The following is a 116,437-nucleotide window of genomic DNA, read 5'->3' as shown; positions in this document are numbered from 1 at the left end:
GAATATACAGATATATATATATATATATATATATATATATGTATCTGTATATTCGACCTACGTAAAAAAAGCCGTATGATTGACTATAGGAGTGCACGGATGTTTATGAGACTACTATTAACACTCCAGCTAGTACACTGTACCATTTAAACAAATTCCTGTCGATGGGGCTAACTAATCTTTTTCTTTTGATAGATGACTAAGGCTGAAACAATCTTTACCTTTTAGGTAGGAAGAACAACGCTATAAAAACGCAATAACGCCGTAGTCTTCATGCTCATAAAGGATGCTTAGAGGCTAATCCGATGCATCCAGCTTTAGACCCATGCTATCCATAAATGAGCCCCTCACGAACGGCTTACTTCCTTGTCCGTCAAATAGGGTTTCCGTATTTCGAAGTTTACCTGTCAAGATTTGTTCCGGCGCGAAGCTCGTTTGCTTACCGGCACCGTTTGGAACCGGAACGACCTGAGTTCTTCCTCGTATCAGAATAATTAAGGAACCAGACATTTCATTCAAATCTATTTTCATCCATTATGACATGCGGGTGCGCCCAGCTTAACAGGTCCATCGCGTGTAATTTAGTCAATTCAGCCAAAACGGTATGAAGTGTTCGTAAATACCTCCGGCAACAATAAACAAGGCTGTCAGCCTGCCAAGGAGTGCTAAGAGCCACAAGCTGATAAACAAACCATAGTACTATATAATCCTAGTGATAAAAAAGTCGATTTTATAAATACCGTTGAATATTTTATGATGTTTTTTTTTGTAAAATAGAATTGTTTAATTTTTGAGTTTCATAAGAACCAAGATGGACGTCCACATGTGTACACTTGTCAATTTTTGAACTTGTCACAAAAGTCAATTGAATTAGAAACAAGTAATGAAGCTTTCCAATGGGTATTCGCTAATGGTCTGATTTGTATTCTGTGACGACGGTCACAGCCAATGTACGCAGCGAATATATACAAGGCTCTCTGACCTAGTCAATTTTCACATAACTAATCTGTCAAGGAAGTTCTGCGCATTTTTCTTTTCTGTTCCGACTTTTGCAACCCGCAGACTTAAAATTCATTTCAAGTAGTTCCTTCAGCTCCATGCGATATATGAATGACATAGGGTGTATGATAGCCTTCATCTATGTGAAGCTGCTTTTTATGGAAAAATTAAAATCATTAATAGAAAGCTCAACTTAAATATTATCATATCTTACTATTTAAATTTGAAAACGTTCTACGCTATGCAAAACCTTAATAGGAAGCAACAGGAAAACCTTTCGAACCATTTTTGCTTAGCTGATAAACAGGTTATATTCATTCACTGAGCCATATGTGGCCGATATTGTCGCCAGAGACAAATGCTAGATACATTAAAATAAGACTACTGCAAACCGAAGTTAAAAAAAAGTCAAACTGCGTTTTACATACGTCGGCAAAGTACGACACAGCCCACATCAGTCAATTTATTCATCACGTAGATGACGCGTGGATCGGCTCACCGTAGACTACTACCCCACCTAAGTGGGGTCACAAGGCAATCGCTCCCTTAAATGTGCTATTTACAGGGGCGCAGAGAGACCTGTACCGTAGACGGGGTTAGAAAACAGTACAAGAAAGATAGTGCTAAATAGGGTAGAAAGTTAGAGTGTTATTTACTACTATGTAAAACAATGAAACAAATGGAGTAAAAGCCATAGACGTGGAATTGACTTAATAAAAGTACTATATGTAGTACGCTGAAGCTGTGCCTTGAGCTGGAAGTATAAAAGATCTTTACCACACAAAGACAGGCGACATATTATGTTATACGTATGGATAATTGCTAATTATGTTCGATTTCACTCGAGTTTGAACGTACTTCTGCCGTAAAACATGGGCCAGAGCTAATACAAAGATCATTATTATTCTATTCGATAATATATCTATATTATATATATATATATATATATATACATACACATATATTAGAAAAGGCGTAAAACTAACAACTTGAACACACACACACACATGCACACACACCCCTCCCCCTCTGTCCTAATACTGTGACACTCAGAGCAGAATAAGGACTTCAGAGCTCAATTTAATACCTATTATTAGTGCGATAGATGCAAACGATTGCCGAAAATGACTACAAAATATTTTACAAGTGAATTATAAATAGCACACTCCATGATGGCTCTGCAGCATGAGGATGAGTTTCCAAACTCGAGAGATTCCACATTTTACCAAAAAAGCAATATTGCGAGTCTCAGCAAAAAGATTACTTTTTGATTTCCGGATACACGCAGACTCCGAATCCGAATGGGGTATTTCGACGACCTACTGATTGAGGTATAACTTCGCCTACGTAACACAAACTGTTATCTATCTATCGAGAAACCTAGGCGTTGATTCCGAAGGTATAAATGAGAAACTAAAATAGATTTTTCATTTGTGCAGCAGCAGCAGCAACAACACAAAGAGAAGTCAGTCAGGACAACAAGGAACAAAACAACTTTGCTTACTACTCAGCGCTACTAACATTTTTGGACGAAATTGGCGGGCTGAAGCGAAAGGACAGCGAGTGAGTGCCGAATGATGGCCTAGAAGGACCACTGAAAAGCGATGGTACCTGCTAGGAGCGGCAATAGCAGTGGCAGCGAAACTACACAAAAGAAATAGTAAATGCCCAAAAACGAAAGTAAAACGCTACTATTGCTGAGGAAAATCCCCGTGGGTTGTTGCGCAGTTCAATTCCTTTTTATCTTGATTTCTCCTAACTTTTCTCCTTTCTCGATAAACTCGTCCTAGTGATGGGAGAACTGTGAAACAAACGATCAGTTCCCTGTAAGGCACCACAAAATGGTACGTCCGCCATTACAACGACTATACAGAGGTCGACAGCCGCTTCTACTCAAACACACACCCAGTGGTCATAATGAAGCAGCATCTGTTCAGGCCATTTCGGGACCGATGGTGGTGTTCTGTTCGCTGTCGTTTCGTTTAGTTCATGTCTTTCTTATCTAGCTCTATATGTCAATTTATCCATACGCGTCGGAACTGGCTTGGCAGTTGCGGAACAAAGAAGAGAGGTTTTGTCACTCCCTTTGCCCTCGACAGGATTCAAATAACTCGTAAATAGGACAAGTGCAATCATATGACTATCCACGCAGAAATATACGTATGACAAAACGGTCGTTACTCGCTTGTTATAAGGCTGAGGCCTGAAACGTGGATGTGTGTATCAACGGCACAACATAGCAGCAGCATTTTTCTTAAGGCTAATTCAGCTACCTTCCCCTAACGTATAATATCTATACATGTTTGATTTAAAAAAGGGATTATTTTACGGGTGAGCAGCTGGAACAAGCAGAGATTTCGCCTGTTTCTCTCGATCAACGCATCGGTCCCGCATAAGAATCTGATAACGACCCGCCTATACTAGCGGCCCTCTTCAAAGCACTCGAGTTTCATTTTGAGTGTTCATGTTTGTTCCTTGTATTTTAACGGTTCAATAAAAACCTTTCCTAACTGTGCACATATACAAAGGCGTTATACCATGAATTTACAAGCCGGCCCTTTTAAAACGACAATCCGCGCTCCTAACAGTTTTCATATTAGCGATAAAGTTTTTTGCGACAGCTGACTCGCTATCACAACTCTGATTCCTTACATATAAAACAAATATTGCAGTAAATCAATTATAGCTAAGATACACATTAACAGTACCAATTGAAACCTCCACAGTGCAAGAAAATATCCAACGGTTTAACAGACGAACAAAAACGCACGGTTTCTTTGTAACAGCTTTAGGCAAGCGGACTAGCGGTTTAGATAGACAGTATAGTCCTGTTTATACATTCCCGTTGTTAAGGCCAAACAGGTATACACAACAACATTTCCGACGTATTTTTCGCACCTGGTAAAACTGGCGTCCTAAGGCCGTTTATTTGTCTATCAGTTCTGTCGTATTCCCAACTGATGGAACGACCGTCCGTTATTCTACCGTACTGGCTCCTAGTTTTAGCCGGGGTAGTCTGAGATGCCAAGTAGCGGTGAGTCGACAAATCACCGTCATATTGTCAACGACGTTAGCTATATTAGCGCTGCTGTTGAAGCTGCCACCGCTGCCTCGTGACGTGTTACCTCATCTGTGCGGCAAGGACTCACCCTCATCTACCTGCCTGCTGGTTGAATAAAGAGAAAAGACCAATTCAGAGCTCGTGAAATTTGTTATGCTTGCCTAAAATGGCATAAACCGATGTAGTTGTAGTTATTATTTGCAGAACGAATACGATAAAGCGAAACAAATAGACGCAACAGGGCATTTGCGACGTTGGAAATATAGCAGGCAGCTAGCTGCGGGGCTGGCTTTGACAACTCGCGTAACGGTTCGCGTCACGGTCATAAAAAATTATACGCACAGCAATTTTGTTGCTGAAGCGTTCCAATTATTCATGAATTGTCCTAAAATCGGACGCTTCTTTTGTAGACGAGCGCAACGTTTGGGGTCGTCTTGCTAGAAGTTAAGCTGCTTCCATGTTTACCTTTTCCGCTCTTGGGCGGTACTCTTAGACTAACCGTACTCCGTTAAGGAGCTAGTTTTTCTTTGACACAACAAACAGAGTCTGTTTCTCTTATGAGACCTCAAATAAAACCACTATTATATGAACGTTGTGGGGCTCCCTCCTATGACCAACCGGACGCAGCAGAGCGTGTATGGTTGACTACGGACGAGTCCAGTAAAGAAAACAGCGAATTAGAAGATATTTGAAAATATAGTACTGCTATATAATCCGCAGCTCTCGAACCACTGGCTATAATAATAAGAAGAAATCTGATCAAAAAAATCATAGAGGACAGTTGGTATGGTTCGCTGATGCCGGTTTTTATTATTGACGCTTAACATACTTGTATTTAAGAATACTACAATTGGTTTATTATATGCTACAATAGAAGTACCAAGTACAGCCTTTCTTATGGGTCCGCTACGAGTGAGATTAAGGGAGACCACCATTAAAATATAAAACCACGTCATTAGATCGCAGTTATGCAGTACACTTGCAAATACTCGTAAAATTAATGTTCAAATGAATTAATTAATAAAATAATCTTAAGAATTAAAAAAGAGCCTTTGTAACGCTTTTTCGATTGATTTTTCCATGTTATCTTAAGATTACCTTGAAAAGTAATCGCACGTCTTCTCAAGTGTTGCACAATCAAACGGTGTTTTTCTCATTTAATTATCACCAAACCGCCCATGACGCAGTCGCCGCAGGATTTACTGGACCAATGATGAATTGCGCTTCGTTCTTCCCATCGAAAGCAGACTCCTTTTCATTCGAGGAAATCTAGTAAAACGCGTGTGGTTTTTGTCACTATATACATCACTCGCTTATAAATTGTTTGTTACTCTCCCGTAATATAAAGCTAATAATCTCTACTTCTAGCCAGAGAGGAATGCCCTCATCATCACCATAGTCGCCGTCGTTCTTTGCCTTCGTCGTTGCTTTCGATTACGTTGCTAATCGCTGGGGACGCTTTACTACCAGCGTTCAGCAGTGGCCCAGAAGCGATGTACTGCACCACTGGCTCTGTTCGATGTAGTAGCGATTCATGCTAGCAGTGCTAATGTTGCTGTAAAGGTAGGACCAGACTCAGCCGCCAGGCACAAGTTGACTCCACAGGCACCCGTCATGTCCGTCAATGCAAGGATTCGATAATGGCGCCGACGGGTACCTTGAGCTAATTACAGCTTTGTTTTTTCTAGCAGCCACTGTTTCTCGATCTGCTTACGTCGTGCATGCGTCGCCCTGGCCTGCTTTTGGGGCAGCTACACCACCAGCTCATGAGCCTTCGCGGTCGTTGTCATTGCTAAAATTGAATACTTCGAGTTTTACGTCCAGTGCTATCGCTGCTGATACTAATGCATCTGATGATTTTGTTCGTAGCAGTTAGACGCTTACCTTAACTCTTTGTGACTTCAAGTGACTGTAGTCCATTGTCTACTTTTTCAGAGCGTCTCGTCGTCCATTTTGCAGCCACTGCATCCATTCATGTTTTTTTTTCTATCGTTATCGTCTTTCGTGGGCGCCTCTGTTGTTACGTTATCGGGATTGTGAGCGGGCTTTTCCATCGAGGAGCTCCATCTATTGAAGGTTAGCGAAAATACATCCTTAGGCGAAAGGGAAGCAGAGATTCGTGCGAAAGTGAGACGAAGACAGAAGCTAAAAAAGCAGGAATATAATGCGACAGAATGGTGGATATTTTGTAGGCTGTTAAATTTTGATCTTGATTCTGTTTTTCTTCATTTCGTTAACAGATCAAATGATTTAAACTGTTTAAAACAAAGTGAACTCTTACTCTGAATAACAGCACATACCCGAATCTTACCTTAATTGACTGACCGAGATTAATCTTTCGTGTCGGGACATTAAAGGTACGTACTGAATAAAAACCTGACATGTAATAACGTGACAATTCCGAAAACGTCTGTTCTGTTACGAGTCGGGCCAATTAAATATAATAAGATCGCTGTGTGAGACGGGAAAAGAAATGTTCAGGAGTAATTATTTCCGCTGAAATTTATCTCGAAAACGCGATTCTTCCTTGAATTGAAAGCTAGTACTAGCAATTTACTGGGAGTGCCTAGAACAGAATCTTCGGCAAACTCAACTTAATCTTTGCAAGGCATAAGCAGACGTTATGATAAGGGCTGTATTTCGTGCAAACAAAGACAAAACTCCAGAATGAGGCGTAAAAGAAAAAACAAAGATCTTTAATCCATCCAATTGGCAGTTGTCGCAAACTTGATTTTAACTTATAGTGAAGGCTCATCGAAATCGCACTAAAGGAATACACAGAGTTCCTACTTTTAGCTGAATGCCTTTTCCCGCTATACAATAATCACTTGTAAAATTCGACTCCTTTCTATAAGCCTCCACACTAACGACAAGTTCGAAAAAACCTTTACTTTCCTAATCACTTTACAAACCTTCGCTCCTTTCGAAAAATCACCGAAGTTCGAATATATTCGTTTGTTGAGGATGGTAAGCAATATATATGTATACATATATATATATATATATATATAGAGAGAGAGAGAGAGAGAGAGAGAGAGCAGTGAAAATCCACAATGAATGAAATAAGCAAGGTTTGATGAATCTTATAGTTATTTATTTTTATTTATTCATTTTTTATTTTGCTATCTACTGTGTTCATTTCAAGAACTATTGTTTCATTATTTTAGATAGCCTACCACATCCAATATGCCCTCATCGTTAAACATATATATATAAATTGATATAAACATAAATAACGTGCACCAGTTAGTACGGCATAGACTAACATATCTTCGAAAAATAAACTAACGGACTGCTAAATAAATTCTTTAATCAACTGTAACAGAATGCAGACGAGTAGTTCCTATTTCAGAAGAACTCATACTAAATTATAATAGAATCGAAATAATTATTCCTCGTATAGTGATGTTATGATTTTGTTTTGTCTAAATAAGCACACGTTATTGCGCTGGTTATTAGCTTATTATAGTCGCCCACGGCGTAATATACATAATGAGATTAAATCACAGTCAAATGTTAAATCATTGGAACCTATCGATCAAGGTGATCGATATGACTACAGTTTAAGGAGAAATCATGGGTTTACTAGGGTTTGCTATTATGTACAGCGTAAACGAAATGTCCCCGTACAGTTCGGACCGTATCGATAAGTTTTTTTGCAAAACTGTTAATTTCTAACTACCACGGCACGGCGATCTCTGGTTCACCCGATGTACGCATTGTGGATGTAATGAAAAAACGAATTTAATTGGCGAGGTATTGTCACAAGAAGATGTAGCACTGTTGCCTGCTTTTATAGTAATTTCATTCCGACTACTTGCAAGACGTTTTTTTTTTTTTGCTACATACACATTCTCCAACATACGAGCACACACAGACATACATTTAATGTATAAATGACTAGGTGTCATAAATATACACGGATACTAAGTGGACACTGAGATAGAGCACGTAACAAGCATTTGGTTTTGTACTAATTTTAATGACTTAGCTATCTAAGCGATTTTCATAGAGAAAAATAAATAGAAATGATGACAATGGTTACTTACTTCGAGACTTTTGACCGATGACCATAAGCATATGAATGCCATGCGCACTTCACCTTTGGTGTCTTGGTATCGGAGAGCATTCGGATATACTAAGTCGGCTACTGCTAGAGCAACCGTACTAGTAATATGGTCAACGATAGCGACTGCCTCAGAACCAGTTTGTTGTTAGCAGCCGTCTGTGCTCTTTATTCAATCATCCAAAATTTGTCCTACTTTCAATAGGTGGCAATGGCCGGTTTGGACAGGCCTGGCATTCGCATCGCCACCACCACCACCACCACCACCACCAAAAAATGGATTTTGCAGGCTCATATTTAAAAAATGCTCTATAATATCTATACTTGTCACTTCACGAATCTGTGGGATTTGTTGTACTCACTTGATAGCGACCAAATATGAAACGTGCTAGAAGCAAATCTCCACAATATATCAGCGGGTGGTAGTTGTTTAATTACATGCAAAACTGGGCTGTCGCCATCTTAGTTTCCAGCTCCTGAAATGTATGCGGAAATATCAGTACGCAGATTTGTTTTTACACACACTGGTCACTCAACAAAGCACTTTAAGGCATTCACACAAATCTTATAGAGCAGCCATTAAGGTCAGTGCTTATCTAGTAAATAGACTGCATATAGTCTTTAGAAAAAAGGCCACCGACCGAGTGCCTCGATAAGATACGGACATCGGTAAATTAATGGATGCACTAGTTTAAGAACTCATTCATTAGCTCGCAACGTGCTTAACTTGACATGTGTTTTTGTTTTTGTTCGGCCCTCATTCATTTCAATTTATACTAGCCTTTGTGAGTTTACTAGGTTAGATTAATTTTCAAAGAAAACAAATCTATGGTAAAGTTCTACAAGGAGCGAATTCCCTCCAAACTGAAACCTACCCCGACCCTCTTGAGCAGGTCGTTGACGATGTTGAGGGCGTTTGTCCTGCTGTGCGGGTTGATGGTCGATCTTCGCTGGTGACCTTGCAGGTTTTGAGATCCCTGGGGAGGCGGGTGCCCGCCGTATGGGGGTAGGGAGCTGACTTGGTGCTCCGCCGCGGAAAAGAGGACCGCGTGCTCCTTTGTTGTCCCGGGGCCGAGAACATCCTCCGCAGAACCACGTTGGGAGGAGGCCGCTAGTGACCTAGGGCACGTAACAAAGAAACATCAAGTTGTTTTGCAAGTACAGTTATATGACAGTTGATGTTAATGTGAGACACGAAGCGATCATTAGTCGAAATTAAAAATTACATTCTGTTTTATTGTTAGAACTTTGTTGTATTAGATACCATCAAGTGAATATATGCACTTAACTAGATAGGTGCCGGAAAGAACAGGACGTTTTTATGATCTATGAGAACAGCTTGATATACTTAACCCGACTATCAACATAGGTCGTATAGACCTCGTGTGATCACATTAAAGGTAAACCCAAAGCTTGAGACCACAAGTTTATACGTTTTGGTGTTCTCATTTAGCGTCTCTAGCAATAGCGATATTAAAACCAGATTCCTTGGATCTTGACTCACAGAGAAGCCACAAAATAATAAGTTACATTGTATATACACAGAACGACATAGGTGACACGTTTCATTTAGCACAATTACTACCGAATAAAGCAAAAGACTTTGTTTCATCCATATTGTCGGACATTCGTGCAAGAAATTAGTTACCATAGTGCAAGGGATTTTCGATTGCCATATATTATCCCAACTCATCAATCAAATATTGATCGTCATTGTCGCCTTTCAGCAGTTGATACTGGCAAACTGGCAGAATTGTCAACTCAAGAACGCAACGACGACCCGCAATGCGTTCTTGAACCCTATAGAATATAGGGTAAAGCTAAGCCAAAACTTGGCCAGCGGTAATATTCATACTGTGCTCTAGAGACAAAATGATTCAAGACCCCAAATAATTATCTAAAAACATAGGGAAAAAGGAGGGGTGAGTGCAGCTTTCCGATAGACCCTCACCGTCATGTACTCAAATGTTGCGACTCACGTTACAGCACGCCAACGACGTCCTGCTGCTAAAGGATTCAATAAAGTTGAATCATCAAATCGAACCGAACGACAATATAAAGGAAAAGAAGAAAAAAACAAACAAGAACACAAAATATTTTAAGAAAAATAAACAAACGATGTTTTTCTTTTTACCCAATTTTTCAAACAACAAATCAACACAATGGTAGTGATCGATGTCCTCGATGTGCCGCTCTGAGGGCCCAATTCTTGATGAAACAAAAGTTACGAATATCCGTTCTGAAGCAACTGCTAAACCGCTAAATTAAATAAGTATTAAGTACAGATTCAACCGATGTGAACAAAAATTAGCCTCGTGTAGATATCTGTCTTTTCCGACGTTATTATGGATGACGTGAAAGAATCTATTGATATAAAATGGGGTATAGATGATGTAAAAACCTAAGGATAATAACGCAATATATATATATATATATATATATATAGATATAAGACAACCTTGGTTGTCTTTCAATATACTGTATACTAATTTTAGTTTTCGCTGGTTAACTTGAAAAGTCGAAAATGAATAAAAGTTATCCTAAAGCATCTGTCCTGTTGATGTTGGCAGCATCTGTCCATTTTAGAAAGCAGTATGTAGGCTAAAAGCAAGTCCGTTAGATAACTTTGCGTCACGTTATATGCTAGCTGAACATGAGAAAATTGATTGTCTAAAGAAAGACTCACTTTTTTCGCTGCTGATGATTGTGAAAACTTGGGCTTCCGGCGAGGTTGGGAAGACCGGGTGTGCCACCCGCCACGTTACTCCCTATAGAGCCATTCCGCTCCTGACGATTCCGTACAACCGCATCACGCTTCAGATCACTGACCTCATCCTAATAAATCGTATCAGTCATAACGAGGTAAGAAAAAGAAACGCAAGCTAGTGTTATATGAACTGCTTCTCGTTACTAATCTTGCCCCAGTGCCTCCACAATGCTCATATTTTTCGCAACATGTGCATATTGATGCCACACTCGCATCTGTTTAATATTATCGATGGTTTTATAGGGATTTTTCTTATGGGGCTACGTACACTGCCAACATCTGGACAATATGTCAGTATGTATTTCACAAAGATACTGTTGTACGGGTCGTACAATTGACACATCTGAGTTTAGACACTTACCTTTAGGCGTTGGACGAGACACTGAAGTTCGTTCTTTTCGTCAAGTTCGCTTTCCAGGAAAGCGTTTCTTTCAATAGCGTGATTAACTCTGTAATTTTAGTCGTATATTAGGAAGTACACAATATACCAGATATAAAGCTTGTCTTTGGGTGTTGCTAGCGAATATTGTCCAATACACACTGTGTGTGTGTGTGTGTTTACAACTAGATTTGAAACATCATAGAATAGCAACTGATGTCAACGAGGTAATGATAGCCAGTTGGCCTCTAATGATGCATGAATGGTACCTGGGATAGGAAACGAGAGAAATAGCCATTAGTAACTAGGTAATGCTTACCAAAATTTTGTTTCCAGAATAATTCCTTTACAAATGTGGATTTCACGGAACGATAACAAGAATTAATCAAATGACAGAAAGCATCATAAAACACCTACTCATAAATGCAATCTTTCAGACCACGAAGTTACATGAGAATGTATTATCTACAAGATAAATCCACGGAGATGGTTACGCCTGAAGAAAATCCTATTACCACTCACCGCTTATTCAAAAAAACGACCAAGGGCCGAAGCACCGCCCGTAAGCTAGCAGTATACAGAATGAACATCCGTTCTTGCTACTGCTTAATTAGACAGTGACTAGAAAATCATTATCAACTGAAGAAAGGGCTATCAAGTCAAAGGTTATTTTGTTGTATGCGCCGTTACGAGTGCGTATGAGGTCGACTCTAACCGTGTTTCAAACTCCTCAAGAGAGGCTGCCAATACTCTTTTGGCCCGTTCCAGATCGTCGTTGTCCTGTTCCAGCTCGCGAATCTGTTGAATAAGCCGCTCATTCACGTCGCGTTCCTCCAGTAATTCCTTTTCCAAAGTTTCCAGCTGAGGGTAAGAATCATGTGAAAAAAAAAGCAGTAATTTAGCAAATGTTATTGCTTGACATCGGCAAACATGCAGCCGGCTTCCGTGTTTCGATGGCATTGATTTGGTATGATAGCTAACTGCAAGGCCGGTATGTAACTCATGTAAGAGTACATATTGCGCACTCATTCAAGTACCGCTTAGTAAGCTGAGGTGGTATCAAGTTTGTCTGGGTAAAGAAAGTTATTCTTGTGGTACTAACATACGACAACTGTGAAATAGTACCGGATGTAAAGTTCGAACTATTTGCTTTTTTGGTATTAAAAAAATGCTAGTAAGGAACAACCGTTGAGCAATAGCGTAATAATTAATAAATATTTCTTGTTAATACCTGGTCTTTAAGTTGGTTGGTACCAAAGGCTAACTTTTCGGCGTATACGTCCCTTTCAATTTCGACCTTATGAAGGTTTCGCTTTAACTCGACATTTTCTTTTTCCAGCAAGCCCAGCTGAGCTTCCATTTCTGTCTCTAACTCCTAGAGCGGAAAAAATGATAAATACCAACAGAATTAAGGAATTATACGCAACTGATTTATGAGTTAAGACAGGATGTCCTGTCTATCTATTTTTGTTAGAGTCTGGTTTGTTACCACGTTTGCTGGAATTTTGGTGCAAATAATCTATGAGTTACTAGATAATGATCCTAGGTTAGTTTTTAAGGGGCCTCCAAGCTCGTTCTTCAGCTTTAGGCAAGACATACTCGCGATCCCTGCTGAAATTCCTCGAACTCCGTTTGCGTCTCTTCAAGCCTTGCCTTGTAGTATTCCATCTCCTCACGAAGGGACGAAAACGACCGCTGTTCCGTAGCCATCGTGGTCCGTACAATGTTGCGTGTTTTCACCTATAGATTTGAATGAAATAATAATAAAAGCTAAATATTGGAGTTCTATAGGAGGCTGTAAAATCAACTGAGGGCACTGTTACATCGTGTAAGTCAGCTGAGGGCACTGTTACATCGTGTAAGTCAGCTAAGGGAAATATATTATGGGCTAGTCAGCTAAATCAAGCTGTTAATTACAGGGCGTGCTAATAAAGCCAGGCTGCATCTCCGCGTCCGTCCGATAGATGTGCCTATTCTTCGTCTGATCTTTCAGTTTATAGCGGCACCGCACGACCTTTTTTTTTACCAATTAACTAAAGATTTTTTTCACTCTACGTAGAATTGAGTGTCGCTCTGTACTGTAGTTCAGCTCCAAAACGAATTGTTAATGCTAATTTAATCTATGAAACAGAACGAATTGCTATCTGCAACTTAAAATAATGTATGAGTATTATTGCAGAAAAGCACTAGATTTAGAGATCTTACAGATAAGCGAAGAATTTAATGTTTACTATAATTATTATAACGAATTACATATCGTTAATTTACCTGAGAATCGTAGTAAGTAATAGACCGTGTCTAGGAAATTAAACCCGAAAGTATAGTATAGTTCATAATCACCAGCTTTTCCTTAAAGTTACTTCGTATTATGTTATATGAATTCGTATTATATGAATTACTGGTTAATAACCGTTCATCAAACTGTAATAAAAGTAACATAGTTCATCTCAGCGAATCGGCCTTTTGCATTATGGTTGATTATTACGGTTCCAATACGGTACTGTATTTTCGAACATTTGGCGGGGACAGGCCGAGTGCTGCTAATTCCTCTAATACAGCAACTTAGTCGATCGAGTCGCTTATGTGGCCCTCTAGCGGACCCAAAACAATCTTTCATACTGGTAGCGCAAGCAAGGAACCCACTCATGGTATTCGCCTAGTTCAATCCCTACGTATATATAGGATGATGCCCTTTTTTGCACTTGCATACTGGTGAACAAACTCGCACGTTTTACCCAAAAACGAATGTCATCTACGAATATACCCGTTTATAGATATCTCATAAGTAGAAAAAAAATGTTTTTTTTTTGTATTTTTTTGAAAAAATGCTGCATTTGTGTAACGTAAAGATGACCACTCTTGGACGGTTTTGGAAAAAAAACAAATATTGCATTAACGTATTATTGGTTCAATACTCGTCTGTAAAAATTTAATTCTCAAAAAATCGGAATAGTTTTTTTCACTCACTGTATGACCCACGTGCGAATGCATTCAAAAATAATAATTATCAACAGATAGAAGAGTGAATCCCTTGTTGATTATTGAACATTTTTTTAAAAATATTTTTTCTGGCTGTGATATCGATATTGTTTCGTCTGTAGCTACGTTCGTCCGCTATTTTTCGCTAAAAAAAACGTTACAAAAATGACCGAAATGAAATGTCGTAGTCAGTCTAATTCAACCCAGTTCGTTAATGTGCCAGTATGAAGGGAGGAAAGGAGGCGTATCGATGCGAAGAAAAATTGAGCGTTGGCCTTTGTACAATTCCTGATAGGAAAACACACCAACGCAGAAACATTTACTTCCCCAAATTTTAACAATAAATATGCGATTGTCTTCAATACAACGAACTGCCACCCCGTTATCGGGGCATACTAATTACTAGTCTGAATACAGTGTTGAATACGGAGCTGGTGTATCAAAGAGAAAAACGGGACCAGATCGTTTTTAGCTGAGGTCTTCGTGTTTTTCTGCTGACAATAGTTCAAAGGTTCAATCGCGCCGTGAAAAGGTCACAACATGAGTAAACGTAACCCTTGACGCGGCTACTTATTTGCGTTTATACGACCAAACAGACAATAAATTTGTATCTACTTGTTATTGCTCAAGTGTGAGCCGTAGTTGAAGCCAATGCAACGAAGTTTTGACTTCCTATGGACCGAAATCAAAGTTAAGCATTACCTTCCTGATTTGGCATTGCTGCAAAATGGAACGCAGCTTCTCAGATTGCCTGCCAGATTGCCAAGAGCCGACTGTGCCGTACATTTACGGACGAAGCTTGTCAACTAATCTAATAGATACAAAAATAGATATTCTTCAAATATGTAGTATTTATACTGGTGGAAAACATGCATGTGTAATGAAAACGAGAATAAAGGTAGTGTAGGAGCTATGGAAATGCTTTTTACGTCCAAGTTATGCGCTGGTTTCTGTCAATCAAGCGGCCAGCGGAAGAACACTAGAGCAAGAATTATCTTGAAGATAAGAAAAACCAAATAGAACAAGTACAACCTTTCATAACGACGTATTCTGAACGATCGACACAGATATAAAGAATTTGTGGACCCCAAGCAACAGCTATTTTGTATGCAACTTCGCTTGACCCAAGGTAACAACACTAAAACATAATGCATTTATATGTAAAACGGATCGTGAACGGACCTTGATTTATATCTGCTATGCCTCATTATTGTCCGCTTTGCCATGCCCGCTAAACTTTCCTAAGACTATTCTGAGACGTCACAGCGGTAGACAACCTAGATCCAGGTTTCACAAAAAAGTAGAAAGAAGTTTCACAAAAAAAATACGACATAGTTTAGAAAGGAGTGGCCTACTTCTGCAGTTGCTAATCTATGGCTGCTTCACTGGAAGGGGTTTAAACATGCACTACATATTTTAAAGCTTGCGGTTAATGAAAGGAACGAGCTCTCGCCATCAACAGAGTCCTTCTTCAACTTGAGCTTCGCCTAGACTGATTCCGAGTCTAGTTAGGTCAGTTTGCGATGAGGAGAAATAGGCCAATTGGCTTAGATATCCGCAGACTATTGAGCCAGTCAAAAATATTGGTTAATTATCGACTGAGATCAGCTTTCGTCAGACCGTTATTGAATAATCACATTAAAGCTTAGCCTACGCCAGACATCTACAAGGCTTGTTTGTACATGACATTTGTCAGGCAACGATTTCGTCCCCTTTCACCTTTCAGCTTTTCAATAACCTCTGGGTCTTTGAAAAATACAATAAAACAAACTGGTCATAAAATACACTTCTCTATTTGTCAAAATTGAAATATGTCACTCACTTCGTTGTCACTATCCGATGTCCGAAAACTGTTTCAGACAAAACTTTGAAGGGGTCATCTGAGTTATGAAAGAAGTTAACGTACGTATAGAGAGGTCTCATAGAAATCGAACGAAACAAACAACGTCGTCGCAAAAGGCGATGTTTGTAAAATCAGTTCATGCGATTAAATTCAATAAACTAGTAAAAAAAAAAAAATACAAAAGCAAAACCGCTTTATAAAGTGTCCTTTATCGTGTAAAAAAGTAATAAACTAGTTAAAAAAAACACAAAAGCAAAACCATTTTATAGAGTGTCCTTTATCGTGTAAAAAAGTTTGACAAACATATTTCTTTCGACTAGGATAGTTTGTCACGGAATAGCGACGTCGAGAATTCCATCGAAAGGAAGTTTCTGCCTGATATTATATTTAGAGTTTTGTAAAACGAGCCCAGCTCATATAAATCGTATATGATCTGACTATCTCTCTTCTACGAACGAGCGACAAAAAGTCGTCAGACATCCCCTGATAAGTTCCACCTTTGCAACATTTACATAGAATGGTGAAAATCTTATTGAATAGAACCAGGCTTGGAGCTTTAAGTGCTGTAGCGAGATATTCAGCATTCTTTCATGTTTCATAGCCTTCAGTCTTCATGGTACGCGAAGAGTGTCTTTCTTTCTTTTAAAAGCCCCAGCCTAACATAGTATATTAGTTGTCGTTAGACATCGAAGTTTCGTTTCCACAGTGTCAAATTAAAGCCACCGAAAAGGCTGGAAATCGATCGGTCAATCGGATTATAGCTAATTTTCACAATTGTTGCCCAAAAGGTATCTTATGGCGACCAGTGAATAGTTCCATCCAAGAATAAGCTAAGATGTACGATACAATAGCCCTTGACGTACAACCGTCTAGTAGCGGCCCTGGTGAATAGAAGCAAGACCATCGTTACTTTGAAATAGAGTAACTCACAATACAACACTGGCCACATGACCGTGTCGGTGAAGATTTTTATTAGGTTAACTCGTAATTGAATAATAGTAATTTTATATATAATAGTAATTGAATACTCGATTTGGAGGTATGCTCTAGTCAAGAGTCTTCACACTAATATATATTCTTCTTTAATAATTGGTGATTATACAGATGTTTTCTAGTGACTGCGTTATCCAATGCTGTTAGCTTCAATATTAGTTGCTGTTGTTTGGCTATCTAAATAATGCGTTTAGATGCCACGCTGCGAACATAAGATATATATAGTAGTTTTATAGACCAACAACAAAGCGTAATAAACAGGCCTCAGATCGAAAGCTCACGAAAACCAGTAACAGCAAAAGTCGCCGTGACAGCTGACGACAAGTGAACTTCTGGGGTATAATAAGCCCAACTTAAATGACTCGCCTTAAATGACATTGACGGCAATAGTTATTGTAAGCCCAGCACCAAAAAAAAAAGTCCAAGAGAGGAACAAACCGGTGGTTGTCATAAAGAGGCAGCTATGAGATATTGGCCTCTTACCGTCATAAAATTTACGCTGGCTGTCTACCGCCGACGGGGACCTTTGTCGGTGCAAAAGTTGCAAATTCGCATCCATGCAAATGAGCGTCATCAGACCAACAAAACAGCACCCAACAAGATACAACAGTCAAACATAAACAATATCATCAGCGTGACCCATTGCACAACAATGTACGTCGTCTATCTACGACCCACCCAAAGGCCGCGACGAGCATGACTAATCTCTCCGTGGCCACAGGTGATTCGGGTTATTATCGCTAATATTTTGTGATAGCTACACAGTCACTCCCATATATGAAATCTCATGTCAAGCTAGTTCTGCAAAAGAAAACTAACAAAAATAGAAAACTAGATTTCCCTGCCCTTTGAAACATTTTGTTATAATTCTGGGACCCGCTGACTGATGCCATTCCGACTATCTATCCAATGCTTTCGCCACTCGACCTTACTGACTGTATTTGATAGGATCTATATTTCTGAATGATGGTGAATCAGTAAGTATTGCGGAACTGTACAGGGAGATTCGACATGTTTGCGCAAGACAAATTGAAGCCGAATTTGACCCCGAAAACATCCTAAATCCTTTTTTGTCACGACAGCAGTCCTGTTCAGTTGAACGATATACAATACCTTACGTTATGTGAATTTGGTGCACCTGGTAAAAGCTACTATCATGCACATGAGAACCCTGTCTATTATGCATTGGATTAGGTGCGTCTTTGATACATCATGATTATATAGATGAGATGCAACGCAATCTTTGATAAATGGAACAAGCTGTGATTGACTTTTTCCTACTTTCTACCATCGAAAACGACCCGCGGCGCGGTCGCCTGGTTCACTGCAATTTGGAACTGCTGGACCCATTCTGCCGTGGACTACGGGTCGACTGAAAAAGGTTCACCATGTTGGGAGCCCACAATATATCTTCGGGCTTTGTCAGTGCCTTTTGCGACTAGAATGCTCATTTAGTTCGATAGCTAGCTTGGAGACAGTAGCAACTAGACTATGAACTTCCCTTATGTAGTTCCACGTCAAGAAACGAAACATGCAAAATGTAGTAGCCGAAATAATAAAAGTAATATAGTGCTTTCGTAATACGGCGGAGATCATTAAGTAGAAAGCGGTTGCTTTTAATATTGGTCATATCTTTTTGCGAAAGCTATTTAGTGATCACTACTTTATGTAGCAATGCGAAAAAGACGCAACCCGCTGCTAAATCAACCCAATCAGACGTTTGCAACTAACATATGGCGATTTTGTTGTGGTTAGCCATCTTTCATTTTATGCTAAACAGATGTACGCTGAATAGGATCATTTCTTAAGTAAGTGGTATCGAAAAATCTCATATTATGAATATATGGCAAGCGCGCTTACTACACGTCTTAGAAACGAGAAAGTTTGCTATTTAGCGCATGCCTGATGATTCGTGCTTTCATTACAGTCATTCGAAGTATAGTCGACTAAACCTCAAGTCGATCCAACAAACAAAGCGTGAAGACCGCAGATTCAATTGGTCGGGCACTTCATTTCAGCCTAATGTTCGTCTATCTGCCCGGCCCGCCTCGCCTGTGAAGCATCGTATTGGAATGAATCTAGATCAGTGACTTCGCGTACAAGACGACTTTCTGCCTCAGCAGAGTTTGTTTTCTCTTAGTAACGTGTAACCGAACGCCTAATCATAATCGTATTTTCGGTTTCAGCATCTTATCTCTTCACAAGCAGTCATCACTTTTACGGACACAACGTAAACTGACTTTACGTACCAAACGGCTTTGCAAAGACAATTGCGTGACAAATCCAGTATTTACTATGATATGCTACAACGAATTAGATCTAGTTACTAGGCTACTATTTCTTTACCGCAGACCTAATCATGCAGATATCGATCAAATGTTATTTTTTATGACCCAGCATAGTTCGACGCGGCTTTTCGTTAAATAATCTATTGCATTTTCGTAACTTTCATCACTTTGTAGTACCTAACAATCATCGATAATACCCTAACTCTGATCACAAACCGCGGACTGCAAATGTCGTCGAGAAACATTCAGAACAAACGAAAGTAAATTAAGATTAGACTATTTTTACCCCTTTTGTTTTTTTTTTCTGTTGCACTAGTACGCACAGTCACAAAAACCACACCATAAAAAGTGTGAATAATTTGAATATAATTAATTCCACCTGATGTTTACCTTTGATTAAGAGTTGGGCATAAATACCAACATGGTATTTATCTAAGTTCTGGTCAAATGGCTTGCGTCTCGGTCGGCTGGCGCTGTACCCACTGACCTTGGCAATAGTTTCGAATTTTGCATGTAGCAATGTTCTGCATTGCGTACGTGAGCTCAGTCGGCACAATCTCGAAAATATGTGGGCCGCAGCTATTCCGAATGATACGTACTTACCGGCGGCAAGATGCTGCAATTAGGCACAATAGGGTACGTGAAGTAACACGCTAAGGTAATGTACCCCATTCTATTCAATGAATTCAGCGAATAGCGTCGCCAATAGTGCACGGGCGGGTGTCACAGTGTGACAGATATCTCAGCTTTTGTTGCAGAGTACGGATGATTTTCGATTGGACAGTCGGTCGCGAACTTTCACTGAGCATTCGCCTTTGCCCAGTTCAAAAATACGCAGTTATACAATAAATAGGTAGAAAGTGTTGTAGAGCCATTGGATATCAGTGCGAGGATGAGGCCGTAGAAGCCTCCATATAAGATCCTTTTATCCTACTGGTTACGCGCTTTGAACATCAACAGCAACGACATTGAGACCGTAGGCTTTATGGACCCCGCCTTTCACGGCTGTGGTTGCCCTCTCGGGGTGGGACCACAATATTCGACAACAGTCGTGATCGTCAATGTGGTAACGCGTCACGACGCTCCATGGTGCATCACGCCTTATTGATATAGCAATGGTAATTTTTATAAGCAGCATTTTTATTGCCCTAGCTATTCTATCCCGCTGCAGCGTTGACGACGATGAATGCACGAACGGATGCGCAATTAACGCCTTAAATTTATCGTTGCTTAAACAGCAATTCCATCAGCAAGTGCCGTTCGTGAAACAGAAACGGGACTGTCATTAGCGTTAGTAACAGCGATAGCTGTTAGCCAAGTCCCCAACAGACGGAAGGGCAGACTCAAGGAAAAAGATGGACTGCTCACCAGTGATCTTAACGGTTTGCGACTGGTTACCCACATCAACAAATCTACACAACTGGCCGTTACGAACTCCCCACGATATCTGAGCTGTCATCGATTATCTAGAAAGGACGACTCCTGGCCGTGCTATTACGCAGTTGTCAGCCGTATTTTGCTCTCTATCTCACTCCAGTCGAAAATACACATCTATTTTGCTGGCGACATGACATCAACTCGTCGTCGTTATTCGTTTCGTAATACCGAATACGTGCTAGGGCATTGGCACAACCGCTACGCGTTGTTCTTAGAACAATAGCTGCCGTCGCGCGCCCGTTACATGCGGCAACAATCGACGGCCAGTAATACGAGCAATCATAACAATGCATACCCGTCCAAAAATAGTACCATTCCATTCGGTCGTGTATTCATTCACGACGGTGTACGTACGCCTGCGTTTATGTATGTATAAACATCGCCACTACATTGGTCCTGTTCACCTCTTGCTCTTCCTTCACTCATGTTCATGAAGAAAGAAAATCTGATAAAATAAAGAACAGAAAAGTGCGTTCCACAATGCTAACTTTGGCGGGTATGGCCAACGTGACCAATCACGTTGGTTCAACAGTCGAGATGTATGACACGCAACGACCATTTGTACCACCAATTACCAACGTTGCCAGTACAATTTCCAATGTAACCATATATATATATATATATATATATTGTCATACAAGTCATTAAGATACAACAAAAATGGCGTAGGTTGTCTTTTTAAAAGGGTGCGCTGCTGCGGCATTTCTGGCAAACAAAACGGATAGCTGTTTTTAGTGATTGCGCGCACCGCACAGCAAATCAGCGAATGGGTGAGTGTAGTCATTGAATTCCAGTTAATTCAAATCTAATCTTTATCCTTTTACAATGATCACTTTTCAATTAACTTTCTAAGCTCGCCGTTTGGTGACCACTATAGATCAAGGATTGTCATTCACCTGGGGCCAATGACAAGTACGTAACGCTAATGGCTAATCCCAACTCGACAGACACATACACACCAAACCCTGGATCATATACAAATGTCTGATAATCATACGCTTTCGTTACTAAATTAAAGGAAAAACACCAGTGGCAATCCTGATTGTTCCTCCTGTTTTTTCACAACCTTTTCCAGCGATGACATCCGCCTGTGAATCTCACTCTTAGTTCCAATTCATCAGCAGTCATTTGTGGACTGCCGAACGGCCAGTATGTCCAGTTAGCTACGTAGTAAATTCATAACACGACACCTATCGGGCCATATAAAATATACCGGCCCACACACACGCCCGCACGCGTCAATACACTTGATTTACTCAATTTAGTTTCCAAAACGTACAGAAAGAGCATATCATCAGCCACGATTTAACACGATCCACATTCACTTTGAATAACACTATGAATCTAATGGGCAAATTGTGTACCACCTACTACAATTTTTCGGTGTTGCCACCTGCGTCAACGCTGGTTACCGACAGACAACATTAGCTACGCTGCAGTATCAACCGTCGTATTCTCTGAGCAATGAGCTTTTTCTCCTCCCTGTGGTCTTCGGTCGGGCCACCGTCGACTGTATTCTACCTAAAATTAATGCAGGCAGTATCCAGCTGTTAGTCGCACGGTCCGCCTTTACGTGCGGAGTCACGTCGTCTGCACGCTATGGTCGCTCGCTAACTCTCCGTTTGTAAGTGTCCCAGTCGTTCTTTCCCTTTTTTCTGGGTCATCTGGTCCATTCACTCAATTAGGACTAAGAGGGAATAGAGCACAGGAAAGGCACCATTTTCAGTTTCATCGTTATTTTCGTCATCAAAGAACAGCAGAGAACTTCTGAGACGGACGGAAACCTTGGCTGTAGCAGTCGGAACGACGTAAATGACGATGATGATCAGCGGCTGTCGCCGCCCCTTTGACGTGTTAGAGCAGTTAGTTCAATGCGATACACGTAGAGCTCCTACAAGTGACCCACTACCGCAGTCTCTGGCCCGAACGTCCCCTCACCCACAACGCCCTCCTCGCCCTTGCCGATGGAAGGAGTTACGTACTCAGCATCTCGCTTACAGGACAATAACCAATGACTGGAGAAATCAGTGTCATCATTCTCGACACCGCCGCCACTTTGTGATGGTCACGATCACCGTTGAGAGCTTTATCGTCTACATAACATTGTTGGTGCTGACAATAAATTGAGAATTGGTCACTGGCTCGTCTTTAGTTGGTGTCGGGCGGTTCAGGGAACAGGTTGAGACGATATCGACATGGGTTGTTATCTTTGCAAGGAAGAAATGCTAGACCTTATACAGGAAATATTGTCTATTACACGAACGGAAATCAATAATATTGTAATTGATTTTATCGTTTGATTACGTAACCTTGTTACAACATCATTAGTAAGCGGGATATATACACTCTATTGAGTATGTGTTGCCTCCTATAATCGTTGGATGTATGTGACCCGACTTCGGGTCAATCCGAAAACAGATAACTTTTCGAGTAAGATAATTTTATTGCTAAATAAATCTGTCATGCATAGTGTCTTTTATCTACGTCCATTGTTCGAACTACGATATTCAAGCATTATTGGACTACTAGCTTTGAAGATTACTATAAAAGAAATCACAATTTTTACCACCCAAACGTCTTGACCGTACCACACCCTGCAAACGGTGACTACACGAAAAACCGAAACAAAGACGATTCACTTAGACGCTATAACCAAGTTATAGTTCTGTCGATCACGCTTGAACATAGACCTAACCTAAGAAAAAATCTTCAAAATATTCAAATTAGCAACATAACAGAATTCGACTACCACTATTAAGTTGAACAGCTTTCGAAGAGAGAACGTTATTAAACATTCAGCTCTTTCAGAGAACACAAATGACGACTCGTTGAAGCCGCTTATCGACGTTGAAACTAATTATCACCCTTTCGACTTCAGAAAGTCTAAATCAGAAAGAACTAAATTTGAAACTCTCACATATACAAATCTCACATATTGGAAGACATGTTCTGGCTCACATGTCGATAATTTTTTTTTGATTAACTAAATATTTATACCTATTCATTTCAATTTTACTGTGTGATCGTTTAAATCGTTCAATTTTACTGTGCAAACTTTATACCATAATTTTAATAATGGCTCTCCTCTACGAATTCATATGCCCCCAGGACAACAGCAATAAAACAAGTTGAGTCCCACCAGGCCACACTCAATTCTGCGCCGTATATGTACAAGTTTCTACATGAGGCTACAACGAACCCCCTGTGTGAGTACGAACCCAGGTTTGTAGATGGTTAGTTAGGTAGCCTATACTGTTAACACCGCGGCTGCTGCTGTGACCGACTGTTATACTGAGATCTGTTCTGCTTGTCTTCCGTTGACGCAAGTTGAATTTTGGCGCCAATTTTTGTATCGGTCCGGCGTTGTCCGCCATCTTGAGGCCATGTTTTGCTTTTTCTAGGCCTCGCCTTGGCGAAATTTCTCGCTCGTTTTTCACATGAGCTTTGCGTTGCGCACTTCGTCCAACGTGTGGTGAGTTTTCCGGAGTCTCGTCAGAGCCTATGGCATGTCTGTGACGTAAATCGGTTTCATTAACAAGCGTCAGTGGACTATTAAAAACTAGCGGGGTTCGGTCCAACATCGTCGGTGTAGTTCATATATCTGCGGGCTGCTGCGGGTTTCTGCCGCTGCAGCGAATCCATCTACCGGGTTCTACTGCACAAGTTCGACTTAACCTAGAAGATCCACTAGAGAGTAAGCAAGCAAGCAAACATATCTCCCCACTGTATTATTATTATTATTATTATTATCATAGTCGTGCACGTATGTGAGTGGCGTCGAAGTTGCGGCGCGTGCGGCGACCCGTGGCGTTAACTTACTATTTAGTGTGTGACTGCGAATAACTGACGAATCAACGTAACAGCGGCTGTTTCTGTGTATTGCCTCAACGCTGCCGTTTTTGCCGGTGTAGGTTAGCGTGCTAGTGAGCCTGCCACACCGTGTTCAACGAGTATGTGCTGATGTAAACGGAACCTTTCTGATGGTGCCTGGAAGGTATTGTTAAGCTTCTCAGTTGTCATTAAATCGAGTCGTCGTTTTCGTCGCGCCCATCTCGAGAGCAAAAGGAAATCAAAGCTACATCAAATGGATAGCCTACCGTGCGTGCTTCGTGCTGCATGGAGCGCATGCCAATAATGCGAAAACAGGCACAGATTCTAATAGCACCGGCTCTGTGCACGTGAGAGCCAGAAAAGTTCATGACGAGAGTTCGAGTGAAAGGGAAAGCAAACAACACCGTATTTGTATATCATCATATGTAAAACAAGAATATATAATTCTCACCGTACAGTTGTGCAACATAGAGTGCACGTCTCGACCTCGACTGGCGTGTATAGCTGTTCTGCTACGTTGGTAGTAATTAGTTGTAGGGTGCTGCTATTGCGCCTGGATCAGTTTTTACATGTGTTTAGTTTACTTCGTTTATAATATCTAATAGATGTCCCGTAACTAAGTTGCTATTGTGTACGTTGTCGACGAAGTCTGACTTTAGTAGGTTTGAAAATTCAGGTGCCTCGGGCACATGTCTGGCTCTTGTAGTCGCGTCTTTCATGATATCATAAGCAGTACCAACGTTTTGAACCAGTTGGCTCTTGTCATCACATCTTTCATGATATCATAAGCAGTACCAACGTTTTGAACCAGTTGGCAGTAAAAAAAAAACGGGTGCCAAACATTTACCGTTCATCTGTGCTGTGCTAAGAAATAAGAAAATGCGCTAGTAAAATTAGTGTCGCATTATTTAACTTCCATCAAACGAAAATCAGCTGGATGAATGTAAAATTACGTTGATATTGACGATTAGTGCAGCTGTGCGTGTATTTCCTTGCAATACTCGTAAATATACCGGCGTTCCGTTGTTTTAAATTTTCTGTTCTGTATTCGTACATGGGCATGCGATGTGACATGTGTGTGTCTTTGTGTAACACTAATGAGAAAGCCCGTGTTTTGCCCTGTGCGGCTGATGGTCGTGGACTTGCCGAAACACTATTTTCGAAAAAAGGCGTCATCTAGCTTTGCGTCGACGTGTCTATCATAGCATCATTCGTCTTGTTCGATTACTACGACAAAAAGAGCTTTATCAACGAGCTTGAGAAATAAATTTGTAGAAAATCTCAGATTAGTTGCACGGCGTGCGCCATTACTAATGTTTGTGGTAACTATCTGATTGTACTAACGGGACTGTTTCAGTCTGCTGTTGACGATCGCATAATCGCAGTTTGTTGTTCTAGATCGGACCTGTTTTTTTTTTCAATATGTTCTTTTGCCAAAGTCTGCCCCATAACGCTCCCGTTACTTCTCTGCCTAGTCACCAGTCTTTAGTTTGTTTGATGTACTGCTTATCTAACGGCTTGCGAAATTGCGGATTCTGTTCTGGCTATTTCACACTCGTTGTTATTTGATTGAAATTCCATCGTTTTTACCTGATTTCTATAGTGTGTGATTCGTAGTCGTGTTAACGGGATTGTCGTTCACGTTGTTCCGGTTACTCATGTTTGCCTGTGCTTGTTTATCAACGGGGCAAGTAGGTGCGTCTTACACCAAGAACAAACGGTGTCTTTGATTGATGATCCTTCTTAAACGATTGGCCGGTCGAATTGCATTGAGATACCTTTTCATTAAATAGTTCAATCGTTACAGAACAGTGCCATAACCAACATTTCCAAGTTGTGCAATATTCTTCTAAAAAAGGAAACACTTACTCCATAAGTCGGCTCAATCGCCGCTTTAATAAAAAGGCTGACGTAAGCTACGACATCGGCTCAAAATCCTGATATGTTTATCAGCGATCAGAGCGCGGATATTGTGCCGTGGTGCCTATTAATACGGTTCATGCTACCCTCGCTACTGGCCATAATCGATCATCTTTTTCCGATTTGTCAACCCTCCAGAGGGAGCGATCCGACTGAAAGTCTATCCGCTGAAGTAATGATATTATCCTTTACTTGTTGTTGTTGTCATTGTAATAGTATGTTCCTGTTCCTATAGGTAGATATTAGACATATGAATAAATATGCGAAGTGCAGGGAAAAAACCATGTGAAGGCGTGATTTACCAACTTACCCCTAGTAATTAAGAAACAAGATGGCTTTTCTAACTACTTAGTTCCCATTGTGAGCAGTGTTACGCTATTACGTAAATCTAGCTGGTTAGCGGCCATAAAGATCAGTATGGTCATAAGCAATGACAAAGCAGCAGTCATTAGATGAACCACTGCCATTAGACATCTACGACTGTTGCGTAGGACATGCATTGCGTGGGCGGAACTTCTGTCGCTGTCTTTCAAAATTGTCATCGACAAAATCGCATGATTCTTACGTTGCTTTAATCTTTGTTCGCCCCGCTACTTTAGTGCCTATTGTTGATATTCCTGGAAGGCATTAACGAAAAATACGGTGGGTTATTTTCGAGAAGCTTCGCCAAGCCAAGGATTATCTTTAATCACGTATAAATTAATCGCCGTGTATAACACATACACGTAACGGAACGCATTTGTTGAAGCTTTCTTTTATACATTGTTTGTCTACCATAACGACTAATGAAGAAATTAATATATAAAGTATCATTCATTACGTCTTCGCCTCAGATGGGGTTTGAATGACGCCTTTTAGGTACGAGTAAAAGAAGGGTGATGAGAAGACAACAAACTAGAAATATTATTACCCGGGAGGATTAAGGATAATACCCGTCATATTTCGTATATCAAGTACTATCCTTACCATATATTGTGCCCAGTTCACTTTGGCCATCATTACTACCACAACCAATAAATGCCCCTTCGTTGCTACTACAGGTACCTGTGTAGCATCGTGCTCGACTCAAGAGTCCGCGGGGCTACTGCCGCTTCCGTTGCCAGCGGGTACAAATAACGCGACCTGACTGGTACTTCTGCCCTATCTAGACAGCTACCCCCATAACACCGAGGTACGATGAGGGGTTGTGATGATAGTTCGGTTTAAGTGATTCATGTTGAGTATTTGATATATGATTATTTGCTGTATATATAGGTATAACTGCATATACCTCGTTGTGCGTGATAGAGGTTTTATAATAGAAACAGGACCGAGGGGTGAAAAGGTGAGATCAGAGTGCATGGACAGTCGCTTGTGAGTAATAAAAACTTTTTACTTTTATATAACGTCGGCGTCTGTCGATATGTACGCATTTTGTTGGGTAAATCTATTGCTTGTTAGTGTATGTTTTTTACTGTGTGTTTGAAAATTTCGTTTAGTGGTGCTCACTATAGAAGTGCTGGTTAGTTTCTCATATGACTAGAAACTGTTTAATATGCGAACTTCGATGATGACGGCTGTTACTATTGTAGATGACCTATAGAAGGGACGTGGTAATTTATGGGACAAGAAACGCTCGTATATGCTTCCACTTCCAAGGCTGTTCGAGCTGGGTGTAAGCATTTACTGTATAGGTTTATTAAACAATTAGTGTGCCTTAGAAAGCGGAACAAAGTTTCACTTAAGGCAATTAAGTCAAAATAGAAAGACTCATAAAACTCTCGTATTGACATGATTTCATAATGAAGGCAGCTTTTGCAGTGTTCGAGACAGTTACTACTATAGATAAAAGTATAGCTAGGTATAAATTTTTGACCTCCAAATTATCTGTATCTTTCCAAAGGTGCGTTTTGAACGTCCACACACGTATCTCTTTACCTGCGTATATTTACTTATGATGTATCGCCCACTTACCAGGGTGTGATAGGTCGACGAAACATCGTTAATGCTTCTAGCGATTCGGCGGCAAACGAGCGACTGATGTTTTCGTAACAACTTAACACAATATGTCCAAGTTTTAGCACGATAATCAGCAGCCTTCGACAAAATAGCAACCCCAGCTAGTAGCAAACCAATTTTCTGTGAATTAGCAATGGGGCATGAACCCGGGCGATGGGAACACATAAGAAAGGCTCATATGCCGGTTGTTAGCTTTTGGTTGAACATAATCAAGCTGCACCTGAGAGAAAGATAACAGAATTTGTTTCGGCATCATGGTACCATTTCGATGTTATCAGCTATAATATAACATGGCATATGCTTATGATTGAGTGCATATACTAATTGCCTATAATACATGAAGCCAAAAAATATATAAGTGTAAAACCGTTTAGCACAGACTTCGTACCAAACTTTCCATTTTGTTTGTACGTATTGTATTATATAGTATGTGATTTGATACGAAATAAGAAATCGCAACAAATAGTAGCTATTTACAATAATGATGATGACTTGCCAAGCCGTTTTTCGAGAAACTATGTAATCGCCTTTACTTTTTTTCTCATTCGTTTATTCACAGAGGAGGTGGAGTTCGCTTGGTTTCAGCCGCAGCCACTCCAAAACTACCCCTAAACTGCGAAGCGCAGTCGGAGGCGTGCCGTATACCTACAGACAAAAGTGTGGTTTCAGTAGTAGTAGTAGTCGTAATAGTAATTAGTAGTAGTAATAGTAGCAACGGTAGTAGTAGTAGTAGTAGTGGCATAGTTCAGTGGTAACACAAAACGTTCACGAAGTTTCCTCACCGTTTCTGCATTGCACCTGAAACTTCAGCATAGTGTTTTTATCAACAGCCTCCATACTCGTCGCCATCGAAAATAGGCAGCGGCCAATTATAGTTCCATCTGTTACAGACCCCTTTACCAGTGTTACCATTCAATCCACCGCTGACGTCGACGACACCTGCAGCGACTATCCCTGCCACTCCTTCAGTCGGAGCCTCAAACAGCGCCGGCTGAACTGTTGACAGACAAGAGTTTAGTCTTATTGGCGGAATTAGTGGTAACGATCATCGGGGGGGTCCGACGGCGGCAAACGCCGGCGTGACAATGGCGGGGCTAGGGGGACAAAATATCGCGCCTAGCAGCAAATCGCGCGTATATGCTGACGTCAACTCGCACCGACCACGTGAATACTGGGACTATGAAACGCACACGATCTCGTGGGGTAACCAGGACGACTACCAGCTAGTGCGAAAACTCGGCCGCGGAAAATATTCTGAAGTATTCGAGGCTATCAACGTCACAAACAATGAGCGGTGTGTTGTTAAAATACTTAAACCGGTTAAAAAGAAAAAGATCAAACGTGAAATTAAGATTCTTGAAAATCTCCGCGGGGGACCAAATATCATTACCCTGCAGGGCGTCGTAAAGGATCCGATATCACGAACGCCAGCGTTCATCTTTGAACATGTCAATAATACAGATTTTAAACAACTTTATCAGACGCTGACAGATTTTGACATTCGCTATTATCTATATGAACTGCTCAAGGCCCTCGATTTCTCCCATTCGATGGGTAAGTAACCGTAGATTATGTTAATAACCATGACGCCCATACTATGATGTATCTCCAAATTAATTATTTCGGAACCTCACAACTTTTATATATTTAGTAAGTAACAGATTAACTGATAGTTTTAGCATTATCGTTAGTAGTACGACGCCATTAGATGTGATGAATGTACCGAGGTGTTTTCCAAGTACGTTCAACTTTTTCTATAGGAATAATGCATCGAGACGTGAAGCCACACAATGTGATGATTGATCACGAGGAGCGCAAGCTGCGATTGATTGATTGGGGTCTCGCTGAATTCTACCATCCAGGCCAGGAATATAACGTCCGAGTTGCGTCACGCTACTTTAAAGGTCCCGAGCTTCTCGTTGATTATCAGATGTATGATTATTCGCTTGACATGTGGTCACTGGGATGCATGCTTGCGTCGATGATCTTTCGGAAGGAGCCATTCTTTCATGGACATGACAATTACGACCAGCTAGTACGAATTGCTAAGGTACTAGGCACCGAGGAACTGTTTGAATACACTGAGAAATACTGCATCATCCTTGACGCACGGTTCAACGACATCCTCGGCAGGTGAGTCAAATCATAAACTAATAACAGCCTGCGTTGGCACATGAGCCATCATCGCAAAGCTATCGAAGTGATCTGGTGTGCCTGGTCCTGCTGTATAATTTGGCCCATAGATAAATTCGATTTAACACACAAAAATTATTCAATTAATGGGATTTTGTTAAAACATAAAAACAACAAGGTGCATTTTGTTGATATAGATAAATTGCAAGAAGGTGGACGTTTTTTGAGTAACTTTAAAACAATTTATTACATTCGTTGTAGAAATGTTTGGCGCACACGTTTTTCTTTTTCACAATGCGGAAACTGTAGTGTTTTACAGAGCAAAAGTCGACTTATCATAGCGTTCTATAGTATATGTATGTATATATATACGAACCGTATATTATTCCCTGTTCCTATAATTTACTTTGAATATTAGGCATTCGCGAAAGCGGTGGGAGAGATTTGTGCATTCGGATAACCAACATCTTGTCAGCCCAGAAGCTCTAGACTTCCTTGACAAATTGCTCCGATATGATCATGCAGAAAGGTAGGTTTATGCAAAATATATTAAGTTCTCCTCCGGGTGACTTTTAAGCAACAACTTTTTAAAAATATGTTATGCATTGTCGTGCACAGTAACTAGTTATTCTAAACGACCTTTAAAATTATTCCAACTTCAGTTTGCCAACGTTGGCTACACTGTCAACCTAAATGTGTGTTGCTACACATCATTATTCATTGCAGATTAACAGCAAAAGAAGCCATGGAGCATCCATATTTCTATCCTGTAGTAAACCGCGCCAAAGAAATTGGCGGTGCCAGTACAACAATGCCTGGTGCCACACCGTCTTCGCCAGGTACCGCGTCACCAAATTCGCAGCAAAGTGGACAACCGCCGACATCCGCATCCGCCAGTGGACAAAATAGCCAAGGTAACAACAGCCAAGCCAGTTAGACACAGCCAGCCCCAGACGGCCACGACAACCAAAAGGATAACCACTATAACCCACCATTAAATCAAGTTCACCACCCATCGGCCACTTCTTCAACGCTCGCTCGCCCTCTGTGTCAATCATTTGCGGCAACAGACACCTTGGCAACAACTAGCGCACTCCCTGTGATGACGGTGACACGATGACAGCACCAACCCGACCCATCCTGCTGCTGCTGCTGCCTCCGAAGCCAATGCCACTGCCTGCTGTTCAATACTTCGGTAACAGGTGAACATGGCACGCAGAGTGGCAAGGCAACGGGAAAATCACGAATCGTGTGCATGTGCGTGTGTGTGTGCGCGTGTGAGAGAAAAAGATAGAAACACATTGAAGGGGAGCTCGACAGGACTGGGGTATTTGTGGGGTATTTGTCTTAATTCCGCTGGCTCGGCTCCATTCATCAGTCCCCTGAACTGAAGTGAAAAAGCTCAGAAACGTTACCAGTCACCCGTTGTACCTGCAGTCTTCCACTGTTCTTACAAAACTTGTAGTAGCGACGATAGAATTAGTAACAGTAGCGTAGCGTTAAAGCTGTAGTAATCGTAGTTGCAGTTGCCGTTGTTGTCTCTGTCGATGGTCAAATTTGACAGTACGTTAGCCTCTTTTCCGAGTGCTTTGTTGTGATGTAGCCAAAACCAACAAACAAGAGGGAATTTTTAGCGGCAGCAGCGCGTAGTCAACTCACACCGAGAGTAATAAACATAAACAATTGGGCAATAGCAGGTTGCCGCCGTTGTATATGCCGAATCATAAAAACCGTTTTACAATACAAACATATTTACTCACATAAAGAAGACAATGCAATTTACATGTTAAGTAAGGCTGCCCTGATGGAGACATTGAGGAATCCAGGAAGCAAAAAAACTATTTTTCTGTTTTTACGAGGCCATAAGGCTATAATGGCACAAATCGATTATATCAATCAAATTAAAAGGAGAGGGAGAAAGAAAGAGAGAGAGAGAGAAAGAGAGAGAGAAAGAGAGAGAAAGAGAGAGAGAGAGAGACTATATACCGCCTGCTGTCTTTTCGCAGGAAAAAGTTCATTCCGGACACAAACGATTTGCGGAAATTCTGGAACAGTGAATATTCCCGGGAAAAAAGACAACTTTATTATTACTGATTAAGGCTGCTGCTGCTGCAGCTATTAAGTATGGTGCAGTGTGCGAAATAAGCCTCGGGTATAATTTTGCCAAGTGCTTTGCCTGTCTAGGTTGCGCTGTTTCTACTAAATACCTATCGTAGATTCGTCAATCTCCAAGGAGAAATAGGGCTCTGTATACCCCGTCTTGCAGTCACAGGTCTGAGAGTCTTAAATGCTATAGGGGAATTTTCATAGTGGGTAAATCACCTTCACACACATCGCGTTCGCGTACCCAACGAAAGCTCTACTGTTTTAGCTGCGACAAATCGAACACTAGTACAGAATAGTAGTAATCACAGCGCCTAAGATTCTAAGAGTCTTTGTTTTCCCTCGAAAAATTTAATATCGCAAATGTAATTGAAGGAAATACAGCTTGTACATGTATTTTTATGCTGCTAGGAGCAATTTAGTCAGACAGTAACAGCCCATCGGCAGTGACTGTGTATTCAGGTGCATTGATAAGATACTGATTTTGGCAGAGCTCGTAGTATAAGACCTCGAACCATATGGAGTGACGGTGAGAAAAAGAGCCATTTAGTGTGAATATATACTGTAGACTCAAACAGGCAGAACTAAACTGAATGAGTGAGCGAGAAATATAAATAACGTACAATATATTTATAGAATTAAGTATATAAATACAAAAAAAAATAGAACGACATTCTCAATTCGAGGTTTGAAAAGCATTATTTGAGCATAGCGTCAATGAAACAAATAAAAAGTTAAGTGAGCAAAATGGAGTTTTGGAACTTAAAATGTATAGTGGAAGTCCTGAAGATCTTTTTGACTGGAAGCAACTGTGAGGATGTCGGGGAAGGCTTAAGTACGCTTATAACAAGAACATATGGAGTCGACCAAGCAGGAAAAAGAAGAGGCTATAAGAAAAAAACAAAGGTTTTCAATAACCAAAGCCAAGGCATTCGAATATCAACTAAGGAATGAAACGTTTGAATGAGCGGTCCGATCTCGCCCTTATATGACTTCTGTGTCAAGAAATCGTTAAGCCGAGGCCTAAATCACAAAAAGAAAATCTATGTAATGACTGATACACGACGCCGGCGGCAGTAGATGATAGAAACAGAATTAATAGACATTTTTGTCTGAGGATATGAAAAACCACAGAAATACATAGAGACTGGGGAGGCGCAAAGTGCACTGTTCGAGTGCAAGGAAAAACACGGGGAGTTATGGAGAGGGGGAAGGTCTGTCATGCAATGAGTTTTAAGCGAACACTGACAAGAAAGACCGTACGAAAAACAGTAGTTGAAAAAAATAATGTTGACGATATTGACGATGATGCTCCGTAATCGTTACCAACAGTTGCTCTACATCCTTTGTGGTGTGATTTGATGGTTTTACGATGGTGATAATGTTGATATTGATTTCTATGGTTTTCCGCATCAAAAACAACAAACAAAAAATGTAATAATAACAAGTTGAAAGTGGTTGATTAAAATATATATTCTACAAGTATATTGATGACTTTCGACGGTTGCTTACTCGAGCTAAAACAGACAACCGCATAACGATTCTAGCAAACATTCTCACAAAAACACAGTCCTGTACTAACAAATCTTCGTAGAAATGGCAGCAACACAGCCAAATTAAATGTTGATATAACGACAACGACAGAAGCAGTGTAAGTACTTCAACATCTAAGGATACGAATATAAACTGAATTGACAACAAACACGCAGTTCCACTAAGGACCTACATCTATTAAAGATTAACACAGCGTAACGTCTTAAACGATTGAAAAAACGATCACAGATGCACCATTTAACGTACCAAATACGTTATTAGGAATATACTAAATAAACGCAAATGCAGAAGCGGCAAAAACAAAAAAAATGATGCTGAAAATACGATGGAAACGAAACAAAACAATGATGAGGTAATCGAATATAAATCACTAACATGACTTCCCTCCATCATAATCATCATTCTAACAAAAATAAGATAAGGATAAGAAACTAATAACGAAAAAAGCTAGGAGATTTATCGTTGACCGGATAGACGAGATGATTTGGAGTGCGTCGAGATAGGTCGAACGCATGAGGAGAATGGCAACAAATACGATGCAGAAATATAGGCGCGTCTTGGGTGTTAACGTAATGAGGCGTCAGATGAGTTTTCGCTGGGACAGGGCAAGACTAGGTCGTGAAAGGAGGTAGGATTTAAAACTAGTAATGAAAGCAAAAAACGATAACTAAAGGTGAAGAATGACTATAATTAAGGGGTATTGTGTTTTAGGATGAAATCAGGTGTACAACACTATAATGATAATAATGACACGAATAAATAATTGGCGAATAAAAATGGGCTGTTGTAAAATGTGCCACGCGTCCATAGATGAGTAAATGTGATGGACACGTACGCACAGATGTGCATGGCGGGTTGCCGTCAACCAATGATCGATGATGACAATTGTGAGTTCTCGGCAAACCACGGAGTGTGGAGTAACAATAGGGAATTCGGAACGGAAAAATGGCACATGAAGCTTGTGCTTGCTTCTATTTCGCATTTCACATTCTGATCCGATCCATGCTGCTATATCGATCTGTAATATAGAGAAATATAATGAGGAATTAGGTATTTGAATGAGGAAGAAACGGCTTATTAATAAAAGCATGTCAAGATAATTGCTCGGTTGCGCTATATACACCGGTCCCAGGCTCACCGTAAGAATTCTAGCCATGATTCAGCCTAGTTCTTAATATTCACGTGTCGGTCGCTGTATGATGGGAAAATACTTGAGGAATCTTAAGGCTTGAAATGGACGTCAGACCAGAATCATACCTGAACATTAGCGAGGTTCATTTCGGACTGTTTCTTAGCGCGTGTCTGTGGGATAACTGGCCGCATGGCACAAAAATCAAAAGACAATTTGGAGAACCACAAACGAAAACAAATAACCTACTTGCCTTGAACGATGAAACTCTTAGTGAGGAACGACATTGAGTCATAAATTTATACAGTTCATGTATACACATATAAACGTTCATTATTCATTCTATTATTATGTATCCTATACCATTGGATTATGATGAGGCGTTGACCACGGCAGGCTAAAGCAGTCATCGGCGTCGCCGTCACTTCTGCTATCACCGCCACGTGAAAGCCATAAGACTTGGATTTGAAACAAAAATATCAGTAAATAGACGGGTGACAATTAAAAGAACCAGCCAATAAGGCGAGATGAGCGGTATAGTCTATAGGGACCCGAAAAGGGGTGTGCGGGGTTAGTTATGAAGTTGAGGATAGGAAGACAATTTTTGGAGCTACAGATGTCGATACAAAAAATGTCTTAAAAGTTAGGCAAATAGGTCGAGATGAACGTAAAATGTAGTGAACCGGATTGAAAACTGGGTTTAGCATGTATTTGTGGCTTCTTTTTCCATCGGTAGGCAATCTTTTTCCATCTTGGCCTGAATTTTGTATTATACATTATATATAAATAAAATGGCATCGGTTTGAGACAACATTACGTACGAAAATGAGGAGATAGTTGTATTCTGAACCTTGTAGTGTAGTTAATGTACGCACGTTAGTACTAACGAAGACAGCAAAAGCAAAATAACACTAAAAGCGAATGCTATGACGATTATGATCGTTGTGATATGATAATAAGAATAATAGTAGTAACAATATGAGAGCACTTCATAAATAGGCGAGCCAAATGGCGGCTGGAAAGCATTAGGCAGTTGCGGGAGAAATTCGAGGTGAGTAAACGGTAGTAATAATATGATGAAGATAATAATGGAGATGATAACGGATATAATAGAGGAAAGAATTTGAGGAGAGTTCGGAGCAGGTAGCATTTTTACGGAAGGCGTCAAATGTCTCGTCGGCCGATGGCGGCCGTGGTCTGACGTGTCCAAAGCGTTATTTATACAAGTAATAATGCAATGAAAAATAAGTCAAGGGTCGATACGATGATGCTGGGACAAAAACAATAAGTATAGTAAATAATAATGATTATAAAGTGGAAAATACATTCAGACAGAAGTAACAAAGGACGACGACGATTATAATGACGCCACAAGGTTAAAATAAAGGAAAATAAAACAAGAAAAAGAAAAACCAATAAATGTTTTTGAGACGAACGTACTTGGATGTGTTAAGTTCTACTTGTAAACTGATTTTTAAAGCGGTGATTGGCTTTGCTAACGATGTGTGATTATCATGTTTGATTTTTTTACTTCGTTACTAGAATTACAGTAGAGTAGTAGTTATTTGAAATTTGAATTAATTTTCGGGTTCATGAATTCGACTTGAGCGATGATTTTAGGTTTTGAATAGGTGCTTCCTTTGCAAAAATGACGACGTCTGCATGGAAATGTGACATTTGTTCTCTGTCTATTGAACCCGTAGTTACATGAGTGTGGTTCTCATTAACACACGGACGAAACGGTACCTCGGTGTTGACATTCGGATCGGTATGATTTCACTGATATCATACACAGGAAGCAGTCGTATCAAAAGACTATGTATAACCAAGAATCTTGCCACATGGCCTTTAAGTTGCATTTCGGTTTTAGTACCACACTATGCCCGGATCAAGCAATAGTGTAAATTATGACAACGGTTTATTATGTGGCACGCCTGGATTTATTCTTTATTAATTGATATATGCTACAAAATTCTTTTTTTTATATGCTACACTTGCTTATTTGTGTGAATAAAGGCGCCATTTAATTTAATCATACCTTGATTTAACTAACTTGCTTATATTCTTATTTTTAATTCAAGAATCACGTGCGGCTTACGTCTTAAAAGGTTATGATTCCTCGGATAGCTTGGACGGCTGAACCTTTGGCTTAAAAAATGAGCAGTCTCAGACCTAAAACGACACGCACTTAATGATACTGTCTAATATTGTTTTCGCACAGATTGAAACGTTGAAGAAAGCTTAAATACTATGTAAGTACTGAACGTTAATGTTAATGCCCATAAAGCTCAGAATGCGATCTGCATCTTAGGTTACAAAACTATCAGACTCTTCGGCCAGCGCGTAACTAATAATGTGACAATTTTATTTTTAAGATTACTCATTTTATTGATTCTTTCACGTGTGTTCTATATGTATATAAGTGCGAGTAGGAATATTCACATAAAACCACTAGTTCTCCGGTGAAAGCGTGCGGAAGGCTTTGCAAATATATTTGTATATTTTTACTATACGATGCTATAACAAAAAAACAATTCAGGTCAGCCTCATATACTACTTGATATTCTTGTAGGAGCTGAATATTTTTGTTTGTGTTGATTTAATACGTTGTCCACAGTGCGTACGTTAGATAACGGGCGACGTGTCGTAATGATTTGGTAAAGGTTCTTACTCTTTTTCTTTGACATGCCACGATCATGGGCGGGAAAAACGGTTCATCGTTGATGGTATCAAAAATATTGGCCTTTGCTTAGTATTACATCATGTGCCCTCAGTCGAACTACGAATGTTATATCTATCTTGGTGAGATCTTTATCTCCGTATTGTTTTCTCAGGTCGGTGAAAAAAGCAACGTCAAGTAACTAAAACTAAAAAAAAAGAATGACCCTAAATTGGTATTACTAGTACAGAAGATAAACCAATGTAAAAAAAATAATACAGTTTAGTAAAATGGTTTATTCTAAGCGAAATCTTTCTCAATCATCTTTAATCAGTTCAACGAGGCAGTAGCATTATGGTGCCTGAGATTTCGCTGCATACTGCGATCATTATATCACTGCAGGGTCTTGTGCATGCTCATATGGTGAGCCCCTACATGAATTTTGGCTAAACGAAGACCTTTCATGCCATTACATTCATTTACTTCTATGGGAATTTAAATCTTTAAAATCATATTTATAACATAGTTGACATAGATTCCCATATCAATGTTATCGTTTTTCTTGTTACCCCCTGTATTGAAAAGACAAAGTATATTCAACTGCGGAACATGCATCATTTTCAATAAGTATTAAAAAAACTGAGTCGACTTCCGTTGGTTATTATGTGTCACTAATCTGGATGCGAAGACATCGATTAAACTGAGAAATTTATGCAGTGCACTTCCTTTTGTTAGGTCTGATCGTCCTCCACCATCTCCATCGAAATTGACTACTAAATTTTTTTGTCAGTATTTTAACGTGTCCGTAAAGACCATACATTGCCGATTCATTTTAACGGGTCTATGAGAGCCAGTCGTTATGATATATTGCTGTATACATAAAAAAACTTGGCTAATTCAAAAAGATTACTAGTCGACACAAATGGCGCCAGAAGAGCGAACTCCAATGCAGGTCATGTCTACGGGAGACTTTTCCTACGAGAAATGAGAACTCCAATAAGGAACGACATACCGCATATTGCGACTACACGAATCACAGAATTGCGTGGAATGGCCCAGGATGTTTCAAAAAACTGGGAACGGCTCAAATTCCGAAGTGTTTGAGAGCATAATCAAAGCCAGCGGTAAACGCTGCGTTACCAGAGTTCCCAAAATTGTGAGCGGTGATCGAATCCAGTGGAAAGTTAAGATCCTTGAAAATCTTGAAGTGGACCTAATATTATCAGGCTATACCACATCGAACAGCCTGACTCTAAAGATAGAGCATTAGTGTTTGAGTGAGGGTGTTTGAACACGAACTTAAAAACGGACACTGATATCCGTTATTACCTTTTTTATACTTGTTTACTACCTTTGACGAGACCAAGTGCTCTTTTATTGCATTTTACTTCCATAATTTTCGCTTACAATAAAAGTGTTGCTTTGATTATCCTACATTTGCTACATTATAATCTACTCCTCCGTTTTTCCTTCCTACAAAAATGCTCACCGTACACATAATGGTTCTTACTAATCGATGGCAGTCGTTGTTCGGCGTTCATATTTTCTTAAGTTCCTTTTTTAAAATATGCCTGTAAGCATTTAATTTGTTAAATTTTTGTGTGCTGTTTAATACGAAGCTGTCTAATGAGACAACAACATCTGGGAAATATTAACAACTGAGAATCGATGTGCCATAATAAACCAGCACGCTTCCATACTGCAAGCTACAGCGTATTTATATTGCGGATTTGTCGAATCTATCCGTGTTCGGTAAGCTATTATCATCGCTCTTACCATATTTTATTCTGTGGCATTTCTTGTGCGAATAGGGTTGAATGTACGTAGATATTTGGCTGGAGCCATGTTTTCGAAAAGGCAGTGATAACCAGTTTTGAAACGTGAGTTATATTTTCAAGAGTCGTTAATTACATGTTGCTTGTCTCTAGATGTACAAATATAGCCAATAAAAAAGCTAACAGTGTCTCCCTAAATTTTGCCCAAATTAAAAAAAAAATTATTTATTCTTTATCAGTTATTCTTTAACCATAAACTTTTTCTAGTGGTAACGCATTAATTTCACTATGTATGTATAACTATGTACGTAGGTATGGCTGTTAAAATAGCATGACTTTAAATATTTGACCTAGATAATAAGCTTTGAAAAACTTAACAACGCGAATCAGAACCTTAATGTAGACCACCCGCTATAGTCAGCAAAAAGCTTAATCATTACTAAACCAAATAATTATTTCTCTAAAGAACAAAATATCATTATCATTTATTTTGATAACTGGTCAGGTATCTAAGAAACGAAACGAACATGGAGAGGCCATTTAGTTTATGCCGGCTTTATACTAACAAGCTGTTTGAACAATAAACGTCAACACAAAGCTAACGTTGAAAATTTTCCGCATATTTGAGATCGATGTCAGAAGCTTCGCGCGTATATTGAATCAGTTTTCAGTTTCAGGCTGTAAGACTTATATCTTTTTATTTAATTGTCTGAAGTACCCGTCAAATAGATTCCTATTCGAATAAGATTTTGCATCCGGAAATGTTTTCCGTCGTTCGAATGTCACTGTTGAGTTTATGAACTTATCATGTTTGCTTTATGGTTTATATTAAATATATCTTTAACCTAGTTACTATGGGATCACTTTGGCAAACTGAAAAATGGAAATATCGCAAAACACTGGAATAGATCATCACTAAACACAGAGTAGAAAATAGTTTATCTCCCTTGTCCTGGTGCTACAACAGGCCCTAGAAGGGATTTTATAGTAAAACATATTCACGTATTGTCTACAATACTGCCAGAAGGCATAGTACTCCATAATCAGTGAAATTTCACGCCGCATTACGTGTCCCCACGGCCCGACCGCGTCAGTTGAACCATCCGAGGCCTGTCACGCGGGTGTAGACTTTAGTAAGTATACAGAGCGACGCTAGCTATTTCCTTTCCTGATCGGCGAATGCTGACGGAGCTCTCCATTTATCATTCTCGAATAATGCGGTGATGCTCTTCTTGAGCCCACTTGATTTTGTGTATCGCCTTATACAATTCACGCACTCGACCGATATTCTCGTAGGATTTGAGAGGAGTCTTCCTGATAATTTAGTAAGCAACATATTTGCCTATTACTTTTAGGAACACGTTGTGATCTAGGTTCTAGGACATCTAGGGTTCTAGACTTTGTTTCGTATTAGGAGTGTGGGAAATGCCTAACGGCGACACCTGACGTAAAAATAAAAAAAAAATTAGAGGCGTTACAACAAAAGTGTCTGTTGTGAAACTACACAAGATGGTGTTAAACGTGTAGCTGGAGAACGCTCTTACAGTATAGCATAGTGCACTGCAACGCTCAACTCCACTGATTTGGCTAGCAATTATTTAATATTCTTTAGCTGTAAACTAGTATTTTTATCAGATATCACTTATTTTTTTGCAGTGGCGTCACTTGCAGCTAGCGTAATCTGCCTTTCAAATGAATTATGGTCATATTACGCAAAAGTGAATGAAGTAAGGTTGATAGGGACAGAATGTTGGTACATCAACAAACCATTTTAACCGAGAAAATAAGATAAAGGCATAGGTGTTAAATGCCGTAGCACCAATGTTCTTTTTGATTTCTCAAAATATCTGCTTGGAAAACGTTTCTCATCTCAAATCGATTCTTCGCTAGGCGGATTTGAAAGATTTGAGATTTATATAACGCGTTACGTCGTTTCCGAATGAAGATTCAGATGACCTAAAACAACTGATAAACGAATGCATTATAGTTGTTTATTATCTTATTTGTACTCTCAGTTGTCAATCTTTTTTCAATCAGTTTTTTCAAATGAGCAATCGTTCAAAGTTCACTGCGTATTTATTATATCATATATTAGTAATAACGATGGGCCAGCGTTGTTAAATCCTCATCTCTAACAGTTATCGTATCCCAAAGTTTTATCGATAGCATCGAAGGAATCTGCTGATAAGCAGTTATTATTGCCGAAAGTATTCCACCAGAGTGTTTTGTGATAATCAACGTTACCCCCCACGAGGTGGAGTTGCGCTCAGCTTTACAACGCGAATCGGACTACTGTAACGTGTATTAAGGCTATTTTTTATTAACACTTAGCACTTCCAGCTAGCTTTCGCTGCAATTTCTATCTCCCTACTATTCCAACAACTTGTTTTCTGAAAATTTTTCGACCTTCATATTAAACATTAAGATACCTAAAACGCGATTTGTGATCGAAGATGCTCGTCGCGTTTATTTCAGTTATGATTTGATATACATAGGTTTGCAAGTATTTTACATCAAGCACCTTGGTGGTGCTTACTAACTGGTTAATGGAATCACACTATTGTAGTATAATTTCTTTCTTGACATGACAGAAAATAGTCATAACACATAAAATCGAGAAGAATCATAGAGCTCTTAAAACAAACCGAATATTGTACCTGAGATTGAAATTATAGAAGTCAGCAAGGTCTTAATCGATGAGGCACAATCAACGTTCCTTACGGTTGATAAGAAGGTTGTACGGCTTGACATCTTGACGCAGGTTTCTTGACGCAGGAATACAAATGAACGTTAGTAAACGTATAATAACAAAATGTATACAATTCATAGAATAAAGAGGGACCTCAGACCACGTATGCAAAGTTCACGGTAAGAAGACGAAAAAGTAATATAAAATCTGTCAGTTATGTGAGTTTAAACGTGAGAGTTTAACTTTAAAAGTATTTAGGGAAGTCTTGAATTGATATCGGGAACAATAATCAACAACAACCGGAACAACAACGTGGAATCACAGGATCCTACAAAATACCCGAGCAACCCGTTATGTATTTTATACTGAAATGACAAGAATTTGCCAATTTGCCTGTAAAATTAACACCGAAGACGTGCATTTTGAATGTACGAAGTTTTGAGTTACTCGTAGAAATAATGGCCTATATTTTTACCATTCAGCGCTTGCTTAAGATCTCGAAGCGTTGCACTGCATTGTATTCAAAGACTAGCGTGGAAATTTTTAAAGCTGAAGCTCTGAAGATGTCTAGAAATAAAGTAATATTTAGTCCACAATGAAAATCCGCAGGAACCTTTAATTAGTATTGGGTCTTCCTTCCTTTGAAAGGCTTGAGAACTTTGGCGAACCGAGCTTTGTTGCTAAAGTTCGAATCGCTCGTAATGGATATAACTTGAAGCATCTCAGGAGATTTTTCTCGGCCGTGTTATTCACGAGTTGATAGTTGTTTTCGGTGGCCCAGTCAATAGAGAACTCCTTATAGTCTTAATACTCCCTGACTTTTAAAAGGTTGGCTTAGGTGTAGACGTGTGATCCTGTGCGTCGGCATGCTAGTGTCTTATTGCAATTTTTTCCGCCTGATCGTTGCCATAGGTTTTTTTGAGAAAGGAACCTCTGTCTCTCTTCTGTCTTGAAAGCAAAGATTCGCTATGGTTGAGCCATGAATCAAACAGATACTCGTAGAAGAAGTGATGGCCAGTGACCGATGTGGATTAAAGAGATGTGGATAGAGTTCAGGTCTATCGGAGGGCTGTAAATAGATGCCATTCGAGTACCTAATGAAGCCACGAAACACTAAGTGATTGACAAGCACTCAGTAAAAGGTGCTAGACGGATGAAAACATAACCTTAAAGAGTTAACCGTGGAGACATAGGGTGGCACACTAAATGAAACAAGAGGAAACAGACACACAAAGTTGAGATTCTGACAGGAATTATCAAATTTCCAATTAGGATATTTTGACCTATTTCCATCTGAATAAATATTATAATACTTCACGTGTCATGCATGTTGACAGTGGTAGCGCGCCTATCGAACTCTGGTCTTTTCATTTGCTACCATGCGCAATCAGAACTGTTTTACTGTTTTACAGGTGTTCTACCGGCATAGTTTACTCTTCGAGCTTCCGTAATATTACTGACAATACGGGTGGCAAATGATATCAACCAATGGACGATACAACTATACTAAAAACTTACGTGCTGCATATTACTAAAAGCATGCGTGTTCCATGTGTGAATGTTATTACAGGGTGTGATGTTCATCGGATACGCACGGTCGTCTAATAGCATTTGCATGAACTGGACTTGAAACGGGAAGCGTTGTCATAAGGAATTGTACAAACGAGTAAATTACTACAACCTTGTTCAATGCGCTGATAAACTTTTTTTCAGTTGCGACAGCCAAGCTCATTCTTAAGAAAAAAAAACATTCTTAAGATGTTTTTTTCCGTTTCATCTCTATGATTTGAGACACAAGCCATGGTCTAGATAAGTTCAAATAAAAGAGGGCAGTAAACGACAGATTCGATGACGTTAACATTTAACCTAGCCTTCCACGATATTCTTCTTTATATCAGATCGAAATCTGTATAAAGTACTTAATTTGTGTAGAGCGTATAATGCAGCTATCTATTATAGCCTGAATCTAAGTTTTTGAAATCAGTTATGTTCAGCGACCTAATCTGAGCAGAACTGTAACTGAGAGTTCTTTCGGACTGATAGATAACATCAGGTAGTAACTAGTAGATATCAAATTATACTCAAGAGATGGAAATATGCTAGCCGATATAGAGTATTTGGTAATAACTAATATGCTTCAGCGAAATCTCGATCGACAAAGAGGCAGTACAGTCTAATACTCATTAATAAATCCACACGTGGTATGTCGTTGCCGATGCCATGTGTGATCGTTGCAGTTTTTATATACATGCTTTTGTTCCTAAGAACACGTTTTTAACTGGAAATTAGAAGGACCTATAAACTGAAATGCGGAAACAAAATACACGCAATAAAGTATCAAAATTACAACGTCTCAATGATAGAGGGCACAATTAAGGAAGGGAAGGGGATCTGGGTTAAATAAGAATATAGAATGCTGCCGTGTGCACGGATAGAAGTTAGTTTTACTGGAATTAAACAGTGGCAATATAAAAGGGTCGAGTTCTGTTATCTGTTCAGATAGCAGGTGACATGCAGTCATTAACAAATTACTATCGACGCAGTAATGAGCTTATTTCAGCAGAGTAACCAAGCACTGAAGCACGGTAGTAGAATGAGCGTACTCGGACAACGGGGTCATTTATATAAAGAAGATAATTATCAAGGAAATATAATTGCCGTAGCCAGATAATTGCCAGCGACAAAGGGGAATAATTGATATAACAAAAGTGTAGTAGAACCACAATCAAAATCTCGCAGAAGTGTCGATTCACTCTAAAGCAAGAGTTTATGTTAGAAGTCATACCTGATCATGAATTCAAACCGTTCGTCAAATTGAAGAGACTAAGACTAAAATCATCCTGTTTAAAATAGCGGGACTAATTTAAATATCTTAATAAAGGTGACATGATTTATTTAAAATATGGTGTTAAATTTGGACGACCTTCGTATTGATGGCGCAGGTACACAGACTCGTTTTGTAAAAAAAACTTATTAATATTGAGTCAGTTTAAAGACATGTAGTTAGATGACTAGCGTCTTATTCTATAGAATTTAACTTGTTTTTGTAATCGAGAGTTAAATCGTTAAAATAAATTGACAAATGTAAGCTAATATAACCCCAGCGATCTCACAAGATTTACCTAAATCATACTTTTTTTCGTATTAGTGTGCATTTTTCGTCACAACAACGACGAACAAATGACGAAGACAAATCACGAAGACAACTGTCGTGTTGCCATCATTGACCTTTCGATGAAGTATCTGTGACTAGACCTACATTGCTTTTCATTTATTTTACAAAATTCGCTCTAGTAAAGACGCTTTTTAGCCATATCTGGTTGTCAAAGGGTATTATTATTATTCACAAATGGGTTCGAAACCATTAGATGGAAGTCGCAATAAATAGTGAATGTATGAAAGTATAATACTGTGGACAACGTGATATAGGAAGGACCTCAAAAACGAAAAATAAGACCAGCACTTATCTTGAAGCATTTAGATCACTTTAGTTTTGAATCACGATCAAAAGTCTCCCAGAGTAGGCCAAGATATTTGTGTTGGCTGCTGTAGGGACTCTATGACTTAAGTTTCTGAAGATAGTTTACGTAGCTCAACGACGGCATCTTGGACCCGAACGATATGTCGGTCACCAAATTGAGCGCTAATTGGCGTCAAATGCCCTGCAAACACTTGACTATCGACACAAATCTTAAATTCGTGACATTTGGTCAGAAATTAGGAATTTTGATAAACCAAATAGGGAAAACAAAGAGAGAAGATCTCTCATTGTTTATCTAAATCTCACCAACACTTGGTTGCAACAACAGGCTTTCTACTTGTTATGGGCGGTAGAAAGTCTACCGAAAAAGTATTCGTAGTTATGAGTATGATTGATTATAACTTGACAGAGTGACACCACATAACTATACGCGTCACTTCGATCCGCGTCCTGAAGATTGCAGTCTCGTCCCTCTATAAAAATTATATTGGTCGAAGAGTGCACCAACTAAACGCGCACTCCATTCTTAGACAATCTACCACAACTCTTAACCAATTGTTAGAATGCTCATTTTCAGTATTTATGAATGATAAAAAAATGTTATGTGAAATATCGAATGTTGTATTATACACAAGTTTATTGTATAGGGGGTGAGAAAAAGATGGCATAAGCAACGATCGTCTGTGACATTTTACCTGCTAATATAGCGATAGTAAAAATAATTATTTTGAAAACATTTTTAGAGAAAACGTTTCTTGGGGAAATTGTAGACGCTTTTAGCATTATCACAAGCCAGTAACACTGTACAACGCGACTTCTAGTTGTTGGCTGTCCCTGACGGCGTTGTAGATGGTGGTCCTGGAGGGAATCTTGGCAGGACAGGCAGAATAAGATTTCCGAATGACGATTCCTGAGTTACGAAATATCCTGGCGAGGTTTGTTGAGCGTGAGCAAGAGCTGTCCGCTGGCTTTGTGACATTGGCGTCTCAACTAATTTAGCAAAAACACAGACGAACAAAGGACAAGAACTCATATTTTCATATCACTCTTTGTTCACTTGTATCACCAAGCTTGGCTTGGTCAACAGCGTTTGACCACGAATCAAATAAATTCAAGAGATTATTCGAAGCTTATTTTTACTAACAAATTTAACGAACAACTTCGAACGTTTTCGTCACAAAGCCTTTGGACAAATTACACTAACCTGGGGTAAGTTGTTGTTGAGGTGGATTTTTAATCAGAAGGAATTGCTTTTTCTGTTGCAGGTCTTCCAAGATTTTTCGTCCTTTAATATCCTGAGGCGGTTGGAACGCCATCGTCGTTTTTCTTGAGTCTATTTTTATTGTTGTGACCGTTGCTGTTACTGCTACTGACTCCGTCGCTGAAATCCAGGCCGCAGGTGGAATTGCTGGATGTTCGTGTTCGCTTATCACGAGCGTTACAGCTGCTGTATCAAGGCCCCACCGAGTCTTTTTGCATATCGTCGTTTGTTTATTGTTATTGTTATTGTTGTCATCGTCATTGAGATCAACTTTTCCATTAGTACTACGATTAATGTTATCACTCTGTGTGTTGCTGATGCTAAGCCCGCAATTTGCACTCGTTATCTGACAACTAGCTCTCGTAAGGATTTGTTTCGGACTACTGACTAAAGAACCATTAATGATACTAACACCATCTCTGGTAATTCTACCGCGCGTGTCCCGATTTCCACTGCCTCTTTTTCTCTTACCGCTAGCCAGTGTTGTTCACGACGATTACCGGCCTCAACGTTATAGTTACTATTCTTCAAAGGAAACAGCCAACGTAATTTAATCAGTTGGGTCCGTTGACCAGACATCGCATTCCCACTGGCTGTCATCTGCTTCAAGCGCCTGGCGGTTCGCCTGCTGTCGGAAATGTTTTGACTAATGCTTTGCTTGTTGCCGATATTGTTTTGGTGAGGGCGCTGTCACGTGCGTTCTTGAATGGGAAGGGTTTATGGCGCGTTTCGGGTTCAGTAGCGGCCCCCTGCTGCTGAATACCATTCTTGGAGAAAAGACTTTATAGGTAACAAATAGGCAGAGGACAAACAAAATTAACGACCGTTAGCATTATCCGTATGCATATTGGATGTTTTTGTTACATAAATCATTTTGAAGCCAATTCGACGTGTCGATACAAATTCGTTAATTAGAAGTGAATCAAGCGAAACTGCGAAGGGACTTTGTGCAGGAATACTGTTTTGTAGCTTAAATTGAATATATTAAAAAATAACTTCGTCATACATCTCTGCAGCTCATGGATTCGAAGATTGGTTTGCAAAGAAAGTGTTGAATCCCGTTATTGAACTTGGATCTCTAACACATTGCAGGTTAATAAGTCCTAATCATATATTCGGATCTTCACCGACATTTACGGCTCTTTTGTATGCGTACGACGTGTTCGATTCTGCTAGATATGTTCTGTTTCAGAAATCGTTATAAAGTATTCTTTGAGATATGCATATTCGAAAAGAACATTCTCCAATTAATCGCAAAGGACATTTGCAAAATCAATTAAATTTAATCCGGTTTCATAGGACTAAATTTACCATTTCGAATTAAATTCCTTCGGACCAAGCTACATTAGACCTATTTAGTATAACATGGAACTATATCTTTGAATATCTAACCAATCTATGAATCGTGGCTTCTTAGCCGTATGGCCGTTCCGTGGTAATATTTGTTAATTGTTCAGATAGTGGCTATCATTAAGGCAAAATATTTTCACTTTTGTCATTCACATTATAATGTTTATACAGCATAATAATCCTTGAATCATGTCACGTTTATAGTATTCGTAATAATAATATTAATAATAAGACTGCCACACTCCGAGATCATCTGACACACATATTTGAATTAGAAGGGTAATCATGAGTAACCCCTTAAGAAAGCCCGATTTGGCCATGAACAGCATGAATTAGTGGTTAATTCAGGGAGTCGAATAATGATGCAGACATAATAAATTTCGTTGTTTGGATACATTATTTTAGCTAAACAACTAATACCCACATTTTTAAGTAAGATCCATACATACATTTTGAATCACGCTATTGCAAATAGAAATTTTGAGCCGAGACTTGTACTCATATTACTAGTCAATAGTGCTCTTAATGTCGCTGCACAAAGTTCAGGTTGTGAAAACCAGGTTCAGGTTGTGTGTTGTGTGTTTTTTAAGATGAGCTAGTTTGAAAGCTTTACGACTATTATTATTGTAAGAAATCTACAAATGATAGATAAGTTAAACGGGCAATCAATAGCTTAATCGCGAAAAGGTTTTGACTTCGTGCTAATTGAACAAACATTTTTCGTTTTTAAAAAACTAAGTTGTTTGAAGTTTGAAATTGTCATGTGTATAGGTTTGCCATAGGAAAAATCCAGATATTAGGTCTTTGTTCGATTTATCCACATCGCAACAAATACAAATCAAGCATCCAAATCCGGGAACGCTCTGTATATATCACTGTCATCCATTTCCTTAAATAAGTTGTCGGGTAAAGAATTTCTGCCTGGAACTATGCCTAACGAACGTGAAATTCGAAACATATAGGTATGGAAGAATTGTACATAGAATATTATCATGAGGCTTTCAGAGTTTGATTAAATGTGTACGTACATCCTCATCAAAAAATGTTTTTAAACTTATACAAATCTGATACCCTTCATTAGGTCGAGTGATACCTGAACAAATTACGTCAATGAAAGGTAGCTCTTGTGTGAATCGCGCAACATTCGCAAATTGATCTGCGAACTACCTGTATGTTTATTAGCATAGCACTACCTTGTTTTGTATATATAGCAGTAATTCAAACTCTTACTTATTAAACGTTCCTTGAGGGACACTGAAACTATTTTAGACGCAACACCGAGGTACCATCAACAGTCGATAATGCTAAATATATGCAACGATAAATATGGACTCACACTCACAAACATAATCTTGGTATCCATCATCAAAGACTCGTACCTTTTTTTTGCGAATGCGGTCAGAGTTGGGATGAGAATCATTGTTGCTCATTGCTCATTCCTCTTACCAGTTTTTTAAGCTTGTCCGTATCCACTGTCAGATTTGTCTAATGTAAGCCGACATCGACAAGTAAAATATTGGAAAATACGTTGTTGATTATGATGGTAGTGTTCGGTGGACTTGATAATCGACTTTCGGACGGAGATGCGATATATGAATGACGTAGATTTTCTGTAGTAAACTCGAGCAACTCAACCTTGTTTGCCAATGTCTGCAAATTGTGCTGCGATTTAACAACCAAGAAAGTTCGTTGAAATACCATGGCAAACTGGGATACACATGTTAGATCATCCTATGCTTCGGGTTACTTATTGTAACCATCTATAAAAGGGAGTTTAATGCAGAATGGTGTCAGCAAGTTGCTGACAGAACCAACGAACTCAACGAGCTTCTCCATGGCTCTATACTCGGAAGCGGTAGAAGATCTATGGAAAGAGCTGTGAACTGTCTTTCGTTAGGAAAAAGTAAGCTAATCAATATTGCCGCTGATGTCGAGTGTACGGTAAAAGACGGGGTGAGCACAAGGTTAGTCATCATGGCAATATTGTCACCACAATGAGCGTCAAAGAATGGCTGGCCATTCTGCCGGTAACTCTGCCTTGTTGACTAGTTCACCCGTACTGATATTCTTGGTGCTTTTCGAATTAGCGAAACGTCAAAGGCGTACGGCATATACTGGTATATAGATGGCTGACATACAAGCCACATTGTATGGGGTTCGCAACATGGGCCGTAAGTTACGCAAAGAAATATGTACATGCGTGAGATATAAGAGGCTCTAGAAGGTTAGATAGGAAGCGATGACTGATAGTGAGCGGTTTTTGCATAGCATTTTCTGAAAAGAAATCTCGCGCTGTTAATCCACATAATAGAATTAATTTGACAACTTTCACGGCTATTTAAGACCTAATTAAGTCATTTTTTCATTGAAATTATATAATTTCAATGAAAAAAATGACTTAATTGGATGAATGGGTATTAGTAGATCGCATTATGTTCGTGGTATTGTATTATACTTAAGACTATTATAGTTGTATACACTATAGGAATTATAGTTGTTGAGCTCGTTAAAGACGTGTTCTTGTCTAAAGCGACAAAATAGGAAAACTAATTGCCTTATGCTAATTTGTTTTAAACCGATTTTCCTAGGGAAACTTTTTTCTAAAACGTGTCTCAACTGACTCACAATCGTAAATGACGAGAAAAAGCACTTAATCTTCAGTTAAGAACCAATGTGCCTCAAAACAAAAGGATAAAAATGAGTATTTCGGTCTGAGTGGGCCTTTGGTTGACATTAGACCAGGAATTCCTTTTAGGACTCTGCTGCGTAAGCAAAGGTGCGCGCACCTAACTTTGTAGATACGCATTCGCTCCATAGGTTTGGGTAGCAATTTTTTCTTTTGTTAGGTGGTACTTCGACCTTTTTCGCTAGGCCTCTATCGACTTGATATCTCAAATCGCGGTCATCATTTTTCATAACTAAGTCCATTTTAGAGTTATTATTATTATTAAGAGTTATTTAAATCTGTATATATACTGGGGGTCAAAGAGGTTTCTCATTTTCGCGTTTTTCGCTCTTCTGTTAAGTAGGACCGCATGTCAACAGATTTGTGATTTACGCACGAACCTAGCGGTTCCTTACTTGAGAGAAATATCTTCGTTAAAATGCTTTGAGCCGAGCCTAGATTCGAACACGTGGCTTATAAAATCGCCTTGTGGTAGCAGCCTGGTTACCGTCTTAGCTATTTGCGGAACATTTCGACTTAGCTATTGGTGGTCTCAGAAAACGCTAATTACTAATAACAAGGTACTGTAGCTTTAACGTAGTTCGAAGAAGACTTAAGGTATGTGTCTTGCGATTCGATATTGCCATACTGATTACTATTTATCATATCTATCTAGTGGATATGTTGAATGTGCCGGATAGAAGCGCAATGCAGTTTCTTCTGAAAAATAGAGAAAAAAGGTTGGAAGTAGTTGGGCAGGCCTCAGAATCACAGATTCTGTTATTAAATGCTATGGTTAGATTTTCTTAAATGTTATGATTAGGTGCAAAGTTAAAGTATTGAATAATGTTTATTTTAAATGTTGTTACAGGGTTAGAGAGCGGACACCAAACAAAGCAGTCTTTTACATACGAAAAGCTTGTGCAAATGAGAAGATTTGGCTTCCTGGTGCGCGAAGACCGTTAAACCCGGATCATATATCTAGAATAAGCTCCCAAGGTAAAAGGGCACAAACCTCTCAGAGGATCACAAGGCCAAACGAGTTAAATTTTCGTGCCATTTTAGCGTTCTTTTCTATCTTAATACTTTCTTGCTAAGTTGTCCAGGAGCCATGAGACTTCAATAAGCAAAAAATACTAATAAAATTAATTTAACCTACGTCCGTTTGCCAGTGAAAGTTGCAACATGAACAGTAATTGATTTTTATGTGTAAATGGTCGGCTATGATTAATTGATAATTGAAAGAGTTGCATAGGCATTTTTAGTATCGTATTATTTTCAGCAGACGATAGCCTCTCTTTAGTTGACAGTAGTAGAGTATGTCGAATCTATCATATATATTACGTTGCATGTTGACGCATGGTTTTATATAGCAAATCATAGATTAAATGCTTGGAGAAAAATAAACTCTTTTAGTTTATGCTTTATTGTATCGGGAATTATAAAATTCTGACAAAGAACTATAGTTTAATTTTGAAAAAATAACATTATTGCTAAGTTAGCAGATATTAAGAATATATTTAGCTAGAATCTAAGTTTATTACCCTGTTGTAAGATACTAAAAACTCTCTGGAATGACCTTTTAATACTCTAATAACTTAACGCATTTTCAAATGAATAATAAAAATGCAGCTAATGTATGTATCTTATGCATTCCATTATTGTTGTAATATAAATAGAAAACAGGATTTTTCGCACCTAAATCGAACACAGTACATTCGCCATCTAATAATCCTCTCTCTAATAAAACACTCAATTTTTAGTAAATAATTTTCGTTTATGTCTTAATTGATCTCTAAGTTGAAAAAGTTGAAATGAACAAAACTGTACAATGGTTAACTAGCAATCCATTTCTTTGAATGCGTTATATACACGAATGACTGTCAGATATTCACTTACATCGCACTAAATATTAAAAACACTTAACTTTTAGCGTTTATAAGACTGTTATGTTGTTATAATTGTCTATAACGTTTCGTGAAAATGCATCTCTCGTGCAAAAAATACAATCATTAACAACGTAAAAAATCAACTATATCACTTTGACAGTTCTACTGTTGTAGCCACTGGTGACAACGTCCCACATTGTAATCTTTTGTGCCAGCATTCGCGCTTAACATTGGTAGAGTAACGGCAGATGAACGGAGCCATTTTTAGATTTTTTTTTTTACCACGAACTAAAACATTTAATAGGAGAATTCCTGGCCCGAAGGGCACCCTATTCACTGCAGCAGTTGGCTATTAGAGTCGTAAGCTGTTGACAATTATGGTATAAATACGTTTGACCACAAACGCGCACGTGTCCCATAAATAATACACAAGAAGCAAACCCCCCAAGCTAAACTCCATTTTCGGACATGGCATCACATTTCCGTGAAAAGGCAGATTAAGCAACGAGATAAGACGAAGAGACGAAAAACTAAGGCATTGCGATCGACAATTAGGCCCAGGTGCAAAGTATATTTCGCTTATAGTAAACTTTACCTTATGTGGCTGTCTGAAAAGAAGTCAAAAGCGTCGATATGTAACAGTCCGTTAGAGGCAACCTGCTTCGTACGGATTTACTAATAAATTTTGGAACTGTATACCTACGCGTAAAAAATAAATCATGTCTAAGAGGTTAGCCCTGGCGTTGGGTGACTTTAGCAGGACATCCATATATATGTAACGATCGCTTGACTACCGTAACCCTCCAAAATCTACAGCCAAAGTAATTCTTTATTTCTATACTAATCTGAGCAAGTTGGTCTAGAGCAAGTCTAGAGTGATGGATTTGACGAGCTGGTAACCTTTGCATTCAGAGGTCACGAATACTAAGTAATCTCTCATTTATACGTCAACGAATCATTACATCGGAGATTAGATTACAAAGTTTCATATCATTTTCTCTTAATAAATAAACTTACTCCCACTGAGCGTATTGACATCAACGATTGATAAGCCTCCAGTTTCTCTGCTCTGAAGATTAAGCCCTATTAGCTGTTAGGATTTTCGTCGTTATCAGTATCTGAGGTCGACGCTAACCCGGCATCGAAAACAGCTACACGGCCGGACTCAGTTGCTATCGCCAACCTCTTCGAACCTTCATCGCAATGAAGTGCCACTAGAACCTCTGCCGCATTGGAGTCAGCACTCGCTGCTGACGTTGACGGCTTACTGGCGGCGACTGTTGCAAAAGCTGCTGTCCAGGATAATTGAGATTTACGTTGAACCTGTCCACCTATCAGTTCCTTCCACTTAAGGCCATTTAAGGACCCAGCCACAGACGCAACAAACAAACACGACTCAAACATAACAGCCCCGAAAATCTCCTCATCCAGTTCGACTTCACGACACAACCGCCCGCCCTAAATGTAAAGGATTGAAATGAACCAAACGCAAATAATGGTAATTGTATAATTGATCCACCGTAAGAGAACTAAATACTGTTTCATTAGTCTGATGATGGAAAGCGAAGATTTAGGACAAGGCCCCTAACAATTGAACACACGCGTCTTTTCAATGTTTGCTATAACAAAACACATACGGTTTATGTATTAGTCTGCCGTCCTGATCAGATATATATATATACGTAGGTGATGGCTACAAATGTATGATAATATTTAGCACTCAAATTATAGTATTGATCTACTTGTATATCTACCTTATCGAAAACGTAGACTTTACTCTCCCCTGCCAAAAGTATATTTTCATCCCTGACAATGAGGCCGGTAATTTTCTGATCACGCTTATCAACAGCATACAGCAAAAATAACGTTCCCGCGTCACGTAACATCATTGCGTTATCTTGGGTTACTACAACAATGTGCTTCGAACTCGTAACTTGAGTAGCGGCTACGAACTTTGGTACCTGTCGCACCTCTGACTCAACTATAAATCGTTGATCTAAAAGATTATATACTTGAATATATCCTGAAATAAAAAAACGAAACCATATAATTTAGCAGAATATATTGACCGAATATCACCTTTTCTTCCCTCTTATTGCCTTACTCTACAAAAAAAGCCATAATGAATGTCAAAGTTTCAAAAAATTTCAAAATCTCGCATAACAACACAGCGACAGTGAAAATGCAACAACGTTCAATACTAACATATATACTTAATTAATGGTACCAAATCATGGCTGACACGGTTTTCCTCGACGCTGCTGTCGAAAAGCAAACTCATGTCTGAAGTGTGCTGCAGGGGTCTAATTGTCGTTCCCAATTAAAGTGCTGAACCTTTAAATTAAGTCGTCACCTGCACTAATCGAGCTTTACGGAACTGCACATAACTCAAAGGTCAATTTTGAGTATAATTTACCAGTATACAAAAAGATCGAACATTAACAATTCTCTGTCATGTCACTAACTAAAAACTGAAGCCTATTCTAATAAAACGAAGAAGAAACAAATGCTACATATCTTTTTGACTTTTCTTTTTGTTTTGTGTAAATCCACTTTATGTCGAAACGTACCACTTTTGAGTCCGATATAGATTTTTTGCCAGGCTATAAATCCACAGAGCACCCGAGCCTGAACAGGAATCACTTTCATCAGATGACCCGAGTCACCGTCAAAGACTCGCAGTGCACAGTCATCCGAACCAGTTAGAAGCTTTACAATTTGCATCTTCTTGTGGACAGATATTTCTAGCATATAGGCGCAAACCCTCTTCAAGTTGGAATTCGAATCCTGGCCGCTGAATTAAATAGATAAAACATAAAAAGTAACTACTAGATTTAGACTTGCCATCGTCAGCATCGCTAAACAAACTCTTTAATTTAAAGCGTATAATCAGGACATCGCTCTGTTAAAGGTCACCATTAATAATAGTTAAATAGAGTCTACTTACATAATACTTTGTCCGTTGTAATCGAATTTATACTGTAAAAAGGGCGTCTCGACGTTTAGGCAGCACATTTAATTTAGCAAAAACCTAAACCAAACAACAGCGCATAATTCTTCGGCAAAGACCGATTTTAAGTATAAAACACACAATGCTTACCAGTGTCTGTAAATGACAACAGACCCTCCACCATCACTGAGAGGTGTTCGCTTGACTACTCCGTCGCGGCTGCTTGAATACACGAAATCTCCGCTGAGCTTCACTGCGAGCACTTGTTCACTGTGAAGTTGTTCATCCAGTTGCACTTCCGCACTCTTTGAGCGTTTTGCCCAGACGCCGGGTGATACATTGGAACGCTTGCGAGTATCTAACGAGGTTGCAGATTGCGGCGTTGTATGATCGAAAGAGCCGTTGATAGAATCATTTATAACGCCGTTAAACAACGGAGCTGGCGCTAAAGATGTAACTGGACTTGAAGCAGCCCCTAGACTTCCTAGAACATTCTGAAGGTTATAGTTTATTGATGTCCTTTGTGGTCTCGTATTGTTAAACAACCACGCTAGGTTATCAGGATTACGCGGTGCAGGATGAAGTATAGCGTTGAGAATTTGACTTGGACCAAAAATTTCAGCACCCTGTGGAGGCTGCGGACCTACAAGTATGTAAAGTAACATAATTTAGCAACAAAACTGTATTATTTAGCAGTTGATAATGTACAGTGTCCTTGCTTACGAATGCGGAAACTACCAAAATTTATTAACTCATCAAATGCTCCTGTGAAATTCTGAAATACCAACAAGTTACCTTGACCCACTGCTGTCGCTATTCGATTCTTTGCTGCACGAATCAGCTCGAGCTGGGCTATTGTTGCTTGCTCTTCTTGTCTTAGGAAACCAAGTAATGCCTCGACACGCGGCAACGTATGTGAAAGATAACGCAGGCGCTCCTGGCCCGCTGTTTCCTCCGATGTCAATGCGGCTAACCGCACGATGTCGTCATTCGGTAGTACTTGAGGCCCGGCGGGAGGCTGAACGTGGCTGTATTGTGACGTTGACGACGCTAACCGAGGTGACATGTCTTGCGGAGGCTGTTCCTGCTCGCCTTCCTCCGAATCCGAGATCATCTGAGGGGGCCTACAAAACTCAATGCAACATCAATAATCTAGGATTGTTAAAATGTTTTCACATTGTAGTGCGAGTAATTTTCCAAATAAAAAAGCTCGTAATGCTGAATGTGTATATAGGCAATGCGATAGATGGATAGTTACTATTCCGATAGATTTGCTATTCAACGCACAAGCGATATAGCACCATATATGCCCAATAATAATTTTATAGATTATTCCTTACAATGATTTGTCGACTAGACCTTTAGAGAAAATTCGTTTTTTTTACCAATAATTTTCTGTTTTTAAGACCAGCACATAAGTCAGTAGTCATGCTTAATTTTGAATAAATATTTCCAGTTAGTTCCGCTATTAGTTTCGAATTTGTAAACAACACTGGGAAGTACTTACGGTGCTGGCGGAGCAGCAACGATTGCACAGTCTTCGTTGTTTTCGTTCTTCACACGTAACTTCGTCGGGGAGCTTGCTTGAGTACCAGTCCCAAAAACACCGGATATATCCTTAGGAGACTCACGTTTCAAACAAACGGATTCTGGTTCCTCTATCGTAATAGCCGTTTCTGGAATTACCTAAAGAAAGTAGTTGTATTATACTATCACTTAATTGGGACCTATTTTAAGCAGTCTTACGTTGATGAGATGAAAATTATTCATGCGTTCAGGGCTTGAACTGACCGAAACCACATGAAGATACTTTAGCTAAACAATTTCCTTGCTCACTTGTAAGAAACTTGTAAGAATAAAACGAACTTAAATATCATCAGCGAATCGGGAAATCATCTTGTTGTATAGGTTAAAGTTCGATTATTAGTTCGCAGTTTTCGCATTGTCAATTGTTTCTCTATACTGGAATCTTTACTTTTACTTAGATTATAGCAATTGACAATAAAATCCAAGTAATCTGTAACTGATTCCACAAGCTTTAAGCTATTCTAAACAGCATTTGCTGTCGATATTGTTTTGACAACAAACTGACTTTGGATAAGATACGTTGTCTTGTATTGCAAGATAGTCTTTGTTGATGAGCCCTCTTAGTCCATTAACAATCCATCCTACCGAAATGAACGATGTGTAGTCGCAAACCTGTTTTGCGCGAGCTTCACCGAACGTTTCCTGCTTTTCAATGTCTCGATTTGTATAAGCTACACCAGGCAACCTTTTTCGGGCTGTTTTTTGCTTTTCATCGGCACCGCGACCAATTTGCCGTAGTTGTTTGGCTAAGTCTCGCCTGCGCAGAGATAGAAATTGTAGCGTTATAGAAGTATCTAGGGCTAAAATTCATAACTTTATGGATTAATCAGTAATTTATGGTCTTATCCGTTCACGCCTGTGTGCTAGGCTTTACTTTTGTATTGAAACAACGATAATACTTCTCACAAAAGCATGCAAAGCGTATACGTTAAAAAAAATAAAGTTGTAGGAATGCCCCTTTGTAAAGATCTACTATGCTGAACTATGCTAATTTTAATCTGCACTTTGGAGATCCTACTTACACATCAGTACAGTTACTGAGTTTAGACAAAATGTCTTTCCGTTTGTCAACTAAACTCTTCCCAGTGGAGCCGACCAAAGGTCGAGGAACTTTAGGTCTAGCTTCTGGAGTTCGCGGGTCTTCTGCGAGTGACGTTGCGATTCTTTGACCGTTCTCTTGATTGGTATTGCGAAACGCGGATTCGTCATCAGAGCGCTCTAAAGCACCGTGAATACATAAACAAAGAAGTGATGAACATGCGGTACCCCTTAAATTTATGCGATCTTTACCCGAATAATAAAACTCTTAAATTTCTTATTTTTCAGTAACTACCAACAAGAAAAAAGGGCTCTTATGAAGCTAACGTCATACTGCTTAAATGAAAAAATCGTCATCATTTGACACTGTTGGTAAAATATCTCAATAAGATTAAAGTAACTAAGATAAGAGCTTCGCCACAGATATTATAACCAGCATGAGATGACAAAAAAACACAAGCAAGGGAACCTATAAAACAAAATCTGTGAAACATTTTGTTGCTTTCGAAATCTAGTGGTCATCAGTTAGCTATACTTGTGTATTCTTCTTTGAAGTAGTCAAAATAATTGAATGGTTTTATACAAAGTCGACAGTGTTTCACCTTCTTCTGAACTAAGGAAGTACTGATGTTTTCGAAAATCCTTCCCACTACCGCTCTCAGCGCATTTTCGCCCCTCGTCATCTGTTTCCTTTAGCAGCACATCCAGTTCATCTTTTAAAGAATTTGGACTTCGGATCGACATCAAGGCCGGTTGCTTCCATCGATCTGAAAACAGGTGAGCGTTAATAAAAATATTAATTGACCAACGGTAAATACAAGCTGAACCAGTGATACTGAACTGTGCTAAGAAGCAGATGCCAAGCTACGAAGTGGCACGACTTTATATCGGGAACAGTACGCCGTATATGTCACCTCAGGTGTCAAAATGAGCGCGTAACTTGTTTTAAATATTACTATGCTATACTAAAAACTAAAGCATAGACCTAATCTAATTACACAATTTAATATAGATATATTTTAACTTTCTTCCAAGAATATTAAAAGGTCGTTAATGCTATTAACAAATCCACAAATTCAAAGAATTTTACGAATCGTATACGTCTTCATGGAATGTGAACAGCAATGAAGACAATTAAGTATTTTCAATAGAACATTTCCTTGTAAAACAGCTTACCCTTATTGTTAGTGTCACTGTTTGTGCATGTCGATTGCGGTGGCTGCTGCAGTAACTTGGTTGACATAAGCTCGTTCGAAGTTTTGGATTCCCGCCGTTTCCGGTCACCTTCATCCGTAGCTTCAGGTTTTGGAGACCGATTTTGATCCTCGTCATCTTGGGTATTCTCTTCGATTGAATCTCCTCGACTAGAAGAGCGCCCTGAAACTCCGTCAGATCTGCGATAGCATAATACGAGTTGAAATACCAATACGTATCGATATTTAGATGTGTGCGGATATATATCTTATTGCTCAGCCTCTTTAGGCTAGGCAGAATTTGGGAACACCCTTCAACTGACCCGTTGTATACTGAAACGAGTGAGCGACTTCGTAAGCGCCTAAGGTATATCAGGCTAACAAACGTTTTTGTCTGGTTTCGCCGATTCCTAAAGATGGTATGTACAAGTAAATAGTTCCTAATACGATGAATCTACGTTAATTTGGAATGTTAAGTAAACCTTGTTTTATTATCCACTCAATTAAAATCCAAATCATTCAAATTACACCGTAATGGGAGAGCTATTACTTCCACAAAGAACGAACCTTAGCTCTTTGTGTCTGCCAAATAGCGACTTTATTTTTTTCTGTCGATGCTTTATTTTGCGTTACAAGGGTTTGATAATCTACTTTGCGACAAATTGTGTTCTTATGCAGAAATGGTCTTATGATGGTATGTCCCAGTAGCTCCATGATTCTAAGTAAGAAGTGACATGCTGGTGCGTCACGTCAAAGCCATTCTATGCAGTCTTATATATTCTTACCTATTATCTGATGCACTATCGTTAGGAACGTCTGTACAGCCTGAGTTACGAAGATCTAGTTTTATGGACTGAAGATTATTACGATGTTTGCTTCCAGCAAAATGATGCCAAGTGGTCTGTATGTTAGGTAACGACACGCGACAAAGCTCGCACATTAACCGCTGAAACGCACACAAAGTAAGCAAACAAAAATCAGATTCTATTCTCTGCAACGGAGCTACGGTGAAGAGGTAACGCGGTTATTTCCTGTGGAATTGGTCCTATATAGCAGGTACTTCTAAAGGTGATATAGAAAAATTAAGAGGGTTCACAGCCAAATAATTACTTTGCTCGAAATGGGTTTAGCGGATGCCAATCCATGCCTTCGTCTCCTGCGTCGCTAAAATTTTCGAATGAAAAAGAAATGTATATCTCAAAATAAAAACTCACAATAAATTCCGAATTAGATTACCTAAAAACATTTTTATATTCTCCTTAGACACGTCATAACCAGCTGCAATAACATTTTCAAATTGTATAACTCAAAGATATAGTAGGTACAACAGCAATGGGTTAACATAAACTAAAAGTGTTAGGGTGATGAATTTTTAACCATTCATTTTTGGGCCACGGTAAATATTCAAACTAAGCTAGCGTTTTGCTTCGTTCTCTGAGCGCACAGCCACAGTGAAGCATAAAGGGTTGTTTCGGCCATTCTAAGCAAGTACCTGCAGAAGCATACTTTGAGAACAGTACTAATACACCCGAATTAAGTTTTTTCTACTATGATTTCGCTTTCCTTAATAACAGCTCACTAAACGAAGTGTCTATACGGTCTCTTTTAAGTATGAGATAAATGTAATGGCTACATACCGGTCCTCCACGCCCGTGTCTTTCAAGCTCGGCTTGTCGGTGCGCTAACACATTTTCGCAGTGTTCAATTTGACAAAAATGTTCCACCATGCCCCACACAGTCGAAGGAGTCACTTTGCAGGTAGTACACTCTCGCGGCAAGAGTGAAGGCGGAGCATGATCCAGGCTCGAAAACGGGGCCCACCATACACGAGTTGAAGGTTGTCTCCTAAAGGAAAACAGATATTCTGGTCAAATCAAACTTAAAGAAGTGACTCATCCTGTCTGTGATTTAACAATAAGCAGGGCTTCAAAACCTGTAAAAATATAAACTTATAAATGCAATACAAGCTGTATGAACCTATTAAGCTGGCTATAAGTTGCGTAAATCTATGAAGGCTGTAATTATTAAAATTTGCTTATTCACCCATTGCCGTTATGGTACTGCTGATGACTATTATTATTACTACGATGGTTGCTGTATGTGCGTGAGTTTTCTGCGTGGAATGGCGGTGGTTCATTAGTTTCATATGGAGTAGCTCCTTCTCCCCACGAGGCTCGAGGCAATGATCGAGATAACCGTGAGCGGCCGTTGTCTCCACTGAAAGGTGGCACACCTCTGCAAGACAAAGTGATAACAGTTACTTGGAAATAGGATGCTTGCATCCGAAAATTTATTATCTATAAAATGTTATAAAATGGCGTACATTTAACGAACTCGTATGATGAAATGGACCTAAAGAGTGACCGTATTGTAGTTGCACATTATGCATAGTTTGATCGAACAGAAATTGCGATTGTCTACTATGTTATATTGACAAAAATGAAAGCTAAAATTTTGCGCGGGCAGGAGATATGTCAACATGTCAGTTATTTAACTTGCAATAATCAGTGTTTCAAGCCATAGTTCCGCCTCTGAAATAAAGATGTAAATATTTTGAAATAGATGGTTCTTCATGGTAACAAACAAAGCAGACATTTGATGTTTTTTCACCTAAGGAGTTCCAAAACTGCCCTATTGGTCATTCTATTAGTGTTTTTCGACAAGTTATGTCTATGTAATTAGCGTTATATAAAACCTAAATAACGTTCAGTGAAAAAAGTATCTATGAAGTTGATATATAGCGAGTCACGTGGATTTCAGCTGCGCGAAAGCAAACGATATATGTTTTTGGTCGAAAAAAATCTATTCCGCGTGTGAACTCTTTGTGCCAATTTCGCCTTTATTAACTGGCCCACAAAGAAGGCAATATGAAGCTACACACTTAACACTTTCGAAGATAAATTTAATCAGCATTACGTAGGCCGTAAATCTATTATCGGCCATTGTACGCTAATCATTGTTACTACCATAAAATAACATAGCTAGAATCACTCCCGAGGGTAGCTCCACTAACTGATGAATTTGAGTACTGATATTAACCGAGTATAGTGCTGTCTCCTTGGGGTCTGATTTCTACTATGTCGAGGCGGTCTTCGCGGCAGGTTTACAGAAACGTGTGAAGCGGAATTCACGCTTGTGCCGGCCATAGCTTTTTCACTTTAGTAAAGCAGATTTTCTGTGTAGCACCTAACGCCCCATAAACAACACTCAGTTTTGTAGTTATAATAATGCGCTTTCAGACCGCCTCTAACAGTACATCGACGCGCGCCTTGTGAACTCAACTATCAGTGGTCAGCTTGCACGTGAAAAAGAATCGAACACTATAAGAGCACCTGCTGCTGATGCTGCTGCTGTTGCTGCTGCTGCCGCCGTGTGTACATTGGAAGGAGAAGTGAGCTTACTTCAAAACAATTGTGACAATAAGTCAATATAAACAGATTGTACATTTTTTATCGTCTGCTCTTTTAAAGGAGAGGAACTCTGAACGATTGCCCGGGAAACCCAAGTAACGATAATGTTTATTCGCTAAAAATAAGCGAAAAAACGAAATCTTGTTTTTTGTAATCTAGAATAAAATACGGGTTGTCGAAGAAAAAGGCCAATAATTTAAAGCTACGTAGATCAAGTAACGTTTTGTCAGCATGGTCATATTTAAGTAACATGATTCGTCCGAGCGCAAGCGTGTCATAGAATTCTGACATAGGCTGTGATTGCATGAACTTAACAAAGTTCATGCAGTCACAGCCTATGTCGATATGAGCTAGAAATTCTGAAGGGCGACAAGGATTTCCAAAAAAATAAGGCAAAACGTAGGTTCAACCAGACTGTAAAAAAAAATAACTAAGAGACTCACAAAATAGATAAGCAAACTTTGCACACTTTAGCAAGTGGTTTCATATATAATACATTTATCTAGCTACAAGATACACGAATGAAACAAAAATGACTAAAAGAGGCAAGAAGACGTTTACAAGTCACATATCGTTTTGGTCAACTGTTAAATATTTTTGCTCCTAACATTATAAAAATATGCTTCTTTATTTGATCTAAGATGTCGTATCTAAATAAATATCATATGTCATAGATTGAATACGACACCTTAATGGTATATTAAGTATTTATAAATCTTGAATAGAAAAACTAAATTAAAATACTTACTTTTTTGTCTGTGTTTCGTGCAAGACAAGAACTGCGTTCGGTTGCATTGATCTTTTTAAGAACTGATACTTATATGAACGGCTCAAGTCTACGTAAGTAGTAAGAACCCTCTTCGTTGAACTCAATGTTAGTGTACTTAAAGCTCTTTACATATATGTATATGTATTATTGAATTTTCTATCAACAATAAATCATGTTTATCGATGAGAACTTTTTCATCCTCCCTGAACTATATTTATATTCATTGTTTCTAACATTATACTATTTTATAATGTACATATATATAATTTAGGCTGTGTCTAGTGGAAAGAAGGAAACCGATATGAATATGTTATAATTGGATATAACAAGTTCTTCGTTATAGCTAGTGAACTAAGAAACAATGGTGAACTAGAACCATTTCATAAATTACAATTCAGTGAATTATTATATTAGTATAAAATTTTGACGCTCTGTCTGCACAAATCTGTATATAATAATTTTTAATAAAAGAGTATGCCGGGATTATCTGGAAAGAACGTTTATTCTTTATTCAATGCCGCTCTCAATGATAGGTTGCGTATTAATATTTAAAGCGAACGGAACGAAACTTCTATAAACTTTGCAATGGATGTACTCATCAACGAAATTACATTTTTTTAAAGTCGAAGTAAAAGAAGCTTTTTCTGTTCAATTCTTTTTTAATTCTGTCCTGCGAAACGTTGCCCTGCTGAAAAATCCTATGGTGCTGATTTAATTATAAAAAAACCTGCAAGTACTACGTATTTGGTGAATATTTTGTGAAGTATACATTTGCAGATATTTAATATGGATTAAGAAGTAAACCTGTGGTGTACGAAAAGTACATAAAACTCAAATTGTCAAACGTTTGCAACTTTTCAAAAACTTGACGAGCGTTCTGGATAACGTTTCAACAGTTAAAGGCCATTAGGTAAGAGCCAGGTTCGCAATGGTGACGCAAACCTGTATACCTCGAGGTTTAAAATACATTTAATAGCAAGAACTGTGATCGTCAAGATGCGTTAGTGACGTATTGGATCCTGGATGTTTAAGCTATCCTTTGATAATTTGCCCGCCTTTTTCAATCCAATCCAAGAAGCTTCCTTTATAGAATCGTGCCCTAAAATTGCAGAGATTAACAAGCGAAAATAAAATGGGTAATGAAATAACGTGACAATTTATGCCCCTTATCTTCTAGAAGCAACGATAGAATTTGAGACTGTCACCATTAGGGACATTTTAAACCTTCAGCTTAATTTTGTAACCTCATTATCCGACTATTCGTTCAAAAATCCAAAATTTATATACCCTGTATAACGTTACGTTGCGAGAAAATAATTTACTGTAGATAGTTCTTATATTTTCCTTGAAGCACTCTTACATACTTCTATATATACTAAGTGGTTATAAAGTTATGGTGGAATAAGAAAGGCATACATTTAGTTAATAGTAACTTTTCCATAAATAAGAGTCAAGTATGAATCTATATTTCATAGCGCAGCAGATTCATCATACATATATTTCAGCCAATAACGTACTTGGTATAACCGTGCTTCTGTGCCGTAGTTAATGCCTTTTCTGCACGAACGCCAGCTTTGCAGAAAAATACTATATTGCGACCTTCTTCGTCTAGAGCAAGGCGATGGTATTGCGATTTGAGTTGCCTTGGAGATTTAGCGAATTCAGTGTCGACCTGGCCTAGTGGAATGTTTATAGCGCCTGTAAAATCAAATGTGTTAAGCTAATTGTTGACACCTCTGTAATTCTGTCCGTTATTGTTTTTTAGTTCCTATGCTGTCATACCTTTACAACAACTCATTATTTCTAGTAAGACAAATAGACTTGGAAAAAGACGCGCGGCTCTTACCAATAAGCCTGCCATCTTCAGCGAGCTCCTTGGCTTCACGAACGTCGACAATGAAGTAATCTTGAGTACTCAAAAGTTCCTTGAATTCATGAAAATCTACAACTGCTAGGCCGTTGAGAAAGAAGAGTTCCAAAATATGGACTATGTCAATTTGTACTCAGCGTAACTATATACATAAATAAGAATTAAATAAATGACCGCAGACCAACAGAAATTTGACAGTTGATCTAGCGACATGTTGAGCATCGACTACTGCATTAGCAACAAAAGAAGTCTACGATATGGGAAAGCTTTAAAAGATCACGACATTCTAGCATGCTAGTACGATAAGATGTTAGAACTGCAAGAATAGATCCGGAATTATTTAAATGGTATAAATACCCCTAAAAATATCACATTATTGTTGCATCGGCTGTCCAAACTTACAAGTTATAAAAACTGTTTAACTAATAAAGTTTGTTTATTTTATCCAAACGCAATTATATGCCACAAATGACCCAGTTCAAATCAGGAAAACTAAAATCGTTTAGCCAGACACTTAGTCTTGAAAAAATAATTTTTCTTCCCTATAAGCCGTAATTTATGAATATGTTTCACATGTGCTAGCATCGAATATTTTTTTTAAGCAAACATGCAAGATTACTGATAGATAAGATCAATACAGTAACATTCTCGGCAGACGTTAAAATTATGTGCGGTCGGGCACCACTTGGAGGCCGTTAACATCGGACATTGGACAGAAAGTTTAAACTTGTTTAACTGTTAGCTTACCTCTAGGATCAGCTTTATCTGCAAATGATCTCGCTGATACAACACCTGCAAAGCCAAAACTCTTCTAAACAATGTTTTAAAGTATAACGAAAGACGCCTAGAAAGTATTTTGTGCTACGTATTAGATTTATTTACACTAATAAGAATCTCTCATATCTTGTTATTTAGCTATTATCAAAATAAAATCCTATGTTTTAATATTTGGTGAGTCGCACAATTTCCTAAAATAATTTATCATTTATTCAGAGTTGTTCTCACAAAACATTTCCTAAACCTAGATGGGTCTTTTCCCGTGAAATGTCATATAGTACTCTCAGAAATTTGCTGCTTAGCGTTCTTTTACTAATCGAGCACTCACAAATCTTATTGATAATTTGCATATGCCTTAAACTATACTGCCATGAAATAAAAAATTACATTGTAACAAGCTACTTTAAACATAAGGTTAAGTTATATTTATTTCAGTTGCAGCACGGAGGAACGGTTTGGTTTTTAGCGACTCGCATAACGCAAAAATTTCTGTACCTATTTTTTAAATATTTCATATAAGCCTTTAAATGCATCCAATATCAATTTTCAAGGCTTATTTTTGAAAGCATACTTACATGGTGTAGCCAGACTTTGCTGACGCTGGTTTTTTATTTGGAGATCAAGTTCTGAAAATAATTTTTTCAGACATCTATTATGATTCATTCCTGTGTACTTGAATTTAAAAGAGAAGGACAGTTTGGCAGCAATACCTAAGCCAAAAATTATGCTTCACCTCGTAAGATGAGTTCATATAATGCGTACTTCTCAATTAATCAAACTCATTCGCTCATCTTTGTCAAATAGCATTCAAACACTTAAAGAAAATATATACATTTATAACAACTGTGCATTTCTAGAAATCAGTCATTCCCTGTTTTGCCGACGGAAAGATATAATGCATCAGCTTACGCTTGCAATTTTATAAATGACACTACAAGTGTCTATTTAACTTCTAGTTCATATTATTACGGAACTGTAATCTAATATAAACTTAAAATTCATTTTTATAACTTGGAAAGTAAAATGTGTTCGAGTATCGCATAGTTTCTTGGTCAGACAAAGAAATGTAATAATCGCTATTGCTAAGTTGACAAATATATATTACCTCGTACATATCTGTTTTTGGATAGTTCTATCAATGTTCTGCTGTTTAGACAACTGAGAAACCGATGAAACTGACGAAATCCGGTTGCGCGAAACCCTGCTACGAGGCCCATCTTGGGTAGGTGAGTCTCACTAATCAGGATCCCTTATTGACAACTTCTGTATCCTGCCTAATAAGCACCATAACAACAAGCTTCTCCCAAAAACTTTTTATTTACGCTTCGCATACATTTCTCCGCTTGGGCGATTTATCCGAACGTTCTGTTGGGTTTTCTGGGTATCCTTCCCTTATGAAAAGCACTGTTCCAAAACATGAGACAGATCTATTTGGATGTTATTGAGAGTTAGCGCTTGTAGCAGACGATACTCTGAAGTGCCATAGCATCCTCACGAGTACACTGCGACATTAAAATAAATAACAGTCTTAGCACAGTAAAAACGCACTGTGTTATTCGACAGTACCTATGTTCTTTAACATAGAATTAAACGTTAGCCTATTATATGCTTGCAGCTGTTATCATCGTTCGCTATATGTCTAGTCTATATTATTTACGTCGAAAGTAATCAAAGCATGTCTCAAAATGTGACCGCCTAATTTCTGCTTAATTTGTTTTTTTTTTTTCTAGTAATCAATATATCGTAGCTTTCACGTATCTACTAAAGGCAATTTTATATGCAGTCCCCGGTTCACACAATGGCGGAGTGATACAAAGGGCAGATCGGTGGGGGCATATGCTATTCATTTTGTTTGCACTGCCAACTCTCTCTATCTTTTCAACCATTGAAAGATCATACGCCTCATTTAATGAGCTGGCATGTTTATAATAACCGGACGACAGAAGCTTTATTTTATAGGACAGATCATAATGCAGACATGCTAGATATGTGATATTTAGAAGGAAGGCTGTAATGTCTTCTAAGTAATCGCACTTTTGATTTACGAATCTTTTAGCTATATTACATTACATCATATTTACTTGGTGTAATACCACGAAACTTTGATTAATTATTACCAAAATTTAAATGGTATTATCTTAATAACAAATGGTTGAAAATGGAGATAGTTTCTCTATCCCGTTCTCGATGTAACCGACTCATTAGTGTAGATAAGCTGTTACTCATTTCAGGCAATGCGTCCCGTTGAAAAGCTTTCGAGGCTTACTGGATTATTTTTAATTAAGCTCACCTTTGCAGTTAGACTCATTTTTCCTTAAGTCATATTTTCCTGACAAAAATTGCGCATAGGCACGTTTTCAAGTTGTCGAAAACAACTTCAATAGAACAAACTGACGTGCTTCGGTTACTAGTGGCCATGTAGTCTTCGTGATAGCTTAATGGGTGGCGTGTCTGCGTGCTAATATTAGGGGAACGGTATGGTGTAGGGTCGAATCTGGGCACAGACAGATTTTGTTTTGTACTGGAAGCTCAATGTAATGCCTAGCGGTGATATCGGATATAAAATTCAAAACATCATAGAGGGATAATTCAAGTAAAGTTTCAAATGCTTTCTTGTAAGACATGGTTTTAAAAGACAAAGTCCTGGCCTGTGCAAAATTAGATAACGATTTTGGACTACAATTTAACTTTCCTTTTTTAAATAAAATTTAATATTTCTCTCCGATTAAATGTGTACTTCGAGAGGCCATTCTTATTGGAGTGGTCAATATTTTGTTCATCGCGGACCTCGTCTTCAGTTTTGTACTAAGGGTACTGGCTGCAGCTCTAGTAGGAGCACGTGGAGCGCGGCGGAGTCGGACGGAGACAGTGAATAAACCACCTTATTCCGGTCAAACCAATCCTTATACCTTATTATTATGGGGAACACCAGGAGTGAAATACGCAGCGTATGACTTAAGTTCCTTCAAGTATCGGTCACTTCTAGGTTCGGCAAAGTGAGTAAATAGAAAGATCGCGATTTGGAAGTCAGTCACTTAATCGTCTTACTCGAATTCGAATCCTCAAATGCGCCAGGCGCTTTTATTTGTAAACTTGCGTTAAAATAAGATAACACATCTTTTATTACTTCGATCGTGGTGTCCATTTCACTCAAAGTATTGTACATGTATATAGACTAATAGACCATGCACATAGACCGTAAAATAATAAATATGGTGTTACTGAAACATCACAATTTGATTTTTATTTACAGCTTAGCTTTAGAATACAATGCTCGTACAGGCTTTTGTTATTCATTAAAAAATTATTCCCTGTTATGGGGAAATGTTCATAGGTTTTTCAGCTCGGTATCAGTGTCGGGTATAGCTGACTACAAGCCAGCTGTGTAAGGCTTCAATGACTATACACAGTACCCCTAACAGCATAAGCTGCTGCCCTCCCCCACCCGCAGCGCTAGCATATATATATATAATTCAGAGTTATAAACTAAATGCTTTCAGTACGATAAATTTACCGTGACTCTAAATTGTACTGGGATCAACCATAGGGCTAGATAAGCATAGGTAATAGACTTTGTACAACTTTTGCTCGACTTCAAATGGTTGTTCTTCGATAAAAACGTCTAACAAAAAGCCCTTTTTAAGAGGTGCATACGTGAGCCCGCCGTGAGTTCGTAATTAACGGCTTGACACATCTGTCATTACTGTTTAAAGCAGATATGTTTAAAGATAATAACTTAAAAATATTACATGGTTTTTAGTGAAAAACATATTATTGTGGCAACTTTAGTTCGATGATATTCAATAATGGCTGATTACGTCACTTTTTCGGACAAATTATGGACAGTTCAAAAATCGACGACCACTTCGCAACTATGTAATCTACCTATAATCTCACTCAATGTTACATCCCTGAAGGTGTTAGCTCGGCCGTTTGGCATGGCATACTCGTCGACAGCTAACTTAGGATAAAGTGACGTCTTCGTTTGTGTATACTCTCCGAGATGCTGTTTTAGGCCACAAGAGTGGCTTCTGCACGCTGATCCCGAAGAATCTATTGTGCGTATTAAGAAGAAGCTGCACTATCTTCAGCCGATGCTAGGATCGATTCTGTTTCTTCGTCAGACACCTGTTAAACAATGGGGACGACTTGTTGTTTCGTTACAATCGTATGAATAAATACAACCAAAGAAGAGCAAACAAGGCACCTTGTCTCACTTGAAACTACTGTACATACTTTAACACGGTGAATGCTCATTTAACACGATATAGTCGTTCATAGGAAACGCTAGTTAACACATTTGTGTGGGATTAGGTGTGCATATTCTTCCGTGCGAACATGCTAAGTGGTTCCGGTATACTAAAATGGTTCCTCTGGCTGAATTCCGGCTTTATGTAGTTCTTCTCAAGTATTGGCTAAGTATGCTAAAATCGAATTAGTAAAAAGTATTTAGCATAAGCATTCGTAACCGAAAAACTGGTACAGACTGAATAAAGACGTTCACTTTATACCTTACTAAAGGACGTATACGCGTAGCTCACAGCAAGGGAGACGGACAGGATCGTAAGGAGCATTAAAATCACCCGCAAAGTGGTCTCAGGCAGTAGAATGATATACCAAATCATTGTTGAAAGGTATGAGATGGCAGACTCTGAAAGCACCTGTACAGTCGTTGATGAAAAGCTATGTTAGAAGTGGGCAAATCTTAAATTAATATAATTAACTTGGAAGACTATCTTTTAATCCATCACATTATATCCGGTATTTTTTTAAGAGAACCTATATTGCGTTTGGTTGCAAAATTCTTCACTGGATTATTATTATAAACTAGCATGGCTTCGAAGCTGATACGCTGATATCTAGATAACTTTAACATTCTCAATTTTAAACCCTTAAAAACTTTAGGACGCCGTAAGGCTCTGTACAACGTCAAGTTTGAAAATGTCGACTGGACGTCGGCTTGAGCTGCACAAAATGCCACACAAAATTAGAAGTGTCTCCTACTGAAAAGTATTCTCTGCCAACAGTGTATAAACGTGCATTCTCTTATACGGCCGAAATAAAATGATTGAAATGAGGAATAAAAGCTGCATAATAGTAATGCGGCTATAGCAATTGCACGAAAGCGGTTGACTCAGGCAAGTATTTACGTTTGGAACACTTCAACTTGTGGGAAACTTACAATCGACAAAAAGAGATCCAAGATAGATTCTTAAGCATTGTTTCTATATGTCATTAATAATTCGATTTTAATACGAGATAACACAAAACGTTCATTCAACTATTGTTGCACCTTCTAGTAAATTCGAGCGTAAACCCAATGCGTATGCCAGTACAGCGTCGATGATTTTTTAAGACCCCAGCTGCACAAATGGCTACGCAAAGATGGGTAAACTGCATATTCTAGACAAACCAGATTATCAGAGGGATCCATTTTGCAGCTGGCGCAGCATATAATTACGACTTTTTCTAAATTTGAAATGGATAAAAATGTGTCACATTTTGCACGCTGTTTGTAAATATATAAAAAAAAATATAAAATTATTTTCCTCTCGTTAAGCATGATTCTGAGCTGTCTTAAAAGTGGTCCCAAAGTCGCCCCAGTTTGTGGTTCATTAAATGTTTCATCGAAAAGAAATTGTACGAAGCTATCGAACCTTCGAAAGGGCGAACTTCCCTAACTGACCACATGTCAGCATCAAATAATCTAATACGTTCTATTGTATCTACTAATCACATAACTGTCTGGCTATTGCCCACGTTTCTTCGTACTTAATGATGGAAAGAAACGTACGATTTCTTGCCAGAGGACGGGGTAAACGATTGGTGGGTTATTCGATTGAGACGTGTCGAGATGGCGCCAAATTCGCACGTTTATCTGGGCGCGGATTGCAGGGCGAACGGGAATTCCCAATAACTGAAATTGGATCGCAAAAACCAGGATAATGCATCGGGCAAAAAAATATGTAACTATAATAATATCAAAAAACATATAATCATATTTCCTTTCGAACACTTTTATTTTACCTAATACCATTGCATTTAATTGCGTGATTTTCTTTTGGCTTTTTTTCAGCCAGAAGTTCCAGCTGCTGGTAGTATCGTGTTTGTGGTTTACGCCTTGCTAACCTAAGGCGTGCCATAGACATAAATATATCATATAGTTGAATTGGTAGGTTATTTGGTAAACATGCACCGGAAAGATGTCGAGATGAAAATCGTGTTCTGTGACATTCGGCGTTAGTCCGTCCACGGCGTCTAAAATCTTCTCATCGCTATGCAAGAAATGCGGTAAGCTAATCAGTGCAGGGAAACTATGCTGACATGCCCGGACGTCGAAGACACCGCGTGGCCAGCCTGCCGGCTGGGCGCACCTGCAATAGCAAATGAAAGTCAACAATAGCAGTACAGGTAATTGCGTTCATATTATGTTCCAAATCCAAAACAAAGTAATCCAATGTAAATTATACTATTAAGCTCCGATTAGACGATGTTCGTTTTCATTTACGAGAGATTGCTTAATACCTTGAAACCGATATTTTCTAAACATGCTCTAAGTTGCTTAATCTTTACAGGTTTATTCACATTCTGATGGCTTTGAAAAGGGTTTTCTCTTTAGAAATTATATCTTGGCGGGGAATGAATTGTCAAAGCTCACTGCTCAATCTGGCTACTGTTGCTTGAAGAAAATATATCCAGTCCAGTGGCAAATCTCGCTAGCTCAATGCCATTTTCTTGTCGTGTTTCATTGAAGTGTAGGGACCACGGCCTGCACAGCAGGGGCAAGAATACGCCGATCTGCGCAGGCGCTGACGATGACAAAAACGACGGGAAGAGCTCGGCATCTAGTTCAATGAAAACATTATACAATACATATGAGCTGAGAAGTTTAGAATCAGTCAGTGTGGCTAAGGAGATACGCTTTCATTAGACGAGCTTGTTATTTAGCTTAGATTTAGAGTTATTTTACCTTTTCGAAATTGTATACTATTGTTCAAGATGTAAGATTTATCTATTTATGATTTATACCTTTATCTGAAGCATGATCAATGAACGATTATATACTCCGCATGGGCACTCACTTGCTCCCCAGATGCCATTACACCCGTCGCCGTAATAAGGAATTGTTCTAGAAAAAAAAAAAAAAAAAAAAAAGGGAACAACCGAGTGTGAGATACCTTCACTAACGCAATAATTGTATCACCATCTAAAAACTGTGATGTTTGTATGCACTGGCCATCATATCGTGAATGTTTTCGGTACAGGCGGTCTGAGCTATTAAGTATAGTTCAGACCGCTTAAAGTTTGACGTCGGACGGACGCCGAAAGAACCTTTTAAGTAAAGGTTTTTTCGGCGTCTCGTTTTTTTTTCTTTTTTAAACTCGAGTACAGTATACGACTAATTTGCGTTAAGGCAACAGTGCAAGTTTTCATAGCTACTCTATCAGGATCTCTAAGAGATTTTTTCTACCATAATGAACGTACTCACTTCTTGTGATTCCATTGGGTGATTAAATTTCGTTTATCTTTCGTGAAGGGATTAGTGCCAGCAAATACTGTAATATCGCCATCATCGGTGTCATTGATCGCCCGTAAGTAACCAATCTTTCCACCGATCACAGGAAGATTAGGCTTTATCAAATGCGCCAGCTCTGCTAGGGAATCACTGTACCTGCGTCGAGTATAGAGAGACACATAAGATTAAAATTGCTTTAAAAGGATCAGTCGTCAAAGTTCAGTATAATTATACAAGGCTGATTACATTGTTGCTGTTAAACACTTTTCTGAACAGAAGCAGGAGTAAAGAGACGAATAGATATTACAGGCAAAAATATTTGTATGGAAGTATGAAAATAAGTTATTGCATCTATCGTAAAATAATAAAAATAATTTCATAAAACACTACACATATGAAAGGAGATCTGCAATTTATCATAATTGCTAGCTTTTGTAAAGACCTGATATCAGATACGTCTAATTTAGATAAATATAGTTGGGCTTGTCAGCTTTACACGTTACGAATCTGGCCTATTCGTAGTTCAGTGCCATGCAGAACATCCAATCCTATTGGATCCTGGCTGTGGCAACGATTCTTAACATACAAGTTCGAACATCTAGATATTCCGATTAGTTCCCGTGCGCCTACATTACAGATATATGCCCGGTCTGTTTTACATTTGCGTTAGGAAACTATTAGACACGTATAGTTGTATTTGTAACGACACTCATGTGCCGACAACGTCTGTCGCATGTATACCCGTTATAAAGAAGCTCGTCGACACTGTGTTTGAAAAGAACCTTCCGCGACTTCAACAGCGGCCGAAACAATCGTTCCAGGAATTCTGGCAGCTCATCGATTACCTAGCATAGCCAAATAAAATAGGTTAGTTTGTTAAACAATTAGATCATGCTGTTACTAGAACATGAACGAATTATATCTGATTTTGACTCATTTCTATTCTAGGCCAATCAGCTCCAGAGCAATCTACACAGAAGAAGCCAACTGTACCCTACACGTTGACTAGCTGACATAAGTATATACCTCCTGCGCCATTGCGTAGATCGGATCGACCGTATACACGGTATCGTTCAGATGTCCATGAGAAAGATCAGCGTCAAACCAGAACTTCCTGTTTTCTCTGAACGTAAGTAAATCGCCTTCCGACCACGTCATCTGCTTTCGTAGGCCAATCCTAAATCCATACGCCCAATTAGCAGAAAAGCCTAATTAAAGTATTACTATTATGTCTAACAGTGAGATATCATCGTTGTAGTTGTTTGGTTAACACAGCGGTATCGAAGCGCGAGATACAGTTTCGACAATTATCGACTGCTTATAATTGACGTTACTGTATCTGTAGGCAGTTGCTGGCATGAGCTATTATATCTATGAAGAGGGACGTGTTTCCAGATTATCTAATAAATAAGGATTCTACAACAACTATTTACGAAAAGGTAGCTAGGATCATTAAATTTATTTGCCTAACTAACACAAATACGGCGATCAGTATCGAATGTTCTTTACCTGAATATATAGGGTCCCAGCTGTTTGAAACGCGGCTTCGCGCCATTAAAGAAGTCCTCCGAATTAGTGATATTGAACATGTAAACATTCTGGCGGATATCAAACGGAATAGCGGAAAATAGGTCTGCTGCAAAACTTCCCGGGCTCAGTCCAGACCGTGAGACTGCCAGCTGTAAAAATGATGGTATCTTGAGATATGCCAATAGTGATAGGCAGGCAACTAGAAAGAACGCGCAGCTAATACCTGAAACAGCAAATAAGAACGCTAAAATAAATCCAAGTATGTGTTTTGTTTTCTTGGAATACACACGATAAAAACACACGTCATTTTAGAATGTGGTTTACATTTTGATCTGGTCACACGCTGAATATAAACAGATTTTTTTCCTGTCTTTAGTAAATGGTTTTTTACCATATATATATATATATATATATATCGATCAAAAATAAACCGAGGGGATCTTCTCAGCGGAAAGACGAAGATCGTTTCCTACAAATGGATCAGATTTAAAACACTGCTTTTTGAAAAAAATTATCGTTGACTTTTAAAAGGCTTGACAATTATGAAAGATCAGGTCATTGGTCAATGCTAGGAGCTAGGGCTTTTATATCTAGTTAGTATATTTTAAGTGCGAAGAACTGTGATAGTTCAATTGTGTTCAAATATTTAGTGACTAATATCAGAATGTCCTGTAATATCCTTATAAAGTAGTACATCTGTTACAAACGAATTGGGCGGTTAAATCTGCTATTTGTTGCAGTAATTTGCACATCTGCAATGAACTCTCTCTCTCTTTGCCAAGAAACTTTTACGTTACTCTATAGATATATATATATATATATAGATATATATTTATCACTTCTCTGTATTGATTCTGTATATTATTTGTTCATTGTAATTTATAGGATATCATGCGAACAGATTTCTGATCCTTACGCAATGATTTTTCTTTGCATGGAATCGTCAGACCCCCTGTACAGGTAGAAATTTACTAGTGGCAACCTTTTAGTTGCAGGCAATACATCACGGCTGCAGGTACATTTCTTACCGCTACCTTAACCGATAATCAACTACAATATTTTTGTCTTAACGATACCCAGCGCCACGTGCTACAATTGATACACACAAAAAATATAGAACACTAATGATTTTTATAAATATTTATGACTTTAGTCCTAAAACGTCTCGGATATAACCTAGCACTTACTGACGCTAAGCTTCATCTATGTGAATGCAGAGGAACTTCGACGCCGAGTTTCCAACTTTACGGAAAACAGCTCTGCTTAACGCAGACATGGTAACAAACAAAGAACATTATATTACAGCAGATTTACATTATAACTTCCTGAAGCATGTAAGTAGAATTGTGAGAACCGATCAAGTCGGATTGGAACGTTGTTTCTTTGTAGTAACATTAGCTCATATGGTTATGGTGAGTATAGGCGCAATGGGCGTGAAGGCGAATCTACGAATAGATGTCGCACCGGAAAAAAGGATCAAGAGTATGAGACGGCTCGGCGATATCTCAAAATGATTGGTTGAGAGGCCTGAATATCACTTGCTCGGTCCTATCAGCAACACGATTGTAGTGCAAACCAGATTATTCAGGCATATATATATATATATTTTTTTTTTTTGTATGTGTATATTTATTTTGCCGTTGAAAGGAATTCAATAAAGGAACCCAGTTTATATGCAAAAATAAGAAATAGCAGAGGTTGTTTAGGACCTACTTAATAGCCCCATTGATGATAAATGTCTGGAAACTTGTTAGCTTGCGATTACATTGCTTTGCGTTGTTCAGCGTTGTGTAAAGTAGTTTTAGTTAACATCGAGTCTGTAGTAAATCACTGTGTTACTTTGTTTCCTGTCTGGCCTAGTCCCCAGCCTCCCGGTCTTATGGAAACACAGCAAAGTCCTTTTAGGTCGCGAAACTACCGGACGTGTTTACTATGAAACATGTTTTTATAGGTGCCGCCATTTCAGTTTGAATCTTCCTGTTAATTGAACTGTTTTTCGTTGGTGACACTTTTCTAGATTAATGTCTTTTTAATATCCATTTATTATACCTCTTTGTTTTATCCAAGATTCATCAGTCGGCGAAGATCGTTTTAAAAATTATTCTCTATCTACCTAACCCACGAAATAATTTAACCCAGTTGAAAAAGATATGTTATTATAATTGAATAAAAAAGCGGTCACTGTAGCATTTTTGAAGCTCGAGTATATTTAGAACACTTGACAACGGTCGACGTTGTCAGATATTCAAGGAAAGATCCTACTCCACTTGCCGAGTGTAGGCGTATCGATAGTACTCAAACATGTTTAGTTCAGTTAGAGGCCGATGTCGATGATGTAATTACGATCGATAAAACGGACAGTTATCCAAGTGTTTAACGCCTGAGAATTGAACCAAGAATAGTCTGTACCTATTTTTTCTTAAGCTGAAAGTCTCGCCGGTGACAGTTCTAGATAGGTTTATTCGAATACTTACATATTTGCGTATATGAAAGACTTTCGCGTATTTTCTGTTTCATGCTTTTCAAGTATTTGTTTGATATATGTTCTGGACTATCCCTGCCGCACAATGCGGAATAACATATTTTCCTAAAATAACCGTTGGTCCATGGGTAGCTATATATCATTTTTGAAATTATGCTAAGTGATTCACAACTATGATGAAAAATATGCCTACTACAGATCACGACCTGTTGTACGTCTGGAATAATGCAAAGCTACAGACATGTTGTACCTAGATCTATTATATTAACACCAATCGGGAGACTGATTATTGTGGTGTCTTCATCATATAAACTATTTCCATGTTGGATCAATGATATCATATTGTAAACAACTAACCTGTTTGTGCCTAACTGTCGCTTTATTTTTTGAGCATCTTTATACCTATTCTTTATGCTGTGAAACGTTTGCCTCTTATTGAATAGCCACCAGTTTTTAGTCACATAAATATGTAAACGCAAAGAAAATATATTTTTGATAACAATTTCGTAGTCGTCGACTGCAAAAAAACAAAGCATTATCTATAATAGTCAGTCTTCAACTTACCTAGACCGGCAATTCCCCGAGATTTCATGATGTCGCTACAGATGTAGGCCTAAAGAACAGAAAGATAACGATGCCTTACAACAAAAACAGCGCACTAGCGCCGTTCCGTTGGTGACTCCAACAGAAACACCTGCTGACTAAAGCTGTTACAATCTTGACGTTGCCCTAAACATTAACAGAGAACAGTAACTAAGGACGTTTACCGTATATGACCGTACAAACGTTACAGCCTGTTGCTGCTACTTGGGAGAAACAACTGCGATGCTTACGCTGGTCGAGCGGCCGTGAACGCCGCCTCTGCCTTAAAACAGAGAGCGCGTTGCAAGTCGGCGAAAAGCGAACGGTGAGGGAATAGTCTTAGTCAAGTGGTCCATGAGGACGTGCACTTGTGGTAAAAAAACAAGCGAATCAAGTGAAGTAAAAGGTATAAAAACGACAACGGTCATAGCAAAAGCGCCATTAACTGGGCTCCGACAGAAAACAGATCTGCTATGCAACTCTAACACTCCATCGATCGCGGCAAACGCACGACGATTTCTATCAATAGAAGAATAGTAACAGAAGTGCTATAAAGCGAATCTTCTTCACCACAAACGCAGAAATAAGAGAACTGGTCAAGGACTGGTAGAAGGCTTGGGTAAACCCAGACCAGATCAAACTACTACCCAGACTAGAATACTAGAAAAATAAGAACATACATATATATGTATGTATATAGTGATAGAGGTTAAGATACGTGTGTATATTTTATATGAGTACACAAGGTCTAGAAAAAAGTAGATAGAACTCTTCCAGTAAGTCATTGGACTTCACAATGCACGTTAATACCCTGCGCAACAAAGAAATGGTAATCTTCAGTATACATGCTCTATCTAAGAATAGAATTTCTTTTCATTAAATCGACACGCGTTATTATCGTTTAGCTATTGCCGTTGCTATAGTTTACTATTACAACCGATTAGGCATGTGTATATGGCAATGACTACGGACGATTTTTACCGAAAACAAGTACAAACCTAAACAGTGGGATAAAATAGTACACACAAACCCACACATAAAGACAAAAAGTATTATTCCATTTGACTCCTATTTAGAGAAAACACTGCTTGGCAAGGCTTAGACACACGGTTAACATATTTCAACTACTAACACAATTAGTCATGATCTAATTTTGTCGCCAGTTGCAGAAGTGATCCCCTATCCCTATACTCATGGTGTCGTGACTCGCAGTAGCGCTTGCGCTGATTCGCTGCTTCGAATGAATATCAATATGGCGCGATGGTTTTTCCTTGTTTACCGGTTTTTTTTTCAGTGAGCGGCAACAATGCCAGCCACTAAGGGCCGATAGCAATAGTTGTATTAACGGCACCCACCGATACCAAAACGTCAGATGTTCACGTTAAAGCAGCAGAGGCAGAAACACCCTTCGTAACAATAGATCAGCAGCTCACGTAACGGCCAGCAGTTGCGGGGTTTGTCTAATAGGTATGGGTACTGCTGGTACTGGAACCCTGCCAAGATCCGGCGCCCTCAAAGTTGGCACATATTAGTTATACACACACCAAACAACGGTTCTGCTTGGTTCACAAGCTGTTCGTCGCTTTTCTTGCTCTTTCCACTGTCGGATCAGTGTGGTCAGATACGGGCCAGTAGCGCAGCACAGCGGCACCGCATGCCGGATGTCTGTCAAGACATACCATCACTGAATGCAGTAAACAGTCAGCAATGGTGTTGATGGTGCCAGCGACTACGCGCGAAACAAGACGTCGAAAGTGCAGACGCCCTTACGCCATTATCACCACAGCCCGCTCGCTAAGCACTCATTCACCTATGATGCCCAATGAAGACCCGTTATTTACAGCACGTTACAATAATGCCCCTCAGTTCACTGAGCACCAGATGGTCTCTTGAATCTGCTAGTGGTGCCGCTGCTGCTGTTTACATTAACATATAGAATAGAACGACCGCGATTACAATACGAGTGCATACTATAGCTAGTCAATCCAACGACCTTGCACATTGAAGTGGTAGCGTTGAGAAGCCACATAGCAGCACCAGTGATGGTAATCGTTGACTTCCACGAATGGCGATCTTTGGCTACTTTCTCAATTTTTGCATGCAAACCTGCAGACACATATACATGCACACAGACAATGACAAAATTTCTCTACAAGCGAATGTTCTTTATGTGTAGTATATAGGCGGTGGCAAAAATTGCTCAGTTCAGAGGGTGTTTCACGCCGCGCTGTGCGCACTGATATTCTTGCTTCTGAGTGTCAAACTATTAGCTCCAACACGGGAAGGCCTGCGCGAAGTAAATCTTGTTAGCTCCACAATATTGGTCGGGCATCGCTGACGCAGGTTCGCGTCGCTAGCGGCTTTGCCGCTGTTTTGGATGACGACTAGAACGCAGTTGTTGATGACGATCACGACGAGCAACAACGATGATGGCTATGACGATATTGGCTATTGTCGGAACTAATGTGGTAGTAATGTCTGGCTTGTGCCATACACGGATTTTCTGTCAGTTCAGAGTATCGGACAGTTTTCCTATAGAAAGTAGAACGTAACAGGGGCGGGTAGGCGAGGCAATTATGAAAATCAATATTCAGAATTGAGATGACAGAGATGGAGGAAAAAGGCAAACAAATAACGAAGCGAATAACAGCATACAGAAACTATCTGTTTGTATAGATCTATTTCGCATAAAACTGTCGGCTAGTATTCATTCTCAAAGCAAAACTTACTAGGATTTAGTGGTAAAAGGGCCAGAATCGAATGCAAAGGTTCAGTGGTCACGGATTAGTTAATTAAGCGTGTTCGTGCATTAACCCTTTGACCACGTAGCTGACTTTAGTGAACATAGAGCGTAAGCGATATATGAGAAAACCTCAATCTACGATTAAGTCAATTACTTGATGATGACGAATCGTTATATCATCGTTCACACGCGCTGATGCTTGATACTGCTCAAAGATCAGACTGTATAAGTAATCATGACTCATACATTTCGAACAAATACGTCCATATACATGCTAGTTAGGCTATTAAAAAGACAACTTGCGTCCGCAGCTTCCGAGCTCAATATGCGAATACGTCTACGTAACACCGGATTCGAGACGGAAACTGGTTTCGCCAAAAAAACTGTCTAACTATTGGTACACTGAAAGCCTTTATTATTATACTATGTTATGTTATATATAGAAAAGAAAAGCAATAATAAGCGAAGGCGATCATTTCATAGCAGCTTAAATAAATACAGGCACCGCAGGCAGAATTTCACTTCATACTTCATAATGGATGAGCACGGGGCCTATATAGTGATGTTATTCAGTAAAACACAATGACCCAAGAATGGTCTGTCAGGCCGTTTCATTTTATCACTTCATTGTTGCTATATGTGATATGAATTATTTTCCACTTACATACCATGGGTTATTGGTACTAGGTCAGCGTACCAGACCTAAGGTAGGAAACTGGTTTCTTCAAATACACACATCCTGTCATGGCTATCTAAATAATACAATAAATAATATAAAACCAAAAAAAAAATTAAAAACAAATAAAATATATCAAGAAACAGTTGAGTCGTCATGATATTGAAACTAAATATCTAAAGGAATTACTAACTAAAGGAATATCGCATGAGGATATTTTATCGTTTATAAACTAGCTGACGAGCAAACTCTTTTCACGTATTCCCCGGTAGCTGAGGTCTAAGGAATCGGTGATTTGGTAGCAGAATGCATTAATCTGCAGACGCCGATCCTACGATGGCTCAGATAGTTTAGCGATCTCCAAGAAACAACTACAGTTAAGCCATCCAAACTGGATTTTACGTAATGGTATTTCTGGGTAACGTCTGTAATGTACTCAATTGCGTCTCGTAGTACATTAAAATGTGTAGAATGTTTAAGCAGAGTTTGCTAACTACAAGCGGGTATCGAATCGATTGATTCTGCTCTATGTATAGTAGGTTTTAGACATAGTAAGTGTAAGAATAAAGCTGGACCAGAAAGATACTCAAAGCGTAATTACAGCGTATTATTGACATCTGCTTTGAAACGGAAAATATCAAACGTTTCACTTTTATTAAGGGTCGAAAGTTGTTTCTTCAATTATTTTCACTTTGCATGTACATGAATGAGAAGACAGGCGTACGACAACTTTAAATAACTGTACACAAGAGCCTAAATAAGCAGCGTAGAGGAGTCAAACGAGCAGATACATAATGAGACCCTATGTGAGTCCAGTACAAAAGAATAACCGTATCAATAACATCGGAACGATTGCCCCTTTTGCAAAAATTTACTGAGGATATAGTCACGGTGCGGCGTCCACCATGCTCAACTAAACTCCCAGCGTACTTTATTGGCCTAACAGAATAGTTCGTCGCTCTCCGTAGTAATAGTTTATCCTGTATAGCTTCTCGTTTCAGCGGTTCACCATTTTTAGAACTGTTAATTATTTGGTCTCTTGTCGCATAAGCAGTGCGGCACCTCTGCTAAATTTACATATACACATATGTATATATAGCTTTTTTGAGTTTTGAGACTGGGGTTATGGAAGGGGATATGCATTAACCAATCTGTCTGTGGATAGGCTTTTGCAACACACGATAAAATAGAACCCATGTTGATAGATACTTACGCCTTCTACCTACTTAAAGAAAGTTCTAATTAACAGAATTACTATTCTAGCACATATTGATAAGTAAACATTTAGACAACTCACTACTCACTAGTTGATCGCAGGTCAACTATCTGTGTATTATTGTGAGCCATTTTGCTTGAGCCATTGAGGGAATTTCGCTTACATTACGTCCCACAAATTTTCCCAGACAAAAAAAATTAACACAATATTCTAAGTACCATTTTATAGAATTAAAATACGTTCACCCAAATAATCCGAGATGCACTTCATTAGCTTTTAAAGGCTGATTTGGGATATCGATTCATTATTAAACCTAACAGATAATAATTTTCGACAAAATATGTTTGATAAAATTTCGACAAAACGAATAGCAATTAATATACTGGCTTAAGTTTTGTTCAGCATTTACACAGCAACACGAAAACTTAGCGATTAACAAACTACTACAGAAGAACGATCTTCGTGTCAGCTTTTTTCGCATTATTCCTCGTCATTGAAGATTAACATGTAATAGTTAGCTGGAAAAGGACGAATATCCATAAACGAAAACTACATCCCAAAAAAATATCTGAAAACATGCTACCTCCCCCAGCACAAAAGGGGCGGTACTGTCATTCCTCTCTGGGGTTCGCTTTTTGCCTCTTCATTTTATTTTCTGACGCCGGTTTGTGTTTCTGATAACTTTCCATAATGCTTTTAGCGTTACGGAGGTGACACCCAATTTGCATCGCGGTTTTCAGCAAACATCAATAGGACGTAAACGCATTGCTTGTAATATCTATGCGATCTGAAATAAGCAAAGTACTGCGGTTAGAACCAACACTTGCCAACAGCGCTGTATTAGATAAAGGAAACGCTCAAAATGTTCTTGCACTTTAGATTTCCCCTTTATTTTACTTCCGTTTTTCAACGCATTCTATGAATACGCCTAATGATAACCAGTTAGAGTAAAATATGGACGTAAGGCAGAAATAATAAAGATGAATAGAAACTTATTGCTCACTTGAACCAGCCTTACATTTTGCACTGGCTTGGGTTTCGGGGATACCCATATACCTTTCGTTACTTTTGTTCATTTTAATATTGTTTTAAGGTGTTAGGAGGCTAATAAGGGACTTTCGGGCGCGGGGGACGACGACGACGACGACAATGAGAAAGGCATCATGTATTCAAAACTCCAGACACGAGGTATGACAAGTTTACTGAAAGTACCCTGCTGTCAAATAAAAAGAATATGTACTCGCTCTCATAAATGTCATACCATTTCAGTTTCCAAAACCAAATGGGAAATTAATCTTGATTTCGTCGTAAACCTTAGGATTTCAAATAGTCCCGGCATGCTAGCATACGTGCAAGATGGCCGCCCCCATTGCACGAACGAACTGTTCGATTTCCCGCTTTTTCCCGACGAAACCGTTTCTTCGCTCGCCAATAGACTAACGAGAAAACAGTCCATTTTACGCTAGACTGCAAAGATGCAGCGCGTAATAAGCCACATTATACAAAGAGTTCCGACTGCACCTGTTGTTGTTAGAAACCAGTTCATCCTCGGAAAAAATTCGTTATCAACTAGTGTATGCTGTTTGTCTACTCTGACTAAACCAAAACGATTTTACAAGAACGTTTCAGTTGTACAAAGTGCTAACGGTTGGGAGGTGAATTTAGACAAACGAAAACTAAAAACACCAGCGGGTCAACCATTGCTTGTTCCCAACGAAGCGCTAGCAACTGCCATAGCCACCGAATGGTTAATACAGAAGGACGTTATAGATCGTCACGCTATGCATCTGACAGCATTATGTAATACAGCCCAGGATAACCCACATAGCAGAACAGCTGAGCAACTCTGTGAAGCGATACTAGAATTTCTGGAAAATGACTCTCTTTTATTTCGAGTGCCGAAAGAAGAACAGCCGGAATTTTACGAGTTACAGTGCTCCAAATGGGATCCCATTATTCAGTGGTTTTGTGATAAACACGAGGTCACACTAAAATCCTCGTATAATGTTATATCTCCAGAAATCGATCCTGCGACTTTGTTAACCGTGTACAAAGTCATATATTCGAACTGTCGTACAGCCCTGTTTGGTATACAATACGGGGTCGAATGTCTGAAATCGCTGATCTTGACACAAGCTGTACTAGATCGTAGGCTAACGATACAGGAAGCCGTTGATCTATCCCGACTGGAGACGAATTTTCAGGCATCTAAATGGGGAAGTGTTGAGTGGTCACACGAACTTGACAACTATCAGGTAGTTTCGCGTCTAGCCGCTGCGGTGATGTTTGTACGACTTAGTCAAGAAGCCGGTAGCATGAAGCAGAAAAAAACACTTTGTTAGTTCTTGCTCTTTTTCTGTTATTTTATTTAGAGCCAAATTTAAGAAAACATCGATAGAATATTTTCTGCTTTGAAACTATAATTAAGAGCTATTGAAAATCTATGTTTAATGGCTGATTGTAGTACGAGATCCTTACTGCATAAAAAAGGAAAAGACTGCTAAATAAAGGTTAATACGTTATAACATAGAAAAACTAACATTCATTTACCTTTCTTACATCTTAAAAAAAAAGGTGATTAAAGACTTAGCAAATCGGAATTCGCTATTTTAGAGGATTTGTCATTATGTTACGTTACCCAGACATTCTGTATTCGTTGAGCTGAACAGAGAAGTGGCACGACAATGCATCTTCAATCAGAAAAAATGTAAGTTCTTTTTTAATAACAATACTCTTATGTACGATTGCATTTACAGTACTGACTGCTGGCTAATACATGTACATCGGTGTACGAACATTTAACCAAACTATGTAAGACACGTAAGCTATATAAGGTATTCTACATTAATCATGTGAATGACTGCAACCGCTGAAATTTCTTTCCAGTACCAGAAAGAACGCTTGCGACTCTCTTCGTATGTGCGCGTTCCATACTGCGTCTTATACATTTTAGTTTAAAGATGTACAAATCCGATAACAAATACGGTCTTTTTTTTTAAGTTAAAACCATGTAGTTTATTTGTACTAGCCCGAATCTTCACTAATTAGTACGGCAGGCTGGTAGGAGGAAGTCGCATGCGCTAACATATTAGCGAGAAATGGTCCTCAACCAGCTTGGCCTACCAGCACCGACCACTTCTGTAAATCTGGCCATCCTGCTCTCCACGTGTCTTACGTTTTTTTCTGTCAGAAGCTCCCTGTTTTCGCTAGCCCAACTTTTTTTGGATCTACCCAGATGGAGTGTATCATTATCTCAGGCCTTGTACAAGAGCTCTGTGAGAAAGATCAACATTTGGTGTCAGATATCTACTATAGAGAATAATAGATATTTTGACTGAGACAAGCATTGACCCCAGATGTCTAAAGGTTGATAGCCGTTCGTCAAATAAGCCGTACGGACGTTCCATAGATAGGTCATGCCCTTCTCTAGGTATTTCATTAGGAGCTCTATATGCTCCAAGATGGTGCAGTGATAACATGTTTTCCCGCTAAACCCAAAGACAAAGGACTACTTGAGGGCTGAGATAGGTTAGGCAATAAATTGGCTATAAACAAGCTTTGTTTCATACTGAAAGAGGCCAGTTGTCCGAAGTAATGCTCAGCAAAAGTATCAGACAAAAACTAATAAACAAAATTTGTATTGATATAGGTAAGATACTTATGTAGCTCTAGCGCGCTACTTTCTTTTATATTTCTTTTATATATAGCCACAAATTATATAATATTTTGTTGCTTGAACTTGCGATATATTTTAGCTTTTTAGCTTTTTCAGTTAATGGCAATTTTTTTTTTTTTTTTTTATATATAGTTACAATTACACGAGATCGGCCAGTGACCGACTATTATATGTTTGTAATTACAGTTTTTGTTTGAAGTTACCGGGCGGTGTGTGCGTTTGCCGCGCATTATATGAACGTTTATTAACGCATCTACGAAAAACCCAAAACTCAGATGAGAACAATCAAAAACTATTGAACTGGTTTACTCCTAATTTAAAGAATAGGTCAGCTATTTTATACTTAAGTAAATTTCTAGTGAATTTGTCGTAACGTGGTGGAAACCAATTTAAATATTGGTCTAACTTCATTGTGAAAAGCACAGCCTCACAGCATTAAGGTTCGTTATTAAATATGGTACCTAAAATATCTAACTACCAGATATGGAGGTAATCAACACATATCAAAATATTGAAAAACCTTTAGTGGATTTCAAGATCGAATAATTATAAATGGCATTATTTTTGCCAGTTGAGGTTTTGGTCTAAATATTCGAAACGAATTGTTTAGTATATGCATGCTGTCCTTTTTGGCAAGTTGACACTGCAAGCATATTGACCAACACGTAGTTAATATTACCTAACTTGAAGTCGCGACATTTTGAGTCCACGTACAGAAAGGGATAATTTATTATTTGTAGATGCCTTTTACTCTTAATAAAAGCTATCCAAACGCAATTCAAGCAGGTGCACGATATCACATTTAAATAACTATGTACATATTGTTTGCGAAAACAAGGTTAGGCAAGTATGCATTTTTATATTCTCTCTGTCTGTTAAGTTCTAAGTTCGGATGACACAAAAATATATCCTGTCCTTATCAAAGTACGCTGTAACTCAGCATATGGATCTCCCGTGCGGCTGTTATCATTAGTTGATGACGAACGTTGCAATCTTTCTTTAATATCTACGTAATAGCATGCAGTTTACTCAAATAAGTTCCAACACAATCGACCAAAAGCAAAGACAGAATTTATCACAGCTAACTTGCCACCCGAGTTAGCGCGTTGTATATAATACGCTAGGATCGACGGATTTCCCACAATTGTTAGCATATCACATTAGGATCTTGTCCATACAAAATAATAGATCGATTTCTTACTTTTGTCGAAAGAGAGATGTCGAACATTAAATTCTCCGTGAATTATCGTGGAGAACGTATTTTATAGCAGATTATCTAGAATACATATCTTGTATTCTGTTATACAAGCAAAGATGTACGAAACGTGTGAGTGATAGCTTTGTCATTTTCACGTTCTTTTTTATGCAAAAACATTGAGATTTATTGTTTTGAGTCTGCCAACTGGTAACTTAGAGTTAGGTGAAAATACTGATGTTGTTAATGGTCTTAGTAGTCAGGAAACGTAAAAAGTCCATATTCTCGATGGATAGTCGCCTCGTGGCTACATTTAACAATGTAAAAGGAAATTAACGAAATCTGTTCATGCAAAACGTTGTTTTACAGTAGACCGACCATATGTTACACTGCGGTTTTGCGTAAGAATTAATATTCATATTCAGTTATTGCTTCAATTTGTTTTTTTATCCGGAATCGAAAGTTGTCCGCAGATAAATCACATTATATAACGTAACGCCTTTGCAATACTTTTTGCCCAAAGGAAGTTTCCCTTAGAAGCCTTGCACTAAGCTCGTACTGCTTATTTTTCAACAGGCTTAAAAAGAAGTAAAAAACCTCACTGCTGTAATGATTTGATTTTCAAATTCGCAATGTCTCCGAATGATTTTCCCGTCATTTTACAGTGGAAGCTGCTTGAAACCTCTACCAGTTGGAACATGACAGATCACAACGAACTGTTCATGTGTATCTATAAAAATATGCTGTCATCCATCGTCAATGAGTAGTAATTTGGGAGCAAACGTATCACTTTAGGTGTCCAGTGGTAGCTGTTTGAAATTAAGTATTTGAGAGGTAACGGGCCTAATAAGATGTGTATAGAAATCGGGAAAACACTGGTTAGACTATAAGCAGCCGCTCATCATGCAGCAAAAAACCTTCTTTTAAAATAAGAGGATCGTGACAGTGATCATATTTTATGTCAAAAAAGTATTTCATTCAAGGGTGCTAGGCTAAGTTAGCACGAAGTACTGACCCTAGAACCGGGAACCACATTATTTTGTAATCCGCTAAACTGCCGGAGAAGTCGTCAGAGAATTTCTTTCTGGCATTTGTAAGATTTTTAACTTGATTGTCTCAAGAACTAATTTAAAACCCATTGGAGGTAAACGGTTCATTTTTCTGACCTCAAGATATTTCGCAAGACATAGATGACAATTTATGATGAGTTATTATGGAAAAGTTGTGCAACTCTCCGTTGAGAGAGAAAGAGTGGGGGGGGGGGGAAAAGGGTAATAAATAATAAGGTTGAATGAGAAGCAAAGCACTTCATTGGATTGTGTAATTTCACGGACAGGCGTGAAGAAAGAACGAAGATGGTCTTACAAAGACTTTGAATGGTGCAACTACGCCGGTTTCTTTGACTTTTTCTAACCCCATACGATTATGTAGTTTTCTAACTTTCTGTGTACACTATAGCATAACAATGTGCCAAAAATTCACGTCGCCCAACACGTTAGATTCTATTCATTTCCAGAATTTAAATTACCTTCTTCACCTTTGGATCGTAGTCCAGTAGACAAAATATAGGGGACTCCTTCTCACAATTGAGCAATAGCATAATTATCATATCCATACTTACTTGATTTAACTTTTCATAAGTGCTATCGGAGATAGCAAGAGGTTATGTTATTTTTGTTAGTATCGTTGGTGATTTTTCATTCTGTGTTTATCATATCCTGAAGTTATTTCAGCAACACTCTGCAGCTGATTTCAACTCAACTGATAGTTGGAAAATGGGGAAATTTAATCAAAGAAAATTTCTACTACTCGTATCAGTTCCACCTTCCGCAGCACCAATGGATAAAGCTAGTCAACCCTTTCCTCTTCTTCTTCTTTAGGCAATCCTTTCTTCATCATCAACTCCTCGGTTATCTCTGTGATCGAGATGTTCACTCTCCTGCATGTCCATAAGCCAATGGACTTGGGCAAGTAGAAACGCCGCTAGATGCGACTATACGAGGAATCACTGGCTCCTGCTTCCAAGAACAACAAGGCAGTCTCTCCTAGGATCGTTTCGCGGCTTACTCGCTGCTTGCTGGTTCCCTCTGTTCTTCCAGTGTGGGCATCGCGGTGGAAAGAGCTGTTGTTGTGTGCGTGAACACAAGCTTCAGTAAAGTGATTCCGTCGAATAAGCGGTGGCTTTGTCGGCGGAGACGTTGCGCTGAAGACAGCTTCGATCACTGGTCTGACGGTCAAAAGGTAACCTTCAAGGTCAAAAGGTTTTACCTAATTAGTGTTTATCGAGATCATTCTGGGCAAAACAATATACACTAATTAATGGGAAACTGATACACTAACATTGGGAAACTGTGTACGCTTAAATACTAAGAAGCCAGTGTTTCGATAACAGTTTGACGCCACCTCTCGGCAATGTATTATAGTGCTCGGCATCATAGTAAGTGAAAGCATAGGACCGTCTAATTTTTTACCCTCTGTGATGTTTCATCGTACCGATTATACAAGGTGACAAACCGTGGTAATAGGTTGACACACTCCTTCGTTTGAAAGAAACCTGCAGAGGAACTGGTCACAACTTACGATGAGAAAAAAAAAAGCATTTATCCCAGTAAACCATTTTTGGAGTGCAATTGAGGTCCTATTAGATTTGTCAAAATTGGCGCATGTTTTGTGCACACCGGTATTTGACGTGTTTGACTTTTATAGACATATTTTCCTAGAAAGGTAGAATTATTTTAGCATTACATGACATTGAGCCTCCCACTGCGTGTTTGACTACGACGTCTAAGATCGGAAATTACGGTCAATGAGAAACCTGGCACTTGAAGAGGTGTTCAACCCAGTCTGTTATACATAATAATACGCTTCTATCGAGTGGATATCATGCCAATGCGGTACACGCTCATTATCAAAAGTACACTCTTCCTATTAAAGCCTCTTTACCTCAGCTTGGTGGTGTATGATCTCAGCCTTAAACGATTCGAGGTTGACAGAAACAATAATAACTTGCAAAATGTGACCATTACAATAATGGCATCTGTACCAACGACAACAGTGGCAGCAATAAAAAACACACTGTGGTCATCTGAGGCTTTGTCATAGCTTGCAACACTGGTTCAACCGTCGGCCATCCCAAATGTAACACTCATTTGTCGTAATATCCTGTGTATATATGCCCTAACTCTATATGTTTTATCGCCTCGCACAGCAAGAATGCTTTGTTTTTATAATCGAAGATTAGTCATTCGTCTACCCAGTCTGCGTTGAAATTTTTGATTTACCACCGTTTAGATTGTAATACATAGATCGATCCTATTTTCCGTACTAGAAGCTGGAACTTACTAACAAACAGAAAAAAGAAGAGCAAGAATTCGGGTCTCTTAAGTTTCTAGCGACAGTACTGCATTGGTCATTATCGTGTGGAATCTGTAGCTCTAGTAATCGTTAGCCACTTCGCCTGAAACTAACCAGTATCTATGATGCCAAGCAGATTCTTTTTTCTATTCGACCTAAGTTTACAAATATTAATCTAAACAAAGGCTGATACACATATCAACTTTTATCATATATTGTTGAGTTCGATAGGCATGATTCTTAGGTGAGGATGGGTAACGAAAAATTCATGCTCGTTGACCAAACGGGGCGGCTTTGTTTGTGCATGTAGACTAGAGTGAGCGTTGGAAAAAGGAGAGGCCGTTGACGCGAAGTCTGTAGACATGATCAGTATTGTTTAAAGTGTTTTAAATTTATCAGATTTTTTGTTATCGTCGTAGTCTTCATCGCTGCTTAACCGAACCATCTCCACAAGCGATTGCTTTGGTTGATATTTGACTTAGACGGTTATATTCAGTTGGCTGTTGACTTCTTTATGCGTACTATATCCTTAGGAACTGGGTGTATTTTATGGACCCTCACCAGAATGCTCCTTTTATTTTGACTGCCGATCCTAACAGGCTGAAAATTCGTATTGCTGAACGCTCATTGGATCAGTTATTCCCTCGGTCATTACCCCCACTTGCTATGATAGGTTAAAAAATCTGATATTCTGTACCATTAGCCATTAACTGCTTTTCTACTACAGTAAGCAACGGATTATTCACCGAGTAGCATAAAATAGACCAATGGCAACTCATGTCTGGACTTGCTCGTTAAAATGAAATTTTTCTCGTGCTTTCGTGCCCTACTTGGATTTATCCAACAGTGAAAGAGTAAGATCTATACCACACCATCGGATGGCCGGTGCTCGTAAAAGCGGTAGGAGCCGCAAGGATCACTACCATCAGGATTTGTCGTGTACTTCATGGGTTGTGGTAATGTCAACTAGCTCGCTAACACAATCGTTATGACGACTAACGGCAACGGTGTTGATGTCGACAGGCGACGTCGTCTTCTTTGCCGTCGCCACATGATCATAATCTTTGTTATACATCACTAAACGCGACGGTTACTAGCAACTACAGTCCTCGCCTGTAGACGATAAACGCTTCTGATTCAGTAGCGCCATCGCTATCAACCACATCAGTGACTGCACAATTGCAATGCAGTTGCAGAGTGGTGCCAATCGACAGTGACCAATACACGCGTAGGCCAGCGGACCGACCAGTTGTCACAATAGTGATTCGAGCTCGTAGCGGCAGCGGCGACTTTTGCGGCCTGGCAGACCCAACACGCCGCCGGCTTGGTTTGCTCCGCGGGCCCTAGCTGTTATGCATGGCGCTCATTACAGGCCATACAAATCGTAAACGACGGGTCTTCGAGCGTGGCATCGATAAAGCACTCATTGGAGGGTATCACAAACATTCTACACTTTGGTGACGGAGGAGGTAAACTAATCCGGCGAACAGCAAGGCTCGTTCTGAGAGGGCGAGAAACAAAAATTAAGTCGAGAGCTTTTACTAATCGAGTGACATTGTCGGTCAATAGTCGGCAGTCAGAGACCGATAGAATTGCCGTTCAGTTGATCGCTGGTAACAAACTCTAAGTGAAAGTAGCCACTGGCCAATTTCGCAAGCTTTATAGTAAATTATATATCTGTATAAGCGCACATGCATCGACCGCTTTCACGCATCTATACCACCGGACACGAGTAAATTGAAGTGGATTTGTTTCTCGTGAATGCGTTCCAACATATTTACTTATTGTTACAGTAGCAATAATAGTTGTAGTGGATTTTTGAAGAACAAAGATTTGCTCAAGTTTTTCCACTAAGTGTACTATGGACTATTGATATCGTCTTCTAATTAGTGCAGTATTTGTGGTGGTTGCAGAAATGAAGAATACGTCAGAAGGCGACAGCGGGACAAGGGTAAATAAAATTTCTGATAGCTATAGCATACAAAAACTAACGTACTAAGTAATAAAATTACAAGACTGAAACTGGTGGTTCGGAAGTAAAGGGAATTTGCTTGTGAAAATGTCATGTCGGAAAGCTGAAAGTATAATGGAATACGGTTACGACGTAGCTTTATGTAACTATACAAGAGGTGAGTAAAATCAAGTACGCATGACGCCGAAGTCATAAACTAACCCACATTATATGTTATTATAAGACCAATTATTATTATGCGCTTGGCAAGTACTAATTTACAAATTATTATTCATTTTATACAAATATTAATATTTGATTCAATGAGCAGGCAAATGGACCAAAATAGACCAGAAGCTTAAACTCTTGATATATGTGGCCTGATCTATATACGTATATCAGAAATTTTCGCGTAATTTGTCACTGCTATCAATGAGTTAGAATTAAGGCTCACTTCAAAAGCTTCTAACCTATAATAGATGAACCTTACTCACTAGTTTAAGTAGTGTAAAATTCATCTTTAACAGTTCCGTTAACAGTTAAGTTCTTCCGAATCTTTCCGTTTTGGTACAGATCGCTCGATATGAATATGACTAATTTGCCGTAGTTTCAGCTTATATTTGAAACGAAATGCCGCAAAATTTATTAAACTCAGACTGTCTCAACAGGTCCAAGGCAGGTTTACTGGCTTCAGCAATGATCCCTGAAGGTGGTAAAAAATACTTTTCGGCATCTAGTCATAATAGCAAGATAAGCTTTGGCTTTTTATAGTAGTTTAACTATTTTGCTGACACTGCCAAATGGAAAAACTGGATTTATCAAAATAGGTATTAGCAAACCTATTGTGCTAGAAATGCTTTAGAAAATCTAGCTTTAGGAAAAAATTGAGACCGATAACGGCATATAAAAAAAAAAGATAAATTGGATCATATGCCTAGTAATTCTTCGTGTAGAAAGTACACGTATCTCCAAAAACATGAAAAAACTCTCGCGGAAACAATATCCGTAATCTTAAATATACGAAGTTCATTATTTAATGAGCTAACAATTGCCTATATGCATAATGACAAAGATAAATCTGTGCGTAGAAAAGCCAATTTAAATGAGGGAGGTGTTTGCATTCAAGTACTGTCAATATAGCTTAACAATTCAACACTGGTTACAATAGAATATTGGTTGAATAAAAAAAAATATAATACTCTGATTGATTTCCAGAACCGCGCCATTCCCTTTCCGCCGGAATGGGAGCATAAGTCCGAACGGCCATCTAGTAAGTATGTGTACTATAATAAGTAATTTAGTTACTTAAATTTATTTATTATGTGCATTAAAGTTATGTGCATATTTTCATTTTAGTTTTCCCTTAGTTACGTGAGCTATTCTGACTTTACTGATTTTTTTGTTACTTCTTCGTCTTTTCGGGTTATGACGCGATTGGTCTTTTTCTACAAACAAAGATCTAGGGATGTACCGGATACTCGAAGCAGTTATTTTTTTTAGGAGTGTAATAAGATAAGAAAATATTTTTGCCACCAAGTAAGGAGTATTTACATCTTCCATTTTTTTTTCTAAGTTTGCTCACTGCTTCTCTAGCATCTTCTATACGTTTTTGTGGGTGTTCCTGTCTGCCTGACATTCAGTGCCAATTTCGACGGTCTATATTTTATGTTATCGTCCACAAACGTATAGCAATCCGAGATGGTATTATCTCTTGCTGGGAGGAGGGGGTATTTAATGCATGTTTGTATGTTCTACATTTTGTGCAGGTTTCGTCGCTACTGTTTCTGTAGAAAATGCTAATTAATTTCTAAGATACAAAAATTAAAATCTCGCTATTTAGAAGTAGCCGACTTTAAGTTTAGTTACCGAGTAATCGGGCACATGTTGTATAGCTATTATGATCAAATAAAAAATATTGTTTTAAGCCAAATCCTTTGGAAATCGGGCTGCTCCAGAAAACAATATTGACGCTAGTGAACGGGTCATTTTTCCGTGCTTTCTTTCAATAGGGCTAGCTCTTCCGACCCAACCACCGTCGGGTCCTGGTTCAAGCAAGTCTAGTTCGAGTAGTAGCACACCGGAATCAACATCGAAGAATGTGCCGAGAGAAGGTCATCGCTGGTAGCGTGACTTCACAAGGGACAACTCATCAGACTGATGGAGTCATAGACACACGGATCAGCTTACCGGATGGCATCTAAACGAAGGTTGTCAGGTCACCGTTACAGTAATGGCTAACTTCGAAACTATACTCGACGATGAGTTTCGTACTTGCAACATCTCCCAAACGCAGACACGCATTTCACCACCCTTGTGTTTTATTAGCCTCTGGAAAAATTTCTTATCAAATGACGACAACAACGGCCATTTACTCTGCCTGTACACACCAATTTTGAATAGGTGTGTTTCACAAATGACCACACAAAAGACCCACAATATATAACAAACAAGCCCAGCTGGTGACATAATAGTGGCTCAGGTCAACAAAAAAAGGAATCTGTGGCACGTGATAAAAAAAATATGGCCATTTTTTTTTTATTCGTTTCCGCTTAAAACATGACTATATGCTCACTTTGTAAGTAGCAACGTTTTTGAGCGGACTAAGCTGCTACTGCCGAATCTGCAGTTTATCCGAAACACAAATTTAAGGTACACAATCCACATAATCTCACCAGAATTCAACGAGGACGTATCAAAGGCTTATCGCATCAAAGAAAAAAAATACGATAATAACGAAGAAAAAAAAACATGAATACCGAAGACCAACGACAACTAACAGTGTGCTGAGAATGATGGAACGTGGTATAAAATACTCCGGGTTGAACTTGAACTGAGTAGATCTCTTTTGCATATAAGCCCCCGCAAAAACACTCACGACGTACCATTCCAATAGATCGATCGATGTCGACAACGTCATAGTATTGTACAATATCAGCCATGAGAAATGCATACCCGTTATAAATAAATAAAAAAAAACTAAATCTAATATTTTTAAAAAATAAGCTTTTCATTTTAGAGCTGTTAAGTATTTGGCATGCATTATCAGTTGAAAATCATACGTGACAAGTGAAGATTTCACTCTTACTATTATTATCGATTATATCAATGATGGTCATTATGTTATAATTTTATTGAGATTGTTGCTTGATATCTGCAACGCTTCCATTTATTTACCCATATTTGCATAGCCGTATGTAGATAAAGATTTCTTTATTCCACCAAAGACGGTTTTGCACAGAATCGAAGCAGATCATTTTGCCAAAGTTGACGTTGTTATCGTTACAGCAGCATACACTACTCGGTGATTCATTGCAGTTACACGGGTAAAACGTTAATCCACTAATTCCTATATTGATTACAGGTGTTTGAATCCTTTTGCTCTATCTTTTAATCATTTTTAGATACTTCTTGGAAAGCTTGTCTATTATTGATGCTGCAGCAATCTTGATGTATCGAATTGTTGTTAATCTCATTAGTTTATAGCCAAATAGTTAAAGCAGGTGTAGTTTAGATTACCGTTTTTTTATACTGGTGCTTGAAATAAAACTCTTACTTAGCCACCAAGTTTTATTAATTTTTACCAACGAGAGTCTAAGTTATGTAAAATCTTACATGGACCTACTTGTGCGATAATTTAATACGATTCATTCAACTCCTTATCCAATATTATGTGGCTTTGCCTTCTGATTTTTGACAAAAAGGTTTGATTAATTACATGTTGATCTACTTATTACGCATAGGGATGGCCTGAGTTGCTCCGCGCTGTACTGTACTGCTTATTATTTCGCCTGTTGTTACCTCTGTAATGTCGAAAACATCTCTTTACGTTTAAGATGATTATAGACCATATTCTAAACGCTGTTGACTTTGAGGCCATGAGGTTAACAATGTATTAAGCAGCTACAAAAACGCTAGCTGTTTGTAGACAAACCGAATCAATAAGTTATTATTATTTCACAGAAAAAGTTTCCAGTAGTCACTAATCGTTTTAATTACGTCAGTGTACAAGGCGGACGTAAAGCTTTGTAGCTGTTCGTTACCCGTTCACGTCACATTGTCTTCCGAGAGTTATTGCGGTTAAAGAACGCATAACTGGCAGCGGCAGATTCGATTGAGCTGTTGACTAAAGCATTTTTGTCGTTGCTCGATCGACTTCCAAAGAATAAACTTAGCGCACGGTTACAGGCCCCTTTGTACATGCTTGGACGTACTAGGCTACATTCAGATGAGAGTACTAATACAAGTTACGGACTTAAAATCCTATAGCGTACACGTATTGTGTATGATTAGGGGTGGTGCAATATAGTTCTTGGCTAACAGAATTTGATCTTGTGATTTTCTGCTTTGAATCCTTAATTCAAATTCAAATGTACGTTACGTACACTACGGACAGTTTATTTTATTTTGGTAGGGTCTAACCGCTTGGAGTAATGCCTCACAGCGTAAGTACCGGATATAAACCGCAGTATAATGATAATAGTAGCATGTATTGAAATCGAATTTAGCCCTTCTGCTGTGTCCCGTTCTTTTTTTTGGGGGAATCATACTGGAAATTTCCTCGGCGTATTTTTTAGGTTCACAAAGGCATCAAAATAATTCAAAATTTATTTTTTACCCAAAAATCGATAAAATATATATTTAGGCCCTTCATAATATATTAAATTGTGTAATATGTCAAATCAAAATCTAATTAACAGCTTATGGCAATTTATAGCGGGTAAAGTAGAGTAATTTACTCTTTCGAGGGCAAAAATCAATACACCGAAACTTTGGTGTCGCATAATACAATAAAATAAAGATAAGATAATACTTGCCTATCTTAATGTGACCACACTAACTAGCGAGGTATCGAGACAAGATATTAGCATATCATTTGAGTTTGCTTCAAGAGCCGTGGGTCCCACCAACAAACTTAGCCAATCAAATTTTCCTAAAAGACTTTGATATCGTCTTATGTTTAGTAAGCATAAGCAAGACATGATTAAAGCATAGGCTATTTCAAAAAACATGCATGATAAACATAAAATTTACTGTTTTTAACCAAGGTATGACAAACTATGAATAGCGTCTTAAGGTTTCCATACTAACGTACTCGAGGAAATAGCTGCAAACATAACTACGCGTAGTTACGTGTGGGTAAATACGTGACGAACTAAATGCCACAAGTACTAAAACTTGCGTATTAAAACATAGTTGAACTTAAGTAAGTGAACCATTTGGATTAACTCATATTTGTAGTGTTACGGATCCGGCCATCTAAGCCGGACTCACTCATTATTAACGGAAGATGGCAAAGTTTCTTCGAGGTACAAATTGCTTAGCTATCATTTGACAAACTCTGATGTTATATTTGCGAGAACTGGTGTAATCTTACCCATTTATTCGCTACTAGCCATAGTACATTTTATTCCAGACATTTTACTTAATCCTTGGGTTTTAGATGCAACCAGATCCCTGAACAATAATAAAAAGCAACGCAGTATTTACACGCAGAGCTTCCAAATCATGTGAAACGTATTTTGCCTGAATGCAGACTAGATTGATTATGAACAGATTTCTGAGTAAGAAATTTTAATAAACAAGGGCTTATCATAGTCTTAGATACAAGTTATATTGCATTTTTTTGATATATATATGGTAATATATGTAACATATAATACATGGTATATAATAACGTGTTTTAATAACTATAAAAGACTGGGTTTATCAATATTTTAATGGAATACATTGCTCTCTAGTATGCGGTACTGTGTTCGCTTATATTCTTAAATAGTCTCTTATATTCTTAATACCTGATTGTGACTTGCCATCTGAGTAAAGTACTTTCACTAACTTCTTAACTAACACGCTGTAGTAGAGGCGCAGAAAATGCTTTACACACGAACATGTTGTCCATCCCTTTGTGATTTGGCATTTTTGTAAAATCTTGTAGGATAGAAAATAGAATAGAACTTTGACTCAGTAATATAATTGAAATTTTTTCTTAATTATACTTCATCTTTTCGTTTCAATGTACGTATTCACACAATAATATTATATGAACACAATGTACCAGTATCAAAGGATGAAGCTTAATGACGAAATGGTTCCTGAGATAAACAGAGATTTTCTTCGGCCTCGTATGTAGCAGGGCTAGACGATAAAAATCTTCTGACTCTATACATAAGGTAAAACCCTTGTGTTTCTGCTCGATAAAGAAAGACCGTTTTGGCTTTGATAAATGTATACTTTATTTAGTATGTGTTGCATAAGAAGATTCAACGATTTGAATCCTCCAATCGAACTGTCACAGGAATAGGGTGCCTCATAGGAACTCAGCCGAATGATTCAACGGCTGGTCGAATGACGTGCCTCTCCTCTCAACCAACAAATTTTTAAAGTGCTAGAACAGTCCGATTTTGGTTTAAAATAATAATAACTCTCATCAGGCTGATCATCAGATAGAAAACAGGTAAAATAATCAGGAAACATAATCAGGTAAACACGTTCTCGTAGCGGTTGGTTTCAAAGCTTTAAAGCTGTGTCATTGAATGCTCAAACTACGCATTTTCGATATAAACGATCAATTACAATACATGAAGGACAGTAGATAATTAACTTAAACCGTAACTTCGATAGAATTTCTAATTTTTACTTAAAAGTTAAGGTTTACTTGAAACTGCTCTCTATGTTAAAATACTGATATGATTTCATTTTTTGACGAAAAAATAACCCATTATTCGATATATTATACTAAAGTAAGCAAAACGTTTACCTCCAGGGAATACAAATTCTGATTCATTTTTAGGAATCTATCTAATATGTCACTCTATTATACATCGCCTGTTACAGCTACATTTTTTAACTTAACATTTTTTAAAATAAACAATATTTTATACAATCTTGATATATGACAAAATCAACATAAGGTAATAGCATGTAAGTTATAACTCAGAACTGAACGGATAGGTAACTAATTTCTCCAGAGAACCTCGACTTGATCAGTTCGGTATCTTTGTGTTATTGCACTGTCTTCGATGGCAGTTACCATTTTAGCCTCGTACATACAACAACCCGCCTGGGCTATCATCGCCCCATTGTCTATACAAAATCTGCAACAATAGAAAAGCGAAACATAGATATCTTTTCAATCTGCAACTACTTTTAATAGATATACTCTTAAGGGTTTATTAAGTTCTAAATAATCAAAGGCCTTTCCTTCTTTCTCACGTACTGGTTAAGAAGAAACATGATAGTCCTAAAAGTTTATCAAACTTATCAATTTATTTTCATCTATTATATTCAATTTAGGATGTTAAACTTCAGAACGTATATTAGCCCGAAACCGATTTTCATCTATATATAACCAATATAAACATTTACTTTTCTCTTTATAACAGCAAGAAATGAAAGTATGCTACTCCTCATTTTTTAATTTTACTAAAATCAGTACCTCATGTCGGTCGCAAAGAGCTTTGCACCACGTTCTTCTGCCATTTTTTGCATCATCTCTTGCAAACGCTTGTTACAACCCACCTGCGACTCAAAAGAAATAGAATTGTAATTCTATCTCAGAGCTCAAACAACTTCTAACTGGTGTTGGATTATTCTTTACGATAATCTATAATAGATAGTTATTGCTTTTAAAGCAAGAATCCACATGTATACCTAGTTCATGGGTGGATTCTGAAATTTTCGTCATAATGAAATTCTAATCATAATGAAGAGGGACCAATTTTGGTTGTATAACATCTGACAGTCCTTGCCGATATATACCTACCTCAACTTACCCCACCAACGATGAGTACTTCCTGGCTTCCGGTATGAGCCATAGCTCGCTCAGTTGTTTCAATTAACATAGAGAACATTGTTTCCTATAAAAACAAATGATGAAACTAATTATGTATTACACATTAATCGATTGTGTTGTTAAGGTAACGCATGACATGCGTAGGTTTATTTAAGAATCTTTATACTTTATATCTTTAAAAATACCCTAAATTATTCACTTTTTCTCTTTTGTTAGACAAGCTTTCGAAGGGATCATGTTCATATTAATTAACGTCATAATTCGTAGCAAACCTATGTCGAGTCAGACATCGTACGCATATTTCTAAAAATTGCCAACGACGTTTTATCGGGATCACAGTATCAATATATATATATATATATATATATATATATATATATGATAAAACATGAAAAAATTATGTAAGATCTCCGTAGAATACCTGCAGAGACATGCAGAGATCCCCAGGCGTATAACCATCCTTCAGGAGTTGCTCTGTTCGTTCTTCTAAAAAGCTTAGTAGACCAGAGAAAGAAACATCCATCCCCTTTACCACATATGGGAGAGGAACAAACTTTGTGCCTACAAACATTGATGAGAAAACAGTTCAAACGGAACGGAAAAACCGAAATGAAGTAAATTCATTCTTTTTAACAAAGACCACTAAATACGTTTACTCCAAGGTGATTCTTCCCAATCCCACGTACCATTCTTGGCTTGTTGCTCAATGTTGTAACCCGGACTGGGATCATTACTCAACTTAAGCACCCGCGCAAACCGATCCAGACAGTTACCAACGGCAATGTCAATTGTTTCACCGAAAATACGATACCTGTCGTAAAAAGTTTATGTTAAATAAGGTATAATTCACTCAACTTGTAGAAGATCCAACATATAAAAATGAGCCGAACTGAATAGCTGGTCATCCCTAGTAGTGTAACAAACTTTTTCAAAATTCGAACTCGTATTTGATAATAAGTACTGGTAAGTATAAAATTAATAATTAAACCATTGTGAACATTACTTTGCCCATCTTTCAAACAACCTGTCAGTTACAGGAGCGTTGCTTGTCTGTTGGTAAGATTAAAAAAGTACCTTCTGTTGGCGTAAGCAATCACCTGCGTATTGCCACCACTGACATATAAAACCGTTGGGTTATCTGCTCCCGTGATAAGTCGGCCCATTTCTATGTGACCAACGCAGTGATTCACACCCAATAGTGGCTTATTCCACAGCTGAGCAACAGTTCGGGCCACCACAGCAACTGACACCTATTGAAAGAAACAGATAGGGAATGGCATAGTTTAACTATACCAAGATACGTCTGAGTAACTATTTGACGATACTTTAAATAAAGTGCAAATAGAGTCAAGTTTAACTTTCAATATATTCACCAATGAGGTTATATAAATGATATTCAATAGTGTATATATCGTAGGATCGCCTATTGTCTAAGAAACTTCTCGTAAAGAGGAAGACTTGTAATCTACCGTACCTACTTGTTGAAGAAATGTGAAAAAATCTAAATTATACTAACCAAAGGTGCGCCCATTCCTGGGCCCTGCGTAAATGCGACGGCGTCAATTTCGGTTATGGGAATGGCCGCCTCATCAAGACATTTACGTAGAACCTGCAATACATTGAAGGCGCAACGATACGATAAAATAGTAGTTGGCTTTAAGCCAAATACAATTCAACAATATCAGACCATTTCATCTTTTACCTATATTTCGTGCGACATAAAGAAAAACTTCTCAGTTAGGATTACTAGACTGCCTGCGGCAGAATAACGATGCAACAAGCCGGAAATAATCACCTCAGTTTTTTACACATGCAGCCTTAGAAATCCTCTACAACAATATCATACTAGCTATAGGTGAATAGGCCGGGGTGTTTGGGCTACCTTTAGAATTTGTTGACGATGATGCTTGGCAGTAGGACCAGGTTTGAAGCCCTCCCCTGGCGGAGTTATGTAAGTCACTCGGGGATTGGCTAAAACCGTCCCATCTCGCACAATGCCGATTCCCAACTTGTTAGCAGAACCCTCGAATCCGATTACGCACACCATTGTTGGCCTTTCTAGAATTAGGAATATTATTTAAAGTGAGCGCAAAGCATTTAGCATTCGAATTGACGTAGGTTTATTAAGTAAGTAATTCGGCGCCTTCAGCTATAATTCAGCTGAAACAATTTGCAGAACGAAGCTGTAATAAATATTGTGTCAAACATTTTAAGTGATCTGTGATAATACAGATTTGACGTCCTCAGAATCACAATCACAGTATACATATATGAAGGATTTTACAAATAAAGCTGTATTTCTGTTGTCATTATGCTTTTTTATGAAAACTATATCCAAAGAACCCAGCATTTGTGCCACGATAGAGGATAATCTACTGTTCAACCTTAGAAGTGCACATAAATGGATTAGATTGGTCAGTGCAGAAAAAAATCGATTTTCCTATAAATTTAGTCACAAATAAATTTTTTGACGATAAAAGAGAAAATATTTAAATATCGTAACTAAAACTTGCAAGATAATGCGAAAAAATGCATGTTTTAAAGTTTCTTTGTTCCGATTATATATAATTTTTTTAAATCCTGACATAGACAGAAATAGTAGGGGATGCATTTAGACTATTTCTAGCAGTGATCTCTCAAAGTATAGTAAGCAGAAAATTATTCTTTGTTTGGAAGTCCCCATGGGAATAGAAATAAAAACAAAGCATTTTTTGGCGATCTCATGTTTTTTAGCCACAAATAATGCGAATTTCCCTTAATATTTGTATTACTTACTATTACCAAATATAAACTAATAGATTGATAGGCTACCGAAACACCATTTCACCACCAATTTGGCCCCCCTATGTTTTTCAGCTTTATGCACGGATGCATGTTTTTATCGACAAGATATTATATTAAACTCTTTTTCAATTTTCAATTTTCGATTGAATCTGAATTTTTCATTAGGGAAAATAAAATGCACTCGACGAACAAGCCAGCTCCTTCATTTTTGCCCTATTTTTCCAGTCTAGATGTTTCTTAATAAGACATATCTACTAAATAAATGTAATACGTTTTCAAAACTAAAGTTTTATTTACATACCTTTAGGTACAAGTTGAATGATGGTTATGCAGTTTTTTTTAATACACAAAAAGCAATTTCAGAGGTTTGGTTATAACAGCCGTTGCTCTTCTATCAGTTACTTTATAGTGGAGGGCAGGATATCTGAAGAATAACAAATGCCACTTTACCGGGCCGGCGCCATGCGACTATAAGACTTTTCGAACTGGATAAAGTCGAAGGACATCGTATGCTTTTGTTGATAAACACTACCAATGGAGCCGCGCGAATTCATAAGTCAACTATAACGCAGACAATTAGCAACAGTGTTTGATACGTTCCATAAGAGCCTTGCAATAATAGACATTTTAAGTTGAAGCACATGGCCTTAATAGCGCGTAACTGTGGTAAATCATATAACATGAACCACGTCATATTCAACGTACCACCTCTGCATGTCGAAGTGCTGGCGAGACATGACAGTAGCTGCCCGCTTTGCGGTATGTTAGACAGTGCACTACCCAAATGAGCTTCTAATACACGCCTGTACTGTTTCTAAAGTTACATTTCGAAAATGTAAATTTTGCATATGATTAAATCGATGGAGTTTGTTAGCGTTTCTGTTCTCTTTTTGAAGAAAAGTTTGTGATTAATCGCAGGTTTATAAAGCAGAGTGAAATTCATTAAGCAAGGATTGGAATTGGCTCAAATAAATAATGTCTGTCTTTTACAATCGTTTGTGAAGCAGTTCAACTTTACCTAATTTTGTTGTGCACGACCGATAAATCCGTCGCCATTTGTGAATCAGCGGCATGTTTCGTGTAGGAGAATCCTGCATGTGGCCATTTAGATAAACGTGTTACGGTCAATACTGCGCGTCTACAGCGTGAAGAAATGTTATGTCTGAAGTGCGTTAATTTCATATATGCCCACCACGGATTATTATGAATCTAATGTGTGTTTCACCTCTTTCTGTTTTATAAATTTCTACCAAATCACTATGGGCTAACTATGATGTGTTTAGCGTAAATTAGTTTAAAAGGTGCTGTTCCATTGAACAGGGGAAGGGGGTCAACCCAGAGCACCAGGCCGGGAATATGTCTGGTGTAGCCCCGTCAGCGCTTGCGTCTGCTGTGTTCGAGAGTGCTGTGAATAAAAACTGTCGTATTGAAACAATAGCCAATAGCACGGTAGTTCCAAGTATTGTGCCATCTGCAGGATTCCAACTCGTAATGCAAAGTGCCCCTTCTCAGAGTTCACTCGGAGCTACTACACCGGGCTCAAGTCAGAATTTACCGTTAACCGTAACGGGCAGTGATAACAATAAAATCTCTGTACCGAGTGCACAATCGAACCCCATGGTAGATTCTGGGCCTCCACCATTAGTTGTATCCAAGCCTTCAGTAACGGTCTTTATCAATCCGGGTACCGTGGTAGCCTCAACGAGTAAAAATGTACCGCCAATCAGAAGAACTACGTCTACAAATGCTGTTACTACGCAAGGTTGTTATTTTGCTTTTATATAACCTAAATAAACCAAAGCGGGAAAAACTGAAATTTGAAGGTACTTCAAGGAAATAGTTATTTTTTACGGATTAGGATTGAATTTTTCTACACTTAGTTATTTTATAATAATACAAATATGTAAATACAAGTTTATCGCATTGATTAATCGACCGTTAAAAAAATCGTTAAAAATACTCGAAAAAAAATCGTTTATAATTTTGATTAAATTTGTTTGCATATAAAAAAGCGATACTTTCAAAAAAGAAAAAAAAGTGTAGTTTTAGACAAAGGGTACATTCGATGTTCCTTTTTATGAAAAAGGCAAAGCGGAAGTAAAAGACCACAATGGACAACAGGGTGCTATTCTTTAATCGTTATATCAATAGAACGCCAAATTTTTCAGTTTGCACCAGCCTTTACCACGTACTTGTCGTTTCGTATCGAAAACTATCGATTTTTTTTTTTAGAAAAAATCGACTTTTCTCAGAAAGCTATTATTTATAGGCGACAGTGTAATAAAATTAGCAGTATTCCAATGAACGCTTAACTAAATACATTAATTAGGCTTTAGAAGCCGCGCGTAGTAGGCGTCGTTCTTATAAGTTTTTTCCCGTAGCTAATGGAACTCCGCGAACCACACGAAGCCGCCCACCATTACGGTCAGCCAGTGGCGGTTCTAGCCGAGTGCCAGCTGCGATTCGAACAGTTACTGCAGGAAGACGAGTAGAACAGGCAAAAACATCAACTCGAACAAAAAAAGACCGTTCTACAAATTCGAAGAGTTCACAGGCAAATCAGGTGACAGTCTCATCTACGCCCACAGGTAATCAATTGCCGCTGCTTTCTTTTAACCTCTATTAACATAGTCACTTGGACTCAGCTGCAGGGAGATTATCATATAAAAATTTTCTTGACGGATATGTCGCACAATGCAGTTTTGTAACATCTCTACCAAATTATGGTGGCAGCGGTATATGCAAAGGTTATTAATATATTACTAATTTTTATGCAATATCCTCTGTTCACAGCGCCTACACCGAAGAGAAGGCGCATGACTTCATTTCAACATGCATTTCTTATGTGTGGAGCAAAGGCGGAACCGGTCACTCCGCAACAGAGCAAAGTTACGTTACTGCAATCCTCGTATCCAGCTTCTAATAGGTTCCGGCCTTTTTCCAATACATCTGGTGGGGCATCGGCCATTCTTGGTGGGTAATTTAATAGGGAGATATGTATTATATAGTATAACATGCTACACGAGTCGTCTGAGTAATTTTTTTATACCATACAGTACTGCTAGGTCATTACGATAAGTTCATTCGAAAGTTCAGTTTTAGATTTATCTTAATATCAGAAATAGGATGGATCTAATTTGATGATAATAATAATTATTATTGCAATTTTAATTTACCTAATCATTTGCACTATAATTAGTCTTTGGTGTCTGTTGCCACACTTGTTCATGTTCGGAAAAGCATGCCATTCAATGCCACAGAAACACTATGTGAAGCGTTTAAAAAAAACGGCAATCTTTTTCTATTCTTGACGTTTCAAATTATCAGACTAAGCAGTTCCCGGCTTAGGCTACCTCAGAGGGTTACATAAGACTTTCAACTAGTTTAAAAAAGATACGATAAAAAAACCAGACGAGATTCACGTTTCCTTTTTAATGCTTCATAGGACATCTCTGTAATGGGTTACATAATTTGCCCAAGGGGTTATATACCTATAGAATCAACCTCATTGGATGTTTTAGTAAATAAATAACCGCTACTAAAATGTAGAGATAGGAAGTTTTGCCTCAGAATCGCCCTCTGCCCAGCTGTAATTAGTAACTGGCAATTACTGACAACGTTTATGTGTCTGTTCCATAACTATCGATGGCGATTTGATTTAACAGGTCGGCCTGGCGGTCCTTCTATAGTACGCGTGAGTTCCATAGGTGCCAAAAAGATCGTTCCGCCTGCAGTCCGAGATTATTTACCTGCCCGAAGACCGCCGTATAAACAAACTGCTTCCCGAATGACACCGGCTGAGCGTGATAGATTGCTTACCTCACAGCCCGTAGCAACGCCTCCTAAAAGATGTTATTATAGATATTTATATAACGTATCCTTAATTTCTTTAATGGATTACAAAGCCGATTTCCACAAAAGGAGCAGGATTAAAAGAGAAACATACCTTTTTTTTTTTAAATATTGATAACTTATAGCTCAATCATCGAGTGTAGCTTTGATTTTTAATGGCTTCTTCAAGTGGTCAAAAGTCGGGAGTTAGGTTTTTGTCATTAATCATACTTGGCTAACAGATAAAACTTCTCCGAATATTAAATTCGTTCCGGCATCAGATCAATGCTGTGTGTGGAATTAGTGTTTATTAAGGTTTTGTAACATGTTTGTAAACGTTTATACCCGGTGGTTTATTTGATAAACATTTCTGATGATTTTCCTGTCTCGTGTCACGATTCTAATTTTTCGTTTTAAGAAGTAAGCCAGGAGCTATATGACGTATTGTGTTTTAGGTTCAAATATTGGAACAGGCTTGAGAGGAAGTCTAAGGCCAGGTCTACCGGGTTCCCGTTTGGGTCTTTCCAGTCGGGTCAAACAAGAGTCCCCGTCCACATCCGCCGAATCTAGTGATAAGGTACAAAAAATTTGTAGCTGTCCAAGAATCCTGAGCTGAACGCTCTACATTTGGTTAACTCAGATTGATTTTTAGGTACACAATTTGTTAGATAGGTAAATAGCTTTACCTAATTAATTGTTGTTATCCTTAGCCGACAGAAATGCCTGATGTGATCGCACGGATGATGCAGATTCACGCTCCTGTCTCAAACGACGGAAAATTACCAGTTAGTCGTCCCTCGTTCCTCAACCTTCAAATGGTTAATAAAATACTAGTTAAAATATAATGAAAAGTTTATTAAAACTAAATATATAAGCTGAAATTATTGATAAAGCGCATTTGAAAGTGGGCCGGTAAAGCTATCCATAAAATTCGTAAATGCGAAATGCTAGACCGAAATGTACTGCTTTACTTGTTGTTAAAGATTTTTTATTAAACAAATTGTAACATATCCTAAGAAATTTGCTGAATGCTTCAGGTATTTAATAGAAAGTTGTCCTTTTTTGTTGAATACTTTCCATGTCAATGGTTGGTCAATGCGCTACCATATTCACACGTACGCATGCACAGCGTCGAGACTTCGCAACGATCTCGTCAAACGGTGACGTCGAAGCGCAGGAGGGCTCAGCAGGTCAAAGTACACCGACACTCCTTCCAACTAGCTACACTGTTAGCGTCGAGAAGACCATAGAAGGCGAAGAAGGCAAGTTACCTTCGATTATTGTCTTCACATAACCCTGATATAAGCAGCAGGGCTTGAGCACCCTCTGTTCCAAACCCTACTTGAACGGGTTTTGAATCGGGTTAAAAGCAAAGTAGCATCGAAATGTTCTGTTGAATTTTTCTAACATAACAAAAAATATGCATTTGATGATTTAAGACTGTTTTGCTCATTGGTCTTCTATTATTGAAAAGGATCGGACCAGAAAGGCGGGCAGGTTAAGATTCGAGTGCCACCTTTACCTCCCGTGCTAAAATGTGGGGTATTTGTTGTGAAGCATCAGGAAAAAACAGGCGTCAAGCTGCAACCGGTTCCAAGTCTTAGGTAAAACAGATAAATCGTCTATTCTTATAATTAATATAATAATATTTTTATAATAATATAATAATATATAATATAATAATACGTTTATGATAATATAATAATAAATAGTCTAAATTTATAGAATTTATATCTTTTGTTGGGATTCTTCTAAAAAATGTAAAAAATGTATACGCAAATTAAGTGTAACATAACGAAACTATTGGCCGCTGTTTACTTCTGGTATGGTACAATCCAGCCTTCAAGTTCAGCAATAAGTTACGTGTTCGATTTAGTTATTTTATAGTAACGAGTATTGCATTCTGTAGATATCTTTGTACATAGGTGCTGGTGCTGCTTCTCAATGTCTTATTTTGCGCTACGTAATCGTCCTTCAATTATTGTATGACGAAAATATGACACAATATATGTGTGCATCAGCTTCAATTTGAGCTTTGAAATAGTTATTTTCTATTTTACGTTTTATTATTAAGTGTATTATGTTTTCACTTCTTAGAGGCGACGCAGTAGCATGGCTCGATCCTCGAGGTCCCTTTCAGAAACAGGATGGATCTCGGGGTACTGGACCCTATCTGATGTACGCTCGTTCCGAGGATAAAGATACAAATCGAAGGCGTTTTGCCTGCGCCCATCACGGCTGTAGAGTTACTTTAACAGCTGATATGGTAAAAATAAGTTTTATGAAACAAATGTTCATTCAAAATTGCATCAGCGTTTATTAACATTAGTATATATTTTTATATGGTTTCCTTACAACATTCGAATTTGAGAGGGATGCATTATAATGAAGCAATTTAATAGTCACTACGTTGCTTGACCGGCAATTACAAAAACGAGTGTTTTACGTGATTTGCGCATTGGTCGAGCAGGGCACAATGCTCGTGTTGCGACGCTGTGGCACCTTTCATCGGCACGACAATTCTGAAGCGGATCTAAATAAACGAAGAATACGTGAAAAACTTCGCAAACGCTTGAGACTCTATGATGGTACCCGCACAGCGGCTGAAGTTCTTCGAGAGGTGATCACAACTTGTTTAGTGTGCACGACAGAAATTATTGACAACCAGATGCGTAATTTTTGATGTCAACTGTAGAGGCAAAAAAGTTGCGAAAGACTGTGTATGTTTATAGGGATCTACGTAAAACCTTGTGCCATGGCAGAAGTGTTTCGTTCAACTTGGTCATATACAATTTCGAGTACATTACCCACTGTTTTTACGTTAAGTGTATCTGTTCATCTCTGACTTTATTCAGTTTCCTGAACTATGCGGTCAGGATAGTGAGGAGCGCCAAAAAGAAATAAAGAAAGCAGCCATCAATATTCGTAGATCTCCGGTGGACGGTGAAAAGATCTCTCGATGGGGAAAACAACTTTCAGAGGTGGGGTCCATTCGGTTCCACGTATGACCCTCTATAACATGTTGCGTCTAATTTAGGCTCCAGTATCATTTGTATTTTCGTTTACATTTATTGTTGCGGATTTACCAGACAATAACAAAATCAGGGTACCATATAATATTTATTTGCTTACACTTTTAGGTGCTGAGTACTATCCGGACGCTTGAGAATTTGTGTAATAGTTTAACAACGGGCACCAGCGTGGAAGAGAGCTTCCTGGTAAGTCTGATAGCCTTGATCGCCCTTTGAATATAATATATGAAATATTCTCAGTTTTTTTTCAGAACATTAAGCTTGCAGGAACCAAATTCACAAGCGGAAGAAGAACAGGAGGCCTAAAGATAGGTATACAACATATTCGGTAATAAGCTTCCCATAGCACCGGTGCATAATAGGTTCCATTAAAAAGATATAGGAGGGCTCTATACTTAAAAGAAGGTTTAATCTTGGAAACTGTCTTTCACCTTAGGCACGGTAAGAAAACTAATTATCTTTTTGTAATAACAGTAACCGCCAGTCCAGTTACGAGTGCGTTCGTATCAACCTCTTCATGTATTTTTTGTTCTCAGAAATCGTTGGAGTCTGCTATTGGCCTCATTCCAGAGGTGCAGAGAACTTTGCCGCTGGACACTGTCAAACCTCGTAAACCGCGTAAGAAGCGAAAACGAGCAGGTAAGGCATTCGCTAGAGGCCGTGGCCGTGGGCCATTAGCGGAAGGTGACATCGTTCATGATGAAGCTGGGGACGAGGATGTTAAAGATGATTTTGCGTCAGAAAGTCCAGAGCCGCTTCAGCGGAGTGAGGAACAGGATGAAACGAGACCAATTATCGACACGGGCAACTCCGTGGCAGCGTTAGTATTTTATTTCAACGCGATTTCTACTCCAGCTTGAATTTCAAATTCGGATTTAGAACTGTAGTTTCGTGATATGAGTTTAGCTTACATTTGGGCTTAGATGTATCACAAATTACAGTGTTCGTGAAGAATCTCATCGGTGCGGAGAATGCTCACAGACATTCTGGGCATGGGCTAACCTTGTTAGGCATCTTCGGGTGGCACATAAACAGCCTCTTGTCGATTGCAATTCAGCGAGGTAGGTGTTGTGATGATCTTATAAGCTTATATTATTAGTTAAACGTCAATTTACCGAGTATGTATTTTAATCAAAAAAAAAATAGTCTAGAGGGTTTTTATGACCGGTTTGCGCAACTAAGTAAATTCAAGGATAAGATTTCAAACCATTTAGGTGCGGGGAATGCGGTGTGGTCATGCGCGCTCTAGATTCAGAGGTTGAAAACCATCTCGACTTTCACGGTTTTCTTGGAAGACTCCGATTTAATAGCATGAAAGGTATGTCTCGAATACACTCGAAAGACAGCCATATATTATAAAGTTATTTGAGTTAGCTACTCGTACATTTTGTTTGTTTTTTTATCAGCCAGCTTTTAAATCGAAGGTTGATAATATATGCGGGGTCAGCATATGATTAAACTGCCATTATTATTATTATCCATTCGCAAGTTGCCTAAACCAGGAGTAATAGAATTAGGGTTCAATATGCACCCAGTAACAGCTACTTATACTGCACGTACTGTTTAACTTCACCTTGCCACTTTTAATTACAACTTTTGAATATGGAGCCAATAAAAGAACGATGAGTGTGAAAACGCTTTATTTGCACTACAGATGTTCATATATGGCGCACACAACAGGAGTGCGAAGGAGGGCGAGTCCTTGTAAAGATACGCGAAGAGACAAAGGGCCGGAATCGAACCACGATGTGGGTTTGCCCTAGACGGCCCGATGTCGAGTGTCGGTAAGCGGTCATTGATTCAACTAACTTATGGTTGTTAATTGCATAATATTACGAAATAAATATTTTACGTAATATATTGTTATTATATTATGAAGTATTCACAGATCTGGCTATCAACAGCTTTGAATACCTTCGTTACGAATTGCTAGGATTTTAAACTGATGGTATAATAATTGGTATTATAGCATCTTTTGACGGTATTGAACAGATCTTTCGGAATACAATTTTATAGCATTTTCACTGTCAATAACAGAAACTTATATCTTAATTATAGTCGCAAGTTAAGTTAGTGAGTACAGGATCGCGCTGAGTCACTATGCCGTCCGTTTCGCACGTCTCCTTTAGACTTCTCGAATGCGAATTTTGCCCGTTGGCTACAACAGCGGATCCGTTAGCCTGTTCAGTGTTTATCAAAGCGATCGAAGACTTCAACGATGGTAGCGTTGATGTTCGCTATACGTTAAAACACTCAAGTGCCTGTCTTCAATGGAATTTGACTGCCACCTGCTTTCTGCATAGGTAAATTTGAAACGCTGATAACGAACGTTCATGTTCAGTACCATTTCTCTTTGCAGACAATATTGTCAAACGTTAGGAGTACAATTAATTTTCTATGATAAAACAAAATTTAGACGAAATTTTATTTTTTCATAAAAATTATGTTAACAATGTGTTGCATTATTCAATTATTTGGTTAGTGTTCGTCGTCACGTGGCCTCGGTTGCCGAATCAGAATCCCGTCCAGTTATCCTTTGCAAAGATATCCATCAAACTAATGAAGTCCATCCATCGTTATTGCGCGACGACTTCCTGGTTGTCTTTTGTGATTTACACCAGGTAGGCTACTACTCATTTCGGCTAGATCTGTTCTGTCTCTAGGGGCTAACAAATACGTATAAGTTGATTTTTCTTCCTCGACCATATATGTTCACATCCCTTTCTCGTTTGAGAGTTATTGCATTTAATCTAAGAATACGTTTATGTATATCAGCGGTGTGGTATGGGTCACAATTTGTACAAGATAAAATATTTACATGAAATAAAAGTATTCATAGTTACATAGCACATGAGAAATCCGGTGGAGGTCCATGCTCGTATACCTACTTATTCACGCGTTACGCGTAAGTGGCGTTATGGCTATTGTTTCTAGAATTGGTTTAAGATTTATAATAATATTTTTTTTTACAAAAATAATGATTGCAGGTTCGGCTGTTGAGCCGTTTGACGGAGCAGCATTCATTGTCCATCGAGTCACTTTTGGAGGGCATCAAATTGACTACGGTAGCGCTGCTTTTAAACCCACAACCCAAGGACTTGAGTGGTGTTTTACAAGGTCACTCAAACAGCGGCACTAACAATAGCACTCACATTAGCAGCCAACGGGGCTCTAGCAGTCCGAGTAAACTTACTCTTGTCCACATCATCTCGACAGCTGCAGATGAATCCAGCCTTCTGGTAAGAACACCTAGGCTGTAGAATACGTCTCCAGGTGATCAAATGCAATCCTTTTTTGTTATTGAAAAGATGGATATTGGCAATATCGTAAATCTGAATTAATCTAGAGTAGGTGACCAGGGCACATATTATCGGTAACGATGCAGTTCTTACTGGTTTCTAATACCTTTGAGTTTCGCTTTCGAATATCCACGTTGCGTTTTAGGCTGCATTTTCGGAATTGCGTCGTTACACCGGCCGAGTTCGTGCTAGAGTTCTGGTGGATGCATCTAAATCTGCCCACTCAAAGTGCTGCTATTCGTTTGCACGCGAGGCGTGGCGTCGTGCTATGGGATTAGGTCAAACCCAGCTGTTAGACCCAGTCTCGCTAGCACTCGTCACAGCCGAGGATTCTGCCTCGACGTTGACTATCCACGATCCCACTACAGCACTAATTAATACTCAGACATCTCTGAAAAGTCACGCAACGTCAACGGAAACCGCACTGACAGTTGCTGACGGTGATCCTGGTCGACCCGCTCCGACAGAGTCTGATGGCGACGGAGCGGTGTCGAAGAACATCGATCTTTCCGAAGAAGTCGACGCATGCGCTGCTGCCCTACAACTGGATCCGCTGCGGAAAGACCTTGACCGATTACGAGATGCCGAACTACCGGCTAGTAGTCTTCTTGGGAAGGAATTGAGGGGACCGGCATCTGCCGATGATATGCAACGAACAATGACGGAAGCTTGTGCGCTTTTGGCGGACGTCAGGGCATCGCAAGCTGTCCACGCACATACTGGTTCTAAACACCTAGTTGCAAATGGGAGATTGGCTTTGGGGAAAATAAAAGAAGCGATTCGATTGCTTGTCGAGCCACCCGTGAGGGAACACGATATATCCGACGGGCAAACGCTAACAGTGCTGAACACATCTCGAGTCGAAGAACCTCGAATGACCCCTGCACAGGTTGCGGTGGGGCTTGCCGTCAATCAAGCAGTGGGTCAAGCTGTCGGGCACACGATGCTAGCGACTACAACGCCCGTGGCTGTAACAGACAATCCTGTTGCCGTACCAATTGCCAATACGATCGCTCTGACCAATCCGATCGGTGTCGCGGGGTCAGCCAACCCGGTTACCATTGCGAGCCAGGTTGCTGCTGTTGCCAGTCAAGGTACTGTTGATAATCAAATTGCAGTCGCAGGCCAGGTAACTGTAACAGGTCAGACGACCTTGGCTAACTGCCAAGCTTCGATGTCTGGAGGGGCTGTTACCGTGGCTGCTCAAGGAGTTGTGGCCCCGCATCCAACGGGAGGCGTTCTAGCGCACTCGACATTGGTAAGTGGCTATCCGACCACATCCGGAACTACTGGCGTTCAGATGCAGGTTTCTGGAGGGCAAGCGTGGACTACGAACCACCTGGTTCCTATACACTATAGTAGTTCTTACGCCCATGTTACGCACCAGCCTGTGCAGACGCAACAATCTAGACAAACATATCTGCATCATTAACTAACCATCATTACGCAGAATCGTCAACATCAACGCATGCGTTATACTTAACGCAGTACATTGATAAATAATCGATAAAGGAGAAAAGTAATGCTTGCAGTGATACAATTGTCGTAAAAATCTCGTTGCACGACGATTTGGGGCTACGTAATGGTGATATGAAAAGGAAATAATGTTGATGTCCTTGCGGGAACCATCAGTCAGGTATGCCGTTGCATCAGCAAAACTGCAACCATATTAAGAAGAAAAGCCACGCAGTTATGATGAAGGCAATGGATTACATAAGTGTGATTGATGTTACGTTTAACAACTTAAATTTAATTTCTAGTCATCAAAGTAATATGTTGTAATTTTGCAATGTATTTGGCATAGCCAAATAATGTGCATGAATCGTGTATGAGATTAGTATTTGTAGGTAGCGTATATTTAACCATTTATTAGGTTTTATATGGATCAACTAAAGCAGTCACTGTATAGACAGAAGCTACCTTTCTGAAGCCTCAAGT

At 38.7% G+C, this 116,437-nt stretch overlaps 10 protein-coding genes and 2 long non-coding RNA genes across 38 annotated transcripts; 5 read left to right on the top strand and 7 right to left on the bottom strand.

Moving 5' to 3' along the window:
- Positions 1-1,413: 1,413 nt before the first annotated feature.
- On the bottom strand, positions 1,414-22,758 carry LOC111271667 (nuclear distribution protein nudE-like 1). Of its 13 annotated transcripts, XR_002687014.2 has the most exons (12): positions 19,979-20,340; positions 12,872-13,012; positions 12,504-12,647; positions 11,988-12,133; positions 11,255-11,342; positions 10,813-10,961; positions 9,002-9,245; positions 8,489-8,602; positions 5,945-6,127; positions 5,159-5,852; positions 3,898-4,165; positions 1,414-1,578 (listed from the first exon to the last, which is right to left on the bottom strand). XR_002687014.2 is itself a non-coding variant. In XM_022852615.2 (8 exons), exons 1-8 carry the CDS (start codon positions 20,045-20,047, stop codon positions 8,561-8,563), a joined length of 1,023 nt encoding a protein of 340 aa, XP_022708350.1. In that variant the 5' UTR covers positions 20,048-20,340; the 3' UTR covers positions 7,133-8,560. The 13 variants fall into 13 exon arrangements, 1 of the variants encoding a protein (XP_022708350.1); XR_002687013.2 differs by lacking the exon at positions 3,898-4,165; XR_002687019.2 differs by lacking the exon at positions 5,159-5,852.
- Positions 22,759-24,123: 1,365 nt separating this feature from the next.
- CkIIalpha (casein kinase II subunit alpha) lies at positions 24,124-36,919 on the top strand. 6 transcript variants are annotated; one of them, XM_086972996.1, is made up of 7 exons: positions 24,124-24,806; positions 27,604-27,734; positions 29,121-29,218; positions 29,452-30,115; positions 30,322-30,694; positions 31,113-31,223; positions 31,421-36,919. In XM_086972996.1, the coding sequence occupies exons 4-7, from the start codon at positions 29,647-29,649 to the stop codon at positions 31,629-31,631; spliced, it is 1,164 nt and encodes a 387-aa protein (XP_086829122.1). In that variant the 5' UTR covers positions 24,124-24,806; positions 27,604-27,734; positions 29,121-29,218; positions 29,452-29,646; the 3' UTR covers positions 31,632-36,919. The 6 variants fall into 6 exon arrangements, with proteins under 6 accessions (XP_086829122.1, XP_022708342.1, XP_022708344.1 ...); XM_022852607.2 differs by having other exon boundaries at positions 24,124-24,284; positions 29,121-30,115; XM_022852609.2 differs by having other exon boundaries at positions 24,124-24,506; positions 29,121-30,115.
- An 8,546-nt stretch (positions 36,920-45,465) lies between these two features.
- On the bottom strand, positions 45,466-47,945 carry LOC111271669 (SOSS complex subunit C homolog). The gene is made up of 3 exons (XM_086972997.1): positions 47,817-47,945; positions 47,289-47,465; positions 45,466-47,074 (listed from the first exon to the last, which is right to left on the bottom strand). Exons 2-3 carry the CDS (start codon positions 47,398-47,400, stop codon positions 46,902-46,904), a joined length of 285 nt encoding a protein of 94 aa, XP_086829123.1. The 5' UTR covers positions 47,401-47,465; positions 47,817-47,945; the 3' UTR covers positions 45,466-46,901.
- LOC147751967 (uncharacterized) lies at positions 47,421-50,619 on the bottom strand. Its single transcript, XR_015315419.1, has 3 exons — positions 50,075-50,619; positions 47,758-48,125; positions 47,421-47,553 (listed from the first exon to the last, which is right to left on the bottom strand). It is a non-coding gene; the product is annotated as an uncharacterized LOC147751967 (long non-coding RNA).
- LOC111271670 (uncharacterized) lies at positions 48,123-57,169 on the top strand. Its single transcript, XR_002687026.2, has 3 exons — positions 48,123-48,437; positions 52,232-52,359; positions 57,080-57,169. It is a non-coding gene; the product is annotated as an uncharacterized LOC111271670 (long non-coding RNA).
- LOC111271664 (uncharacterized) lies at positions 53,288-63,319 on the bottom strand. 2 transcript variants are annotated; one of them, XR_002687009.2, is made up of 15 exons: positions 63,057-63,319; positions 62,061-62,252; positions 61,655-61,862; positions 60,803-60,963; positions 60,001-60,218; positions 59,427-59,591; positions 58,809-59,004; positions 58,399-58,543; positions 57,707-57,885; positions 56,995-57,323; positions 56,350-56,842; positions 55,820-56,043; positions 55,004-55,272; positions 54,267-54,707; positions 53,288-53,857 (listed from the first exon to the last, which is right to left on the bottom strand). XR_002687009.2 is itself a non-coding variant. In XM_022852606.2 (14 exons), exons 1-14 carry the CDS (start codon positions 63,161-63,163, stop codon positions 54,336-54,338), a joined length of 3,258 nt encoding a protein of 1,085 aa, XP_022708341.1. In that variant the 5' UTR covers positions 63,164-63,319; the 3' UTR covers positions 53,288-54,335. The 2 variants fall into 2 exon arrangements, 1 of the variants encoding a protein (XP_022708341.1); XM_022852606.2 differs by having other exon boundaries at positions 53,288-54,707.
- Positions 63,320-64,679: 1,360 nt separating this feature from the next.
- Positions 64,680-68,305, bottom strand: LOC111271672 (thiosulfate:glutathione sulfurtransferase). Of its 3 annotated transcripts, none has more exons than XM_022852619.2 (6): positions 67,949-68,305; positions 67,419-67,469; positions 66,814-66,858; positions 66,043-66,147; positions 65,714-65,894; positions 64,680-65,295 (listed from the first exon to the last, which is right to left on the bottom strand). In XM_022852619.2, the coding sequence occupies exons 1-6, from the start codon at positions 68,058-68,060 to the stop codon at positions 65,229-65,231; spliced, it is 561 nt and encodes a 186-aa protein (XP_022708354.1). In that variant the 5' UTR covers positions 68,061-68,305; the 3' UTR covers positions 64,680-65,228. The 3 variants fall into 3 exon arrangements, with proteins under 3 accessions (XP_022708354.1, XP_022708355.1, XP_086829126.1); XM_022852620.1 differs by having other exon boundaries at positions 66,043-66,144; positions 67,949-68,303; XM_086973000.1 differs by lacking the exon at positions 66,043-66,147.
- A 1,756-nt stretch (positions 68,306-70,061) lies between these two features.
- On the bottom strand, positions 70,062-81,308 carry LOC111271661 (scavenger receptor class B member 1). Of its 5 annotated transcripts, none has more exons than XM_022852593.2 (12): positions 80,086-81,308; positions 78,936-78,984; positions 75,869-76,112; positions 75,386-75,536; positions 75,101-75,204; positions 74,333-74,515; positions 73,926-73,972; positions 73,502-73,688; positions 73,040-73,217; positions 72,638-72,760; positions 71,355-71,504; positions 70,062-70,971 (listed from the first exon to the last, which is right to left on the bottom strand). In XM_022852593.2, exons 1-12 carry the CDS (start codon positions 80,095-80,097, stop codon positions 70,909-70,911), a joined length of 1,491 nt encoding a protein of 496 aa, XP_022708328.1. In that variant the 5' UTR covers positions 80,098-81,308; the 3' UTR covers positions 70,062-70,908. The 5 variants fall into 5 exon arrangements, with proteins under 5 accessions (XP_022708328.1, XP_022708329.1, XP_086829124.1 ...); XM_022852594.2 differs by having other exon boundaries at positions 80,309-81,305; XM_086972998.1 differs by having other exon boundaries at positions 78,936-79,100; positions 80,309-81,304.
- A 3,635-nt stretch (positions 81,309-84,943) lies between these two features.
- l(2)k14505 (ATP synthase mitochondrial F1 complex assembly factor 2 homolog l(2)k14505) lies at positions 84,944-86,127 on the top strand. Its single transcript, XM_086972999.1, has one exon. It carries the CDS (start codon positions 85,064-85,066, stop codon positions 85,928-85,930), a length of 867 nt encoding a protein of 288 aa, XP_086829125.1. The 5' UTR covers positions 84,944-85,063; the 3' UTR covers positions 85,931-86,127.
- Positions 86,128-93,288: 7,161 nt separating this feature from the next.
- Positions 93,289-96,766, top strand: LOC111271662 (ATP synthase mitochondrial F1 complex assembly factor 2 homolog l(2)k14505). The gene is made up of 4 exons (XM_086973001.1): positions 93,289-93,426; positions 93,727-93,764; positions 94,980-95,034; positions 95,774-96,766. The coding sequence occupies exons 2-4, from the start codon at positions 93,729-93,731 to the stop codon at positions 95,887-95,889; spliced, it is 207 nt and encodes a 68-aa protein (XP_086829127.1). The 5' UTR covers positions 93,289-93,426; positions 93,727-93,728; the 3' UTR covers positions 95,890-96,766.
- A 3,210-nt stretch (positions 96,767-99,976) lies between these two features.
- Tcs3 (Probable tRNA N6-adenosine threonylcarbamoyltransferase Tcs3) lies at positions 99,977-104,849 on the bottom strand. Its single transcript, XM_022852618.2, has 9 exons — positions 104,639-104,849; positions 103,436-103,611; positions 103,070-103,162; positions 102,628-102,803; positions 102,240-102,364; positions 101,975-102,114; positions 101,534-101,617; positions 101,197-101,279; positions 99,977-100,855 (listed from the first exon to the last, which is right to left on the bottom strand). The coding sequence occupies exons 2-9, from the start codon at positions 103,598-103,600 to the stop codon at positions 100,717-100,719; spliced, it is 1,005 nt and encodes a 334-aa protein (XP_022708353.1). The 5' UTR covers positions 103,601-103,611; positions 104,639-104,849; the 3' UTR covers positions 99,977-100,716.
- Positions 104,850-105,116: 267 nt separating this feature from the next.
- Positions 105,117-116,132, top strand: LOC111271663 (uncharacterized). 3 transcript variants are annotated; one of them, XM_022852604.2, is made up of 21 exons: positions 105,117-105,504; positions 105,658-106,099; positions 106,719-106,925; positions 107,131-107,310; positions 108,003-108,188; positions 108,624-108,745; positions 108,879-108,953; positions 109,298-109,430; positions 109,643-109,772; positions 110,266-110,434; positions 110,639-110,788; positions 111,024-111,149; positions 111,309-111,386; positions 111,737-112,020; positions 112,142-112,261; positions 112,415-112,518; positions 112,855-112,984; positions 113,330-113,503; positions 113,683-113,821; positions 114,188-114,439; positions 114,645-116,132. In XM_022852604.2, exons 1-21 carry the CDS (start codon positions 105,496-105,498, stop codon positions 115,929-115,931), a joined length of 4,497 nt encoding a protein of 1,498 aa, XP_022708339.1. In that variant the 5' UTR covers positions 105,117-105,495; the 3' UTR covers positions 115,932-116,132. The 3 variants fall into 3 exon arrangements, with proteins under 3 accessions (XP_022708339.1, XP_022708338.1, XP_022708340.1); XM_022852603.2 differs by having other exon boundaries at positions 108,879-108,986; XM_022852605.2 differs by lacking the exons at positions 105,117-105,504; positions 105,658-106,099; positions 106,719-106,925; positions 107,131-107,310 and having other exon boundaries at positions 107,894-108,188; positions 108,879-108,986.
- The last annotated feature ends 305 nt before the right edge of the window (positions 116,133-116,437 follow it).

This window comes from Varroa jacobsoni, unplaced genomic scaffold (genome assembly GCF_002532875.2).
Source record: "Varroa jacobsoni isolate VJ856 unplaced genomic scaffold, vjacob_1.0 contig00841, whole genome shotgun sequence".
Taxonomy (NCBI): Eukaryota; Metazoa; Arthropoda; class Arachnida; order Mesostigmata; family Varroidae; genus Varroa; species Varroa jacobsoni.
This window is presented reverse-complemented; position numbering and strand designations above follow the sequence as displayed.

What these genes read in the sequence shown, in the direction of transcription:
- LOC111271667 (XM_022852615.2), bottom strand. Translation starts at nt 20,047, where the DNA reads ATGGGGTACATTACCTTAGCGTGTTACTTCACGTACCCTATTGTGCCT. An exon ending in CTTGAGGAGTTTGAAACACG is followed by an intron (nt 11,343 to 11,987) that starts GTTAGAGTCGAC and finishes CTAAAATTACAG; the next exon opens with AGTTAATCACGCTATTGAAA. An exon ending in ACCTGCTCAAGAGGGTCGGG is followed by an intron (nt 8,603 to 9,001) that starts GTAGGTTTCAGT and finishes CATACATTTCAG; the next exon opens with GAGCTGGAAACTAAGATGGC.
- CkIIalpha (XM_022852611.2), top strand. Translation starts at nt 29,647, where the DNA reads ATGGCGGGGCTAGGGGGACAAAATATCGCGCCTAGCAGCAAATCGCGC. An exon ending in CGATTTCTCCCATTCGATGG is followed by an intron (nt 30,116 to 30,321) that starts GTAAGTAACCGT and finishes CTTTTTCTATAG; the next exon opens with GAATAATGCATCGAGACGTG. An exon ending in TTCAACGACATCCTCGGCAG is followed by an intron (nt 30,695 to 31,112) that starts GTGAGTCAAATC and finishes TTTGAATATTAG; the next exon opens with GCATTCGCGAAAGCGGTGGG.
- LOC111271669 (XM_086972997.1), bottom strand. Translation starts at nt 47,400, where the DNA reads ATGGCGTTCCAACCGCCTCAGGATATTAAAGGACGAAAAATCTTGGAA. An exon ending in TCAACAACAACTTACCCCAG is followed by an intron (nt 47,075 to 47,288) that starts GTTAGTGTAATT and finishes TTGCTAAATTAG; the next exon opens with TTGAGACGCCAATGTCACAA.
- LOC111271664 (XM_022852606.2), bottom strand. Translation starts at nt 63,163, where the DNA reads ATGGCCGGCACAAGCGTGAATTCCGCTTCACACGTTTCTGTAAACCTG. An exon ending in CTTCCTTAGTTCAGAAGAAG is followed by an intron (nt 59,005 to 59,426) that starts GTGAAACACTGT and finishes ACGGTGCTTTAG; the next exon opens with AGCGCTCTGATGACGAATCC. An exon ending in CTCAGTAACTGTACTGATGT is followed by an intron (nt 58,544 to 58,808) that starts GTAAGTAGGATC and finishes ATCTCTGCGCAG; the next exon opens with GCGAGACTTAGCCAAACAAC.
- LOC111271672 (XM_022852619.2), bottom strand. Translation starts at nt 68,060, where the DNA reads ATGGGCCTCGTAGCAGGGTTTCGCGCAACCGGATTTCGTCAGTTTCAT. An exon ending in GCAAAGTCTGGCTACACCAT is followed by an intron (nt 66,859 to 67,418) that starts GTAAGTATGCTT and finishes TTGGCTTTGCAG; the next exon opens with GTGTTGTATCAGCGAGATCA. An exon ending in AGATAAAGCTGATCCTAGAG is followed by an intron (nt 66,148 to 66,813) that starts GTAAGCTAACAG and finishes TCAACGGCCTAG; the next exon opens with CAGTTGTAGATTTTCATGAA.
- LOC111271661 (XM_022852593.2), bottom strand. An exon ending in TCTACGCAATGGCGCAGGAG is followed by an intron (nt 75,205 to 75,385) that starts GTATATACTTAT and finishes TGGCTATGCTAG; the next exon opens with GTAATCGATGAGCTGCCAGA. An exon ending in TTCATCTCGACATCTTTCCG is followed by an intron (nt 72,761 to 73,039) that starts GTGCATGTTTAC and finishes ATCCAATTTCAG; the next exon opens with TTATTGGGAATTCCCGTTCG.
- LOC111271662 (XM_086973001.1), top strand. Translation starts at nt 93,729, where the DNA reads ATGAAGAATACGTCAGAAGGCGACAGCGGGACAAGG. An exon ending in AAGGCGACAGCGGGACAAGG is followed by an intron (nt 93,765 to 94,979) that starts GTAAATAAAATT and finishes ATTGATTTCCAG; the next exon opens with AACCGCGCCATTCCCTTTCC. An exon ending in TAAGTCCGAACGGCCATCTA is followed by an intron (nt 95,035 to 95,773) that starts GTAAGTATGTGT and finishes TTCTTTCAATAG; the next exon opens with GGCTAGCTCTTCCGACCCAA.
- Tcs3 (XM_022852618.2), bottom strand. Translation starts at nt 103,600, where the DNA reads ATGGTGTGCGTAATCGGATTCGAGGGTTCTGCTAACAAGTTGGGAATC. An exon ending in ATTGCTTACGCCAACAGAAG is followed by an intron (nt 102,365 to 102,627) that starts GTACTTTTTTAA and finishes TTTTTACGACAG; the next exon opens with GTATCGTATTTTCGGTGAAA. An exon ending in CTCTTTGCGACCGACATGAG is followed by an intron (nt 100,856 to 101,196) that starts GTACTGATTTTA and finishes CTATTGTTGCAG; the next exon opens with ATTTTGTATAGACAATGGGG.
- LOC111271663 (XM_022852603.2), top strand. An exon ending in ACGGGCAACTCCGTGGCAGC is followed by an intron (nt 112,021 to 112,141) that starts GTTAGTATTTTA and finishes CACAAATTACAG; the next exon opens with TGTTCGTGAAGAATCTCATC. An exon ending in CAGATGAATCCAGCCTTCTG is followed by an intron (nt 114,440 to 114,644) that starts GTAAGAACACCT and finishes GTTGCGTTTTAG; the next exon opens with GCTGCATTTTCGGAATTGCG.